Genomic DNA, 144,179 nt, shown 5'->3' on the forward strand with positions numbered 1-144,179 from the left:
TAGATGACCATCCAGCCTCTGTTTAAAAACCTCTTAAGAAGGAGACTCCACCACCCTCCTGAGGTAGTGTATTCCACTGTAAAACAGCCCTTACCTTCAATAAGTTTTTCCTACAGTTTTGATGAAATCTCTTTTCTCGTAGTTTGAATCCATTGCTTTGTGTCCTAATCTCTGGGCGGGTTTTATTTTCATCTGAATCAAAGAGGGAGCGGACTACACCCAAGGATTGATTTGGCAAAGAGGCCTGATGCCCTCCAGCTTTCAAGAAGGGCCTGGCTTTTTGTAGTGGGCAAGCCACTCTCAGAAGCCAAACTTGATTGAAATCAGGCTTGATTCAGATCTGCATATGAATTTCAACTTCACAGCTTCAAGCGTCTCTTTGGAAAATTGTTTTGCTGAAGTTGGGCAGCCTTTGACTGATGTGTCTTCAAAGAGAAGTGGATTTTTCAGTTTTCTTCTCCATTCAGCTGACATAAAACTCTCATACTTCAGTGTTGGCATGGTTGGCCCTTTTATTTTGGCTCCCCCCCCCAAAAAAAAACTCTTCATGTTTAGCTGCTTTCATATTAGATCATCCCTTTTTTCTCTTGTTTAAAGCTCTTATTTAAGACCGCTATTATTTCCTCCAATGTGGTGTTGTGGTTAGGAGTGGCAGACTAATCTGGAGAACTGTGTTTGATTCCCTATTCCTCCCCATAAAACCTGCTGGGCGTCTTTGGGCCCGTCACAGTTCTCAGAATTCTCTCCGCTCATGAGGAGGCAGGCAGTGGCAAATCATATCTGAATGTCTGTTGCCTTGAAAACCCCAAGAGGTCAACGTAAGTTAGCTGTGACTTGACCACATGTGTGTGGGCACACACATTTATATTATTTCCTCCAGTTGGAAAGGTGGCAGCCTAAGGATCACAATTGGTGCATGGGGGCATATGGGGAGAGACAGCAAACAAATGTTACCAAACTTTGGCCCCTTCTACACACGCAAAATAATGCGTTTTCAAACCACTTTCACAACTGTTTGCAAGTGGATTTTGCTATTCCGCACAGCTTCAAAGAGCACTGAAAGCAGTTTGAAAGTGCATTATTCTGCATGTGCAGAATGAGCCTTTGAGTAGGTGGCTTTTCTGAGATTGCTCAACTGGTATGAGAACTGAATAAATACACGCAAACACTTATTGTTGGAAGAAAGTCTACCTCTTAATGTTTTTCTCACCCTTTTGTAGCGCGCAACCACAACATCCTCACACTCCCTTCCTTAAATCAAGTGTTGCAACCCTGCAAATGAATTCCCCATGCCTTGCACACAGTGGCAAACCGTGGTTTGCTGCTTCGTGAAAGAAGCTGCTTCTACGTGCGCGATCAGGGTTGTGTTGCTCCTGTGACCTAATTGAAGACTTGCGCTTTGGGGAGGGGGTGTGGCTGAACAAGGAGAAGGTCCTAGGTTCAATACCTGGCATCTCCAGTAAAAACGAGCAGGTAATAGGTGATGCGAAATAATCTACCTGAGACCGTGGAGAACTGCTGCCAGCTGGGATAGACAGTATTGATCTTAATGGATTGGTGGTTTGATTCGGTGTAAGCAGCTTTGAATGTGTTCACTTTCATAGCAGTCTGAAATATTTTTAATTTTTAGCAAGCCTTTATTGGCATAGACAACAGTACAACAATAATAAAAAAGGATTAAAAAGCACATACAATACAGGAAATAAATGTTAGGTCGAAGGAAATCTACTGGCGTTTAGTAATTTCCAGGAGAAAGTCTGCCACTATCATACAGAGAGAAGGATCAGGATTGTCCAACAAGTAGTGTAATCTAATTAAATCAGGGAGATGCGGTAAATGTAAAGGAGTAAGATTCACATAACTTCGATCTGATTTCCTTGGATCTGAGACAGTGTAGTAATTGGTGGGCCAGAGATTCAACTGAGCCATCGTTACATGGGCACAATCTTTTTGCCTTTTCTTGCTTATTAAATCTGCCATGTAACAAGGCAGAAGGCATAACATTAAACCTGGCGAGCATTATGGCTCTCCTTTGAGCAGGGTTTATTAAACAATGCAGGTAGTGTGCCAAGTAGGCAGTCTGAATTTAATAAATTAATAAGGGGGGGGGGAGGTTCATTTGCACCCAGGGAAGTGAGGGAAGGGAAAAATGTGTCGCTGAAAGGAAGGAGCATGCCAAAACTAAACGGGTTATAGACAGTCAACTGAACTGTCTTAGTACTGTCGCTTCACTATGGTCTCAAGCAGAGGAAGTTCTTCTGAACACCCCTTCCTTGGGATCTTTTCACTGGACGTGCCAGGAATTGTGCCTGGGGCCTTGAGGAACCAAAGCACGTGCAAAGCTCGAGTTCTTTCTCCTAACAATATTCATTCCTTTCCTCCTTCCTCCCAGCGGATTCCTGCCATCCCAGAGAAGAACTGAGCCAAAGACAGCTCTGTGGGGAGGGGGCTTATTTCTGTTTATGCATGAAGGGGGAATTGCACCGGACAAAGATGGGAAAAACAGATTTGTGGTAAGAGCAATATTGGGTTTGGGCCTGGAAAATGTCACTGTAAGCTCTGGACACGAGATTGGGGAAGGATTTTATAGCTTTTTCTTCCCAGGTTTTGAAAAGTGCATTGTTCCCTTCTGGCGCCCATATTCATATCCTCGAGACTTCATTGGAAGTGGGTAGTTAGGGTGCAAATTCAGGATTCAATTCTTTTTGGACTCCTGCTGTCTTCAGATTCCACAGTTTCGGCCAGAATAATAGCAGCGTTTTCTCTGAACCCTGCCTTTCACTTTAGATGAGCTTACCTTGGTTGCTAAAATTGCAATAGGCATCGTAGGGGGCAAGCATTACAACTCCCTAGGAAATTGGTCTCTTTGTAGGGTCTCTATGGCATACAGATCTGTCTTTTCTTTTTCTTATCAAGCCTTTCCTCGACAAGAGTATATAGTTCCCTCCTGCATCTTATTCTATCATCAGCCCTGTGTGGTTGGATAGACTGAGGCTGTCTCTGCACAGACAAAAAAAGCTGGTAAAACGACGGTAAAAACAGCATTATGGGCGGAGAATTTGCACGGCCACTGATGCAGAAACGATGCTGCAGCAATGCAGCAACTCTCCAGCGTCCCCACAATGGTGTGTTCGAAAATCGCTAAACTAGCGAGTCTTTTCAACAACTGCGCTCCACAGCTGGCATCGTATGAAGAACCTGCCTGGAATCGATGCCGCAGAGCCCGCCCCCTGCAATGGTGGCCCACACTGGCCAATCCTGGCGCCAAATACCCGTGTCATCTACCCTGGGGAAAAAAGGATGCCATTTGCGAAGAGCGGCTGTGCAAAGCACCGCGGTTCAGCCGATGTGCTACCTGTCCACAGAGCGGCCGGCCATGCAAACACTCCATTGCTGCAGCATTGCCAATAATACCGACAGCACAACACTGTAATTGGCTGTGCAGAAACGGCCTGAGAGTCACCGGCCCACAGTCACCCAGCTAGCTTCAGTGGCTGGATAGGGGAAATGAATGTTTGGTTTTCCAGATTCTAGTTCTACATCATAACCACTACACCTAGACTAGTTTTATTTCTGCTCTTTAGAACACCTCCCCATTTTTTTTGCTGTTGAGTTGCAGCTGACTTATGATGATCCTGTAGACTAGTTTTCAAGGCAAGAGACTTCATAGGTAGTTTGCCGTAACCTTCCCTGAATAGTTGGCAACACCAATCTTTCCCTGGGGGAGCTTAAGACTGTGATCATTACTTAATTTTAGTGTCACTGCTGCCAGTTCTTTAGCTGATTGTTGGCCTTTCCATTCGAGCCCCACCTGGAGGCCTAGGACATTGTAATGTGTTGATCATGTGGATTCCAGCAGGGCTGCCTTTTGAATCTGACAATTGATTTTGTCAAAATTGAATGTGTTTCAAGTCCTGCCCTTGTGTTTTCGAAATGGCGCCCAGGGTGCAGGTTGCCACTGGGACGACCTCAGCTGATTTGTGCCATAGTTGCTGAATCTCAATTTTCAAATCATAATATTTAGTGACCTTCTCATGAGCTTTTTCATCAACCCTGCTGCCAGCAGGTATTGCTGTGTTGATGACGGCCACTTTCTTGGCCTCGATCACTGTGATGTCTGATGTGTCATGCACCAACCTTTTGTCCGTTTTGGTTTCAAAAGTCCCACAAGATCTTGACCTTCACATATTCCAAGACTTTCTCTGGACAATGTTCCCATCAGTTTTGAGCCATCCTGATGTTGTAATTCTTGCGTAAATTCAAGTAGATCATCTTGGCCACTGAGTTGGGCCTCCTTTTGCACTCAGTCTGGGCAATCTTTTTGCAGCAGCTGAGTCCACGATCTACTGTTTCATCAGTATCCTTGCACTGTCTACTTTGCATCATCTGAGGATTCTTTCCTTGATCATATTTGTCCTTATTGCCTGCTCTTGAGCAGCTAAAATCAGTGATTCAGTTTCCTTTTTCAAAGTTCCAATTGTTAACCACAGCCAGGTCTTTTCATTGTCCACGTTGCCCTTGATCTTCTCCAGAAATTGCCTCTGCAGTGCTTTGTGCCAACTTGCAGTCCTTGTTCATTATTATTATTTATTTAATTTTGATTAACATCACAGCTGCCAGTTCTCTAGGTGGTTTTTGCTGACCTTTCATTGCAACTTGAACCTCACCCAAGTGCCCTATGACGTGGTACTGTATTGGCACAGAATTCGTGCGGATCCCATCGTCATCTAGATTTGATCTCCCATTCCTAGAGTAGCCTTACCCCCACAATCTACCTTGCTTTAGTGACAAGTTGGGTGGTTGTTGTTTTCCACAACAACAGCTTGTCAAATAAATGCCAAGATACTTTGAACCCGCCCCCTTCCCTCTCTGCAAATGTCCTTTTGAAAAGAGGCTGGTGCAAATAAATGGATTGCATTTAGTCCTGAAGTGCCCAAGAATGGAGACCTTTTTTTAAATGGGCAGACAGCTTGAGCTCTGAATATTAGGAATGCATATTTACTGATTTGGCATATCTGTTTTTACATCGAGACACCCCCCACCCACCCCACTCCAAAAAAAGCAGAAGCTTTTTCCACTTCTGAAAGGACTCAGCCAAGATTACGGCTTATCAGACAAGGTAAACAAGCGCCTGGTTTCCAAAATGTGTGCCCCGACCATTTGTTTGGGATCCAGTTTCAGAGGTCGGGAGAAAATGCAAGATTTGATAGGAGATAGGAGTTCTTTCCAGGACGATCTGCCAACAGACTTTGTCTGAAACAGAAGCTGTGGTTTGGACCGAGTACAAGAGGAGGTATTGGTTTTCCTGGCTGCAGAATAGTCCCTGAACCACCTCATTGTCACAGTTAAGGAGCCCCCGGCTTCACCCCCACCAGCTTTTACAATGTTAACTTTTAAAAAAAACTCTCATGTGATTACTTACCTTGACTAATTTCTTAAATTTTGCCACCCTTAATCCCTTGACACTTGACTTTTTCCCATCGGGACTTTGTACAGTAGGACAAGTTTGAAGCTGGGGGTGGTGGTGGTGGGGGGTTAATGGAAAGAAAGCAGAAATCAAAGAGAAAGCAGTGGGCTAGAGACTCAGACAGGAATGTACAGTGTGGATATTTTTGCTGATTCGAAGATATTGGCTTTTTAAAAAAACAACTGTACATTTATGTGTTACTTCTGCACAATGCCTTGCATTTTGTAAACTGCTTTGGGAGAGCCCGTGCTGACTGATGAGTACGGATATAAATTGTTAAAATGCAGGGAACTTTTTCTGCCTTTCATTGACACAAGTTGTGGTGTTAGCTACCTATTTATATAATCTCAAAGAGAGGCTCAACAAATTAATCGAGGTCAATAACATCCTGGCTTTTAGAATCCTGATTACTAACTCCAGTTAGTTCAGATGTTCGTATTTGGCCATGACAAAAAAATTGGAGTTTGGCTTCAGAAAGCAGGAAGTCTTACATTCTCACTTGAGTTTCCTTACAGGAAAATTTCTGTAAGTTTGAACTTGTCTCAGACAGATTCCAATTAAAGCCAAACTAGTTTTCACAGTAGACTTGGATCGGACTCGTGGCTCCCGTGTAGTCCTTGCTGCAAAAGAAGAGTTGATTTTATACCGTACTTCTCTCTACCATAAGAAGTCTGAAAGGGATCTATGATCTCCTCCCCCTAACCCCCCCCCCCACACACACAGCAGGTCTCCTTGTGAGGTGAGAGGGGCTGAGAGAATTCAGAGAGAGCTATAACTGGCCTAAGGTCACCAAGCAGCCTTCATGTGGAGGAGCAAAGAAAATAAACCTGGTTCTCACAATTAAAGTCCACCTCTCTCTCTCTCTCTCTCTAATGATTTTTACCAACTAAAATAATACAGACAAAAAAGAAGTTAAAGTTAAAAAATAGGCAAACACCCCCTTCGGGGATAGGGCGGTATAGCAAGTTTAATAAATAAAATAATAATAATAAGCAAACATAGTCTTCACAACTGAAAAATTAATTATAATAAATACACATATTGGCTTATATCATCAAAATCAAATAGTCTATATTTATTTGCTCCCAAAGATGCGCTATGTCTTATTTTCAGGGGATGTCTTATTTTTCTGCTCCACAGCTGCATGCTCTGGTTGACGGGCATGCTTCCAAACAAAATCTTTACTACGTCTTACTTTGCTACGTCTTACTTTTACTTTATATTTAGCACTTCAGCAAAACCTCTACTACGTCTTATTTTCAGTGGATGTCTTATTTTCGGGGAAACCGGGGAGAGAGAGAGAGAGAGAGAGAGAGAGAGAGAGAGAGAGAGAGAAAATAACATATACAGTTATATATACATAAATGAACTATTACAATGGCCCAGGAAGTCCTTACTCTAACCAGATTATTAGAACGTTATATATACTTGACTTATAATTATCTGTTAGTGGGTCCGTGGGTATAAATAAAGATATACAATATTACTGAAGGTATGAATAATAACATCATAAATAATGGCATAGATGTACTGATAAGTCTTTCCATTGTATAATATTTAAAATATAACTCCCCAAAGACCATCTCTCTTAACCCCTCTACCACGCTGGCTCCCATCAAGCACATGAAATAGAATCCTTGTCTGATCCATGTTCCTCTTATATTCTTCAGGCTGCATGAATTTACAAATATGGTGGAAGCAGAGAATATGTTTCTAGATATATATTGTAGGATCTAAAGAACTTTGCTGTTTCATCTCTTCCCCCACTCTCAAAAAAACAATCCCTACCCCACCCCAAGTTTTCTAGCTGTTACAATTGCAAAGATAAGTTTGAAAGTATGTGGGCAATTCTTACTGTTATGTCTGAGGACAGAGATAGTTAGGAAAGAGTTCAAGAGGTGGACTTTCAGTGCTATTCATAGCACCCACCCACCCACCCACAACTAACAGAATTTGCATAAATTTGGATTCAGGTAGCTGGGCTTATTGACAGTTAAGGCCCATCTGACATAGGGCTGCAAACCTATTACAATATGTTAGAATTACGACAAATTAAAAATAATGCTTTTAAATCAGGAAGCAGATTTTTTTTTTAAAAAAAAATCACTACTTTTGATGCAAGTACTTGCAAAAGCCGTGGGAGACTGGTGCCATTTTAGAAGAGGCATTTCCTTGTTCCATCTTGAATAAATCGGAGTGCCTCTTCTAAGATGGCAGCTGCTTCAACTTGTGATTGTATTATCTGAACTCATAGGAGGAGGGGGGATTTGGTAAAAATTTAGGTAGAGATAACAGTGCTATCCTACACAGAATTATGCCTTCACCTTAGCTGTCTCAGAAGGGGTATAACTACTTAGGATTGCACTGTTATTCAACTAATTAAAGAAGGGGCTATTCTCTTAGACTCCTTTATTGAGCAAAAACCTTACCAGGAGCGCTCTGACAGGCAGTATCTAATCTGCGAGGGTACAGCCTAGTCTGGGGTCCTGGATTTATGGTCACAGCTTTGCATTATGTTTATATGTAATAGAATAATTTGTGTGTGTAGTGCGGGCAGGTTGCATGCTAATTCCTACATAGGAGCGCTTTGTGTACTGTTTTTTTTTTTTAAACACTCGAAATGGCCCAGAGGCCGGTGCCATGTCTGAAATCCATCCTGGGCTCCTGTCGTTTTGCCCCGGGGGCTGATTGACAGGAATGTGTGTGCACGCCTCTGTTACACCAGGGTGGAATTAAGTTTAAAAATCCTGACATTTTTGGACCATGACAGCAGCTGGCGTGGTGTTTCAGCCTATATTTTAGCTTAAATTTTCACAGGGCAGCAGTGGAAGAAGCGCAGCACAAAGTTACGTATGCTCCGTGGCCGAAGATTTGGCTCTCAGACCTTGCTTGTTAAACTGATGGAGGGATTTTAATTATACCTACACTCGGGCTCCACAAACATTAAACGCTTAAGCTCTTCTCTTATTCCACAGTGGCCACCTGTGCTGTAGAAATAGGTAGATTTTGGGTCAGTCGTCGTTGTCCACTCCTGAAACATGGTAATGGAAGAGACTCATTTGTTTAACTGTTTGATCCAGAGGATTTTCTGTGGTTATTCGACTGTCTGATCCGATGGTATGATATGCTAATTTTGCCTAAGAAAGGCAGAAGACTGAATTCCAGCTTGCAGATATGCTATAGATCAGGGGTCTTCAAACTATGGCCCTCCAGATGTTCATGGACTACAATTCCCATCAGCCCTGCCACCTGGCCATGCTGGCAGGGGCTGATGGGATTTGTAGTCCATGAACATCTGGAGGGCCATAGTTTGAAGACCCCTGCTGTAGATAAGTCTTTCCATTGTATAATATAATATTTAAAATATACACCGTTCCATCCCAAGTAAATATTTGGGCTATTGAACTTCCCGTTTTTAAAAAAAGCTAAAACACTTTTTAAAAATGTGTCTGGTTTAAACCCCAATTTATTTCCCCACAGTGCTGGAAAACCCTCTGGAGGCAGGTGGGCGATGTACCAGAGACACCATCCCTGGCCGCCTCAGGCTGTGGATTGGTCTGCCTAGCAAAAGAGTTAAATATTTCAGCTTAGAATAATGATGGCAGACACAAGGATAAGCCCGTTTCCCACCTCTGCCGCAGCTATTCAATATTCAATTGTCAGGAGATGTAAGTTTTCAGTACTCGGCTTAAAAAAAATCATATTGGTCTAGGACGTTCAGAGTGGTTGTGGCCTGACCTAACGTATCCTTCTGGGACAATTTATTATTTTTTTCAGATGAGGAAAAGAAATTCGTACCAGTGCTATGTGTGGTTAACTGCCATGGCTTCTGAAGGGATCATGGGAATTCTAGTTTAATGTGAGTGCTATGTTGGAGATCTCTGCCCTACCTCTGCACAATTATAATTTGTATAGTTTCTTAGTGAGAAGAAACGGCTGTTGAACCAGTGTATAGAGGCGCTCTGAAAAAGAGAACTGTGTTGTTTTTAGCTGAAGATTACCATCCTTCCTGATAATTGCAATTTATACCTGATTTAACTGATGTGATTTAATTTTTAAATATATTTATTCATTTGTTTCATTAATACCCTGCCCTTGCTCCCCCAGCTTGGACCCAAAGCACCTTACATAATTCTGTTTCCCTCCATTTTATTCTCAGAACAGCCCTGTTGGATAGTTAAAGATGAGAGAGTACAACTAGTCCATGGTCACCCAGCAAACTTCTATAGCAGAGTGGGGATTCAAACTTGCATCTTCTAAATCCTAGTCTGAAACTAACCACAACACCACACTGGCTGCTTCAGTTAGCCGTATATAAAATGATTATGTTAATTAAACCTATTTAGTTATCATTCCCCCTGTCTGTCTCGCTCTTAAAGGTAAAGGTTGTCCCCTATGCAAGCACTGGGTCATTACTGACGCACGGTGTAACATCACATCACAACTGGAGAGTGGTTTGCCATTGTCTTCCCCAGGTACTTACACTGTACCCCCAGCTAGTTGGGTACTCATTTTACCTACCTTGGAAGGATGGAAGGCTGAGTCAACTTTGAACCAGCTACTTGAATCTGACTTTGACTGCAGCTCTGCAGCCTACCACTGTGCGCCACAGAGTTATCTTGTTACTACCATTCTTTATTTTTCTTTGTGGTGCCTTTTGTTGTGGTTCCCCATAACTTCATGGGCATTATATTATTATAAAACATTGTTCTTCTAAAGTTGCTTTTGTCCATGCAACTATGTTTTGATGTGGGGCTAAATATCACTTTGGGACTTGTTGCCTTAACCTGGCCAGAATAATTTTTTTCAGGGTTTATGGAATAGATATTTTGTTCCTTGTTCTTCCTGTCACTAAATATTGTTGGTGGGTGACTGGGGAGAAGGCATAAGTGCTTGATCTTAGTCATCCTTCTCCACATGTTTATACAAGAGGCAAATAAGTTCTGTTATTCCCTTCTGAAAGAAACCGGGAACTGTGACTGAACAATGTCCATCTATTCTTATTTACTCTGGGCAGTTTCACTTTTCTGATACCTGTCTTGGTAAATCAACTTACCTGCTCAGGTAAGTTGCTCCTCCACTGGCACATTTGTCCCTTGTGCTGGTGAGGTGGACATCCACACCAACTGCCAGCTCCAGAGGGAAATTCAGCCCCCCACCCCCACCCCCCCGACCTGATTGGGCTGCCTATATTTCAGATTCTTGCAAACTACCTTGTTGACCTGCCTTTCTGTTGCAAGGTGGCTGATAAATAAGTTGTATATCTTGCTTCAAATGTTGTTTTATGAATGCAGAAGATGTAGAGAACCCTCTAAAGGTACTTAGAATATGTGGGCTGTCTGGCAGTGGGTTTTGGCAGGAGAATTGCACTTTCCAAGTACACACACGTGTCCCTGTTCCTCTGTATTTTTTTATTTCTTCCCTTAAAAAACTTAAAAAATCCAGCAACTCTGTGTTTTGTGTGCGTGTAAAAATAAAGTAGGGACAAAAATAGAACAACAGTGGTGGTGAATCTACACATATGTTTCTATAAACTGTTTCCAAATATCTAAAAATAAGTCTGTCTGCAGTTGTCATCTGTATGCCATGCATTCAAATACTGATAGAATTTTAAGGTCTTCAATCAGTTGATTTACATGAGGTGTCCCTATTCTTGTATACAAAGGGTTGGGGCAGGCAACATGCGATATATTGCATGCCACAGCAGTATGTTTAAAAGCTGCATAAATAAGATACCCTGTTTCCCCGAATATAAGACATCCCCAGAAAATAAGACGTAGTAGAGGTTTTGGTGAAGTACAAAATATAAGGCATCCCCCGAAAGTAAGACGTAGCAAAGTTTTTGTTTGGAAGCATGCCCAATGAACAGAACACAGAAAAATAAGACATCCCCTGAAAATAAGACATAGCGCATCTTTGGGAGCAAAAATTAATATAAGACACTGTGTCTTATTTTCAGGGAAACACGGTATTAAAGGGTAATTATGTGTAGCAGCAGCTAGAGGAGAGTTATCTGAGCAAGACCTTGAAGGCAGTTTTGGCCAGGAGATTCTTAAGTGTCTACGGTCAGCCCTATATTGCGACATGTAACCTTTGTTGTAAAATATATTTTTGTGCCAGTCTTGGGCCCTGAAACACATAAAGGTGGTGAGGACATTTCCTGTTTCTTAAGAGCTGTACACCACTTTGCAACATCTGGGATTAAGAGGCCGTCTTCCAAGTCTGCTAATTCTGGTCTCCAACAGTCCCAGTAAAATTCTAAAGAGGACAGCGGTTCTTTCGTAGGATGACAGAGCCTCTTCGTCATGGTATGAATGGTCTGGTGTGTGAATTTTTTCGCCGTTCTTGTCTATAAAAGTGCTGAAGGAAGTCCAGAGAAGTACTGTTATCTGGAGGTATGCAAATAGTTTTTCCAGAAAACATCTTCTGTAATCTTTGAAGCAAGATTCAGAAGAAAGGGATGACTGGTTGCGATGCCAGAAAGTCAGACCTTGGCTATCTATACGTCTCGTTTCATAAGGCAAGAGAAAGCCGGGCAGAGAGAGATAATGGCTCCCTTGGTACAGTTAAGACTTGCTTACTTTAAAACACCCATGTTGCACAAGAGGTTGAAAAACTTTGATCTCCTTTTCTTTTGCTGCTTCTGCTGCTGTTGTGGAAACAATCTGAGACCAGGAAACCTACTCTGAGTTGCAAAAAAAAGCAAGGCGGACGTTACCCAAACCCAGCTGGGGATCTATCTGATCAAATATGCAGCGTTTTCTCTCTGTTCACTCTGGGCTTTGTGATCTGTTATCTTCTGTTGGGCTCCAGGGCTTTTTTTCAAACTGCCTGGCTCTGTTTGTGGAAAATTAGCCATCATTTCAAACCTGAAAAATGGTCTGTAGGAGGGGGAGGCATGTCTGTTGGGGGGTGGGGCTGAGGGCTTCAGTCCAGCACACTTTGTCCATGGCTATGTAAGTGAAGGGGCATATCTGCTGCCTAGAAAAGGGCACGGAAGGGCAGAGGTGGAGCTGGAGAGAGATGGAATTGGATAAGTAGCCAACCGGTTTTCCTGATGGCAGAAAAAACTGTTAGTCATTCTTCTGGTATTTATAGCTTTGCCCTCTGTGAGCAACCTTGGGGAGGGTTGGGACAATTTGAATGGTAAGGTGGCAAATCTATTCTCGGGGCAGGGTGTGGCCAAGATAAAGGACATCTTATTGTGATGGAGTTTCTGGGAAATTAGCTTGGGAACAGAGGTCTGCTTCTGTGGACCATCCTTTCTCCCATTCTTCTCCCCCTCCTCCTGAAGTGAATTCCTCTCCCCCTACTCCACAAGTGAATTATCTGCTACCCTACACCCACAGTTTACCAGCTGTAGAAATCTGGAGGTGCCATTTTCAATCCAGTGATAACCTTTCTTGGGTAGGTAGTTTGAGGTAAGTGGACCTGCCTTCTTTGTTTGGAATTTGAGGCAGGTGGACCTGCCTTCTCCTTTGGAATAGAAGAGATAGCTACATGGGCAGCTCCATCCAAACTCATTGGGTGGGATGAGGTGCCGGTGCAGAGTCGCCCCATCGCCTCCAATAGGGCTTCCTGGTGGCACAGGGAGCTCAAGAAAGCCCCGAAAGTCCCTCACCACCGGAGAGTCCCATAGGGATAAAAGGGCAGCGTAAGTCCAAGGGCCGGTGTGCTGCGCAGTTGACCCCAAATGCTGACAGGAAGTCGACTAATGTTGGCTCTGGCCATGGGAATGCCCCAGTCTGCCCCCCATGCACACTGGCATCTTAGCAGGACACCGGCACAGCCCTGATGCCCTAAACAGCCCTAAACTTCAAGGTATGGCTTCAAGGTGTATAGGCTTGTTGGAAGGGTAACCTTCTAGACCAGGGGTCTGCAACCTGCGGCTCTTTAGATGTTCATGGACTACAAATCCCATCAGCCCCTGCCAGCATGGCCAATTGGCAGTGCTGGCAGGGGATGATGGGATTTGTAGTCCACGAACACCTGGAGAGCCACAGGTTGCAGACTCCTGTTCTAGACAAACCATGTTTGAGAGGAAACGTCAATATTCTGATTGTGGCTGAAAGATCTGAAGAAAGCTTGCCAATATTGGGCATCTTTAGACTTGGTAACCCTGAACCAGGGTTTTGCACTGTGGGACTCAGTTTTGCACAGGGAGAGAACACATAAGCCCCTCATGTACTGAGATTCCCTTTGCCTCCTGCAAGCCAGAGTTCGTCACAGCACTCATTTTTTTTTTATTTTGTTAAACTTATACCCTACCCATTTTGTTACGCTTATACCCCACCCATCCCTGGCCGCAGCCATCCAAATTGGTCAGCTGTTGTTCAGCATAAAGCAGGAAGTTGCAGACGTCAGTCTAACTATACAAAGGTAAGGGACAGTGGCGAATACTGAATTTTGAACCCAAAAATTAAGCTGTAGTTTAGCCATTATATCCAAACTGGGACTTGGCAATGCAAAAGAAAGAGATTGTTGAACCATCTGTAGAAATGTGCTAGGAATATTCAGATTTTCGGGTTTTTTTTAGTTTGTGCCTCATTTATTGGAACAGTTTGATACTTCTGATCCACAGAAAGGCTCTTGGTGACGGACTTGCTTCCTGCAAAGGTGGGTTTGAGAGAGCATAAAGCACAATCGACTAGTTTGCTTCGAGGTACAACTCGTTTATAATCCAGGGTTTTAGATAGCCAGGGTAGTGCATCATTGAGGGCAGTTTGATTCCTCTGACTTTTATAGGGCCTGAATAGATTTCTGATACTAGACAGACTTTTATCTTTGTAAAATGGGCATAAGAAAGACTCAATATCTTCAATTACTGTGAATTGTTAATTGGGAAACACTAAAAAGATCCGGAGATCCAATCCTAAGGCTTGCCATAGCAAAAGCTATAGAATGGGGTACGCCACCTGTTAATACACATCAGATTTTTTGCGCCGGTATGCCTTTCGGTGATCTTTTTCCGTTAAGTAATGGGACATTGTGCTGTGCGTAATGGTCTTTGGGATTTTGCCAGAGACTTGTTAATTGTAGAGTAACTGGTTCTCCCATTTGTTTGTGTACATTGGGGGAGCGGATTGGGCTGTTGAATTGCCAATATTAATGTATTCAAATTTTTACAGATTTAATAATTACCCATTGCTTAACATTTCAAAGAGAACAAGGACAGAAAACCTGGCCAGGTAATAGAAGAACAAGGCGGTTTGGTTCAAAGCCAGCCAGAAGGAAGCTCCAATATCAACTTGTCGACATAAATTTTGTTGGCAGTGAATTCGAACTCTGCAAAGGGTTCCGGACGGGCTGAGCTCACTAACCAAATACAATGCCTCCAAATAGATTTTATTTATTGGTGTTACAGAATGCCTATGCAGTAGTTGTAAGTAAGCTCAAATCTGTCATGAGCAAATAAACAGTTCTGTTTCCTTGACATCTAGAACGCGGCTTTAAAAATACCGCCTGGTTTTTGCAGCACAATAAATTGAACATGTGTTATAAAATATCTGTTAGCCAAAAGGGACAGAGCTTTGGTATCCATGTGAGTAGCGTGCCAAACTCTGTTCTAGCTTTGTGTTGGAGTCGATTCTGCGCTCAGGATGTTGAGAGCCACAAACACACTCTCGGCTCTTGTGTATGCTGTTCTTCTCGTAATCCTCTTCCACAGTGCCAGCTGGCACAAATGGCAGTGGGCATAGTGTAGTGGTCCTACCAGGACCTGCAAGATCTAGGTTAGAATGTCCGCTCTGCAAATGAAGCTTGCTGGGGGACTTTGCGCAAGCACTCTTTCAGCCTGTCTCACGCGGTTGTCATTATGGCAGTGATATGGAAGAGGAGAGAAGGGCATAAGCCTCTTTGGGTACCGAAAAGCGGAGTGTAAATGTATAAATCAGGGGTCTTCCAACTATGGCCCTCCAGATGTTCATGGACTACAATTCCCATCAGCCCCTGCCAACATGGCCAAGTGGTAGGGCTCATGGGAATTGTAGTCTATGAACATCTGGAGGGCCATAGTTGGAAGACCCCTGGTATAAATAAATGGGTAAAGATGAACACAATATAGTTCCCTTACCCTCCTTTTTTGGGTTTCACAACAACCCTGTGAGGAAGCTTAGGCTAGGAGAAAGTAGCTGGCCCAGAAGCGCACAGTGAACATCATAGCATAGAGAGCCAGCATAGTGTAGTGGTTAAAGTGGCGGACTAGGATCTGGGAGACCTAGTGGAATTTGCTGGGTGACCTCGGGCCTGTCACACACTCAGCCTCGAACTTGGTTAACGTTTTGGATTGGAGACTTCCAAGGAATACCGGAGGTATGAGGCAGAGGCAGGCAATGATAAATCACCTCTGGATATCTCTTGCCTTGAAAACCGTATCGGGTCACCATGAGTCAACTGTGACTTGAAGGCAAAGAAAGAAGAGGACAAGAGTTGATATTTGCTACTTCGGTTGGAGTTTAAGTTAGCAGAAATCAGCGGTGGCTCAGTGGTAGAGCGCTGGCTTTGGATGAAGAGGTCCCAGGATTTGTTTCCAGTATCTCGATGGCCAGGTTACCCTGTAAATGTTGCTTGTGTGTTGTCTGTAATATGCACACTATTTAACGACCTCTTCCTACATTGTTATAGCATACGAAGCATAATTTTTCCATAAGATCTAGCTGGCTGGATGTGATTTATTTTATGCATGTTTTATTTAGATGCTCCCTTTCTCCTTGATTGGGATGGTTTAGGGCAGGGGTGTCAAACATTTGTTACAAGGGCTGGATACGACATAAATGTGACTTGGTCAGGCCAAGCCCTGGCAGGGGCGCGGGCTGGTTGCCTTGACTGATGCGCCCCCAGCAGGCTCCCCAGCCAAGATTGGTGTGTGTGTGTGTGTGTGTGTGTGTGTGTGTGTGTGTGTGTGTGTGTGTGTGTGTGTGCGTGCGCGAGAGAGAGAGACAGAGACTGAGACTTTATGATCTTTACCCACAGTTAACAATTATATATTCCGGATTAACTCCTTCTCTATAAAATGCAATAAAAGTGAACATTGCCTAAGCTCTTGAAGTTTGCCCAGGAACAGTAGAAAGGAAGGCCAGACACAACAGACACATGAGATTCTGCCCCTTGGGTTACTGGCATAAGCAGTGACCAAGAGAGAACTTCCTTGCGTGCAGAGAATTGTGAAATGCTGTGGTGGAGAATCCTGGAACGATGTGAGTCACCTTTTGTTTCCTGTTGGTATGAGATGGAGTTAATCATTCGGTGGCCCTTGTAGGACAACAGAACGTGAGCACAACTCCAGTGGCACCTTTAAAGCGTAATGAAACAGGAGCCTTGGATTCAGAATTCACTTCATCAGATGTGTGAAGTGTATATTCATCAGGCTGATTTATGCATTCATTAGAGAAGAGGTGGGTATTACAAAGAGGCCAGTTTGAAGCCGGATCCAATCCAAAGAGCAATTGGCTTACTCAGAATGTGTGTGAGACATTCCCAGCTGATGTTAGATTCACAAAAATAAAACCTAGTGCAGGATGAAATGGGATAAGCGAGTATGCCAGGAAATTTCAAAGGTATAGCAAAAGCAATTAGCATCTGTATGGGGGTGAGATAGATGAAGATGCAATTCTTTCCCCGCCCCACTGATATATTCTTTTAATTTGGGTGATTAGCATGATACAAAACGTAGCATGCAATGAAAGCAAGTGGGAGAAAACTGGAAGGCTGAAAGTTAGGCCAATGACCAAATGAAGCTGGAGAGACACAGCTGGATCTGCTAAATGTTGTCTTGCAAACCAAAAGCTGCCACTACGGCACAGGGCATGAACTGGATCCCATAGAAGTGGGGCAGGCGGGGTTAGCTGTCTTGCTATGAAGTGTCTAATTAAGCTGAACTTACCTTGAAATGTGCCTTTGGCCACAAGGGGAAAAATAATTACCGTTTCTCTCCAGCCTCTGACCAGGATAGCCCAGGCCAGTCAGATTTTGTCAGATGTTGGAAATTAAGTAGGGTTGGCCCTGGGTGGTACCAGTGGTGGGATCCAAAAATTTTAGTAACAGGTTCCCATGGTGGTGGGATTCAAACTGTGGCGTAGCGCCAATCAGGGGCCTGGAGTGGGGACCTGTGGGGCGTGGCCGAGGGCATTCGAGTGGGACGAGGCTGTGGCAGAGGCCCTTGGCAGGGCTGGTGATCCTTGGTGCAGGGAAAACGAATGAACACAGGTGCAGGCTGCCACGCATGCCGGTGCACTTCCTGCTAGACTGCTTCAAGTTCTGCGCGCTACTGCTGAGAGGAGGGACGTAACTAAGGCAAAAATCACATGGCAAAATCACCAATTAGTAACCCCCTCTCGGCACACACAAATAATTAGTAACCTACTCTCGGGAACCTGTGAGAACCTGCTGGATCCCACCTCCGGTTGGTACTTAGATGAGAGACTACTAAGGAAGTCCAGGGGCACAATGCAGAGGCCCAAACCACTTCTGTTAATCTCTACTCCTGATGTCCCCTGTGAGAACCTAATGGTGCAAGGTTTGGCATGTCTACAACTGTGCTCCTGAACATTACCAGGGGAGAGCAAAGCTTGCTTGCTTTATTTATTGTTTTATTAGTGTTATATGCCACCTTTTCCCCTTTCTTGAACCTCTTAATTCTTGGAATCCATTAAAGGGTCCGTCAGGAGGCGCAGTTGCAAAATGACGCCTTGCTGTTGACCGGCTGCTTTCTGAAACAAGCTGCGTTGAAACCTGGGAACTGTACCAGTGTGGAGAGATTAAAATCTTAGCCCTCTCTTTTTCTTCCCTCCCCACTTCTGCCCCATCCAGGTGTCTAAATGCAGTAATATGACAGACAGGTACTAGAGCAAGGATTTCACCACCCTTCCCTCCTTGTTTTTTTTCCCCCCTGGCGGCTGCGGCTTCGAGCCTTCTGCAGTGCCCCCGTTTGGGGTGTGGGTATTTGAGATGGGGAAAGAGGCTTCCACTCCTTCTGCCATGCCCTTATTGCTGACTCTGAAGAATCTCCTGGTACCCACCCTTGTAAGGGGGGGGGGAGTGTTGCAACCCTTGAGAAATTGTCTCTGTCTCTTTTATCTCTTGCAGCTGCTGCACTTTTCTCCCACCCAACCCCCTTGCAAATGTGGCTGGTATGTCTGAGCCGTATCCTTCAAAACCAGTTTTCTAAGTAGATTAGATGGGCAGCAGAGACAGCTATGCAATCAGGCAAAAATGTGTGCTCATGCCTGCCTTTTGTGAGGGGGTCTGAGCAGTCGCCGCCGTCTACCACCTGGACGAAAGTGTTTTTTCTCTTCCCCTCCCCACCCCAAGACGTTGTCTGTCCCATATTGAAGCTGGGAACGGAAAAGGTTTACCCAATGACTGAACCCAGACTATGAACCACAGCCTGCTGGGTGGCTAAAGGAATGTGTATTTTTCAGAAGTGATGACCAGCGACTGCATTGGTGGTAGTGGTAACAAGCAATTGCTTTTGGGACATTTTTACCAGCAGACTTATACTAGAAAGTCCACATGCTCTCATAATCTTAGGATAAATGAGAAAACCACCACCACCCCTTCGTGCCCCTTAGTCATTGTTGTGGTCGTTGGGTGCATCTTAACCAAGACCCAAGAGTGGTTTTCGTTGGGTGCATTTTTAACCAAGATCCAACGGTGGTTTTCTTATTTTTTTAAAATTTTACGTTATTACATTTTTATATGCCAACCCTCCCCTCTTGAGCATAAGGAAACAAAAAGCAGTCTTGGGAAAGCAACAATTTGGAATGGCGGAACGTGGGAAATTTATCTTCTTTATCTTCTTTCTTTATCTTCTTTCTGTCATCTTCTTTATCTTCTTTCTGTCATCATCCCCCGCCCCCCAATCAAAATTTCCCCGCTACTTTTCCTTTTTCGGGGTTTCTAATATTCTTGTTCCCTTGTACGCACATGGGGAAAAAGCATTAGGCAGTCTGAAACAGGAAATGACCTGTAACAAAAGGATAAAAGATTCTCCCCCACAACCCTCCACAAAACTGCAGTCTCCCAAGATACATTTTATTAAAAGGTGTATTTCAACGTTGCTTGTTTTTAAAATTTCATTTGCTAGTTTGTCCTGATGTCGCTTTAGCCAGGTAGAGCTCGGTTGTCCAACAGCTCACATCCCTGGACATTGTTCTGTTTTCATGCCGCTGAATTGTTTTGTCCGTCTGGGAAAAGCCGGTTGATTGCTACAGTGCCACGTCCAACAGTGTGTCGTTTCAGCCCCAATGTGGGATACAACCGCTGTTTTAGCATTTTGGCTTGCGGGAAGGATCGCAATATCGCACGACATTAATTGTGTTAAACTCCTTAAGGCAGCGGTAGCTTTTCACTCCTCGTTTTTGTACACAAGTCCTGCCATCTCTCCGCAGATGCGCTCATGTGAGCAAATTGAATGAAAAGGGTGGCTTTGATTTCTGAATATGTTGGGATGACAGATGTGCTTGGTTTTACATTAAACCGGACGGTGAACTGAAAATTGAGGCACCATGGCCCTTCCAAACTTCCTGCCTTGCTTATAGGGTCAAGGAGGGGGAAGAGGCAATATCTGTGATTGGGAGATGCTAACAAAAGCTGGGTTGCACAGTTTTATGAGCCTTTGTTATTTCTCTCTCCCACTTTGGGAACGATACCACTGCATAGAATTAACCAGAAGAAAGCTCTGAGGCCCCTTCCACACATGCAGAATAATGCGCTTTCAACCCACTTTCACAATTGTTTTGCAAGTGGATTTTGCTATTCCGCACAGTAAAATCCAGCTGCAAAGTGCAGTGAATGTGGATTGAAAGTGCATTATTCTCCATATGCAAAAGGGGCCTCTCACAAAATCCCACAAAGGAATAAGTGCTGTTAGTCTTTAAGATGCCACTGAACATTTTGCAATCCTTAGGACACCATTTTTATGCAGAAAGGGTTAGAGTATTGGGTGGAGGGAGACTTGGTTTTCTGGTTTGGAAATGCATCACAACTAGCAGCCCCGAACCATTGGGTTCCTGAGAATTGTGGTTCTGCATTTACAAAAAACAACCGCATCCAAAGAATAACCCCCATTGGTACTAGAATGGAAAGAACAAAGCAAAATATGGATTGTTTTTATTGGTACAGCATAATCCATCCTTACAATCTTACTTCCCTTCAATATCCTGTTTCTCATAACTTTCCCTTTTAACTGCATGGAACATATGTACAGCTTATTTATCCAATCATAATGAATCTACAATGAATCTATATCATCATCATAACAAACCTATAATATTGGTTCTGAACAGAGCTTGTGTGAACCATGGCATGCTATTGGTGTCAGCTGTTTCTATGAAACCTAACTTGCTGCGGGCTTGTAAAATTTGACTTTCCCAGTCCAATATGACTGTGGAATGTTTTGGTTTTAGTTTGGAAGTTTTGTGTGTGATGGGGCCAAGGGAGCCCTCTTTCATGCTGACTGTCCAAAAATGACAGAAGAAAGAATTATGTGAGTTTCTGACCTTCAGTCTCCCCAATCCTTTTCCTTTGGGCTGAATTACCTGGTCACCCACCTGCTTTGAACTTGCTTATTGTGTTTGTGTTCTATGCATGATGCTTTTCATTAACTCTGCATAGAGATAAATTGTCACACATGCAGCCGTAGGTTTTAGTCCTGACTAATTGGTGTCGGTAGCACCAGCTTTTTACTTTTTCTAAAACACATTTTTCTGCTCTATAGCAAGCAGAGAATCCCCCAGTTTTGAGAAGAATTTATTTATTTTTTAGTGTGAAATGGCTTGTACAATAAATAAAAATTAAAAGAAACGAGTTGGGATATTGGCTCATCCCCAGCTTGTTCTCCTGAACTGTAGAAGCAAAAGACACTTTCCTTCTCTCTTCCTCTGGAGTGGCGGCTGCAGCCCTATTTGTGTCTTTTTTTACATTTGCCCCAAAACAAAATCATGTGATGTCTCTCCTCCTCCCTAAATACACAACAACTGCTACGGAAATTCTGTTTAAATACACACTGATAATGCTGTTCCTATGAATTTGTGGACTGCTGGGTTATTTGCCATCCATTCTAAGGTTTTCTAGTAGAGTAATCTACAGCCTTGCCTAGGAAAAATGCATTGACAAGATGGGATTGTGGTGTGAAAACTGAGAAGGGAAATGTTACATCGAAGCAGTGTTTCCCCGCTTCAGATTTAGCTGTACAAGGGAGGCTCCCAGTAATTTCTGCTGATAATCGCAGAGGAGCTGCTTAACTCTTGCAAAGCTTCATGCCGCTCCTGTGGTCCTTCTGTATGGGAGCTGCTGGGTAGGAACCAATGAGATCTCCCTTTCCCACAACTTGAAAATACCCTGGAAATTGGCCCTATCTGCTTGGCTTCTGTGCTTTCTTGCTGAGGACACAGTCTCCCATGTCACTCGTGGCAAGTATAAATAAAAGCAATCAACCTTTTTTCTGGAACTTTCTCTATGTGAAAATTTTCATTCAGCCTCTTCCAAATTTTTGGAGATAAAGTTCAAGAACAGAGCAGTGCCAGTGTGGTATTGTGGTTAACAGAGGCGTATCCCGGGTGGGGCAGCCGGGGCACGTGCCCTGGGCGCCACTTGAAGGGGACATCCTTGGCTCCCAGCCTCCTCCTCACCAAGAACTCCACCCTAACCCAGATGGGTCCAGCTTTAAACTGGCTCTGCCTCTGAAGTCCGAAAGAACGTTGGAGGTGAAGTGTTCCGTTTGACCCCTCTGCCTCAGTGAGGTACATATACAGTTTACTCCAAGGCAGTTGGGGCCAGATAGAGACCAAAGGACTCTTGAATGGAAGGTTTCCTCTGAATAAATGTTCAGGGGGTAACTGAAGCAATTATGTGTAGGTTATATATGACAGGACCTCCTAACTGTCCCATAACCAAAGAAGTTCTTCTGGTGGAGAAGGCCTTCTCAGTGGCCACCCCACCATTATGGAACAACCTCCACAGGCGAGTACGCCTGACCCCGATCTTTTGGAGGCAGTTGGAGATTGGTTTATTTAAGACTGCATTTGATTAATTTACTAGCAGTCCTAAATTATGTTTTTAAATTTTGGGTTTTTAGAAGATGTACCTATATTGTAAGTCACTATGAGTTCCATAAGGAAAAAAGGTTGATGATACATGTTTCAAGTAAATAATAAATAAATGTGAACAATGATGTAAAGCAAAGAGTTCCATGAATGGGGCTTCCACCATGCTTTTTCTTTTAAAATCTTATAACAGTAGACAGTTCATTTCCAATTAAGTCTGTATCATACAGAAGGCTTAAGGTTTCCCAAAGCCATTTTCCTGATCTAAAGGGGCCCCAGGGAGCTGCTGCTTGCTTCATTGGAGTGTGTATACAGGTACTTCCACCTTGTGTGAATGAGCCCATAATCCATTCCCTTCCCACTCTCTGCTTCCATCATATTGTTCAGATCTGGCTCTGCAGTTACCCATTTGTAGTACCTTCAAAATATCACAGAATCTGTGCCAAAAGTTTTTTTTAAAGTCAGCGGGGAAAATAATCTCTCCTTTTTTCTTGTACACTAACTTTTGAACTTTTCCACACTATTCACTTTCAACAAAAATTCTGCCTCTCTTGTCCCAGTCTGCTAGACCTGATGGATTTTTATGGTTTTAGAGACAGACTGGTGATTGAGAAAGATTTTCTTTCTCTGGTTATAGGTTTTCTTATCCTTATAAAACAGTCACAAAGAATATGAGCCTTAAAGAATTGGAGGGTTATGACAGCTTCCAGCGCCTGAAAACTGTGAGCCAAGAATGTAAATGAAAACCACACATATTTTCCCCAGCGTGCATCAGAATCGTGAATTGGAATTGCATATGGAACTGGACATTCTGTAGGAGGTCTGCAAGACAACTCGTTTCGAATAGCGCTCTGCCCGCAAAGGGATGCATTTATTTACAACGGAGATGAGTTGAGGCCATTTCTGCACTTTTTTTCATTCAGTGCCATTCCTTCCCTTGCATGGCTTTTAGAGAAATTGTAGGTAGTTGGTTGCAAACACCTGAAGTTGTACTGGCACAAAGGTCTTTGTTCTAGTCCCCAAGGAGCCCAGGAATAAGAGAAAGGAAATGGCAGCATCTTTGTACTAAATTTAGAAATAAAAAGCCATGGAGAGTCCCTAAGGGATCTGTTCCACTTCAAAAACAAGGGCAGCTAATTTGGATCTCCAAAACCTGCAGGGAATGTGGGAAGCATCTCAAGCAGAAATCTGTTTTTGCACCCTGATGGTGATTTTTACCGCGCTGGTGTATTTGCCTGCTGTTGAATCATAAATCTGTGCTGGGCTGAAGTAGCATTTAATGAGACGCCGGCCTGCAGCTTTCTGGGCTAAAAAACAGAATTGCAGTGGTTGAAGTCCACAGAATTGCAGTGGTTGAAGTTCATACATTCACATCTGGACTGCATGATTCAGACAGGCGCTCCTTTGCAACTTGTAGTGTCTGTTTTTGTGCAGGGAGGGTGACATATTTTTTAAGTAATAGGAATTCTCCCTTGGCCATTGTTGGTGTTGATTGCCGGTCTCTTGATGGATGGGTCTCACCCTCTTTGTTCAACATTTCTCTGGGCTTTCTATTTATACACTGTAGCCGGTCCCTCCGCTCATTCAGCAGGGATAGATCCCCTCCAGGGAGGTGGCGCTGATTTTAAAGACAGACCTATATGAAAAAGGCAAACTTGGATTAGATTCAAGAGCAGGTTTCTCCAGTGTTACTGCCCCTACACGATTGACCGAGTTTCCTTGTAGGTAATTATTGGGTGGGTGGCAGCTGTTAAGACAAACCAGTATGTCTGTCTACGGAAACTTCCTTTTTGATTGCATAGACTGAAGGCTGGGATGCTGTGCATGCATGCATGCTCAAACGCTTTTGTGCACAGTCCCTCGGAGATTAACCACATTCATGAAAAAATGTCAGGCCTTTGACAGCTTTGAGGAGTGTGCAGGTTTGCAGTTGGGTATAAGGAGCGCTTAAGTCCTTTTTGCGTTGGCCTTGCAACCTTCTAGCATGCTGCTGAGTTATTTATTACATTTGTATCCCGCCAATCTTCCGTAGGACTCAGGGCACCTTGCAGAGATAAGCATGGAGAACAATATTATAGAAGAAATAATACAAAAATACATTTAAACATTATAAACTTTAAAAACAGATTACAAAAGATGGCAAGAAAAAACTACCCGGGGGCTTGAAAATGGATGTGCAGATGAGGGCATCCAGATGAGGGCCAGAAATGATTTTAGGAAAAGGGATGTCCGACTGGCCCGGCAGAGAAGGCCTGGCGGAACTACCCACACAAAATGGAAGCCAGCCATTAATAATAATACTGGAGCAGGTATTATTACCTGAAGGAACAGAAACCCATAGCCCACCGCCTACCCCCAAAACACATTTTTCAGCCAAATTAGAACTGCAGTAGCACACAATAGTAACTGCTGCAGTCCCTTGTCAATTTCACTCGCTTCTAACTGGGTACACAGTGCCTCTTCACCTTAAAGTTACATCACTAGCTTGATATGAAATTGACAAAGCTGATCCAATTGCCCCTACTTGTTTGTATCTGCTTGAAGGTGGCAAGCTGTGTGTGAAATTGACAAACCTTATCTAATCACCTCTGCTTCTGTGTATCTGTCCCTATTGACAAAGCTGATCATCGCCCCTGCCTCTTATATTTGCGCCAGTGTTACATCACTGGTTCAATATGACAAAGAGAAAGGGATTTTTAATATTCTTTTCAAAAATGGAGGACGAGGGGAAGGGCAAATTGGATGAAGGGGTGGTTGGATAATTACCCAGGGACATGGATAAGGACCAGATGTTTGGTGGGGCAAAGAAACGAAGACCGTGTCAACATGATCACATGCTCAAGGGAAACTGGCTTGGAAATGGATAGAAAAAAACACTGTGATAAAAATGCTTGGGAGAACAACGGAAGAAAAATGAAAGGAAAACATTTCAGGAACCAAATGGAGGAAAAAACATGCAGAATTAAAAGAAAAAATGTAGCATTTACTAGCAAGATTCGTTGTAAATAACTTGGGGAAAAGACCTGTAATGGAATCAGGCGTCTTGAACAGCCCTTTTTAAATAGTTAGATTGATTCCCTGGAGCTTTAGGAAAAAACTAGCTGAGAACAACTCCAGTTTAACCCCCACCCTCGAAGCACTAAAACATATAAATCTTTACCTGCTTTTTCCCTAAAGTCCCACAATAATGGATGGAAATGACTTTCAAATAAATGTATTTAGAAATATGTTGCTTTCCATGTTTGAGAGACTAAGATCTGGGAAAACCAGGCTCAGATCCCCATTCTCTCATGGTATCAGAAGAGTAACTTTAAGCCAGTCACTCTCAGCCCAACCTACCTCACAGGGTAGTTGTGCTGAGGGTCAAATGAGGAAGGTAAGAGTTACATATGCTGCTCAAAACTCCTTGGATGGAAGAGCAGGATGAAACTGTAACAGGGGTTGTGGAGGCGTAAGTGGCAGCGTAATGCTAAAGCGGTTCTTTCTTCAGAGCCATCTCTGTGCTGGTGAGCCATCTTGCATATCCAAGTGCTCGTTGCATTTGACCTTCTGCCAATAAATGTGGTGCTGTACCATTTGGCTTTTCGAAGTCTGATGTTTTGCAAAGGGCGTTTACCCCTCTCCCTAATTTGGGCGTAGGGGGGAGAAATGTATATGGTGTGGCTTCCCCAAACTCTTGGTTTGAATTCATGGAGCTTTTTTGAGAGCAATATAATTGATCTGAGCTCTTTTTTGAGCCAGGAGATCCTGTGTGGTCTTCTTTTGTTAGGTCGCTTTACGGCTTCTGCAAGTTGCCTCTGCGCTCCTGATCAGTAAAGCAGAGCTCTGTGCTGGCGGCGGCTGCTGCTTGCAGGAAATGTTTTGCATGTGACAGTGGAAATAATAAAAAAGCGAACCCTCTATTTCTCCTGCTCCTGGCCCCCTTCTTAGACTTTTAAGCCTTTCTTAGACTTCCCGATGCATGTTTCCCTAGGTTTTTTTAATAAGTAAAAAAACAAAAGAAACCCCCACACTGTTCCGATTGCTCACAGGAATCTGCAGAAACGTAGCGGAATAGTGGCTGGTGTTTGGAAATAATTTAACAATAGACCATATGGGAGTCCTGAACTATTAAGCTTTTATTATTCAGAATGTGGTTTGATATGCAATTGATATATGGCATAAATGAGAGCCGCAAGCCAGCCTCTCTTGAGCTGGGGCCGGGGGATTCAGATGGTCTTTTGAATATAATAACTTAATGTTTTGGCCTGCATCCCAGAATGCATCCCAGCTTGCTGGTTGGGAGCCAGAAAAAAACAGTTAACTTATGCTCACCCAGTTTATACTATATCCTCCATGGTCACCGGTCCTGGAAACTCCCCGTCACCACCCATTTTAAGTTCTTGATCTGAATATAATTTTTGTGAGGAAGGAGTCCGTTTGCTTCCGCTGTAACTTGTTCCCTTGTTTTGTATTTTTGTAAAATGTATTTCCCGCAGGCTGAGCATCAAGCTACAAATGGAAGGAGATTGAGACACCCTCCCCTTAAATCAAGGACTGTGCTCGAGTCTCTTCCCAATTTTTTTTTAAAAATTGTCACATCACACTTAACAGCAACTAATGGTTGATAAAGGCATTGTTGTTAGGTATTGGGCATTTATTTTTCTTCATAATACAGGATCTGAACCCAGTGTTCTAGTGAGATGTAGGACTGATTTCTTTCTTTTAAGCCCCACTCCTCCAACACACCCCTTGTACCTTTAACATATCAGCGTCATATGTATTAACTTTGGTAGTGGTCAGTTCTATGTAATGGTAAGGCATTGATGTGGAAAACAGATCATTGAATACTCACCGTGAAGGGTCCTTCTTGTATGGGACAGAGCATTGGATACTCACCATTAAGGGTCCTTTTCCTATGGGGACAGGAGGACATCTTGTTGGGTGATTCCCACCCCTTCCTTTAGGGAGGCAGGAACAGATTAACTTTCACTTTCTGTCTTCCTTGTATGGGAGTTGTCCTTCCTCACTTGGCTCTTTCTGGTAGCAGTACAACTCTTAAACGTGTGCTGTATCTTGATCTAACTGACATAGTTGAACAAATGGCTTACAAAGCTACTAACTTGGAACATTTACTTGTTAATCAAGGAACAGCCTGAAAAAATGGAACAGGAAGCGAAAACAATCAAGGTATAGCAGTGATGGCGAACCTTTTTGAGACCGAGTGTCCAAATGGCAACCCAAAACCCACTTATTTATCGCAAAGTGCCAACACGGCAATTTAACGTGAATACTGAGGTTTTAGTTTAGAAAAAACGGTTGGCTCCGAGGCGTGCGTTACTCAGGAGTAAGCTTGGTGGTAGTTGGTGGCTTTGCTTTGAAGCAACCGTGCAACTCTTCCAACGGGTGTATCATGACCCTAGGAGGGTTTACTTAGAAGCAAGCCTCATTGCCAGCAACCAAGCTTACTACCAGGTGAAGAATCACACTTTAGTTCTTCACATGAAAATCAGTGTGGTTTAACAGCACTTAACAGGGTTACCTACACTGCTTTCCCAAAACTAGGTCTGAAGTTTAATGCTAATAATTGAGCCCAGTGGCCCAGGACAGCCTAGATGTGTGGGTGGGGGGCACTCTGTTTGCGTGGGCCCACAGAGAGGGCTCTGAGTGCCACCTCTGGCACCCGTGCCATAGGTTCGCCACCACTGAGGTAAAGTGAACATGGTGATCTCGGATGGATGGATGGATGGATGGATGGATGGATGGATGGATGGATGGATGGATGGATGGATGGATGGATGGATGGATGGATGGATGGATGGATGGATGGATGGATGGATGGATGGATGGATGGATAGGTGGATAGGTGGATAGGTGGATAGGTGGATAGGTGGATGGGTGGGTCAAGATGTCTTGCTGTCCCCATAGGAGAAGGACCCTTCACAGTGAGTATCCAATGGTCTGTTCTCCTGATGGTGGGGCCAGAGGACATCTTGTTGGGACACACCCCCCCCCCCTGCAATCGATGATGTATCCAAAACATGTTGTAGCCCCTTTCTGCCCAAGGCTGCATCTGCTGAACTAATGGTATGCAGCTGATAGTGCCTAATAAAGATAGAAACATTTGACCAGGTAGCTTGACTTGACTGCACTTTCTACCACTACCATGTGAGAAATCTCTTATTTTCAATTCATGAATGATAAAAAGGAAATCCAGTTTTTCTGTATAATTCTAAAACAGGAATTTTGTGTGTCTGTGATGGGTGTAATCATTTTGTCAGCTATTTTGAGATTTGATTTTGTTTGTTGTTGAGGCTTCCCCCCCACCCTTTTCTGGTTTTCCTACTTTAATTTACTGTATTTTAAAAGCCATTTGTATGCTGTTGAGATCAAAACGGGTGTCAGTTTTAACTGCAGCAATACCCAGTGTAATTAGTTTGCCCAGAAACGAAGACAACTACAATAATACTCTCTGCAGGAAGAATCCATGTTGCAAACAGGGTTTTTAAAAAATCTAAATTAGCGTCTTCATAAAATCTAATAAGATTCCCAGTGGTCTGCACAGATCTGTAAGGTTGCACATTTTTCCGTTAAAGCAGCAATTCTCAACCTCTTTCAAGTGAGGCCCACTTCTAAATTTACTCTACCTTTTGAGACCCACTTACAAAAATTACACCGTCCGACTTTCCCCTTCCAGGCATGATTCATTCAGGATTGAAGACAGGGAGAAATGGAGCTTTGTCCCGCTGTGAAAAAAAAATTCCCCAAACTACCCTGCATCAGCACTTGGGGTGCTAAATTATTTGGTAGTAAATTCATTTTTTTTAACAGTGCAGTAAAAACAGCTTAACATCTTAGAGACTGGCACTTCTTGGACTGAGTGTGCGTCTTGTCTGCAAGGGTGGGGTTTTGGTTTTTCTCGCCCTCCCCAAACAAGCGGTGTATCAGAGCTGCCTCCTGTTGCACCAGCAACTAAGGGGGTAGTGCTGACCACTGATTGTCAAAACAGAAAAGAGACTGGGGGAGACTCTTGGTGTGGGAAGGAGGGTAAGTATGTTTGTTAGTCTGTGACAGCTCAAATGAAGGTCTTATGACATCCTGGACATTCACATGAAATTGCTTTATACTGAAAATGTAGCCCAGTGCAAAATCTGAGCCCCCCCCCCCCCATGGGCGGCCACTCTCCCCCCACCATGACCAAACAACATTTTTTTGCACCAGGTCTTGACGTCAGTGTATGGACCCAGTGGGAAGGAGGAGGGGTGTGGGGGCGATTTTCCACCACCCATTTGACTAAATGTCCACAGCCCAGAGACATTTGACCCCATATGTCCCCCTGGGCAGTACGCCCCGATCAGGTGGTCTATCAAGGTCAGTATTGTCTACTCAGGTAGCAATTCTTGGTCTTTTGTGTCACCTACTTCCTGATCCATTTAACTGCAGACACCTGGGATTGAATTTGGGCCCACCTATGGGCCAAGTGGATGGTCTACCACTGAACCACGGCCCTTTCCCTGAAGACACTTTGGAAACTTAATACGTTTATTATTATTATTATTATTATTATTATTATTTAGATTTTTATACCGCCCTATCCCCGAGGGGCTCCCCTCGTCTGAGCTCTCATTTGCCTACTTCGTTAGATATTTGTTTGGGTTCTTCCAGCATTTTTTAAATGCTAGTTTGGTTTAGAGCTATACAGCCATATAAGGCTTTTTAACCCGAGTTCCTCTTTTGGACAGTTGCTGATTTGAAACCAATCACTTCCCCATTACTACCTCTTAAAAGGAAAATGAAAGGCAGACTGTTTTGCCCATCTTTTCCTCCTTTGGAAGATTAATAATAAAGGCAGGATGGTTTTGGTTTGCCAGACAACATGGGACAGGCAAGAGAATGAAAGCATCCAAACTCTTTGTTGTGTTCCTGATTGGCATTTTAAAAGATCGCGATGACTTCATTAGGTCTTCCAACATCTTGTTTGTTTTGACACAGGGAGAAAAAGATGCACTATTTTCTACCTGCAACGTGCACAGCAAAGGAGAATAAATCATTTTTTTGCACAACTCAGGGCATTCCAAACTGGTCTGGTCTGTACAAGAGCTGAAAAGATACTCTTAATAAGAGCTTACATCTCAAATGACTTGATCCTGACAGAACTGCAAAGGGCTGGTGTTTTTCTTAAGTAGTTCTGAACATCTTTCAGCACAGTGAAAGGAAATCTCTCTTCTTTCACCACCATTCCACGTTGATTTTTTAATTTTAAAAAAATGAAAAATTCTGCTTGTTTCTGAAGATTGTAAGCATAAGTGACATTTGAAGGAAAAGCAGGTTTGAGGTTTCAAAACGGGAAACAGTTAAAAGGATCTGCTCTGACATTATGCATTGGCATGTTCAGACTTTTCTTATTTGTTGTGGGCAGAGCGTGGCTCTCTGTGGTCTCCCTTGCCTCAATCAGAGCTCAGCACACACAGTTGTGCAAAAGAGCAAATCATCTGTTACACAGATGTGTCAATGGGTCCACACCCATCATGTGCTGCTGTGTTCTTGTTCACCTGTTGGCAAATCCCAATTTTGAGAAGGTGTACAATCTTACAACAAAAATACAGCCCAAAGTTGGAAGTCCGTGGAGCATTGCATTCTGAAGAGCATATTCTGGATAGCAGTGATTCACAAGTAATTCAGACTGTGAAATTAAAAACAGTAATACCTGGAGAATAATAATTGCATATTGGGACAGTTATTTTAGGCTAAGGAATATTTTGAGTGGATGCATTTATTCTAAGAGGACACAATCTGAGTACCAAAAAGTTATGTAATGGGACTGTAGTACAAAATAAAACTTTTGCCCTTATATAGTTGATTCACTTTTTCATGTCTTGCTCTATTGCCCAAAATACAACAACATCAGAACTGATTTGACTGTTTACCACTGACAGGATTCATGATTCTTTCAGATAAAACAAAAATGTCTAAGCTTTTGAACAATCCTAATATTGAAATGTCTGAAGCTGTAGTCATATTTTTAATGCGGGTTTTACAAGATGTGCAATAGTGTTCCTCCTACTGTAAATTGGAAATTTTTGGCACATAATGGTTTTTATGCCTAATAAAGGTCTTTGAATTGAAATAAAACAAATTCTGTTCCTGTTCTGGGCCATGTTCTCTCTCCCCCACGTATTCCCCCCTTCCCCAATAAAATACCCCAATTACTTTTGTGTGTATAAAGTGCCATTGTAGCAGCAAACTGATGGCCACCCTTTAGGGTTTTCTAGGCAAGAAAGAAGAAGAAGAAGAGTTTGGATTTATATCCCCCCTTTCTCTCCTGCAGGAGACTCAAAGGGGCTTACAATCTCCTTGCCCTTCCCCCCTCACAACAAACACCCCGTGAGGTAGGTGGGGCTGAGAGAGCTCCGAGAAGCTGTGACTAGCCCAAGGTCACCCGGCTGGCATGTGTGGGAGTGTACAGGCTAATCTGAATTCCCCAGATAAGCCTCCACAGCTCAGGCGGCAGAGCTGGGAATCAAACCCGGTTTCTCCAGATTAGATACACGAGCTCTTAACCTCCTACGCCACTGCATAGAAGCCAGGGTGCTCCTTGGTGGTCTCCCATCTGGCTGGCCAACTGTGCTTAGCTTCTGAGTTTTGCTCTTAGGCCTTTAAAACTGTAATTAATCCTGCTCTTTGGGCCAAGGTAGAAAAAAGATCTAGTACAAATGACAGACTTTAGTGGTAAACATTCCACAGGTTGGGCATTCTTAGCTGAGTTGCATGCAGGTCTGGTGGAGGGGTGAGTGGTTTCTTCGACTCCTCCTGATGATGACCCCCAGTCCCAGATGGCATTTGGAAGCTGGAGGAAGGAGTGTCTCAACCAGAACAGCACCAGGGCCCAGTAGGGATGTGGGCATCCTGGTGTGTTTGAAAAATGGGGGGGGGGGGGGGGGAGAAAATTTCTGAAATGTCAGGAATGAAAAAAGACAGGTTGAAGGAGACATAATAGGCCCATTCTGCACATGCAAAATAAAGCGTTTTCAAACCACTTTCACAATTGTTTGCAAGTGGATTTTGCTATTCCGCACAGCTTCAAAGAGCACTGAAAGCAGTTTGAAAGTGCATTATTCTGCATGTGCGGAATGAGCCTAAGTTTCATGGTTTCAGTCTTTTAAAAAGTTGATCTTTGCCATGTGGTCATTTTGGCCTTTTTTATTTAAAAAAAACCCCAATATTTGGTTAATTGGTAAACTGCCTTGGAATACCTTTGGTAGAGCAACTCGAATAGCTAAAATTAAGTAAATAGATGAGTTCTCCATGACTTTTCTATGAAGTGACTGTCAGTTTGAGAAGATGTGGAACAAAGGACTACCAGTTAATTGGTGCCTTGTAGTTGCGCGCTTGAGAAGTTGCATTTAGGTCTTGTTTTCTGCTTGTAATCAGGTGGACAGATCCAAGACATCCCTCTCTGCATAATCTATCTTGAATGTGGGCTTTTAAGGGTAGGGAAAAATAACCCTTTCCCTGTTCTGTTATCCAGGTAGACCTCCATGTTCACCTCTGATGCTGGCCATGGCAGATGGCATACCAATGGAAAATCCCCGACCTGTGTGTGGGCTTTCTGGGCTTGAGTGCAGCTGTGAGTCCAGATAACTTAGCCTACAGGTAGACGAACCAAGAGTCAGACCTCCAGTAGGAAGCCCATTACTTTGCTTTTAGCGTGAGCATGAAAACAGTTGTGTTTGTACAAGCTGGCGTCTCTGCTATAAATACCAAAACAGTGACCACTTGACTCCAGGCTGCTAATTTCCTTTGGTCTGATTTCAGCAGTCTAGAGAATGGTCTTTGTTGATCAGGGCAGACCTGTTGTGAAATGGTTGACGGTAACAAAACTTCCTTGTGCCAGGGGCTGTGGCCACGTGGTAGACCGCATGCGTTGTACATTCATGGTTCCATGTTCAGTCCTTGACATTTTGAAATGGAGGATCTTGGGTAGCAGATGTTGATTTCTAGACTTGAGACTGTAGAGCAGACATCAGAGTAGACAGTGCTGAGGTAGGTGAGCCAATGGAGCATCTTTCAGGTATGAGGTAGACATCTGAACATGCATTATGTGAATCTTTCTCTCCCCTCTTTCATGCATTGCTTTCATAGTGGTGGTATAGATTTTTGGGGTGTTTGAACACTTTTCTGTAGGTTCAATTTTATTAAACGCTGTAGCTAAAGTGTATAGATTCATATCTGCTTTTCTTAAAATGTGGTGAGTATAACACTTTAGTCATGTTCTCAGCTGATAGATCAGTTATTATCCCTCAATGTACTGATAAGAGGGGCACAGCAAGATGGGGGAGCAGCGTTCAACACAAACCTGAGGGAGGGTATATACATTGAAGGTAGACAACCCACCCCCCTATTGATTCCTAGTGTCTCCTGTTAATTAATGAACTTTACTGATACTGTCTACCTTATGCTTCTATAGTAGCTGGAACCTTGAAATGGTAGTTTGTTGTAAATTGGGAGTAATTAGAGCTGAAAAAAGATTGGTGTGGAAGCTGTGGGTCGAATTTTCTTAATCTGTCACTGCCAAAAACCATTCTCTCTCTTTCTTTCTTTCTTTCTTTCTCTCTTTCTTTCTTTCTTTCTTTCTTTCTTTCTTTCTTTCTTTCTTTCTTTCTTTCTTTCTTTCTTTCTTTCTCTCTCAAGTGCAGATCCTGTTAGAATTAGGTGTTTCCTTTCTGGTGTGAATGAAAAGTGTAACAGTGTTGAATCTGGCAAGCGGACGCCTAATGATTGCTTGAACTTGAGACAGAAGGATATGTAGTGTTTTGAAAATATAACGCCATTTCATCCCAGGCGTGTCTCACAGTTGGATTTTAGGATGGGGGAAAATGACTCAGAATTCTAAAAATGTGCTGAATTGTGATTGTGTTACAGTTCTAAGAGTAATATTCTGGTCTGTTTGTAGTTTTAGAAGTTAGGGCAAAGCTTTTGTTGATAGCAGTTATTGCTTCTTCCATCCTTCATTTGAAGTTAAAGTTCCTTTGCATCCATTTTTGGGTGGGTTCCAAAGGGTTGTTGGCAGGGCTGTTAAGATCACGAGTGTGTGTGTGTGGTGTAACCCCCTCCCCCAAATAGTGTCTTTCCTCTCCAATAGTGGGGGAAGTCCTCTTTACCTCAGAGGTGAGAGGAGGTGACCTCAGAAGAAACCAACACCCCGTGCTCCTGTATATAATTGCAACTGGATCCATAACATTTTAATTCTAGTTCTACAAATAGGGAACTGAGGTGCAAGTTTCAGAGCTGCCATTTGCTGGTGTCAGAGCCGTAGAACCCCACACTTCTCTGATAGTGTGTAGCTCTCTGGTCTAACTCAATTGAGTGCGTTAATTTCAGGCCTCTGGTGTGTTAAATTTTCTCAGCAAAAGACCCCTGCCTGGGAAGAGCATACAATCTAAAATTTGGAAGTGGGGAGAGAAAGGAAGATTGGGGGCTACTGAGGTTTGCGTGTGAGCAATCCCGGCTACACAAACTTGGCCTTGGTGACATTGGATGATAAAGGCAGTGGATGGGAACAAATTAAGCCTGGATTTCAAGGGAAAATTGTAACTCTCTTTGGGAATCTGTTATTTTTGAGGTGGTAGGGAAGTAGGAATTGCATCTGAAGCAACTGCTCTTATTTCACTGTCTCGATCTTTTCTTTTTCCTTTTTTTTCTTTTCTGTATGTGGGGGCTCAAGGTATGTTAGCAGAATGGAGTTTCAACATGCTTCCTTTGCAAAAACGTCTGTTTGCCAAGGCTTTTAAAATCTGGGCTTAGATTTACATTGGGTTGAGTCCAAAAGCATTCAGAAATAGATACCTTCCAAACCTAACCGGTGCATCTCTACCCAGCGGGAGCCGTGCTGCAAACCTGTTAAGCTGGAACTGTGTTTAAATGGCGATGACATCTGTTCTTTGGCCTCCTTCCCTAGGCTGACTAATTAAACAAAAGCCACTGCCAGCCAGATCCCATGTCAAAAAGCCGGGGGTGGGGGTATTACTGTGAATATTGAGGAGGTTAGTGAGGAGTGGGCCGTAATTAGTGGGTATCCCTTACAGTGTCCCATTTCCTGCATCTCAAAAACAGGTATATTGTTATATTCTTGACACTTTGCAGGGGAATAAGATTTAGAGATTCATGATGTTTACTCATGAGTTAAATATTGCGTTTTTCTCTTTGCCGCAGGTAATATTGCATGTTGCCCCAGGGCGAACTCCCCCTGTTGGTATCTGAGGTAAGAAACATTTTAAATTGTTTTGAATAGCTTTTAAGACTGAGTTTTGTGCACCGCATACCCAAAATGGCCTTATTCACATCATTCACCTTCTCGTACGCAATAGATACCTCATCTTGTTATGACCAAGCTAAACAGAGTAGTTCTGTTGCTCCAAATGCATCCTGTCTGCCTGTTCCTCCACTGTAAAACCTCCTTATCAGGCAGTCTATGGAAAAGCTACTTTCATTTTTGCATCTGCAGAGAAAGGAAACAGGAGGCGTTAGTTGACTGTCAACAACACTAGGGGTTGCTAAGCCCAATCACAACTTGGTGACTCTTACACAGGTTGTTCTTTTATTGGTAGGCTGTCTTTTGATGTAATGAGAATGTGTGAAATTGGTCTAAGGAAACAGTTTGTAATGTTGTTAACCTTCAAAGCTTTCTGAGAATAAAGTTAAATATGGTTGCATCTGGGCAAAAGCACTGCTTGTGGTAATGTATGTTCAAAATGTAGCCCATAAGAGCAGGTCCTTGGCCCCATCATTAAATAAGCAATATTCAGACCTTTCCAGGCTGGGCAGCTGATTATCAAAAGGTTTGGTGAGTTTTGGGGGGCAAAGACTTTGGATATTTATGGGTGAATCAGAGGATGGTTCTTGGCTGCATTAGAAACCTGAGTGTGAAATTTTGGGGTCTGATCCTGATTCCATGTTTGAGGCAGCCCCAGGTGGTATGTTTTAGATATCTACTTGAACAGGCATTCTTGCTCTCCACAGGGTGTGTCTACAAATGGCTATCAGTTATCCAATGGTAGATTTAGAAGAGCAGAATAGAAGAGTAGCTGGTCCCTTTAGACCAGCTACAAACAGTGCGATGCTAAAGAGAGTTATTCCAGTCTAAGCCCAGTCATTTCAATGAAGTCACTCTTCATTCGGTTGCTGTGCAAGTCAGTATATAAGAAAGAGCTGTCCTTCATTTTATCTTTCCCCACCCATGTGATAGTTATGTATGACCTTGCAGACAAATATAAGTTCCATAGCTGTTTCTAGAGCATCATGCTGCTGATAGATGGTGTTGGCAGCAGACCGCTGAGTGCCTGCAAACAGTTTGGCATAATTTTTAATTTGGGAAAAAAGTAAACATTCTTCTCAAAAAGATGGTCACAAACAAACCTATTGCTCTCTCTCTTTTTAATATGGATTTATTGCAAGATTTGCATTTTAATATGGATTTATTCCAAGATTTGCATTTAGCCTGTAAGGAAAACAGAAGCTAACCTTATGAAAACTCATCAGGACATGAAAATCCAACAGGATATAACCATATGATATAAAGGCCGGCCAGTGGTTCAGCTCATGTTCAGTGTTGTCTGACTGGCAACCACTTTCCAAGATCTTAGGGAGAAAAAGATCTTCTCAGTGCGGGCTCCTTTAACTGAATATTTGAATCCATCAGCATGCTAAGTTTGTTCACTTCTACTGAACCAATGTTTGTTTAAAAGCTTGCTTGTCCAAAAAAAGAAAAAATACCCAACCCAATCTTAACCTCTCCCTATGTACTGCAAGGAGAGGATGGATTTTTTTTCATGGTCAATAACACAATCTTCTCCTGAACGCCACAGAAAAGTTGCCTTGGATACTTTATTTTTAATATATAGACATTGTATATTGAACCCTCTTAACTGAAGTATTTTATTTATCCATCCTATTTTATGTTTGGGAGCCCAGAAAATGTAGTGGTGAAAAATGTCCTCAGTTCGTGGCCCACTGATGACTACCCTGCAGGATTTTCAAGGCAAGAGTCATTCAGAGGTGATTTCAGAGGTGGGATCCAGCAGGTTCTCACAGGTTCCCGAGAGTAGGTTACTAATTATTTGTGTGTGCCGAGAGGGGGTTACTAATGGGTGATTTTGCCACATGATTTTTGCCTTATTTACGCCCCTCCTCTCAGCAGTAGCGTGCAGAACTTGAAGCAGTCTAGCAGGAGATGCACCGGCGTGCGTGGCAGCCTGCGCCTGTGTGCATTCGTTTCCCGCCCAAGGACCGGTGCAGCGGCTGCGTCCTTGCCACAGCCCCGTCCAGGAATGCCCCGCCCCTGGAATGCCCGGCCACGCCCCCATTGTGCCCCGCTCATCCCCACTGGCGCTACGCCACAGTTTGAATCCCACCACCATGGGAGCTTGTTACTAAAATTTTTGGATCCCACCACTGGGTGATTTGCCATTTCCTGCCTCTACACCATGACTGATCTTCCTTGGGAGGTCTCCTATCCAAACCCCATCCAGAGCCGACTCTGCTTAACTTCTGAGGTCTGAAGAGAGCAAGCTAGGCTGGGGCTGTCTGGGATTGCCCCATTTACTGACAGTCCAAAAAACTATAGCCTTGGAAAAGGCAGTCCTAAAAAGCTTGAAGGAATACTTAAGAGCTGAGAAGGAGAATTGAGCATCCAACTTTTGACAAACAGCAACTTCCTTTAGCCAACAGGGCCAACTCCTCATCAAGTCTTGCAATATCCGAGCATAGGAGAAGGAAAAGATAACCCCAAGCAGAAGCTGGATTGTCCCATCCTACAATCATCTGTCTTCACTGCCTTCTGGCTGACCCTTTACTATGATTTACGGATCCAATGCACACATTGGGAGAGATACAGATTTTTTTCCCCATTCTGTGTGAGTAACGGCAATCAAGAGAAAGAAAGAACAACTGTCCCATCCTACATTTTCGTAGGCCAGCCAAGAAGGTCGGGAAAAGGTTATGGGAAAATATGAAATGTGTCTCTTGGACAGAAAGATGTAGTGCATAGTTTTGAGTAGGAAATGTACAGGGAAGAAGCCCAAGAAAAGATTGTATAAACTCTCCCCCAAAAAGATTCCCAGGGCAATGGACACTAAGTATTATTCACGCTACATCTGTGCTCACCACCTGAACCACTGGTCCCATGTTAACTCACTCAATTTAAGAGTGTTCCCTTGCTAACTGTAAATGCTTTTGTAATGTAGAAAGATCATATGGATTTTGAACCTCTAGACCAATGGCGTGGCTGTGTGTGGTACCAGGATTTGACCCCGTTTTTTGCCTAGGAAGGAGGGAAAGGAAGGAATGTCTAATATCAATTAAAAAAAAAAAAAGCAGAGTTGACCTGAATAATGAAAAATATCCTGAGCTACTCCCTCCCAGCCGCCACATTACCAAGTTTTGTTCTGTCCTAGAAACAGAAAAACCTTCAGGGTCCAACAAAAAAAGGAAAAAAAGACAGGTTAAAGCAAAGGAATGGCTAATGCATAGAATCCTTGAGGCTGATCTTTTACATTTACCAAGAGCATGTGATAACCACCATCTACAGATTGTTCCGTTCCAAAATGCGCTCAGAGTGATGCATGGCTGCATGTTCTCCTCCTGTATATTTAAAAACAATCCTTGTGCTTTAGTAACCTAGAACATAACACTGAAGCCTCTTCATTTTGCACTGGATATATTTGTGTACGGCATTTAGTTGTGTTCAGTTATGTGTGCATGCCCGCACGTACACGGCATAATGAAATAGTGTGACCCTCTTGGAAACATACATGCAAGTATCTTAATATTTAGGTAAGCAGCATTTATGTATTTATTTAGGTAAGCAACCAGCTTAACTGGCAAAGAAACCGTGACCATTCACTTAGATAAAATGTAGACACTGAAGAATTCTTAATGCCCTCGAAAGTACAGTTCCTTGGGTTCTCTGAGAGAAGCCATGGTTAGTGAACTTATTGAAGGGTATTGTGGATGTGTACTACATTTCTCTTAGCAGCAGTCATGGCCTCGTGAACTGTGGTGCTGCTTGCCGTCTTTTCTCTTGCTTCAGAGAAACTTGGCAAATCCAGATGATGAAGAAGAAGAGTTTGGATTTATACAGCACCTTTCTGTCCTGTAAGGAGACTCAAGGTGGCTTAGAAACTCCTTTCCCTCCCTCTCCCCACAACAGATATCTTGTGAGGTAGGTGGGACTGAGAGAGTTCTGAGAGAACTGTGACTAGCCCAAGGTCACCCTGCAGGAATGTAGAAGTGTGGAAACACATCTGGTTCACCAGATAAGTCTTTAACACTCAAGTGGAGGAGTGGGGAACCAAACCCAGTTCTCCAGATTAGAATCCACCTGCTCTTAACCACTACGCCACGCTTGACTTGGGTACTCCGTTCACCGTCACAAGAATGGCTTCATACAGGAGCCCTGCTGGATCAGACCAAATATTGTATTTCTCACAGTGGTCTTTGTTGCTCTGTTTGTCTAAGTTTGAGGTGTTGTTATTCCTTACCAATTAGAAATGTCTTTCCTTGCCTGTTGTCATAAACAAAGGATAAGGGAGGACTTCAGAAAAACACTCCACTTGTTGAGGTTTGTCTGCATGTCATTCTAGCGACAAGGTCTTGAAAATTGATTGAAGGAGGACATGGTCCTCAGAAACATTAAGAGCCTCAATTTTGATGAAGGACAATCAGCATGTCTTTAAACAGAGTGCTAGTGTTTTAATGAACTTGTAATTTATCCAGCAGATGCTCCTGGACCGAGAACTCTCAATTTTGCTGTAGATATTTTTTGTCTTCTTTGTGTCTAGGGAGAGATGCAGCTTGATCCCTCTGCTGAGGCCAAACAGTTTGCAATCCAATTAAACTCTGCTACTGTTCAAACATTCTACACCCAGTATAAAAATGTGCAGGTTAACATTCCCTGTCACTTTTCTTTTACTCCGTCTCCCTTTCCCTCTGCTTTGAACCCCTGCACCTGAACATGAGTGCAAGGCCAAATGAAATCTTCCAGCAGACAGCACTTTGAACATTCCTTTATGTCCATCAAATACCTTCTTGGCTCGGCACCGTGTCAAAGTGCCTCCCTTTCAAAAATTCCCCTGGGCTGCTCTAAACATTTCTTTTTCACATCACGCTTCATGGTGGTTTCCGAGGAGACTGCGAGTCAGGCCAAATTAAAATATAGATAAAATATGGTGTGAGTTGCTGGACCTTCTCTCTCATGCAGGGCATTTTTTAGGTTATCTACCACAGCAATATTTGCTCAAATGGGGCACCAACAAAAACCTTAAAATTGCAGTCTGCCTCTCATAGCTTGAGAGCCAGCATAGTGTAGTGGTTAAGAGCCGGTGGATTCTAATCTGGAGAACAGGGTTTGATTCCCCACTCCTTCACCTGAATGGCGGAGGCTTATCTGGTGAACCAGGTGTGTTTCCGCACTCCTACATTTCTTCTGGGTGACCTTGGGCTAGTCACAGTTCTCTCAGAACTCTCTCAGCCCCACCTACCTCACAAGGTGTCTATTGTGGGGAGGGGAAGGGAAAGGAGCTTGTAAGTCCCCTTGAGTCTCCTCATAGGAGAGAAAGGTGCTGTATAAATCCAAACTCTTCTTCTTCATCATCTGGATTTGCCAAGTTTCTCTGAAGCAAGAGAAAAGACAGCAAGCAGCACCACAGTTCACGAGGCCATGACTGCTGCTAAGAGAAAGATGGGGTATAAATCCAAACTACTACTACTCCCCCTCTTCCTCTTCCTCCTCTTGGTCCCCCTTCCTTCAGTGGTGCAGTGGGTGGTGATTAGAAGCAGGGCATTTTCCATGGTGGCCCCTCACCTTTGGAACACCCTCCTCCATTGAGGCTTGCCTGGCTCCTACTCTCGTTCCTTTTAGGCACCAAATTAAAACACATCTTTTTATCTAGGCCTTTAATGAGGAGTTTTATTATCTTCTGAATCATTTGCTTCTGTTTTATGGGTAGTTTTTTATGCTGCTTTTGGATTTGGATTTATACCGTCTCCAGCAGGCCTCTGAAGTGGTGACGTAGAAATATTCTTAATAAGCAAGCGAATCTTCATCTTCCTTCTTTGGAATAGATGAGCAGGGAATTTGCAGCTGCTGTTTTTATGGTTTTTTTAAATCTCCCTTTGCCTTTAAGCACAAGCATCGCTTATCAATATTTTGTCTTGTGGCTTTTCTTCCAGGTGTTTCTGTTTTGTGGGGACCCCTCAGCCCCTTCTGTGGATATTCATGCAAAAAACCCTGATTCATCCGGACTAGGATAGAGGTCTGTGGGAGAGAGATTGGACATGAACATTGTCGCGCATTCTGAGGGCACATGTGTTCTTCTCGTGAGGCATCCTAAAGCCATAGGCCAAAGGGTGCTGTATGCTTTGGAAAATAACTTCCCTTTTGAGAGCAGTTACCAGATACCCCTGTGCGGTGAGCTACAGCTGGTGCGCTGTGGTGCTAACATAATCCTTAAAAGGGGGTCTACAGGACACAAATGTGCCTCACAAGTGTATTTAAAGAGGCACACCTGTTGGTTAAGGCTGCTCGATGCCTTGGAAAAGTAAAGATTGGATTGGATTATTATGAGGGGTTTGCAGCGTTTTATAAGCATAAGCATTTTATTGTCATTGTGCACGCACAACGAAATTTATCAGTATATTGTGTCCGTGTCTCCTGTCCGTCCTTTACATTTCTCTTTAGAGACAGTGGATATATTCATAGCATTTATTTTTCAAGTTAGAGATTCTCTGTGTCCCTGGCCTGACTGATTCTTACATTTGATTGGCCATGTGCACATGGAAGTCTGTACTATGGAAGTCTGTACTATAGCCATTGCTGTGTACAAGGAAATTTATCTCCTGCCATTTCCCCACAGGGCTCAGGGCGGGTAACAGCATAAAAATATACAATCCATAAAACCATTAAAATAGTAATACATGTATAAAAACAGTAAAAAGTTCCAACACCTAATAAATAACAACACACGGTCTTAGATAATAATTATGAGGTATAGTTGAGATGCTTCAACTGTTCAATAAAGCACATAAGTTTTTCTTGATAAAATTACTGTCTTGACACTTCGGTTTGCAAGAGCAAACATGTGGATTTTTTTTAATGGAAAACTACAGTAGTTGTATAGAATTGGCTCCTGATGTACCTTCCTCGTGTGCATTAAATCCTCTTTGTTGTCTCGACCCCAGCATACTCCCATTTAAATCCTTATAAATTTGCCCCTCGAGCACCCCACCCAAATGTAATGGAGCTCAGCAGCAGTTTCTGTTTGTTTTTCTTCCTCCCACCCAAGTGGTGAACTGTTGTCACAAAGAGGTACTTTCTCAGTAAGAAATTGTAGCCTGTAAATGGCATAACTAATCGGGATGATAGAAGCAGCGAAATGGATGTTGGCGAGGTCCTCTGAACTGAACAGCCCTAAAAAGTCAACCCTGAATACCTTATGGAAACTCGGTGCCATTCACAGCTGCATCCCTGCTTTGTCATAGTGGGCAAACCAGTTTGACCTGCCTGTCGCCTCAGCAACAGCGGTGAATATGCCACTTAAAAACAAAAAAAGACCCCCCTTTGTAAAAAGTGTGCAGGTGCCCACCCCAAGGCTGTACTTACACCTCCCCTTGAAGTCGCTATGCATCAGACAAAATGTTTGTTTTTAATTTCTTTTAGCTTTGTGGCCCCATAACAGCCCTCCTGGGCAACTTTTAAAATGTTAAATATAAAGCCAGCTTAAAAACACGATCGTAACCCCGTAAAAGAACTGGAAAAATTCTGTAACTAATTATGCCATTTGCAGGTAAGGGCTGTAAACCCCTTGCCAAAACACTGTTTTCTGTGTACTGCTTAAATGTTTGTTTGTTTGTTTATTATATTTATATACCGCCCTCCCCCGGAGGGCTCAGGGCGGGGTTACGATCATGTTTCGGGGTTACGATCATGTTTTTAAGCTGGATTTATATTTAACATTTTAAAAGTTGCCCAGGAGGGCTGTTATGGGGCCACAAAGCTAAAATGTTATGCTTCAATGGTGGTGGTTTGTTTCTATGAAGCACATTCCACTTTGAGGATGATGCCACCACCCAAAAGGCCTTGTTCTTGTCTTCATGTGTCTTAACGTCAAATAAGGTTGCCTTGCCCAGCTTTGGAAAATTCCTGGAGATTTGGGGTAGAACCTGGCAAAAGTGAGGTTTGGGGAGGGGATGCTCAGGAGGGCGTAATGCCATAGAGTCCACCCTCCAAAGCCACCATTTTCACCGGGAGCTCTATGGTCAGTAATTCCAGATCTCCAGGCCTTACCTGGAATATGGCAACCCTATAGATGGGGGTACCCAAAAGATGGGGGTACATGACAGTGTATGCTTCTCCGTTGTGCATTGGCGAGCTAGCAGCTTCGCTCACAGACAGTTTTCCTCACAGGGTGTTCTCTGTTCATCTGCTCGAATTTGTGAATCAAACATTTGATATTACTTGCTTAGCTGAGGCCTGAATCCTGATGCAACTCGGGGCAAGCTGTTTACGCATTCCTTAAGCCTGGACTGAGGACCAGTTAATTTTTAGGCCTTTGGTTCAGATGACTGAACTTGCATCCCTTTGGCAGGAGCGTGGAAGGCGCCATTTTCTGATAAGTGAACTTGTTCATTTGCCCTTTCAGTAGTCTGCCCAAAACACTTGATGTCTTCCAATTTGAAAATGTCTCATTTTAGCCTCTAGAAGTTTATAATGCATCAGCGAGCCTTGAAAGTCAAAGAACAGAGTTAACTTGGACCTATTACTGACTTCCATGTTAATATTTTGATGGTTGAGGGAGCCATTTTTAAAACACAGTTCTGCCGTAAAGTCAGGAATCATGACTATCCTTCATAAAACCCAGGAATCTCAAGAGTCTGGTAGTAGAAAGCATGCTTTCTATTTTCAAATATATAAATTCTCTGCTCTGTTTTTAGGATCCAAGAGGTTGTTCTGTTAATCTGCTGCTGTTTTAATAGAAAACTATGTTGCCTGCTATATTGTGCTTTTATCTGTTTAATTTGTGTGTGTGTGTTTAAAGCGTGCCATGAACCGCTTGGATGCATGTTTTTTAAACTGTGTGGATTACAAACGTTTTAAACACATTCCTTATTTTTGTTGACGCACCACTTGGCTTGTGTCCAAATCTGCTCCCATCCTTTTGCAGCTGAGTGCTTTTCAAGGAGGTATCCATCTATGCACAAATCCGTGGTTCTCATATTGTCTCAGATGGAACTCCTGATGCGCGAGGCCTACAGGAAACACTGCAGATCATAGTGTGGTAGTATAGAAGCTTTGATATCACTGTGTATGATTGGAAACCTCCAAGGAATACTTAGTCTTAATGCCCTCTTCCCACATGCTGAGCTGTATTCAAAGAGAGGCTTTTGTGAATATTCTAATGATTTTGGTGTAATTATAACCTTTTTTTTTAAAAAAGGCACTGACTGGGCACAGCCTTCGCAAGGTTTTCTTAAGGTCTCTTTCAGAGAATTTGTTTCATAGACAAAGACCCAGAAGTAGTGCACGTTTTGATTAGAGTAAGGTGGAAACTAAGAAATTATGGCAGGGTTTTTTTGTTTGTTTGTATTTTTGTGGCTGCCTCTTGTTTTCCTGCTCCAGTAAAATAATGTGAAAATATTCTTTCGCCTCTTTTTTTCCTCTTTCTCTTTTTTAATTCCTCTCCTACAGTAAAGTATGGCTCTTTTTCCTTTAACTCCTTCTCCTTTAACTAGATGGAATATCACACATTAACAGCTTCTATCAGAATTTTGCCATTTCCATTGTATCAAGCTGAAATTTTACATTCCATTTTTCGTAATGGTCCAGTATTCCTTGCACTGACAACAGAAATTCTTCCTGTTTATCGGCCTGGTTTGGTTGCAGAGTGTTGGTTTGTCTTTTGGTCAACAAAATGTCAAATTCTCTTCCACTGTCCACTTCTTGGAAGTTTTTGGTTCCAAAGAATTCTAGTGTTTTTCAGATGGTTTAGCAAAACTAATTAGCAGCTAAACTTTGCGTCTTTCTTTCAGAACATATTTTGAAATCATTCACACATCTTCATCCTTCTTTCTTGAAAAAGTGAAAATGTTCCCCTTCAAAAGGCATTTGATTTATTTAAAAGATTCTGATTTTGACTTTGTGTGTGTGTGTAAGAGAGAGAGTACTTTTGGAAAAAACTGGCACTAAAAGTTCATAATTCTTTTTTCATCTCAAGGAGAATTGAATCAATAAATACCTCTTCCATTTTTAACCTTAGCATCTCTTTCTTAAGGCCTGTTTCACAATGCTATTCTGCAGCTCCCATTTATTGTAGTTGGTTTTGTGCAGGTACAGGTAAAAATATATAAATTTGCTTGTATCGCACATACACTGAAGAAGATGACGGCATAATTTTGGGGGGGATTCCTCAATTTTTTCCAGTAGGTTCCAGTAGGGATGCATCTTGTAGTTACTTTCACAGCACAGATCAATCAATTTGCGTTCACATCCTACATGTGTTCAATCAATTTGCGTTCACATCCTACATTGCGTTCACATCCTACATGCCATTGCATTCACATCCTACATGTGAGCTCCCAAAGGCACCTGGTGGGCCACTGCGAGTAGCAGAGAGCTGGACTAGATGGACTTTGGTCTGATCCAGCTGGCTTGTTCTTATGTTCTTATGTTCTTATGTTCTTAAATCCTTTTTTATCAATGGGAGCTGCTAGTTCCACAACACACTTTACATAAATGGATCATTTCTAGTATATGGCATTATTAAGAAGTGCAGGTGGCAGGCCCTTCCTTGAAGAAGAGGCATTCTTCCTCCACTCACACACAAGAGGAATGCCTCTTCCAAAATGGCACCTTCTGCACCAGATATAAGTCATTTCTGACTTATGGTGACCCTGTGAATTAATAACCTCAAAAGTATCCTATTGTTAACATCCTTGTTCAAATCTGTTTTTTTTTTAATTGAGCAGTGATGGGGAAATTTAAATTCCCAGTGGAGGGAGTTCACTGCCTAAAGCATAATTTCTCAATCATGAAGTTGGTACACTAACATTTTCTTTCCAGCACCTATATTTATGCATTGGTTTTTCAACTTGCAGGGCATTCTCGATCCACTTGATCTGTCGCCAGAATCTCTCAGGAGGAGAAAAAAGGGAGACAGGATTTCTTTTAAACTACTACAACCTACTAAAAGTTTATTACTGGTGTTGGTTTTGGCAAGTAGATGACTGTTGCACAAACAGTCCAATAAAAACACCATCCATTGATTCTGTACAGGTTTTATGACTCTTAATTTGAATCACTCAAGTCTGAAGGTCTTGTTCTTTCTCCAGAATACAGTTTCTGCACACTGAGCCAATAGGTGTCCCTCATCAGTACCATTTTTAAGTGTTGTTTTGGGTGACTGATACAACTCTGAACTGTTTTGAAAGCTGGAGAGAAAAGGAAAAAGTGAGGGGGGTGTATTTGCTTAGGATATGGCAACAGCTAAAGAAACAGTTTTGAACATTTGATGATTCTTACAGCTTTCGGAGTAGATTCAGTCCAATCCTCTAATAGTTCGGGATGATTTCTTATTCCAGAAAAACCCATTGTGATTTGTTTCTCCCTTGTGCAAACTGAACATGAGTTTCTTTTAACTTTTTTGCCGCTTTCTGTTTCCTTGCGCTCCTGTATATGCGAGTTCAGTTTTATCATGGTGTCAATAAATTGACATTATGTGTAATTTATAACTGAGACCTTGCACAAAAAAACTGAACAGCATAGATTTTGCATCCAGATCCGCCACAAAGACAAGCGTTAAAAGCCATTGGAGAAATCATAAGTGAATTGAATGTCAAAAAGGAACTTCCTAATGGGAAGAGTAGCTCAACTAAAGAGCCACCTTGCAGGAAAGGGATCTGTATATGTATCTATTGGGGATTTCCTTGCTTTGGGTTTCTTTCATTGGACTGGGGGTTTGGTCTGTAGATAGCTAGTAGACCTCTGTGAATCTTTTGTAGAGGAACTATTTGGTGTAGGTACCTTTGTGTAAATTATCACACAGTATTAAGCCTGTGTATACATGTTAACTCACTATAAAAGCTTATTTATAATCGTTTAAGTGTTTTTTGAATATTAGAGACACTGGCATGATAACACCATTAGCCATACAGGTGCCTGCTCGGATTGTTACCCATCTGGGGGTTGGCAGCCTATTGGGGCTGATGGGCAGAGTGTCAGTATTTTGTGATGAGTTTTTGAGGAAGGGATCAGGTGGATGGTTCTTCCCAATTGGATGCTAACTGGTTCAGGTTTGTGCTTTGTTACCATTGCTCATCTGAGCTCCGGAAAAATACTGCTAGGAGCCCTTCAGTAAAAATTTATGCTGTCCACAGTCTAAATATTTCATGAATATTCAGCAAAATCGACCACCCACCCCTCCACCCCTAGGTTTTTTTTTCATTTTTGTCTCGAGCCTCCTTAAATGCCATCGCAGGTTCCAGACTTATGGCCTAGCAAGAAGCGGTTTCTTCGAGCCATGTGAAGGTTATCTTTTGCTTTGCATTTTTCTCTCATTTCAGAAATGGGATTTCCTTTTTTCCTTTCTCCCAAAGGCCTTGTTCTCCCCTGGGCTGGAGGACATCTTGTGGGGTGGTTTCCACTGTCCCATCGGGGAGGCAGGAAATGAAACTTTCCACTTCCTGTTAGGTGGAACCACCTGGTTTTCTCAGTTTAGTTCCTGACTCCAAGGGGAGCAGACTGTGGATTACCTGCTCCACTTTGACTGTGCCTTGGCCTCCTGGGAAAATCTAACCAGTGACCATTCAATGAAAACTAGGCCATAATAAGCCACAACATTCTTGGGGATCAGGGAGTTTCAGATCTAGGTCTGTGTGTGAAGCCCATACATACTCAAGACAGTGTACACTTAGACATGTTGAAAAAGTGTAACTTGTAGAGGTTGCTTGGTACCCAAAACGCTATGTGTGTCATGATGTTTTAAGATTAGTGTTCCTTACAGTATTAATGGAAAGGGGGAAAATACTCCACTGCTGATTAAGGGCCACAATTGTAATAGGGAAATCACAGATGGGGGGGAAAGGACTGTTTCTCCTCTTTCTCCTTCCCTTGTACCTTTTTCCCAACTGAAAATTGCTGTCCTGCTAGATCCCATGTTGGGGAGACATATGAGTGCATGTAAGTTTGTCATAGGAGGCAAAAATCAGCTTGAGGATGATCATGTTCAGGGACGGTTAGAAAATAATGGTGGGAAATGCAGTCTGAGAACTATATATAACGTGTCATTTTTCTGACTGGAGATAAAGCTTGTTACACAAGAAATGGCAGGCATTCTTAAGAACATGTCTAAAACATGGCCTTGGAATAGTGTTTACCTACAGAGTCGATGCCGAAGTGGAAAGCAACTTGAGGGGGCGTATGCATGACAGAAGGATCCTTAGGTAGCTGATGGTAGCACATAAGCTGTTTCAAGACATTGTCGGGAGGTTTTTGCTTGTGCATACAACATGGCTTTGTGGCCCTGCAGTGGCATGTCAGGGTGCCAGATACTAGACCCGTGGTGGTGAACCTTTGGCACTCCAGATGTTATGGACTACAATTCCCATCAGCCCCTTCCAGTATGGCCAATTGGGGCCGATGGGAATTGTAGTCCATAATATCTGGAGTGCCAAAGGTTCACCACCACTGTACTAGACTGATGCCTTGTAATTCATTGTACTTTGTTCCCCTTTAAATATGCCCCCCCTCCAAAAAAGTTACCTTTTTCAGGGTGGCATAAAATTTGGGCACCAGCCTCCCTCCCTCTCCCAAACCCTGAGAAGGGTTTGCTAATTCAGTTGGTACCTTTAGGTAGCTCTGTGTCTATTTTTTTTCCTTTCTTTTTTAAACGGATGTTTCAATTTTGATTGCAATTTCTTAATTGCGTTTAACAGTGATCCCTGCTGGGCCTTCATTCACCATCCGTACAGCCACGTTCTATTGATGGCCTGTTGTGATTTCAATGGAACATCATGGGATGTATCTGGCACGACGGGCAGCACTGGATGGAGGTGCCTTTAGCCCGATGTACCTGGCATGGTAAGCGGCAACCAAGCGGTTTAACCTGCATTCTAACGATCCAGATCTCCATGCTCAAGCAGGGCGCCCGTTGTCTTCCCTCTCCCCCTTCCTGTGCTTTGATGCAAACGCGCAGCCATTTTGCTTTTTTTTTTTTCCCACCCCAACCCCAATTGTCAGCATGTACTTGCTTCCCCGGAATTAAGATTTCAAGGCTTTCTTGAGCTTTTCCTGCTTCTCCTCCCTTAAACTCTCCCATGTGGTCTGCTGTAGTAGTTTAGCTGCTTCTCTTTTTGGATTCTACTGCTAGCACTCCCGTTTGTTGAAAGCTTATAGTTTTGAATTGCGCGGAGAGGCAGTAAGTCTTTGAATAATACCAGTGATATACTTGCAGCAGCCTACATCTTTAAAAAAAATGGATTAGGTCAAGTTTGCAGACTGTTGTTCATGGGATCCACCTATCAAGAGTCCAGATTTCCTGCAAGCAACCAACTTCAGGGGTCATCTGGAATCTGAAATTTGTTTCTCTTTTCTGATCATCAGCGTTCTGCTAAAAAAAAGTATGTCTGGGGAGGTAGGCTATTACGGCTTGCTTTGTGCCTGTTTCCAGGAATACCTCCTGAAATAACAGAAAGATCAGAGGAAGTGTTGTTTTTACCTTCCAAATCCCCTTAAGTTCTTCTTGCTTTCTAAATTTACTAGGGATAGAGGGGTGCTCTTGAATGGTGCAATGGGCCAGGTTTCTCCTGGTATCCGCACGGATGAAGCAGTAAAAACTGAGGGACTGGAGCACCTTCCTTTTGAGGAGAGGCTGCAGCATTTGGGGCTCTTTAGTTTGGAGAGGAGATCGCGTCTGAGGGGGGATATGATTGGAAGTTCATATAAAATTATGCATGGGGTAGAAAATGTCGACAGGCGGAGATTTTTCTCTCTCTTTCTCACAATGCACTAGAACCAGGGGCATAAGACATTGCAGAAATGCTGGGGGGAAGAATTAGGACTAATAAAAGGAAACATTTCTTCACACAACGTGTGATTGGTGTTTGGAATATGCTGCCACAGGAGGTGGTGATGGCCACTAACCTGGGTAGCTTTAAAAAGGACTTGGACAGATTTATGGAGGAGAAGTCAATGTATGGCTACCAATCTTGATCCTCCTTGATCTCAGATTGCAAATGCCTTAGCAGATCAGGTGCTCGGGAGCAGCAGCAGCAGAAGGCCATTGCTTTCACGTCCTACATGTGAGCTCCCAAAGGCACCTGGTGGGCCACTCCGAGTAGCAGAGTGCTGGACTAGATGGACTCTAGTCTGACCCAATGTTCCACCATGCTTGAGTGACTTCCACATTGAGACTAATTTCCCTTGGATGCTTGAATGGCACAATATCAAAGTTGGTCAAATTAATCCTTACCCATGAAGGTGGGTCTGTGAGTCATAAGCTATAATTTTACCCATTGGCTTGAACAATGGAAGGTGAGCAAGCTTGTTTCCTACAAAATGGCTGGCTTACATGGGCCACACCTGACGGTGCCACCACTGAGAAAGCCGTGTCCTTGCCAGACGTGTTGGTAATCAGCCCAGATTTCTTAATGAAAGGAAGTGGGAAGCCACGAGATAGCAAACAGGGGTGCACATGAGAGTGCCAGGGCGCTGTACTGAGGGGCAAACCACTGCCCATCTGTGGAAGTGAGCAATTATGTATTTGTGTGTTGAGGAGGGGGAGACTTCAGTGTTGTTGACAAGTAGCTGCTGACCGAGGAGTGACTATAGCCCAGTGATGGAGAACCTTTTTGAGACTGAATGCCCAAATTGCAACCCAAACCCCACTTATTTATCACAAAGTGCCAACCCGGCAATTTAACCTGAATGCTGAGGTTTTAGTTTAGAAAAAAACGGTTGGCTCCCTCTTCCTCCACCCCACCCACTCGAGCAGGGGCCAGCCTGCTCCCTAAGTCTCCAAGCACTCAAAGATCCCGTACTTTCACTGCTCTATGCCTCTCTAGCATCTTCTGCCTCCTGTGCACCGCTCGGGCGGGCAGCAGCCAATTCCAGAGCACAGGCAATCTGCAGCCCCACCCAGCCCAATCCTCCCTGCTCACTCTCAAAAGTGCAGCATCAACGTTGTACTCAGTGGCCCAGGTCAGTCTGTGTGTGGGGGTGTGTGATTTTCCACCCCCACATGATGAACTCTGTGTGCGCTTGCCCACAGAGAGGGCTCCGAGTGCCACCACTGGCACCCGTGCCATAGGTTCGCCATCACTGCTATAGCCTGATAAAGAATAATATAGGCCTGTTCTTAACAGCGTCTTGGGGAAGGGCTTGGCTCAGCATGGCTTGGAATGCCAGCAGGAAGAGGTGGAGGGGCCAAGGGAAGAATAATCTCCCTTAGTGGCAGCAGCCTTTTCTCTTTACAGAGTCTTGAAATTTCTCTCTTCTAGATCAGAGATCGGTCTGTCAAAGTCTGTACTGCCTGCTCGGACTGGCAGTGGCCATCCAGAGCCTCGGCAAGGTCTTTCACATCGCCTGCTTTCTCATCATTTTGAAATATCTAGAGATGCCGGGGCTGAACCTGGGATTTTTTAACGTGGAAAACAGATGCTCCACTGCTGACTCACAGCCCCTCCCAAACAACTGGAAACGGCAGTCCTTGGCAAAAGAGGAACTGAAGGGAATTACAAATTACCCGGGGATGGCAAAACTGAAATACAGGCTGTCCTGGCTTTAAAGACCTTTTCGGCATATGCTGCTCCTAGTATGCATTACAAAAACCAGCCTTCCAGCCGGCTCCTTATTCAGCCAACTTGTGAGATCAGTTTCAGTCCAGGGAACCGACCGGATCATAGTGTTTGTGTGGGGGTGCTGGTTCTCTCCACCACCACCACCACCACCACCACCACCACCACCCCCCCCGGCAGTTCCTAAGCACATTTGGCTATCATTGTCTTAACGTCGTAGGCATTGCAGCGGGTGGAAAATTATTCTTCCAGGAGGGTGTAAGGAAAGCAGAACAAAGCCAAACCAATTTGGCAGAGCAAGAGCAGACGTTGTGTTTTTTGTGTAGTCAGCATAATCACCCAGCGCTGCCAGGCCTGCTTCTTAAATGGATGTCACTCTCTGCCTCACCGCTGCCCAGATCCTGACTTTGCTGCTTCATTATAAGCCCTGCTGAGTTTAAATGTTTTGCTGAGAAGGGGTGTGTTCGGCTTTTGTCTCTGGCTTTGCCTTCCTCTCTCTTTTTTTTTTTTTTTTAACAAGCGGGCTCTGATTTGGAGCGCCAATTGCAAAGTACATCAAAGTACATTTCTATTTACCTGAGGACGTTCTTGTTTTCTGGTACACTCTCTGGTAAATCTCTTTCCCTCCTGAATCTGTCTTTTATTAATGCCTTGTTCAAATCATTTCGCTGCGCTGTTTGTTCAGCTCTCTCTGCAAGGTTGCTGGAAGTTAAGTTTCTTGATCGGAAGCATCTGTTTTTTTCCAGCCTGCTCGCATGTGTACATGACAGTTCCCTGTAAAGCACATCCCTGCCACCATTTTTAGGATGCTGACAAGGCTTATTTTAAACGATAACGGGTTCGTCTTTTATTTTTCTAATGTTCTTTTTTAACCTGAAGAGGAAATTCCACCTTGGCTTTTAAAGTGGCAACGGATGTTAAACGGCAGAACAATTCATTGTACAGTTCTCCGTTCCAGATCACAGTGGTCAGGGGCATGGGGCCCCCCCCCCCCCCCCCAATCGATCTGGAAATCCACGTAAAAATGTTTGGCCCTCCCTTCCTACCAGAGAATAAGTCTGATTTTATTTCTTTTCTTTTAACTCTAAAAAAGAAATTGTGTATAGTTATCGGAAATAATTTAAAAGAGTAAAATAGAAGTTCAGTGAAATTGCTACAATACTATACGGCAATATGTTCCTTTACGCATTTTCTGAGTTTCTAAAACCATTTTGTGTCGATCCTTCCTTGCTGGTCCCTTTCGCGTATCGTCTGCAGCTTCCGCAAAACTTTCCTCCACAAATCCTATTTAATTTCTTATATTGCAAAACCGCAAGGGGAAAAGTCATGATGTGGAAGGGATGACTAGCGACAGGATTGGGCCTTGAGAATGAGCGGACTTAAGGGTGAGGGAGGCTTACCCTTCGGACGAGGAAAGGGGTGCTCAGAGGGTATCCTCTCTGTGAAATGTTGAGGAGGGGGAGTGGTTATACAACCTCTCCCACCACCAACCCAAATGTACAGTGAAACCTCGGTTTTCATTGCCTTCGGTTTTCATCTGTTTCGGTTTTCATCGATTTTTTTCCAGTGAAAAATTTGTCTCGGTTTTCATCGATTTGCCTCGGTTTTCATCGATTTGCAGTAAGGTGCAGGGGTTTGTGGAGAAAAATCACCCGGACAAAGCTGTTGCAGGCCGTGTCTGCAACTTGTTTAATGACACCATGTCTTGCCTCCATTTCAGCCAAATCTTAAAGAAGGCGAAATCAAGAAACATAGAAATCCTCTTTGGACATGGCTTTCTGAGGTGCGACATTTGAAGATCCCACCTTTCAAGGCTCTAAGAAGCTGGTCCTGTAGTGTAATTGTTTTGTTACTGTTTTTTCAGCATTCAAACTACTATGTTTATGCACCAAAGAAGGAGCAGCAGTGGCGTAGGAGGGTTACTGGGAGAGCTCATGCTATCTAATCGCTAGGAGGAACCTGGTTTGATTCTCCCCAGCTCTGCCACCCTGGAAGCATGTGGAAGGAGAACTTTCATCTAGAGGGGAATTCAGATTTAGCCTGTACATCTCCTCACACCCCGCCAGCTGGGTGACAACTTTGGCTAGTCACAGAAACTTCTCAGGAGCTCTCTCCAGCCCCACCACACCTCACAGGGTGTTGTGAGGGAGGGGAAGAGGCAAGAGGTTGTTAAGCATGCTGCTTTGAGATCTCACTTACTTGCAGGAGAGAAAGGGGGGATATAAATCCAAACTCTTCTTCTTCTTCTTCTTCTTCTTCTTCTTCAAAAATGTGTTTTTGATATGTTTTTTGGAGTGCCCAGAACGGATTAATTGGATTTACATTGATTCCTATGGAAAAGTTTTCCTCGGTTTTAATCCGTTTCGGTTTTCATCTATTCTTTTTGGATGGATCACCAACGAAAACCGAGGTTCCACTGTACCCTTAACCCTGAGATCCTCTCCGTGCTCTGCTGCAATCGTAGCAGACAAGCATTCTCCGACTTTGCCTTGGAGGTCCAGCGTTTTTGCCTGCGCTTGCAAAAAAAAAAAAAAAACCACGCAAGCCCCTGTTTGCAAAAGCAGTGTCAGCAAAAGCCCAGGGATGCAGCTCCTGCCTGCCTGCTTGCCCGTCTGTCCTGTTAATTGCTTGGCTTCTGCTGCTGATCCAGGCCTCGTGAGGCAGCGGTCAGATCTGCAGAAGTGCCAAGACTGTGCTGGCCCTTCCTGTCGACTCCCTGTTTCATCCTCCCCAAATGTGCAGGGTGTTAGAATCTGGGGGGACTTCTTGGGGTTTTTGTTTTTTGCACAGACATGCCTAAGAGTGTAACTTAAGAAGAGCCCTGCCGGACTTGTCCCCAAGTCTGCTCAGTTTAGCATACTGTTTTGTAACAGTGGCCAGTCAGTTCTACCTGGGCCACAAACATTCACTGTTGCTGTTTCTATTATTCTTATTGCATTGCCTTAAATTAGGTAATCTGCCTTGAGTCTCATAAAGATGGCCTAGAAATGAAGTAGGTAAAGAAGCAAGCAGGGCATGAAAGTGACGATACCGACTCCCCTGCTGTTTCTCCTTCTGTTGTTCAGAGATAGACTGCCTCTGAAGACAGAGGCTCCATTTGGTCAGCATTGTTAATATCTGTTGAAAGACCAGACCTCCTTTTATTTTATTTTTTGCAGATATTTTTGCCCTGCTTTTTTCAATTTTAAGAGAGCCCAGTACAGTTTACAAGCCAATACCTGTTCATCGCGAGAACCCAGTAGATGTTTCTATTTCTTTGCAGGCATTGAGTCTGGTTCTTGTATTGGCTGAATGGGAATGCTGTTGCAGGCAGAATGCGTTCTACCAATATACTGCAGCTCTCAAACTTGGCATCCCCAAACACCTGCAATGCTGAATTTCTGCCAGTGTCCAAGAGCTGATTTTTTTTTTTTACTAATGCCTCTGATTAAAACATCATTTAGTTAGCACAAAGTTCTAGAGAAGGGCCTGTAAATTCCTTTGGATTTAAGGTGGGCTTGTCCTGCCCTCCCCCTTTTTATTTATTTATTCTTCTGCCAGATTCCTTTTGGGGAATTCCAGATTATTCCGAGTATGGCCACTCTTCTAAATCTTATCAAGTAACAGGGAAGGCTTCCTTCCCTGCTGTGGGTAAAATGGCAAACAGTAATGGGTGGCTCTGACCTCAGCTGGATGTGGTGGGGGAGGGTGGCCGCCCAAAGGGGATGCGGGTGGGGGGTGGCGTGGAAAACTCAGCTTTTGCACCAGGCTGCATTTTCCCTAGATGCGCCTCTGCATGTCTCTGAAGATGCCAGCCATAGATGCGGACAAAACAGTAGGTGCTCAAACTAGCCGACCACAGCGACACAGCCCAGAAAATCCACAACAGCCAGTTGATTCTGGCCGTGAAAGCCTTCGACAATGCTGATATGGAGTTAAATGGGGAGTTTCTCTTACAAAGTGGAGTGTATTCAGAGGAGGAGATGCAGAGTTTTTCTTTACAGGGAGAGGTGGATGGAATGATGTCATTTCCTGTCTTCTATCTTTTCCCAATGTAGTATGACATTTTGAATGCTAAAGAAACAGAAGAGGGCTTCTTAAGAAACAGAGCTATTTTAAAACAGTAAGCTTTGGCAAGCTGGTTGAGTTCCTCTGAGCTCTTCTTCGGAGCATATGTGAAGCACCCCCCAAAAAGTGGGGGAGCTATTTCTGAGCGTGAGTGGAAACCCCCGCAGTCTGAATTTCATAGATTATTTTCCCCCCATCATGACCAGGAAACCCCCCCCCCCTTCTTTGTGCCATCTACCTCCCCTTATGCGTGTATGTGTGCTTGGTCATCATGTGACCTGAAGCTTCTTGTGGAAGTTGCAGGCTTGCTGGCTACTTTAGAATCATAGAGTTGGAAGAGACTCCAAGGGCCATCAAGTCCAACCCCCTGCCATGCAGGGGCACATAATCAAAGCACTCCTGACAGATGGCCATCCTAAAAACTTCCGAAGAAGGAGACTCCACCACTTTGACACTTTATTTTGATTTTCCCTTCAAAAGTTTCTGCAGTGCTGCTGTTCTGTGATATTTACTTTTTACATCTAGTGAACCAACGTGGCTACCCCATCCTTTTCCTCTTGCGATTAATGCTGGTGGCAACCATTTCTCAAACACGGCAAGAGTGTGCGTGCGTAGGACAATCTTTTATCGTGCTGATCGTTGTAAAGTGTTGGGAAGCAGCTGGGTGGGCAAGCCCAGTGCCCTGTTTCGCCCTCGCGTCGGGTGGAGTCTCATAGTCTCGCATGCAAAGAGGCAGCTTTTGCCTCTGCTCTTGCTAGATCTCAATCTCAAGCAAAGCTGGCCTGGGATTTTGTTTTCTCAGCATCCCTCTGTCACTCCCACCCGTAAGGGTGCTTTCCAAGTAAAGCTTGACAATTTGCCACTGCTGTCCCACATCAGATGCTCTGTTGCTTCACCCGTCTATCTTTTGATGCAATGCCCGGCCTTTTATTGCTCTCCCAGCAGGACTCTCTCCAAAGATTATCTTGCCTCTCGCTGCTTTTGGAAGAAGAAAAGCTGCATAGGTGGAGCAGTTGTGCTAAAATGTTCACGATTCTGTGCCGAGAAAATTGCAACATAAACACATGGAATAGCCTTTGTTCCAAGTCAGACTGCTGGTCCCTGTAGCTCAGACTGGTTCTCCAGTGTCCTGGGCACTGTTCTTTCTCTGCTCCCTAAGATAATTTTAACTGGGGATATGCTTGTATAAAACATAGAATCATAGAGTTGGAAGAGACCACAAAGGGCCATCAAGTCCAACCCTCTGCCACGCAGGAACACACAATCAAAGCACTCCCGCGTAGGACGGAGAGTGTCAATCAGTGGGTACCAGCCATGGTGTCTGAATGAAGCCTTCATCTACAGCAGCGGTTCTCAACCTGGGGGTCGCGACCCCTTTGGGGGTCAAAGGATCCTTTCACAGGGGTCGCCTAAGACCATCGGAAGACACAAATAATTTTATGGTTGGGGGTCACCACAACATGAGGAACTGTATTAAAGGGTTGTGGCATTAGGAAGGTTGAGAACCACTGATCTACAGAGGCCGCAAACCTCTGAATACTGGTGATGGAAGGCACAAGCAGAGCCTGAGCTTCATTGCCCTCTACTTTTGGTCATCCAGGCAACTAACTGATTGGCCACACTGTGAGCCTTAAACAATTTCTTGACCTTTTAGGTACTTAATTCTAGTTTTGACCACTGGATGGTCCACTTATCTGATCCGGCAAGCTCTTCTGAGCGTGTCGTCTGCAAAGGAGTCACAGCCCCATCTCTTCAAAAGAGACAGGTGCATAGGTTCCCATGCTGCAGTTGCTTGAGATTCTTCCAGTCAAGACCATGAAGAAGGCAGTTAAGCCCTTCTCATTGGCTCTTGGAAATATCTAGCTTTTATTTTCAGATTTCATTGCCTTTTTTTCCATTTGGCAACAACATTTGCTTTTTGGGGCGGGGAAGGTTATGCTGGGACCTCTTGCTGATTTTCTTCATCCTTGAATTTTGTGCATCAGAAATTTTGGCTGAAGGCCAAACCTTTGGCGTGCATGTCAAGTAAATGCTGCTATTCTTGTAGGACCAGTAATGGGGTGGGCAACCCTGCTGGATATATTAACTCCTTTTTCTATTCTGTGTGATGTAATAGCTCTGTTAATATTCAGAATCTTGCATCCTCCCCCAACCAGTTGCTAAGAGAGTCTTCACCCATCGTGAGTCTCTTAAAATCTTCTTGGAGATCCCATTGTGCTGGATCCTATCCAGCTAACTTTTGTAGCAAGCAGTGTTTGCTTAGCATTTTTATCCCTTTAACAACAGTCCTCCATTTTAATCCTTATTTCTTATAGTCACGTATGGCCCTCACGCGGATCAAAACATCTACACCAAGAGGCCAGCCATGAGTAGGATATGCATTTGTGCAAACTCCAGGTGGAAACCCCAGACTAGAAAAATACTTAAAGAGAAGGAATTACAAAAACCACCAAAGAATACAGGTATTAGAAAGGGGGAACTGAGAATGGCATGGATTATTAAATTGCCATGGCAACCCCAAAATGATACCCAACATTGCTTGTAAACATGTAAGGAGGGGGTGAAGATAATGGTTGAAGGAAACAGATGCAGGGGATGTTTGGATAGCGAAAGGAGAGGAAATTTGGGCAAGCAGGAAAGGGGAAGGGCGAAGGGGAGTGAATGATGAGGTGGGTGGTAAGAAAGAAAATGGAGGCAGACAGCAAGGAGGGGTTGGGGGCGGAGCTGTAGCGAGGGGGAACTGCGCCCGGGGCATGCGTGCGCCCTGTGCCCTTGACATGCCACCTCTCGCCCCCGGAACACACCCGCAACAGCGCGCGCCCGGTGCATGGCCACCCCTGTCCCCTTGGCGCTACGCCATTGGGTGGGGGAAAGCAAGCCGTGATGGTGAGAAGAGATGAGAAACAGGAGGAAGGAGGGAAATGAGGAAGTGGAGTGGGGCCAATGGCAGGAGGCAACGAACAAGAGTCTGAGATGATAGGGAAAGGCTTGGGGAAATGTCACAAGCGCCAGCAGGAAGACCAGAGAGGGATGGGATTTTGCCTCCCTTGTGAGTCTACGATCATAACTCTCAGGAAAGGGATGTACAGTCTCATGTTTTTAGGCAGTCTTCAACATTCTCTGTATACATTCTCTGCCCCCTCTCTGGCTGTTCTTTCTCGTGTTGGAGGAACTGAGATATTTCAACACTTAATCCTGAGCTTTCCAGCTTTTCCAGCCCAAATGTTTCTACAGTTAATACAAGGTAGACTAACAGATACTAGCGTGTAGCCTTATGACTTGGGAAGGCGTGATGACACTTCTCCTTGATGGAAAACTTTAATATCCTTTGCTGCCTCTTTTAACGTTGAATATTCCCAGGGGAACCCTTGTGGCCGCATAGGTCATCTGCCAAGAGCTTTCCGTGTCTGCTACCAGGGTCAGAGGGGTGATGCCTCTTGCGAGAGAGGGTCTTTTCTGTAGTCGTTTGGCTACCTACCTGATGCCTGACCGTTAGTTTCCGGCATCTGATTTGAATTGGTCCTGTTCGCTCAAATCTCTCTCTGTGTGCTTTCCTTGTATAGACATAGATATAAAATTTGCTCTGAATATGTTGCTGTTCAGTTGGCCGTATAATTGCTGCGTTGGTTTGTTCATGTGTTGTTTTATGGAGGGGTGTTTGGCTGCCCAGATACCCATTTCCAGTGCGGGTAGCATAGATAAATGCCTGCATGCAACATACATCATTCGATGTATTCTTTCCCCTCCCTAAAACTGGCAGGAAGCTGGGCATAAAAATGTCAACTTGCAAGTAGTTGGTGAAAGTCATCCCAGCAATTTCAAGAGGGTCTCCCACTTTGTCCTCTGCCCCCTGCTAATTTCACCCCTCTGAGCAGCAGTGGTGAGCAGCAGTGGCGTAGGAGGTTAAGAGCTCTTGTATCTAATGTGGAGGAACCGGGTTTGATTCCCGGCTCTGCCGCCTGAGCTGTGGAGGCTTATCTGGGGAATTCAGGTTAGCCTGTACACTCCCACACACACCAGCTGGGTGACCTTGGGCTAGTCACAGCTTCTTGGAGCTCTCTCAGCCCCACCTACCTCACAGGGTGTTTGTTGTGAGGGGGGAAGGGCAAGGAGATTGTCAGCCCCTTTGAGTCTCCTGCAGGAGAGAAAGGGGGGATATAAATCCAAACTCTTCTTCTTCTTCTCCCTGCCTCAGGGATGGGCCACGGCAGTAGAGCTTCTGCTTGCTGTGCAGAAGGTCTTGGGTTCAATCCCCAGCATTTCCAGTTAAAAGGAACTGGTAGTAGGTGATGTGAAATACCTCCACTGAAGACTCTTGAAGGCCACTCCCAGTCAAGATGTACAATCCCTGCTTCAGTAAACAGCCAGTGGTCTGATTCAGCATGAACTTTATGAACGCTCTTCTGCTAATCTGGCCATCTCTTCTGCCTAGTCCAGGAGTCTGCAACCTGCGGCTCTCCAGATGTTCATGGACTACAAATCCCATCAGCCCCTGCCACCATGGCCAATTGGCCGTGCTGGCAGGGGCTGATGGGATTTGTAGTCCATGGACATCTGGAGAGCCGCAGGTTGCAGACCCCTGGACTAGTCTTTCCCACAGCAACATTTCCTCTAAATTGGAAAAAAAACACCAATGGGTATTCATATACTTGTAATACAAAGCTCTCACATATGTCCATGAGAGCCAGAGTAGTTTAGTGATCAGAGGGTCAGACAGTGCTGGCAGAGACCCGGGTTCAAATGTCCACATCGAGCCCGTCCGCCTAACCTTTCTTCACAGGGTTTGTTGGGAGGATGACATAGAGGAGGGGAGGGGTGTGACATTTCCAGTTCCTTAGGGGCAGGGGATAACAATGCATGAAACAAATGAATTTTTCCTAGCCAATTTGTGTAACAACCAACATTCCCTGTAAGCTATGCGGGTGTGTTGCACAGCCATTGTATTGGTACTGCACTGATATGGTGCCACCCAGCAGGGGGACCTGTCCCAGGCGGCTGTCAGTTACACCGCGCAGCACTGGAGAAGAATGAGAGAGACTACTGCTAACAACCAGTGGTGGGATCCAAAAATTTTAGTAACAGGTTCCCATGGTGGTTGGATTCAAGCTGTGGCGTAGCGCCAATGGAGCTGGGTGGGGCACAACAGGGGCGTGGCCGGGCATTCCAGGGGCGGGGCATTCCTGGGCGAGGCTGTGGCAAGGACGCGGCCGCTGTGCCGGTCCTTGGGCGGGAAACGAATGCACGCAGGCTACCACGCACGCCGGTGCACCTCCTGCTAGACTGCTTCAAGTTCTGCGCGCTACTGCTGAGAGGAGGGGCGTAACTAAGGCAAAAATCATGTGGCAAAATCACCACTTAGTAACCCCCTCCCGGCACACACAAATAATTAGGAACCTACTCTCGGGAACCTGTGAGAACCTGCTGGATCCCACCTCTGCTAACAACTGTCTGTACCAAAGGACCATACCTTGCAGCCCAGCTGAGGTTTCCAAGGACCTGAGAACTTGTGCGTTCAAATAGTCATGTTTTGCTATGCAACCATGACTTTCACCCCAGCATGAGAAGCTGGAGATGTTGGGAACTGAACCTGCAACTTTCCACATGCAAGGCAACCTCTACACTTTCAACAGATTTGCAGCAAAGAGAGAATAAGTGTATGTGGGTTTGCACTGTGACAAAAGGGTTTCATTCCAGCATGCAGCAAGCAAGAGCTGGTTTTGAACCAGCTTGTTGTCCAGTTGTTTTCGTGGTGTTGAGAAGTTCACTCATACATGTCATCTTCCGAAGCCCTGTCATACTGGTCCAGCAGGGGCAGGGGTGTCTTTATTCTCCCCGTGGCAGGCAAATCTACATTTTTGGCTGCTGTTGACAAGTTCGGCAGGCGGCCAAAAGGAAAAAGAACCCCTATAGGATCAGTTGATACACCATCGCCCTGTCTCATTTAACTGTAACATTAGTATTTGCCCGGTGTTTTCAGCTGTTTAAAGTGCTTAAAGTTCGTGTATCAAATAGCCAAGAGCGGCCCCATGCAAATCAAAGAATCTGCACAGTGGGGTCAGCCAAGGCTTGGATATATTGAATTGAATAACGTTTATTGTTGTAGCCAAAGGCCACAACAAGATAATCAGAACAAACACAGGCTTAACTATACTCTCTGCTATCCCCAGGCTTCCAGAACCAAGATCAAATATATGATCCATGCTTCATCTGTATATGCCCAAGGGGGAAATAAATCACACTTTGGGCAGAATTTTGCATGATATTTGCATCTTCTTACTTTATAGTGTCGATGCAATGGTAGGAGAAAGCTACGTACACCTCCCTACCCTGACCATCTTGAGGAAGAGTGCAGGGAGACTGTGAGGGGGGAAATGAATGGCCCTGTGGAAGAGGAAGTAGCAATTGGCAAGAGGAACAGGAAGGAAGTGCGGATGCCGGGGGGGGGGGGGCGGGCAGTAGAAGACAGAATAAGCAGGGTAAGAACATAAGAACAAGCCAGCTGGATCAGACCAGAGTCCATCTAGTCCAGCTCTCTGCTACTCGCATTGGCCCACCAGGTGCCTTTGGGAGCTCACCTGCAGGATGTGAAAGCAATGGCCTTCTGCGGCTGTTGCTCCCGAGCACCTGGTCTGTTAAGGCATTTGCAATCTCAGATCAAGGAGGATCAAGATTGGTAGCCATAAATCGACTTCTCCTCCATAAATCTATCCAAGGTAGAAGGGAAGTAGAATCAAAGGATGAATGGGAACAGAAGCTCTAGTAGGGGTAAGGCAAAGGAAGATGGGAAAAGTAGCAGCTGACTGTGGGAGAGGGGAGAAACAGAGTCTGAACAGGAAGGAGGGTTGACAGATAAAAATAGGGAGTTTCCCCTCCCCTGTGAATCCTTTCGAATCCCTTTGCAGCTATTGTGTAAGGTAGATTAGTATTGCTGAGAGAGGAGTATGTTTATAGCTGGCTAGAAGGTTAATTCTGAGAGTGGGATTCAAGCCAGTTACTTCCTAATACGTTGTTCGTTCACATCGGTTCTGCCTCCCTAGGGATTCTCATATGCATGTTTCACCTTTCTACCAAAATGACATCTAATGTGGGACTAGTACCCCAAATATGCAAAACAATTTGCCTTTGATGATATCCCTATCACACGCTAATAAGAGGTTTTGTGAACGTTAATCTATATGTTCCACTGGTGTTGAGTTTTAAAGGGAGAAAAATTCGTTTAAGGATTGCACTAACAATAATTTCAAAAGCATTTCTTTCCTCCCCACCCTCCAAAACCAGCCCCAAGCGTCATCTGCAATATTGCGACCTAGCCCGGTTTCAGTGAAAATTATTATCTAATATCCAACTCTGTGTACGTTTGGCAATAATTCCCTCTTGGTAGTTTGCAGTTATTAGATTTTCAGCATCCTGTCTTTCTTCAAGGGGCCCATATTTTCTAATTAACTTATTTAAGAGCCTAATTTGAAAGTATTGAGAGCGTAGGAATCCCTCTGGTTCTGTGGGGCTCTGCAAGCCCGGAGAAGGACACAAGAAATTTCTAGGATGTTTCTGGAAATCCAGGACAAAGAATTGCCTCCTGTGTGACTCAACTGCCAACAATTTTTTTGTGAGCAATAAAAACTTAGAGAACACACTAAATCTACAGGATTGGAAGAGTGATATGAAAGGGCTGTAGCTCAACAGGTAGAGCACCTCCCAGGTTCAAGTTCTGCTACCTTCCAGTTTTACAGTGAATCTGAGTAGCAAGCCTAGGAGAAGTCCCTGCAGAAATTAGACTCGAGGTTAGAGCCGTCAGCACTGGACTGTGTGGGACCAGTAGTTTGATTCTGGATAATGCAGCTGCATGCATTCCTTATGAACAGATAAATCTTGCTTGGATTCTCAGGTGCACCAGGCACGCAATTCTTATCTCCAGGAGTTTATCCAGGAGCAGCAGTGGCGTAGGAGGTTAAGAGCTTGTGTATATAATCTGGAGGAACCCGGTTTGATTCCCAGCTCTGCCGCCTGAGCTGTGGAGGCTTATCTGGGGAATTCAGATTGGCCTGTACACTCCCAAGGTGACCTTGGGCTAGTCACAGCTTCTCGGAGCTCTCTCAGCCCCACCCACCTCACAGGGTGTTTGTTGTGAGGGCAAGGAGATTGTCAGCCCCTTTGAGTCTCCTACAGGAGAGAAAGGGGGGATATAAATCTGAACTCTTCTTCTCTTCTTCTTCTCCTTGGTGCAAGAATGAAAACACCCATGAAGCTACCATATGCTGAATCAGACCATTGATCTGTCTGGCTCAATATTGTTAAGTAACTATATAAGTAAGTAACTATATAAAAATAGAAACCAAATTAAAAACTAAGGGAATTTTTACTACCTCTGTCCTGCCATCAGGAAGTGAGCAAAAATAATTGGCCAAATATGATAGATGGTTGGGTTTTTTTTTTTTAAATGCCAGAGGCCCAAGTCAAAAGGTGTACACAGGGTCACTGACACACTGAATTTCTAATTTTCCGTCCAGGTAAAATGACCCCTTTTAAACAAATATAATGCAACAAAATTTCCTTAAGCGAGAAAGAGCAGTTGTGCGTAGGAGGTTAAGAGCTCGTGTATCTAATCTGGAGGAACCGGGCTTGATTCCCAGCTCTGCCGCCTGAGCTGTGGAGGCTTATCTGGGGAATTCAGATTAGCCTGTGCACTCCCACACATGCCAGCTGGGTGACCTTGGGCTAGTCACAGCTTCTCGGAGCTCTCTCAGCCCCACCCACCTCACAGTGTGTTTGTTGTGAGGGGGGAAGGGCAAGGAGATTGTAAGCCCCTTTGAGTCTCCTGCAGGAGAGAAAGGGGGGATATAAATCCAAACTCCTCCTCTTCTTCTTCTTTCCAACTTTGTTAATTGAGCAGGGATGCTTTGGGTGGTCGTGGTGGGCACTGTGGTCAGAAGTCTTTTATCATTGGCTTTCCCAAAGATGCTGTTTTAACATCCACTGAGATTCTGTCTGAGATCTTCTGCATAATTGTATAAAGGCTGACTGATAGCATGCTCTCTACCTGTGAATTGCAGGCCTTTATCACGAAATGCCAAAGATTATGCTGGTTGGGTTTTATGTGTTAATTGTCTCGTTTAGGCTTTTCACGTTTGTCAGGACCCCAACGTGGTTTACAGCACTAGCCTTTTTCACACAGTGCGTGTGTGGCCATTGTACTCGTTTTGACTGTGCGTAGACCACATGTGGAGTCCTTCTCACACCTGCATGTGTTCTGTTCCATCAAGTCATCTCTGATTTACTCCGACCCTATGAACCCCAACCATCCTATCATTGACAGCCTTCCTCGGATCGTGCAGCCTGACTCACAACTGTATGTGCATGAATTTCACACACCTACATCAGTATGCACAATATGGATCTAGATCTTCCAGGTCATGGGTCCCCAAGTGAACAATCAGAATGGATATGGATGTAGGCATGGGTTTGAAAAACTCTACACACCTAAAACGTGTGTGTATGTGTGCATATCATGTCAGAACTGTGTTGGTTCTGAAATGGGAAGTAGTCTTTTTAACCTTGGGTGGTACAGGTGCATAGGGACCCACCATCTTTCTCTTCTTCTTTTGCAGGTGATAAAGTGAAAGGGGAAAGGAAGAGAAGGTGGAGATGGAACTGCCAAATCATGCCAAACAACTGCTTCTGCAGCTGAATCAGCAACGAGCCAAAGGTTTCCTCTGCGACGTGATCATTGTCGTCGAAAATGCCCTCTTTCGCGCCCACAAGAACACATCCTCGCAGCAAGCAGCATGTATTTCAAATCCCTCGTCCTGCACGACAACCTGATAAACTTAGATACGGACATGGTCAACCCCACCGTGTTCCGTCAGATCTTGGACTTTATTTATACTGGGAAGCTCTTAATGACTGACCAGCCTGGTGAACAGAACTTTAATGCTCTCCTCACCGCAGCAAGCTACCTCCAACTACATGACCTAGCAGCCCTTTGCCGAAAGAAGCTGAAACGCAACGGGAGGTCTTTGTAGCACAACGGGTGGCCGGGCGGTGCCCCTCAGATGTCGGAGAGACCTCCACGCAGCAGTCAGAGAGGGCTTCTCCCACTGCTTCAAGCAGTCATAACTCGTTATTCAGGGTCAACTGAGGGAATGAAGGGCTCTCACTCGAAGGAGATGCCAAAGGGAAAGATCTCAGATGATGAGGTCTTCATCAGCAGTTCCAACCAAGAAAACTCTCTTGCCCTGAATAGGGGGATCAGTAAGAACGGCGGAGAGGGGAGCAACAGCAGTGCTAACGGGAGCAGCGGAGATCAGGAGCTTGGCCTGGACCTATCCAAGAAAAGCCCCTCACTCCCTACAGCGCCATCCCTTGATGACATGCAGCACAGCGACAGCCTGCGTGGTTCTCCCAGACCTGCCTCAGCCCCCGCAGCCAACAGTGCCTCATTGTTTGACGAGTCCACCGCCGGAGCCCCGCCAAACCTACCCGGAGCAACTGCGTAACTCCATGGGAAATGTAGATTTGAGCGGTGGAGACCGCCAGTCCCACTCTCGGGGAAGGCAACCAGCGGAAGAGCATAGTCACTCCCGCATCGCGCAAGAAGGAGTGGATCCAAGAAGCGAATAGCGCCCGACCCCAGCAGGAGCGAGGCTTGAGGGGCAAGAAGGGGACGGAAGAAAGTTGCGAGGAGCTTCCCTAGCGGCATTTTAGTAGGGTCCATTGTGTAGCTGAGAGTCGGCAGAGCGGAAGCCGTAGTCTGGGACTGAGCACCTATGGGACAGAGCTACCATTTCCATGCAAAGGCGAAGTGGAGAAAAGCGGGCAAGGAGAACGTGTGGCGAGTGGGCAGAGTGAAAGCGAGGAAGTGGTGGGCACACCAGCGCCAACTTCACGTCTACCGGCAGGAAGGCTACGAGCCAGTGGCCTTCGGGGACAACCTCTACGTCTGCATCCCTTGTGGAAAGGGGTTCCCTAGCTCCGAACAGCTGAACGCCCACGTGGAAACGCACACAGAGGAAGATCTCTACATCAAAGAAGAAGGATCGTACGACGACAAGGAGGAGGAAGCGGAGGATCTGTCCAATCCCAACCAGCCCTACACCTCAGAATCCCGGCCCTTCAAGTGTTCCGTGTGCGAGAAGAGCTACAAGGATCCAGCCATCTCTCCGACAGCCGCACGAAGAGGGAGCTCATTGTGTAATGGCGGCCTTTCCCTTGCAATATCTGTGGCAAGATGTTCACCCAGCGGGGCACCATGACCCGACACATGCGCAGCCACTTGGGCCTCAAACCCTTTGCTTGCGAGGAGTGCGGGATGCGCTTTACCCGGCAGTACCGACTGACAGAGCATATGCGTGTCCACTCAGGGGAAAAGCCCTACGAATGTCAACTGTGCGGCGGGAAGTTTACCCAACAGCGCAACCTTATCAGCCACCTCCGGATGCATAGCTCTCCTACATAAGCCAAAGACTCTGCAATGAGTTCTGAGCCCACCCGCCATGAACATACCTTTCCCTAGACTTGCTGCTTTAAAACAAAATTATATATATATATATATGTGGGCCATTCCCTTCCCTGTTCAGTCATGGGAGGCCTCAACCAAAACAGAGCTTTATTTCTCCCCCACCCCCCCAAAAAAACATAAAATCAGTCCGCATTGAAGCTGCTGCCTCTCCCCGCATTTTATACTTTCTTTGCCTGATAGATCACATTGTAATCAGAAATGCCACTATTCAGCTAGGCTGTGTGGGGATATATAGTTTAACTGTGAGCCCTGTTGTGGGGGTGTGAGAGAGGGTGTCCTTCCAGGTTGATACGAATCGGAAGTGTGGAGAAAAGGCCGATCTTTGACAGAAAGAACGGGCCTGGCCACTTCTCCTCCCTCAGTTTACTTCCTTAGCACTTTGGAATTTGCTTTACAAACTCTGCCCAAGTATTATTATTATTTTTTCTCTCCTTGCGCCTAAGAGTCGCTTCCAGTCCTGAAAGCCCACCATGTGCCAGAAACATGGCAACTGTCCCAATAGCCTCACGAGACCTTAGTTCCCCTTCCTGCTCTGACTATTGAACGTGAAGTGTTTGTCCCTGAAAGTGATCAGCAAGGGCGTTTCTTGTCAGCAGAACGCCACTTAAGTTTTTTCAAAGTACCCCTTTCATGATTCTTCTTAGAAATTTGTCATAAAGGAAGATAGAAGCAATGGCTGTCAGCTGACATAGGTAGACGTTCTGGTGGGTGGATGTGTTTTCCTTCTCTGTTGACCTGAGAGGGCAAAAAGATCCCACCTTTGTGAGGGGGTGTTTTGTTCTGGAGGTGTTTTTGCATGCCGTAAAAGGAACTCTTTCAAATTTGGAAAGCAGCGACACGTTTTTCCTTTTTTTTTTTTTTTTTTTTTTTCTGTAGCAGAGTTCAGCTTTCAGCCTGGTTTGCTCTTCTCCAAATCCGGAAAGTTTTGCAACTTTTCCATTTTAACCTCTTCAGCCTTATCCATGACTGAATGGGGGGCTGGGTGCCCCTGGGGAATTTCTTTCAGTGAATAGGGGTCATCATCTTTCCTTTTCCTAACCCTCTCCCCACTAGATTGGTATGAATATTCTTTGCGTAGAGGTACTTGTTTTTGTTATGAGAAAATAAGAATTGTTGATGTTTCTGTAATTGTTGGAACTGGAAGGTGTGAGGTTACTCTCTGGAGCAGGGGGCGGAGTGGGTTTTGATTTAGGCTGGAATTGCTACAAGTTCCTTTAGGTACCTTTTAAAAAAAATATTTTATTTGCGTGCGTGCGTGTGTGTGTGTGTCTAGCTTCTCCCTCACTAAAGAACGAGATGGTCTAAATAGACCGGTTACTTTTGCTACCTCTTGAATCCATGAGAACAATAAGGTGGTTAGTAAAATGTTAGGCATGGTATTTGTTTACCCCCACCCCCCTTTGAAATGTAAGTAAGTGTATAAAGTAGAAATTAAATTAAAAATGAAGGGATTTTTACCACCTCCGTCCTGCCGTCAGAAAGTCAGCTAAAATAATTGGCCAAAGATGATAGCTAGATAGATGGGGTGTTGTTGTTTTTTTAAAGCCAGAGGTCCAAGTGAAGAGCTGTATAAAGGGTCACTGACACACACACCAAAATTCTGATTTTCTATCCAGGTAGAATGTCTCTCTCTCTCTCTCTCTCTCTCTCTCTCTCTCTCTCTCTCTCTCTCTCTCTCTCTCTCTCTTTCTCTCTCTCTTTTACAAAAATAACGGGGCAAAACTTAAAGAGAAAAAGAGTAGTTGTGCTGTTTCCAACTTGGTTTTGTGAACCTGGGTGCTACCGGGTGGGGGTGCGTGGGGTCAGAACTCTTTTATCCTTGGCTTTCCCAAAGGCATCTGGCTTAGTATGCCATCACTGGATAGAATGAAAGAATCCTCCTGTGTCAGGCAACGTTACTAGAATCCAGAGTGCAATATGGGGTGGAAACCAAGCCAAAGTGTTTCATATCCTCCCTGTGGTTGCTTTATGTGGGGATAATCTTAGATTTTTTTTCTGCAGGAAACCTTGCCTGCAGGAAACCACAATACCGAGCATAGCGTCTTGCCATACTTTAGTTGGATAATGGAAACGAGGTCTGCAACACTAAGATTTTGCGTTGTGCTCTCCAGATGTGCATGGACTACAAATCCCATCAGCCCCTGCCAGCATGGCCAATTGGGATTTGTAGTCCATGCACATCTGGAGAGCCGCAGGTTGCAGACCCCTGTATAAGATATCAGAACCGACCGCTGCTACAGGATGAGGAGGAGGAGACAGGGTATCACCTGCCATTTTGTGATCCCTTGACTATTTTGGCACTACCTTTTTAATTTTCTTTTACAAACTTTTTTTGTTGTCGTTTTTTTTGGGGGGGGGGGGCGTGAAATGCGACGACTTCTTTTTCTCAATGAGCAGAATGCGGTGGTAAAAATCCCTGATTGCCCTTTAAAAAAAAAGATCATCCCTGTCTAAATTGAGCAAGGTTTACATTTTTCCCTCTTTCTTTAGCTTTCTTGCTTAAAACCCTTGTTCTTTAATATTATTATTATTAATATTATTAATATTATTATTAATAGGGTTTGCCCAAGCCCTGTGTCTTTTTTTCTTCTAAGGAAAAAGGAAAAAAAATGAAAAAACACAAAACCTTTTCTTTAAGTTTTAGACCAAAAAACGTGATCATGTTCAATTAAAACAAAGATAAGCTTGGTTTTCCCCCTCTTCCTGTGTTACTTTTTTCTATTAAGAAATAGGTTAGCCAGTAAAAACATGTTTTGGGTCACTTTGAATGAACTAAATAAACAGGACTGCAGGCTCCATGCAATATACATTTAAACCATATTGAGCCTAGTCAAGTTACAGGGAACACGTACCCCCTCTCACCCTTAAGCCCTTGCCACATGTACAGAGGCATAGCAAGGGGGAAAGAGCCCGGTGCATTGGTGCGTCCTACGCCCCCGCCCCGGCCCGGAATGCCCCCACAGGGCACATGCCCGGTGCATCATGCTCCCCCCTTGGAGCTACGCCTCTGCATGTGTATGACCTGACTTAGAGAGCCACTTCCAATTACATTCATCCCATCTTGTTTGAGTGACATGGTTACCTTTTATTGCGTGTGTCACTAACAGAGCACTGACGCCAAGAGGCTATTCCCCCTCCCCTCATAGCCAGATGCTGTTGTTTTTAGTTCTCTTGTACAGTTTGGGAACCAGTTAATACACCTTATCAATCTTCACCTTGAACCCGGTTCACCTGGAGTTCCAGAGAAAAGGGTGCCCTTGGTTGCTCCAAGCTGCTTTTGCAAGTGAGGGGAGGGGAGTTATAGTGGGGTTGTGATGCTCTGTTGAAATTAAGCCCTCCTAACAAGTGGTTCCTGCATTGTAGTGGATGGGGTACATCAAGCACTAGTGACATTTTTTGAATGTGGGACTTTTGGACAGGCTGTGGAAGTTCCATAGGAAATAATGCACCTGGTGCACTGCACTCTTTGCCAAAATAGTCACCCCAAATTAGGAGTTGTGAAATAGTATACTAGCTTCAGTAGGCATTTTTTAAATTGTTTTGTTTTTATTTTGGCTGGAGCTCAGGGGTACTGATTTGAAACTGAGTTGATGGACTATTTAAATTATCAGGGTTTAGTTCCCCCACTGCACAGTCCCGCATTTATCTGACTTTTGAGATGCCTTCAAAGCAAACTTCTGACGCAACAATCTGGTATCAGTTATATTCCAGCCTTTGCCATCCATCCCTTCTGATAAAATCAGGGCAACACCAAATTCTTCTTTCCCTCAGACACTTCCTGTCACTATCACAAAGCAACAGTGGTTGTCTGCATTCCATGCCACAGCTTGTGTGAAGGGCCCCCTTGTCTGCCTTCCCCACTGTCTTCTGAGTAGACCACGTTTAAGTGTTAGTGTGACCAAGCCCAGAGGATGGCATAAGAGGCCCAAGTTAAAGCATGCTGTATTAGGGCATAATATGTAGACCTTTTGCTGAGCCAAGATGGCGGGTGAATTCCAAGTGATAGCTTGACCTGAACAGTGGTGTATGGGAAACTGGCCACTTTCATGGCATCCATTTGGGTAGTGAGGAGAATTTCGCCACTCCCACTTTAAGTGGCAAATGGGGGCAGAATTCTCATAGATGTTACAGGAACTGATATTTTTATGTTCCTTGTGGTAAGTTACCACTTGGTAAACACCAATCTCTATTTCTCCAAAGAGGAGCGCAAAGGCGTAGTTGGTACAAAGAGTAAACTATACTTTGATCCCTCAGAACATTTATTGGACTTGATAGTGGTGTATGATGAGGGGGGTGGTGGTGGTGTTAGGATTGATTTTTTCGTTTTTGGCTGAAATTTCGACGTCTTCAAGTTTCAGAACCTCTTTTCTTAAAAAAAATTACTAAAGAACTCTCCTTTTATTTTATTTTCCCCCTCAGCACTTAAACAATATGACAAAAAGTCTGTGTACAGCGCAAGTATTGTACAAAAATGAAAAAAGTTTCCTTTTTTGGCAAAAATAGCTGTAGAACTGTGTTCCGTATGTGAATTATAACTTTTTTTTTCCAAATTGTGACAATAATGAAAACCTAATAATACTCAAAACTTCAGGGACTGTTCGGGGCCCATTTGGAAGGCCTGGACACTCAACTGCATTTGTACGACATAGTATTGTATCAGGCATTTTCTGTATTTTAATGAAAAAAAAGCAAAACACTAGTTTCATATTTAAGATTTTAAGAGTTCTAAGGTGGGGTGGGGAGGGAATTACTTTTTTTTTGGTTCGGTGTTTTATTTTTTATTTTATTTTTTATTTTTCTGTTTTTGGAGATACACAAAGAGCCTCATGAGGAATTTTTTAAACGGTGTAAAAAGAAAAAAGAAAACGCAGAGGCCAGGCAGCTTATATATATATATATGCTTTATATATATATATATATATGCATATATATATGCTTTAGTCCATTAGATCCAGAATGTTTTCGGAGTAACAGGAGAGGAAAATAACGAGTTAAAGTAGCAAAAAAAATGTATTAAAAATAGCTCATACCCAAATTCACAAACTATTTTTTAAACCAAAGCACATTTTGAATGAATATGGAAACCTCACTTGGCTCAGAATAAAATATTAATATATTTATGTTTACATAAACTTTTACAGTTTCAGACCTCAACAGATCTGGGGCCAGTCAAAATTAATTGTTGTTTTTTCCATTGGTTTACAGTCAAAAACCTGTAGAAATTAGAACAACTGTTTTTGGGGTTTTTCCCTCAAGAAATTTAACCAATTAAGTGGTAGCCTGCATTCCATTGTACTTCAGGAAATTTTTTCGGTTTCAGTAAGGGAAATGAGTATCTTGAAGGCTTCAGTTGTCATTGTCCTGTGAAGAGCAAGAAAGATCTTTCCATTTTGAGAACTGGGGATAGGCAGACTGTGTTAAGGAAGGAGGGGATTTTCCGAGCAGATTTCACTCAAAAAACCACCACAGTGTAACCAAAACCAATGGCACCTCTGTGTTGTTAATATATATCCTTGGTGGCGAACCTATGGCACTCCAGATGTTTATGGACTACAATTCCCATCAGCCCCTGCCAGCATGGCCAGTTGGGCAGGGGCTGATGGGAATTATAGTCCATAAACATCTGGAGTGCTATAGGTTCGCCACCACTGATATATATGGTGCTAGACTGAAGGGCGTTGAGAGAAAGAGAGAATGTAGACTAGTATTCCTTCCAACAATCAGATATCAGGAGAAGGAATGACAAAAGATGGAGAAAGCCAACAGGAAGCTGTCATTAGATGGCAGGAAATGGCTGTTTCACGTCGACTGTAAGGGCTGGGCTGCTCTGCTTTCTAGCCCCTTTCAATAGGGGATTGCCAAAAAAAAGAGGCTTAATGCAGCCTTGTGCTACTCTGAGGAGCCACAAATATTACATAAGACACCAAAGAGCTTGTGGCAAGCAGCTTTATCTTAGGCGTTAGTATTAGAAAGTTGTATCACGGACCTCATCCAGCCTTTTTGCCCTACGTTGAAACGGCCAGCAGTATTAAAGGGCTTACCGATCAAAGAGTGAGACTAGCCTTCGGTAGATGAATGGAGGTAGCCTGTTCTAGGTTCCTTGCCTGGGTTCAGATGTGTATAGTCGTTGCACACCCAATTATCGGATTCTTTTGCTACTCTTGTTGGACTAAATAACCCCAGCGAGCTTTGTTAGGGGGGCTTTTACATGCAAGTACCAGAAGGTGGGATCACCCACCCCAAGTTACAATCCCGTGCAGTTCTTGGAAAGTGGGGGCGGTGCACATTCAGCACGGTCTTGTACTCCAGAAGAGCTGATATATCAAGGGAAAACCCGCAGGGAGCCCTTCCCAGTTTTTCATGCACTGTTCGCCTCCTGTGATTTCTTCTGGCTATGACATTGGTTCCTTGGATCCAGGTTATAGTACTTGTGTTTGCGAAAGCATCTTTTTCCTAAAAAGGAATTTTTAGAAAGTATTTCCGTGTAAAAAAAAGGCATGCTTATTTTTGCAACTTTACATAAATTTATCACGTGAAGCTCTCTCCTAGTTATACGCAATGGACAGTTTTGTTTAAGGCTGTTAATTCAACTTTTTTAAAAAACCAAAGCCACCTCATTTTCCCTTCTTCCAAATAAACATAATGTTAATGAAAGAGGGCTGATGGAAAACAATATTAATTTTGTCTGGTCTTGATATCTAACAAAGATGGTGCAAACACTATTTGACAGTGTTGTTTTTTGTATCAATATGTATGTGCAGTAATGAATGTATTTATTTCTCAAGATTCTGTATGCACACTTTTGCAATGAAACTCAGAGCATTTGCAACACACAAAAGTTGTGTCCGCAGGGTCTTTGCTACAGGATTAAAAAAAAAGTTCTAAAAAAAGTGGAAAAATAATAATAATAATAATAAAAAAACTTCTCAGAGACTCACAGCATAGCCATAAACCATAACCTGTGAAGACAATACAAAGACTGGACTTTTGTAGCTTTTTGCATAGAAGAGGAATTTTTGTTTTGCTGTATTTAAGTGTTTCCAGTTATGATGACACTCTTATACAATTTCCTGTCCCCCCCCCCTTTACATGTGTATGCGTGTGGGGTGGGTGGGTACCTGTGTGCACGTGCGGATGTGTGTGAAGCACTGGTTTCGAGCAGTGCCGGTTCCAAGTCTGGATTAGCAGTATTTTTTTACCATGTCACTTCTGTTCTAAAATGCAGGAATGTCCTTCCCAGAGAGGGAAAACCTGGGGCTTCTGGTAAGCAAAGGTAAAGTGTATGATTTTGTGTGTGCGTGTGCATGCGTGCGTTAGGATTATCCTGTCAAAACTGGAGAGAAGAAAACAGGTGGAAGCTGAATTAGTCCCACTGGTGCTTCTGTTGGAAGAAAGTCCAAACACCTTCCAGTCTTCTCCTCTTCAGTGTTTACAGCGTAAGCAATAATAGCTTTTTTTGGCACAGAGGCAAGACTCCAAAGTGATTGATGTGACAAATACATCACATGCACCAAGAACACGCAGGCAGGCTGAGAATCCCATCAAGGTGATAGGGGTTCTGCAATGCTTCCGTTCCACCACATGCCCAAACGTTGCTGTATCTGGAGCAGATTCATATAGTCGTCATTCCTATACTGTCCTACAGTTTCCTGTAACATTGTCTTGGGGAGGGGGTGTCCATTTTTGGGGTTTGATGCATTGTGTTACAGCAGGTCTTTTTTCTTGAGCACACCAAACAAGACAGTAGCAGTAATTCTGCTACGCAAAATGTGTCCGGCAGAAACAGTGAGCTTGTGAAGCACCCTTGGGTTACTGGTATTCTGGATCTAGCCCAGGGGTCTGCAACCTGCGGCTCTTCAGATGTTCATGGACTACAAATTTGTAGTCCATGAACGTCTGGAGAGCCGCAGGTTGCAGATCCCTGATCTACCCAAATACATTCTTTGTCAAAAGCCAGAAAAATCCCAGTTCAAAGGCTTAAACTAACATAAACTTTCCAGGTGAGCCTGAGGATCACACTAGGCACTGTACCCAAGCGTGCGTGACATTAACCCAACAGCACCTTTAGAAGAAGAATTATCGGAGGGCAGATCGGGATCAGAGAAGGGAGCATGCGTCATCCTTTCTCTGCCTACTGCAATCACCACCTCTCTGTATTTTCCCTGCGGGGCTCCAAGTGGAAATTAGAGTACATGGGTGCTAGGAACCTTCCAGTGGGAAAGATACTGGGTAGTTGTGGTAGGTAGAATTTGGAGCCAGAAATGGTGGCCCGAAGCAAGTATTAAGAGCATTCCCATGTACAATACCCAAGTTACTTGGCCCACCTCAGTTGCCTCCTGAGAAGCCATTCCTTTTAAAAGGCTGTTAGGAATAACACTACACATGTTCTTGAGGTATCTTACAAGCCAGTATTTTTCTTAATTACTCCACGGGGATCAAAAAACCAAACTTTTTTTTACATATGGAGCCCTTGACACCTAGCATATAGACACATGGTTCCCAAAAGGCCATTGTGTACAGTTGAACATTATATTAGCTAAGGGATCAATAAAAATTACCTCTGAAAGGAAGACCACCGCCATTTTGTCAACTTCCACCTCACCCCTTCCAATGCAGATTCGTTATGCTGAAATGAAGTCTTCTCGTAAACTACAGGCCAAACTCTCTGGTATGACTAAAGGAAAGGCCAGTTTAGGACAACTGTATAACTCGTTTTTTTTCACTCTAGTCCCAAAACCTGATTTCTAGCTACTCTTGGCTGGGCCTCTCTGTTTGGCTCCTTTTTATTCCAAGCATTCAGTTGAGGCTAGCCGCCATTTTCTTTTCCTCTCTCTAGGAGAGTTTCCAAATAAATCACTTTCTTCTCTTGGAATGGAAGATGCCTCTGGGATTTGGAGCAAATACTCCGTCCTCTTCCAGACTTCCATTTTCAAAGAGTGTAGCTTCATACCTGCAGGGGGGGAAGAACCCCCATTTCTACCTCACTCATACCTCCAGTGGATGTTGCAATACTCTTACTATATCTCTCAGAGCTCTTGGAAAGGATTTGGAGGACAGGGTCACCAAGTTGATGATGTTCCAATCTTTCTGTCCCCTATACTTTCTCCCTACTTCCTTCAGGTACAGACAACATTGAGCATGTGTTGTGGGTGAGCATTGACAGCTATGTGTCAAGCACATCCATGTTGGATGGAACAAGGCATGCTGGGGGAATTCCCGGCAAGCTAGTTCACGGGTTTTGCTTTTTCACCAAGTAATGGAGTAAGCGTGGAATTTCTTTTATAACTTCATCCCTTACAAGTTGCTAAGTGTCACTATGATTTCAGAAACCAGAGTTGACTGAGAACACGTACAACTTTACCTAGAGGAGGGGAAGGCCAATTTGTTTGTGTAGAATATTTTAAAGACCTAACTGGAAAATCATTGGCCTATCCCTTTCTCCTTTTAAGCCTTAACTATACATCTGACCAAGAGCCCCAGGGGTTTGTTTGTTTTTTAAGAGGAGGTGACATTCCTGTTGTGATGTTCTGTTCATTTCCTCCAAGAGCTTGAATTCAGGTCACAGTTGCAGATTGCTGCAGCTTAACTCAAGTGTCATATTGGGAAAATAAAAATGAAAATAACAGAAATTATAATATGATCTCAGCATTCAGAAATTTGCAGTCTTAATGTACAGTGATGAGAAACTGTTATTTTATGAACTTTTCATTAAAAGGTTGATTGAAAATGGCAGTTTTGCACTTACTCTCTGTGTGTTTACTTTGTTGGTGGGATGTGTGTGCAATGGTTTTATCTGCTTTGCGTTCTCCGCTTAGGTTATGTGATTGGGAATGGTATATCTCTGTGTGTACCATTGTACTGGAGGTCTCAAAAAGATGGCTTTCAAAGGCAAGGGTGGATTAGCTGTTAAGGCTGCTGGAAAAAGGCGCGGGGGGCGCTCTCTTTGGAATGAGGACCATCCCTCACCTTGGGTCACCCTGTCTAGCCCTAAGTGACAGGCGGTCCTCATCCCACGCAAAACCCCATACAAGACTGGCAGCAGCAATTGCCATGAGCCAAATGCTCACGCGTCTTCAAACTGGTTTGTGCTCCCTCCATTGTGAACTAATAGGTAGCATTTTGTGCTTCTTTATACAACTTAGTTAATTTTATTGTTGAATTTATATCCCGCCCTATCCCTGAAGGGCTCTGGGCGGTTTACAACATAATTAAACATTCCACAAACATTAAAATATAAATCCCAAATTTAAAAACCCATTAACAATTTAAATAATTAATTATTTTAAAAAATAAACACTGTGGTGGTGGTAATCTAATAACATCAGGCAACGGAGAGCTTTCTAAACAAGTTTTGGAGAGGGGTTGTGCAAAACCTGTTTTAAACTGACAGCCTGCTGAGCCATTCCTAGTGAAGCACTAGAACCAGCAGTGTGATAGAGCCCTCCCCAGCTGTACATTTACTCATAAGTAAGCCACACAGGCTGTCTTTTCACATATGAGCAGAACCAAATGTTTATAATCTGTTAGGGTTATCATGCGAATGGTAAATTAACAAGCCATTGTTTTCCTGTAACCAAACCTGGGTTCTGATTGGCCCTTTCCCCACTCACCATTTGCTGTGCGCTACTCTCGCCGAGTAGCGCGGGGTCCAGCTGCACTCCCCACTACAGGGGCGGCGACAACGCAGCCGCCCCGACTCTGCTGCTCTTGTGCCCCCCTCAGCGCGCATCATTCTGGCACTGCTCAAAACGGCGCCTTTCAATGACCCCGTGCAGAGCGCAGGGCAGTGGGGAAGCCCGGGGAACACGACCCTTGCGCTAAAAAGGTCCGGGACCAGACAAAACCGACGTCATTTTAAAAGTGGGGAAACGGCCATTGTTACTGCTCTGCAGACGGCAGTGCAGATTTCTGCCTGTGGAATATGGTCCAGGGTGGAGAACGAAACAGTTGCAAGCACACTCTTAAAAAGATGCAGAATTGGCAGACCACTTAAGAAAGGATTCCCAGCAGCAAAGAAGGGCTTCCAGTCTGCTCTTGCATGCATTCATAATTGGTACAACGAATTTGCAATTTGATGCAAAGGAAAACTTCAGGGATATTGCCCTTGGCTTTCAAATTCCAAATGTTTAAGAGCAGACAGAAGCTGTCTAGAACCGCGGCTTCAACCACACCTCGTTTCCACGGTATGACATTTTGCAAGTCAAGTACGGGTTAAGTGACACAGAAAGAAAGAAATGCTCCTGCCACAGACCCACTTAATTCCCCACCAGGGCAAAAGATCCTAGACTAATATTTTGAGATAGTTTCTCGTGATATAAATGTGGCCAACGTAAACTTTTGCTGCCTTTAGCTCTGTCACAGTCCTTGATGTGCTGCCATCAAACCCTACCTCTCTTTAAATTCGCCTCGTTCACATTTTTCTCTTCTCCCCCCCCCCCCCCCACGAGCATCCACTGGGCTGAGTATATTTTAAAATGACTGAGCTTTGAATTTAGTCTGGGTTTCTGGCAGGTTGCAAAGTCAGCAGGGCTGGCTGGTTAGAAAATCAACTTTTATCTGTCCTTGGAGATACGCCTCACCCAGGAAGGTTAAAGAGAAGGACTGCGAAGAACAGAAAACGGATGAAGAGCTGTGGATGTGGAAGACAAAGTGCGGCTGTTTAGTTGCGGGAATGTGCCCTTTTCCCTCCCTTTTTGCTGTTGTGTAGGGGTGTGTGTACACATGCTAAGCCCCGTGCTTGTTCAAACATATCCTGATAACCCCCCGTGCTTCCTAGCAATGACTTTGAATTTCTCCTAGCTGGTGATGAACTCAGAATTGATGCACTGGGGTAGATCCAGCCAGCTTTTCTGCTTGTGAACAAGGGATGTGTAGCTATTCCTTGACCACCCAAAAAATATCTTTGCTGGGGATAATGGGGCCTGAATGGACAAATCCCATGTGGCTTTGCTGTAGCAAGGAGGGGAACTGAATGGGAAAGATGTCTTGGTCCAGTCCACTGTTTGGACCTTTGGGTAATAGACTTGAGAATGAGTCCTGGGTTTGGTCCAAATGGCAAAAAGGGACAAGCTATGGTTTGTTGCAAATACAGAATCCCTGCTTCAAGGGAGGGGGATCTTGTGCGCTCCAACCTTTCTATTACATCTGAATCAGCGATAACGTCAACGTTTTTTTCCCTCCCTGCTGCGCCTCCAAATCTCCCTTTGGCCTCGCTTCCCCCTTTAGCACATGAAACCTGTGGGGGGTTGTTTGCAAACCCTCCCCCGCATTTGCTTCCTTGCAACAGCTTTTCTCCATAAAATGGATCCTTTTTTTCAGCCAATTAACTAATACTACACCATGTGTTGTAAATATAAATTGTGTACGGCAGCTTTGCAGCACACGTACAATGCCAACAAACCATGAGAAGCTACAGTGAAAGGCAGGAATTGAAACCGTCAACAACAACAAAAATGTGAATGACCGTTAAAAAGGGAGAAATTGTACTCATCCCTACGTTGATGTAACAAAGCTACCTGTGGCCACTTGCTGGTGATCCCTGGCCCCTCAATGATGCGGCTGGCCTCCACGCAGGCCAGGGCCTTTACGGCTCTGGCCCCTGCCTGGTGGAACACTCTCCCTCCAGCTGTCCGGGCCCTGCGGGATCTTGGCAAATTCCGCAGGGCCTGTAAGACTGAGCTGTTCCACCGGGCCTTTGGAGAGACCAGCTGCTGAGTGAAGTACCCCCTCCTGCTCATTTTTACATCAGAGTTCCCTTCATATTGATGGGACCCGCCGATGTTCCCCCCTCTTGGGGAGGATTTTAAATATGGGTTTTCGCTGAACGCCTTTTTACTGTATTAACCGCTGTTTTTAAAAGGGATTTTAGTAATCACATTTTAAATTGATGGAGCCTGTGTAATTTGTAACTTATTTACATGTAGTTAGTTTTTGCTCCCTTTGATTGTGGTGGAATTTTATGCTGTACACCACCCAGAGCCCCCCGGGGATAGGGCGGTATAGAAAACCAAGTAATAAGTAAAATAATACATAAATACATAAAACGCAGCTACTGCTAAGGTGGAACCACCACAAGATCTTTTGAAATAACATCTTCCTTCATCTAGATGCCGTCTATTTCCCCCTGCCCTCCCCGTTTCTTGGAGACAAAAGCTGGCTTATTCTCATTTGTGTTCTTGACTTTTTAAGGTGTGAAGTAGAATAGATGCACAACCGTGATTTAAACCAAAAGGGGAGGGGAGCTGCTGCTGCTGCTGTGAAGTTAATCAGAGAAATGGGTAGCCAAAGTCTTTCCCTAGCAGAAAGAAAAGGAGGTGGGGGCAGTTTTGAGCAAGAGGGGTTTATCCTGCCCTCTTCTTTGTTTTCCGCTCAAATTCACAGATTCCGCTGCTGTTTTTAATTAAGGATTCAAACTGATAAAGATGGTTAGAATGGATACATGCAAATCATTCCTTCCTTCATTTTCCTGGTGCCTGGAAGCTTGGTTTACAGCAGGGCTCTTTTACACCAACACATTCCCCAGTGCCCACCAAGTATTTTTAGAAAGTGAGGGGAGCTAGATGGGGCATTTGTCCAGCAGGGTTTCTGATTGACCATTGTAGATTTGATTGGCTGTGCAGTTTTTTAAAAATATGTTGCTTTGGCAACAGTTGTCAGTACAGAACAAGGATTTTTACTGCATGACTGAAGGTAAGAGACAGCAGCCATTTTGTGGCAGGCTCCGCCTCCTGCAGTAGCCATTTTGTGGCAGGCTCCACCTCCTGCAGTAGCCATTTTGTGCCTGTACCCACCACACTGTGTCAGAATCCAAAGTTGCCCCCAGGTTCGAAAATGTTGGGGACCCCTGGTTTACAGAATCCAAAGAGGTTGGTTGGGGAGGGGGAGAAAGATGTGGGACTGACATTAGATTTTTCCAGTCAACAAAGTCGAACAGAACAGGATGTGGATGTGTATTTATTTCTAAATTGGGGGTGGGGGAAATCCTGAACAAGCCCATTCTTTCATGACATTAATGTAATTTAAAAAATCCTTTCATGACATAAAAATTAACAAGGCTTTTGAAACAAGTTTCAGGGGGGAGACCATTTTTTGACAGTTCTATTTTTTTACATCTGGGTATGAGGGAAGTATCACATGTGTTTTGGGCTTCAAAGTACCAATGATCTAGTTTTGTAACCAAGCCAAGCATGCTGTAAAAAGTTAACAGAAGAAGACCAAAGATTCTGCTGTCAACAAGATTGGACTTTGCGAGACAGGAAGTAGAAGTCAGACATGCAGGAGAAAAATATGTGAGAACTCCCCCCACCCAGATACACACACACCCTGAAAAAAAAATCTGATTTAACATTACATCGCATAATCAAGGATGTGGGAAATTGAATCTTGGCTTGTGAAACTTGCCATGGGGACATTGTGGTTTGGGAAGGGTGCTGGGCCATTCTCTTCTTCTGCCCTCTTGCAGAATGTATTTATTTACTTTAAATATTTCTCCCTTTGAGTCTCCTACCGGAGAGAAACGGGGGATATAAATCCAAACTCCTCCTCTCCTCCTCCTCCTCCTCTTAAGAAGAACATAAGAACAAGCCAGCTGGATCAGACCAGAGTCCATCTAATCCAGCTCTCTGCTACTCGCAGTGGCCCACCAGGTGCCTTTGGGAGCTCACAAGCAGGAGGTGAAAGCAATGGCTCTTCTTCTTCTTATGGAATCCAAGATGGCTTGCAAGATTAATAAAATACCCCATTACAAAATACGTAAAATGTATGACATAGAAATGTAAAAACCAAACTTTCATCACAATTAGGGTGTGTGTTAAGTACTGTCAAGTCGTTTGTGATGATCCTATGAATCAGTATTCTCCAGAATGTCCTATCGTTAACAGCCTTGCTCAGCGCTTTCAAACGGAAGGTTGTGGCCTCCTTGGCCACTTCTGCACACGCAAAATAATGCGTTTTCAAACCACTTTCACAACTGTTTGCAAGTGGATTTTGCTATTCTGCACAGCTTCGAAGAGCACTGAAAGCAGTTTGAAAGTGCATTATTCTGCATGTGCAGATTGAGCCCTTGAATGAGTCAACCCATCTCATGCTGGGTCTTCCTGTTTTTCTGCTGCCTGACTTTTCCTAGTCTTTTCCAGTGATTCTCATCTTCACATGCGACAATAACCTCAGTTTAGTTTCTAAGGACAGTTCAAGGTTGATTTGATCTAGAATCCACTTATTTGTCTTTTTGGTGATCCATAAAACTATAGATTTAGAACTTCTTTAATCAAGTGAAATCCTAACTAAAACTCTTCAGTTGCTCCTAAAGATTGAATATAAGGATGCCAGGTGTACTTCCCTGGAGAGGTTGTTTCATAATTGTGGGGTTGCCACTGTCCTCTTTTGAGTACCCATCAAATAAGCTTCTTTTGTTGACAGACAGTCAGGAGGGTTTCTCACTATGATCTTAATTCCCAAGAAGGATCAAATAGGAGAAGATGGCTCTTCAGATACGCTGGTCCCAAGGGCTATAAAAGTCAAAGTCAGCAGCTTGAATCGAACTCAAGAGCAGAACAGTAGCCAGTGTAATTGCGGTAATGTCACGATAACATGGTCCCGATAGCTGGTGCCAACCAACTGTTTAGCCATGGTGTTCTGCACTAGTCTCTGTCTCAAAAAAAGGCTCCCCAGATAAACCTTCACAGCTCAAGTTGCAGAGCGGGGAATCAAACCCGGTTCTCCAGATTAGAGTGCACCTACTCTTAACCACTACACCACGCTGGCTCTCAGAAGTTGGAGGGGGCACCACCTCTCTTGCCTGGGATCTATACTGGGCCCAACTTGATTCCTGGACTCCTGGACCCTTCAACCAGTCTTTGTTTGCCCGATGTTCAACGTGCCTCCCTCCCATGTCTTTTACAGATGGCTGTCTGTCACTCCTCTCCACCTTCCCCTTTGGGTCGCTGCTTTGTCTTGCTGCCATAAGCGTTTTGCCGAACAGTCCAGCGCCTGTTGTCAGTTGGCATTGGACCCTTCAATGCTGCATTTAAGGGGAGGATATTAATCATCCCCACTCCTTTTGTAAGAGCTGTTATTTCCTGCCTTTTGATCGATAGCACACCAGAGCTTGTTTCTACCCTGCAGTCCGGTTTAGCTTCAGTTCATCTGGGTGCGGGCAGCTGTTTCCCTCTGCCTTGCCATATCTCCTCTCCATGAAGCCTGCCTGCCTCCCCTCCGAAGCGAGGCTCCTGCCCTTGGCCTTGCTTGGTATGGTTCTTTTCCTGTTGAGCAACTTCCTGTGGCTTCTCGTATCCCATCTTTTACAATCGTGGATTTACAGCCCTTTCTGGGGACGTTCTCCAGCCCTTTGCTGCTTTCCCAGCATTGGCATGAGGTCACGTTTGGCTCGCCCTGTCTGCAGTTTTCTTCAAATGTTTGGAAAGGGTTGGTCTCTGGGGAGGATGAGAGCTGCAGTGGGAATCTTATCAATGCCGCAATTTGGCACGGAAGAACCAAAGCGGAGCCGGTGCTGTTTATGTGAAAGGGCCCAGGGCAAGAGCATCCCGTGTGCACAGTTTGGTATTTCCTACAACAGTGATGGTCACAAAGGAAGCTGATGATCTGATACATTGGGGTCCTCAACGTGGTGTTCATGGGTACCAGGACACCCACTGTCACCTTTCTTAGTGCCTGCCAAGTAGTAGAAGAAGAAGAGTTTGGATTTATACCCCACCTTTGTTTCCTGTAAGGAGACTCAAGGTGGCCTACAAGCTCCTTTCCCTTCCTCTCCCCACAACAGACACCTGGTGAGGTAGGTGGGGCTGAGAGAGTACTGAGAGAACTGTGACTAGCCCAAGGTCACCCAGCAGGAATGTAGGAGCGCGGAAACACATCTAGATCACCAGATAAGTCTCTGCCACTCAGGTGGAGGAGTGGGGAATCAAACCCAGTTCTCCAGATTAGAGTCCACCTGCTCTTAACCACTACACCCCACTGGTTTCTATAAAGTGGGTGGGGGCAGGCAGGGCTTTTGTCCATCACATGCCACATAGCAGCAGCTGCCACCACAGCATAAAGATCTTTGTGTGACTGAAGGCAAGCTGGACCAGCTATTATATGGCTGTGCTCACTGTGCTGTGTCAGACTTCCAAAAGTTCCCACAGGCTCAAAACAAGCTCTGGGATACATCACTCGGAGGGACTGGAAGGAAGAGCCTGGCATAATTACACCCTGTACCTGCATCAAGTACCACCAGTGAACCCTCTTTCCTGCAACTCACGGCCATCGGTAGAACTGTCCCAGGGGAGGCAGGATGCAGCGTTTTATTTTATCCTCAGAATAACTCTGTGGAAGAGAGAGAGATCGGCCAATCCAAGGTCATTCAAGTGAGCTTTAATGGTTGAGAAGGGGGTTGAATTGACGTCTCCCCGGTTCTAGTCCAGTGGTCCAACCATTAACCCGAAGGAAAGGCAATTCACTCACAAGAAGGGTTTGGGGAGGGGACGTATTTCAGTGGGGTACAATACCATACAGCATAGGTGTCAAACTTGCAGCCCTCCAGATGTTGTGGACTACAGTTCCCATCATCCCCTGCCAGCATCGTGCTGGCAGGGGATGATGGGAACTGTAGTCCATGGCATCAAATAAAAAGGGCTTGGACAGATTTATGGAGGAGAAGTCGATCTATGGCTACCAATCTTGATCCTCCTTGATCTCAGATTGCAAATGCCTTAGCAGACCAGGTGCTTAGGAACAGCAGCAGCAGCAGAAAGCCATTGCTTTCACCTCCTGCACGTGAGCTCCCAAAGGCACCTGGTGGGCCACTGCGAGTAGCAGAATGCTGGACTAGATGGACTCTGGTCTGATTCAGCAGGCTAGTTCTTATCTGGAGGGCCGCGAGTTTGACACCTGTGCCACACAGTCTACCTTCCAAAGCAGCCATTTTCTCCAGGTGAACTCATCTCTGTCACCTGGAGATCAGCTGAAATTCCAGGAAAATCTCCAGCCACCTCCTGGAGGCTGGCAACCCTACCTGTTGGCCAATTTGTGGCGGGGAGACAATTAGATTGGTCGGAGGCTGGAGTGCCACTGCCTCTGGTTTTAGAAGCGAAGGCCCCGTCCGGGGACTCTGGGGCTCACTAGAGGCTCCTCTCTGACCCTACTTGTTTATTTGACTGGCAGTGGCACGCAGCCAACCGCAGCTGCTCTTCCTTTCTCCCCCCGCCCCCCCCCCCCACTCAGCCAAAGGCCAACAGAGAAGAATTGCACAACCCAAACTTGATCTGTATTTTCCACTGTTTGCCTGGCAAAGTCATCTAGACCCCCCACCCCCCACCCCCATCCCGTTTTTTTTCTCCCCGCACAGCTGTTTTCCATTGATGCTCAGGAAACATGCATCTGCTTTTTTGTAATAATCTCTCCATTTTGACTTTGTTTCTCCTGGGCCTTCGCTTTTACGAGAAAACAAATCTCGTCCAGGATGTCAGGGGCACACTGTGCCACGAGGAAGGAGCTGCGGAAGAATTTGAGATCCCGGCTGGACGTGCCAAGGGCTTGGCTGCGTCTTCGGAGGCCCAGGTAAGCCAAGGGTCAGTGCTCAGATGGAGTGCTCCGAGAAGTAGGGGGGCTCGCAAATTTCCCCTTCCCCCTGCCGTTTCCCTGGGAAACCATCTTTCAACAGCATCCCATCAAAAAATGGAGCGAACGAGTGGTTCCCACCCACCCCAATTCCCTTGTTTTCAGCCTAACGAAGAAAACATGAAAGGCAGCTGGAATAACAGCCCGGCATAGTTTTCGTCGAGCCTGCAGAACTGGGATTCGTGTGCACAGGAATACATGCAGCTCTCTCATAGGAAGTCAGGCTATTGATTCCTCTTGCACGTGGTCACCTATGCCAGTGATGGCGAACCTTTTCGAGACCGAGTGCCCAAATTGCAACCCAAAACCCACTTATTTATCGCAAAGTGCCAATGCGGCAATTTAACCTGAATAACCCCCTCGAGCAGGGGCCAGCCTGCTGTAGCTTCCAGCAAGTCCCACATGAGCCACTCTGTGCCTCTCTAGCATCTCTGCTGCCTCCCCCCCCCACCCACCCCCCCCGGGCAGCAGCAACCTGGAGCACAGGCACCAGACTCGTCAGCTGAGTCCTCCCTGCTCGCTGAGGTGCACGCACATCAAATCCAGCAGCCCAGGCCAGCCTAGATATGTGGGGGGGGGGATTTCCCCCCCACATGACAAACTCTGTGCGCCCGTGCCCACAGAGCAGGCTCTGAGTGCCACCTCTGGCACCCGTGCCATAGGTTCACCACCACTGACCTATGCGGATTGGCAGTGGAGTGGACAGAGAAAGATTTTCCTAAGATCTGCCAACTGAGAGCTGGCGGGAGATGCCAGGGATCAAACCAACTACAAGCAAAGCCCCCAGGTCCTATCTCTGAGCCCTAAAGCACACGTTGAACACAGAGTTCAGGTCAGAAGACACTTTGGCTTTGTATAGAGCTAGCTTTGGGAGTGGCTGCTGTGGTACATCAGACTATTTCACTTCCCTGTTTTATTTAAAATATTCATATGCCACCTTTCCACCCAACTTCAGGTCCACAAGGTCTTTAAGTATGTTTGCCCTGGTTTTCTCCCCAAATGGGACCCAAAATGGCTTATCACGTGCAAAAATGCCAGAAAAAAACAAACTGCAACTTATCACAAAACTTGGCAAGTCCTGGATTTGCCAACCTGGTTTGCTCAGGGTCACAGACAAGAACCTGAAGTCCAATTAGCCTTTACCTCCAGCCGTGGCCAGCAAAATACCTGCAACACAGGAGGTATCAAAGCTCAGTCCAGATCATATTCAAAGAGACCCTCCCAACTTTTCTCCTCTACTTCGCTTCGGCTCTGTGTTGTCTCTGTTCTGATGGGTTTGGTGGCTCTACAGCACAGGTGTCAAACTCGCGCCCCTCCAGATATGGACTACAGTTCCCATCATCCCCTGCCAGCATCATGCTGGCAGGGGATGATGGGAACTGTAGTCCATAACATCTGGAGGGCCGCGAGTTTGACACCTGTGCTCTACAGCAACCTGGCTCTGAACTAGGCATTACATTTGACGTGACCACCACAGAGACTTGCGGCCAGACAGCCACTACAAGTTTCCTGTGTGAACCCAGTCCCAAAGTGAATGGAGCCTTGATTAAGATCAGAACTGTGGCACTAGAAGGAAGTGAGCGTCCACCTCTCCCCTGCTGTTTTCCTGTCTCAGAATGGTCCCAGATAGGCACTATGTCCGCACTGGACGACGGCCTGTGCAGCCTAGCTGTCAATGCCCTCTTGGGGGAATTCCAGGTCAGGAAAAGAGTGTGAGGAGAAAGACCCAAGCCCCCATGCACCAACTTCCTAATCTGAATTGGTTTCCACGTGCCTGGAAGTTGAGTTCTGGTCAAGAAACCTCTGATTCCCAGGATGTGGGAGAATGCCAGGAGGGGTGTGGTTAGCCTCAAGGACCTGTTTACCCAGCGGTACCAGAGACTTAATCTGGAACCTTCTCTATGCAAAGTAAGTACTCTGTCATTGCTCTCAATCTCTAGTGTTTACAGCTGCCTCAAGCCCAAACTAGTGTAATGAATTATCACCACCGGGACTTGCAGCTGGAAAGCGTGTTTCCCATGGAGACTCAAGACTAAAGACCCACAAGGACCTGAGTCAGACTGGAAGGAGGAGAAGGAGAAGAGGGGAGGAGGAGGAGTTTGGATTTAGATCCTCCTTTCTCTCCTGTAAGGAGACTCAAAGGGGCTTACAATCTCCTTTCCCTCCCCCCCCCCTCACAACAAACATCCTGTGAGGTAGGTGGGGCTGAGAGAGCTTTGAAGAACTATGACTTGCCCAAGGTCACCAAGCTGGCGTGTGTTGGAGTGCACAAGCTAATCTGGTTCCCCAGATAAGCCTCCACAGCTGAAGTGGCAGAGCGGAGACTCAAGCCTCATTCTCCAGATTAGAGTACACCTGCTGTTAACCACTACACCATCCTGGGTTCAACTTCCCAAACCCCCCTCCATATTCCCAAGTTAAAGCAACTCTGGGAGCCTTATTTGCCCCGTTACAGGGCATACCTGCACTTTGCGCTGCAGGAGTGAGGGGGGAAAATCACCATTGTGGTTACCACTGCAATGGCATAGTGCCAGCAGTGGAAATTCTTGAGCCCATCTAGGCACAAGGCACAAGTCACTTTGCCTCCTCCTTCCTCTATCCTCGAGTCACGTGATGTTTCTTATTGGCAACTGTGAAGAGAAGACATGCTGGAGTTAGATGCAGTTTTCAGTCACTTAAAAAACAGAAAGTCTCCAAAAGCCCTCTGGAAGAAATATGACAGTTGTGACTCCAAAATGGCCCAGAGTAGCCAATCATTCTAGTCTTGGTAATGAACTAATTTCCCCAAGGGTTAAGGCATGAATATCAATATAATAGCTTAGAATAAAGCAAGCCTGTGTCCGATTTTGGAATATAGGGTGGCCATTCCATGTATTTCTTGCTTCCTTTCATTGTTGCAGACTTTTCTCCTTAAAGGTAGGCCAGTACAAGGGATGGATATGCTTTGATTTACTTTCCTTCCGTAATGCAGATGCTGATTTCCAGTTTGGGCTCCCAAAGCAGTGTACAAATTAAGTATCTTTTGTGAACAAAATTCTTAAAGTATCGCTGTTAAAAACTGCTTAACGGCATCAAAAACGATCACTCTAGAAACCGTCAACAAAAAGTGCAAAATTAGTCCCAGAGGCATCGAAAGGGGGAGGAAGAGCCGGAGGAGGCGGCAAAACAAAATCGTTTTCACTTGTTTATGGAACAACGCAGACACATAATTTCTCTCTCTCTCAGAAAGGCATACCACTCGCATGTGTCTTGCACCAATGCAGAGACAAAAGCAGGCAATGACTCCCAGCGGTTCTGTGGAGAACATCTTTAATGCGAACCAGTTCCCTGCATTTTGAGCCCAATGAATCTTCTCCAAGGAATGTGCAGGTCTGTTCCAAGAGAGGAACGGTTTTGCTCCCTGCCTCTCTGAGGTAATGCCTTCAACCGTCCGCGTCTCTCTTCTCCCTCCCATCCTGAAGAGCTCTTGGACTTGAAATACTTGGCGGCTTGTTCCAATTAAAGGTTTTCTAATTTACTGGGAGGATCCAAACCTTGTTTCCTCATGTGTTGGTTGTGCTGTTCTCTCACTGGTGTGGACCGGTGTGGGCCTCATACTGGATATGATCCTTTTGACATAAATCTGGTCAATGTGACCAGGAGAGCCAACCTTCCTCTCAGGGGTTTGAGCCGATTCCCTTACACATTCCTCCATTTTACTGACCCCATCCCGCCCTGCCTAATCGCCGAATCTAATATCCCATATTATCAATTATGATGACTTAGTTTTCAATTGGACAGGCTGTATTTACTCCCTCCGCAAAGAATACAATGTGGCTTTAATTTATTTAAAACATTTTCATGTGTTGCTATTTAACATAAAGAGCTGGCATATATTTAGTACTGGAGGGATTCTCTTAGAATAGATTGTTAAATGAGAAGGCGTTGAACCATTTTCACTGACATCACCAACCATACTTCTTTTCATTATTACTTAAATGGTGTTGTCTCCAAAAGTCCTTTTTTTGCAAGCGAGCCAAGCATTCTCCCAACTTCCTGCCCTGCCTTCATAAGAACTTAAGAACTAGCCTGCTGGATCAGACCAGAGTCCATCTAGTCCAGTACTCTGCTACTCGCAGTTGCCCACCAGGTGCCTTTGGGAGCTCACATGCAGGATGTGAAAGCAATGGCCTTCTGCTGCTGCTGCTCCTGAGCACTTGGTAAGGCCAGCACAGTTATTTCTTCACAATAAGTTCTTTAAACATGTTGGGAGAACATGGATTCAGTTGACTATGGATGTGAGAATCCTTCATGTTGGTTTTGATACCACAGCCAATGGAAACAGAGATTCCATGCATGGGACTTGCTGTATACTTTCTTGATGGCTGCCATTTTCCCTACATTTTTCCCCTACTGCATCACCAGAGGATATTTTTTTAAAAGGTTGGCATTTCTAAGAGTTCTCTTGGAGTTCCCCTGGAGAAAATGGCTGCTTTGGGGGTGGGCGTGGGGGTGGGGGTTGACTGTACAGCATTATAACCTGCTGAGATCCCTTCAGTCCCCAAACTCCACCCTCTCCTTGCTCCGCCCCCAAATCTCCCAGAATCCCCCAACCTGGAGCTGGCAGCTCTACTAAGGTTGTGTATCCCCCAGACAAGTCCATCAATTACCAACTTCTTGACAATACAAAACATAAAGAATTATCTCTAAATTGTACCTGCTGCCGCTACAGGAAATTTGATGCTGGCCACCTTTTTGCTTTTGGAGATACGGTGTGTTTACATCCTGTCCTGCAAATACGGCCTGTTTGGCGAGTTCTGGGGCCCCTCTGGAACTGAAAGCACCAAGTGGTTCCAGCCCGTCATAATTACAAAGGGGCTGTTGTGCAACATAAGCCACAGATGTCGAGCCTGGTGGCATCAAGATGTTCAGTCCTGAAAAACAAAAGGCACCCTTAAAAAACTGTGTGAGCATTGGTATGAATTAGGGAAAGTGTTCCGTGAAGTGATAATGTGTGTGAGCCGGGGAAAACTGGACCATCTTTGGCCTCCAGATGTTGGGAAAGTTTAGTCCCTGCTGAAGAAGCATATTTTTGGTTCTTTACTATGCATTTATGTTAGGGTTGTTAGGGTTAGCAGCTACAGATTGGGAAATTCTTGGAGATTTGGGGGTGAAGCCAAAAGAACACAGGATTTGGGGAGGGGAGCAAACTCAGCAGGGAGTTCCCCAGGGAAGGAATTCCCAGCTGGTTGCTTCCTGTCCTCCCTTTGATGATCTCATTGTTGACAGTTAGAATTGGGGGGGGGGCTCTCAGAGGGACCTAGGCTGCTTCCTGCTTCCGGACCCCCCTGAGTTGGGTCACTTCCTTCAAAGTCTCTCCCCCTTATCCCACCCAGACAAGACATGGGAAACTGGTTTCTGGAGTTCCCAGCTTTAAACATTTCTTTTTAACAACTGCCAAGTTCAACCCTGATTTCGGACGACCCCATTCAGAGCTAGGGGGATTTAAACCTTTCTCTCTGGGGTATTTTCCCTACTGGTTGCAAACCTATTTCTCACCACAGTCATAGTCTGATGTGTTTTGAAAAACCTTGATGTGATAAGAATTTGGGTCCCTGGTTTTTCTCTCATCTTTCCTCCCACTCACTGCATTTGTACCCGAGCCAAGAGTCACCCACCCACTCAACCCAGGGAAACGACAACTGTGTCAACTCACACGAAAGGCAATCTTAACAAATAGCCAAACAAGACAGATGGAGATTTGCCAGGGAGGACCAGGAAACTGGGCCTCTCTCTGGCAAGCAGGGAGAGTTGGAGTTTATACATTTTCTATTTCTTTTTCTTGAAAGCTGAACAATTTCAGGATCCTTACAAGCCTGTAGACTGCGCGGGCACACACACACGCGCACCCCTCCTCTTTGTGAAATCACACACCTAAAAAGTAATCATGGGTTGGGACGTCGGCTGGTTCTGTGAAAGAGGGTAATTGCTGCGGGTGGGCCAATCCTTTGATTGGAGTCTCAGATCACCCTGATGCTCACCCTGCTCTTGGTAGCTGGCAGTGAAGAGGCAAGGCGACATTCTTCAGCACCGTAGAGATACCTGACACCCACCCAGAGGTGGGATCCAGCAGGTTCTCACAGGTTCCCGAGAGTAGGTTACTAATGATTTGTGTGTGCCGAGAGGGGGTTACTAATTGGTGATTTTGCCACATGATTTTTGCCTTAGTTACACCCCTCCTTCAGCAGTAGCGTGCAGAACTTGAAGCAGTCTAGGAGGAGGTGCACCAGTGTGCGTGGCAGCCTGAACCTGCGTGCATTCGTTTCCCGCCCAAGGACTGGCGCAGCGGCTGCGTCCTTGCCATAGCCCCGCCCAGGAAGGCCCGCCCCCATCGTGCTCCACCCAGCTCCATTGGTGCTATGCCACAGTTTGAATCCCACCACCATGGGAACCTGGTTACTAAAATTTTTGGATCCCACCACTGCACCCACCCCAGGTACCACCACCATTTTCACGCCTTGCTTCACAGTTTCCATCATGCATCTCCTACCTTGAAGTTAACGTATTCCTCTCTTTATACTTTTAGGCCTTTATAACTAATATCTTTGTGTCAAAATCAATTTTTCATTAAAAAATCCTGAGGAAAGACACAGCGTATTTATACACACACACAGCTTCAGAGGGGCTGCATATGCCCTAAAAACCTATAAAAACCTGGAAATTCCCAGCTTCTGAAACAGCTGTCGATATAGTACAATATCCCTAGATCGCACAAATTTGCCTTGTACTGTGCCAAGGCATTGGTCTAGCCCAGGGGTAGGGAACCTGCGGCTCTCCAGATGTTCAGGAACTACAATTCCCATCAGCCCCTACCAGCATGGCCAATTGGCCATGCTGACAGAGGCTGATGGGAATTACCAGTTCCTGAATTTATCTGTTCTGGTTCCCTAACTTCAGATCTAGCCAGAGGAGGAAATGTTTGGTTTTGCTTGGGGGGGCTGCAACCTAACCCATGCCTACTTGAACTAGAAAATGAGCCTACAAATTGTGCTCTCTAATCAGGGTCTGAACCTGTGGCTCTCCAATATAGGGAATATAGGAGTGCGGAAACACATCTGATTCACCAGATAAGCCTCTGCCACTCAGATGGAAGAGGTGGGAATCAGACCCAGTTCTCCAGATTAGAATCCACGTGCTCTTAACCACGCTGGCATCATGTTGTTCTAGGAACCACCAGAAACTCCATGGTTTTTCCATAATGTTAACAGTGATTCCTAGAGTGTCCTGACACCCCTACCAGATTTCATTGGAAGTGACTTGGCACTTGTGGCATCATGTCCCCAGACTCCTGCATGCTGCCAGGCACAACAGGCTCTAAACAGGGATTAGGCCGTTTTGAAATGTTGATCTTTCTAACATCACATTAAGAAATATGCATTTTCCACATCAGTAAATCAAAAGATATTCCTCGCAACAGTATTTGCGGAATTGGCAAAACTCTCGTTCAGATTCCTTGAGCAGCTGTTTTACAGCTGTTAAACAGTTTACAAGAAAAGCTCCTTCTCCCCCCTGCACACAATCAAAGAAAATAATTTTGTTTTTTACTGTTGAATATCTTCCTTTTAGAGCTTTACCAGAATTGTTAATGTTTGCATTGTCCCAATATGGCCGCTTCTCCCTCAAGAGAGCCTGAATTTATTGCTGGGTTGGACATCTTTGCCTTGCAGGGGCTCTCGAACAGTGTTCAGCGTGATGCACTCAGCTTCTTGAAAGAGAGTAGGACATGACTAGTGACCATATCAGTCTGTGGATCATTGGCCTGGTGCTGCAGAACTGAGCAAAGCCCTAGTTCATTTGGGGCGATTCCGCACACGAGTAAAATAGGTTCGACCCAGTTCCCTGAGAAGGGTACTAACCTAGGTCGAAGCCATTGTTGTTCCCCACTGCAACCAGCTTGATCCCAGCTCGGAGGGCGGAATCATCCTGTGCCTCTTCGCCGCTCCGTTCCGATTGGCTACTGTTCTACGGCCATGTTCCGTCTATCCCCACACGTTATAAAAAAACTGCCACAGGAGTGGAGGGACGAAGGTGGTGTTTTTTGATTGACCAGCTGTACGCATGCCCGAAACACTCAGCTGTGATTGGCTGAATGGGGGACTCCTGGCACCAGAGATTCCGCACTTTACTGGAATCGAGCTGAGTTCGATCGTGGTTCCCTGAAAAAGTAGTAGTTCCCAACTGGAGTCGGAAATTTGACCGTTACATGGGGCGAAGCTGGTACAAAACCATGTCGATCCCAGTGGTTGTGCGGAGCACTTAGGTCGAACGCAGCTCGAACTTAGGTCGATAACCCAAGTGCGGAATCGACCTTGGTCACAAGAGAGTGTGATTTGGAACCGGATTTGATTCCTCATTCCTCCACATGAAACCTGCTGGGTGACCTTGGGCCAGTCACAGATCCCTCAGGACTCTCTCAGCCCACATAGAGGCAGGCAATGGCAAACCACCTGTGAATTCACATGCTCTGAAAACCTTATGAGGTTGCCGTAGTTGTGACTTGATAGCGTGCATGCACACGCACACACAGAGTCTTTGAAACTACGAAGACAAAAGGAAAAGCAAAAAGCCTTTCCTAGAGTAAACCATGCACCACATGAAACTAATTCAGCTGTGACAGCCTGCAGTGAACCTGGTGGCCATTATATTGTTAAACCAGAACTGGGAGACTTGGGTTCAAATCCTTTCTTTGGCTTGAACTTCACTGGTGACTTTTAGGCAGTCATGCTTTCTCAGTTTGACTTACCTCATGGGGTTGTTATGAGGATAAAATGGGGAGGCCCAAAAGCTTCATAAAAGAGGGGCATTATAAAAATCTAATTAAAAAAATGAAGGCCACGAGTTCAGCTGGCAAGTCGGAAGTCCATCGCTTCCCTCAGGTGGGGCTGGATTTATTCTTTCCTGAGCGCACTATTTGTCTGCCAAGTTTGCACCCTGAGATAAATTCCAGCTGTCCAGTTGTAACACTTCTTGTCTTCCCCTCCTCTTGCCTTCATTTCCTTCTCCCCTGAGTCATTTTTCTGCCTTTCCCACTATCCCAGCTTTGCCCGTTTTAGTCCAAAGAGGGAACTCAGAAAGATGACAAAGTTATAACTCTAGGGACAGCAGGTCACAATGTTTAGACTGCCTGGCGGGATTAGTTTTCGTCCAGTCTGACTATTCTCTTGGAATGTGTACACCAAATCCTTATGATGTGTCTGTTGGTTGGTTTAAAATCCCCTCTACTGTGATATCTGCCTGTCACTGATAATATGAGAACCCAACAAAAGTAGAATGAAAGGCAGAAGTCTGTATTCCACAACATAGCAGTCCCTTTTATGTTCATTTTCTGCTCTTCTTATGTATTGTAAAAGGTATCTCTTCCAAGCCTCATTTAATTGAAACTATCATTAAACCTTTATAAAACTGGGTAACATCAAATTAGAAAACAATATGGATGATTTTATGAGGCTGCATTCCAATATGACAGAAAGTAGTGTTGCTTAATCCATGATTTGTGCAACAAACTCCGGTTAATTTACTAAGCACAAATAGCAAACCCTGGTTTGTGTGTAAACCTTAGTTTGTTTCTTGCCTCCTCTCCACTTCTCTGCAGATATGATATCCCCATCATCTCTTTGGCCTGCTGGGTATGAGGGGCTGTGCAGAACAAACTTTTGAATTCCAAAGTCACAACAAATTATAATTGTTACAAACAGTGGTTAATGAACTAGTTGCAACCCCAGTTGGAAATCCCAGTTTGGTGGTAACTGAAAAACAACTATTTTTGAACCATCTGCAGTTAGACATCATAATTAACCAGTGTTTGGATCAAACCACAGTTTAAAAATAATAATGTATCACTAGGTATGAGTGTAACCTATACTGTGGGGAAACTATTATGGGACAAGCTTCCATAGGAAACTGCTTGCCTTATCAGGTTTATCGTTAAGAGCAGCCATATTTACCATTCACTAGTGAAAGGAGATGTGCTCTGCATATCTGATGAAATGCACAATTGCTTACAAAAATACGTCCAATAATAAAATGCCTCAGGATGTTTTGTTGCTCATGTTTACCACAACTGCTCGTCTCATCTCTGCATCTACACTCAGGGGGACCTGTGACACATTTGCAAAACATTTGTGGTGGGATGAGCGACAATAAAACATTTATAACACTTCCTTAGTGGGCCAAAACAGAAGCATCAGTGTCCCAAGGTTAGATGGCTTATCACGAATACTTCTGTGTTTTCCACCCCAAGCAAGATTGCCAAAAGGGCTACATAGCTGAAAAAATTCCATCTGTAGCCAATGATTCGCTCAAGCACATAAGTCTTCCGCTCACTAGGACACTCACTGTATGTTTGCAGATAGCTACTCTTGGTAACTGGTCAGTCAGGTCACTCCCTGCCTGACCAGTCCTGGTGGTCATCATCCTCATCAATGGCAGACATATTTTCTTCTACCCCTTCTCTGTCTCTTCCCACCCGCCTCTTTCAATGACTCAAGATGATAGCCTGTTTCAGCTTAGGCAGCATTCACACGTGACAAACCACAGTATTGTCATTCTAGAAATGGGCGATAGACGTTCTCAGGTGTTTTCTCCTCCTTCTCTATCCCTTGCTGCCTGCCTTGTTTTGGAATGCCCATACCTCCAAATCATAAGTTGCCATTGCATCTGAGTCAGAGACAAAAGCAATCACAAAGCAAAGGGCTTGGAGAGAGCTATAATGGTCTCCTGAGCAGTACATGATAGATGTGGGGTACTGGAACCCAAGAACTTCCAAGGATTGTTCCCATCACAAGGATTGGCTTTGTCTCTTGACCTGTGATGGTATCTCCTCTTAGGGAGCAGCAGTGGCGTAGTGGCTAAGAGCAGAGGCTAAGAGCAGGTGCACTCTGATCTGGAGGAACCGGGTTTGATTCCCAGCTCTGCCGCTTGACTTGTGGAGGCTTACCTGGGGAATTCAGATGAGCCTGTGCACTCCCACACACGCCAGCTGGGTGACCTTGGGCTAGTCACAGCTTCTCGGAGCTCTCTCAGCCCCACCCACCTCACAGGGTGTTTGTTGTGAGGGGGGAAGGGCAAGGAGATTGTAAGCCCCTTTGAGTCTCCTGCAGGAGAGAAAGGGGGGATGTAAATCCAAACTCTTCTTCTTCTTTTTCTTCCTACCTGGAGCTTAGCAACCCTTAGCAACCGGAGCCTGATATAAATCCAAACTCCTCTTCTCTTAGCTCCTTCCTAGGTAAGCAAATTAGACCTCCATGCACTTGGTGCAAGAGGAAATCTATGCTGTGTTATTACTGACATCAGGTACATCTGAGTGGGTGACGGGGCTACACTTCCTCCAGGTAACACTGGGCATTATTTAACTCCTGCAAATAACTACACAGGATTCACACTTAGCTCAATGAAAGAGCAAATTGCAAGGCTTAAAACACCACAGAGGGAAAGTTCTTTGTGCTTCGGTTTCTGAGTGCTCGTAGCTGATTCCAGCTGGGCTTCCAGCAGTCCAGGCAGCCTGACGGAGCTTAAGAGGTTAGCCAAAGCGTAGCCTTTTTTCCCTTCCACAACCGTTCCTGGAAGTCCCTAGAGTTCCGGGAACATTGCCCAGTTTCTGCGGCGTCTCTGCCTCGAAGCGGGATCTGCAGTGCTGGCGGGCTGTGTATTTCAGGAATGCGAAAATCTGGCGCAGCCGGAGCTTCCAGCTTCAGCCAAGATGATGTGTTGGGGCACGACTGCCGTTAATTAAAAAAAGAAGAGGACACTGAGACTCCGGAGAGATGGGGATGGGGAGGGGACAGTGAAAGCTTTGCGAGTCAATTAGGTCTTATGGATGGAATGGGTCAGCTGCCAGAACTGAAGGGCCCAAGCAAGAATCCAAAGGCACGGCATGAGCACGGCTAACCAAAAGGTCAAGCTCCAGCAGGTTAAACTGGGATTCACATCCAGACCTCCATCTGACATAGTTTCAGGTGCTCAGGCTACGGACGAATTGGTACCTTATAAGAAGATGACGGCCGGCATAGCATCCTGGCTCCGGTTGCTAAGGGTTGCTAAGCTCCAGGTAGGAAGAAAAAGAAGAAGAAGAGTTTGGATTTACATCCCCCCTTTCTCTCCTGCAGGAGACTCAAAGGGGCTTACAATCTCCTTGCCCTTCCCCCCTCACAACAAACACCCTGTGAGGTGGGTGGGGCTGAGAGAGCTCCGAGAAGCTGTGACTAGCCCAAGGTCACCCAGCTGGTGTGTGTGGGAGTGTACAGGCTAATCTGAATTCCCCAGATGAGCCTCCACAGCTCAGGCGGCAGAGCTGGGAATCAATCCCGGTTCCTTCAGTTTAGATACACGAGCGCTTAACCTCCTACGCCACTGCTGCTCCTGATGGAGATCTCCCAGAATTCCAACTGAACAGCAGACTTCCCCTGAAGAAAATGGCTGCTTTAGAAGGAGGACCCCATGGCACTGGGCACCACCAAGGTCTCCTCCTCCACCAGGCCTCCCTCTCCAAGCTCCCTCCCCAAATCTCCAGTGATGTCCCACCTTGGAACTGGCATCTCTAGCATTGGACTCGGAGCTAACAGTTCTGGGTTCACAACCTCACTCTGCCTGGGAATGCCAGTGGATGACTTGAGGCTCAGCCTAACTCACTTCACAAAATTATGTAGGTCTCCTAACTGCTGGGGGAGCACCACAATTTCACACATGAAATGCCACTGAAATCTGCAGGAGGCGTAAAGCCTTCAGGCCTCCACAATTTGGGGGGGGGGGGGCTCCCTTTGGACGGGGCCAGTAATCATTCATTGATTATATATTGCAACTTGAACTAAAATGCAAGGCTGGTTCCGCATGGGCCAAAAACAGCGGTGTGAAAATGGTGTAAAAGGGTTTAAGTGTAAAAGGGTTTATACTGTTTTCACACCGTTTTCACATTGCTGTTTTTGGCCCGTGCGGAATCAGCCCAAGTCTGATTCTGATTCCATTCTGATTCCAAAAATTTTGGATTTTTTTTTTTTAGCTGCATTTTCTTGCCGTTCTTTCTTTCTTTCTCCTCCCTCTCCTTTTCTTTCAGTGGCTGAAGAGCAGGTTTTCAGCAGGCCCAGCGAAAGAGTTAAACAAGAGGGGCTTTTTCAATTTTGCTGCTGTCTGTCAGCCGAGCAGGGCACAGCGGCATTTGCAGACTCTGAGTGTCTCCCTGTGCGTGAGAGACAGAGCAAGCTTGGCACGGCTGCTCCCCCTTCCCCCCCCCCCCCAGACCTGGAGGCTTTCAACCGCTGGAGGTCTCACACCTGCTCATGCAGCTCTTCCCATACATACACACCTAGGCATGTATGCCCCCCTCCCCCCAATCCCTTAGCAGGGTGGGGTGGGAAACCTGGGCTGGTATTGCTTCGACACCAGAGCCGGCCAAGTTTTCTGGGGGTGTTCTTTGAAGCTCTCCTTGCCCCAATTTAGTCTTCTTAACCCTTACATTTACAAGGTCTCGGATAAAGCAAACATTTATACAAAAAGCGATAGAAACTAAAGTTGCCCACATGAAATGCACACAGCCACAGACGAAAGTCACCTCTGACATGCTGTATGGGAAGGACGCAAGGTTCATTTGAACCTCCCACATTTTGCCCTATATCAGTGGTGGTGAACCTGTGGCACAGGTGCCAGAGGTGGCACTCAGAGCCCGCTCTATGGGCACGTGCAAACAGAGTGCCCCCCCCCCCACACACACACACATCTAGGCTGACCTGGGCCACTGGGCTCAATTATTACAATTAAACCTAACACCTAGTTTTGGGGAAGCAGGGTAGGTAACCCTGTTAAGCGCTGGTAAACCCTACTGATTTTCATGCGAAGAACTAAAGCGTGATTCTTTATGGCAATGGGGCTTGCTTCTGAGTAAACCCTCCTAGGGTCGTGATTCACCCGTTGGAATAGTTGCACGATTGCTTCAAAGCCACCGACTACCACCAAGCTTACTCCTGAGTAACGCACGCCTCAGAGCCAACCGTTTTTTCTAAACTAAAACCTCAGTTTTCAGGAGCAGCAGTGGCGTAGGAGGTTAAGAGCTCGTGTATCTAATCTGGAGAAACCGGGTTTGATTCCCAGCTCTGCCGCCTGAGCTGTGGAGGCTTATCGGGGGAATTCAGATTAGCCTGTACACTCTCACAAACGCCAGCTGGGTGACCTTGGGCTAGTCACAGCTTCTCGGAGCTCTCTCAGCCCCACCCACCTCACAGGGTGTTTGTTGTGAGGGGGGAAGGGCAAGGAGATTGTAAGCCCCTTTGAGTCTCCTGCAGAAGAGAAAGGGGGGATATAAATCCAAACTCTTCTTCTTCTTCTTCTTCTAAATTGCCGTATTGGTACTTTGCAATAAATAAGTGGGTTTGGGGTTGCAATTTGGGCACTTGGTCTCAAAAAGGTTCGCTATCAATGCCCTATATGTATTGTTTGTTTGTTTAAATTTTCATGAAAGTTTGGGAAGATGGCTCCCTGACCTGGATGGCCCTAGACGAGCCCAGTCTCTCCATATCTTGGAAGCTACGGCAGGTCAGCCCCGGTTAGTGCTTGGATGGGAGACTGCCGTAGAAGCCCAGGGTTGCAATGCAGAGGCAGGCAATGGAAAGCCACCTCCGTTCCTCTCTTGCCGTGAAAATCCACAGGGTCTCACCTAAGGTTGCCTGGTCCCCCCTGGCCAGTAGCAATGGAAGTGTCAGATGCATGTTGGGAAACTCCTAGAGATTTGGGGATGGAGCCGGGGTGGGGCAGGGACCTCAGTGGGGTACAATTTCATGCGGTCCATCCTTCGGAGCATCCGTTTTCACCACGGGAACAGATCTCAGTAATCTGGAGATGAGCTATAATTTCAGGTGATCCCCTGGCACCACCTGGAGGTTAACCATCCAAGCAAGCACCTGTATGGGTTATATCCGTGGTGGCGAACCTTTGGCACTCCAGATGTTATGGACTACAATTCCCATCATGCTGGCAGGGGCTGATGGGAATTGTAGTCCATAACATCTGGAGTGCCAAAGGTTCGCCACCACTGGGTTATATGGTATTATCGTCCTGGTGTCTCTAATATTCAATAAACATGTAAACAATTATAAGTAAGCTTCTACACTGTGTTAAACAACATAACATAAACAACATAAACAATAAGTACACAGGCTTATTACTGTGTGATAATTTACACAAAGACACCTACATCAAATAGTCCCTCTACAAAGGGCTCACAATAACACATTAACATGAACAATATGCACACGGGCTGTCGTTCCCTGATTGTTGAATGACTTCATGAAACCTTCACAGTGGCCTGTTAGCTTGTGTAATATTAAGAAATAATCATTTCGGAAACGATATAATAACGTTACAAAGGGAATGGAAGGAAACCGCCCCCTTCAACCCTTTCTCTGTCCTCTTGGCAGCAAAGTAACTGAAAGCCCCATAGTCCTCTCCCCCCCAGCAGTCTGCCAGGCACCAACTCAGCAAGAGTTTAGGCACCTGGCCAAGACCACCCTCTGTACCTGGGCACACGGGAGATCTCTTGGGTGGCACCTCTCCTCCTCCCCCCCCCCATACTCACTTTCATTTGGTACCTCCTATCGCTGTACTGGCATGCTGAATTTTAAAATTATGTTGGGGAGGCATTACTGGAGATGGTCGGTTATGTATTTAGATAGATGGATAGATGATAGATGATAAATGATAGATAGAGAGGAAGAGAGGAAGAGAGGAAGAGAAGAAGAGAAGAAGAGGGGGAGGAAGAAGAAGAGGAGGGAGAGGAGTTTGTATTTGTATCCCCTCTTTCTCTCCTATAAGGAGACTCAAAGGGGCTTACAATCTCCATTCCCTTCCCCCGCACAACAAACACCCTGTGAGGTGGGTGGGGCTGAGAGAGCTCTGAAGAACTGTGACTAGCCCAAGGTCACCCAGCTGGCATGTGTTGGAGTGCACATGCTAATCTGATTCACCAGATAAAACTTCACAGCTGAAGTTGCAGAGTGGGGAATCAAACCTGGTTCACCAGATTAGAGTGCACCTGCTCTTAACCACTACACCACGTTGGCTGGCGATGGATGGATGGATGGATGGATGGGTGGGTGGGTGGGTGGGTGGATAGTTCAGTCTCTGCAATCTTCATTGAAACGAGATCTTGGGTAGAAAGTGGTGAGTAAGATTCTTGTCTTGGACTTTGGTGACCAATTAGAACAGATGGTACTAAAAACGCCATTGAAGCACTGAGATGTCTCTTCAGGAAAGCTTCTGCATGTTATGCCCAATCACCTGCCATAGCCTGAGCCCTGGGCCCAGTTGCAGAAAGGCCAGGAGGTGGGCTATGAACCCCAGCTCTTATTTTAAGGCATCTCTTTTACCCAAAGCACACATCTATTCGGTTGGCCATTGCTGTTTCTCATTCCATCTACTTTTTTATAATTGGTCCCAGGTGAAAAATTTATCACAACATCTGGCTCCCTTGCTCACACATACACACATACACAAATGTCTGGAAAGCCAACCAGTTGATTCTCAAATATTTCACACTCTGCTTTGTGCCAGCGATGCAAGACAAATGTGTCCCGCATCTGTTCTTTTGTTAAGGAGCACTCTTAAACTGCCAAGCCCCTCTCAAGCGGTTAGGTCCGTCTTCCTCTGCACTCTGACCTGAAGAAGCAAAAGTAAAAGAGGGGACCAGCTGTTGCGAGAGAAATACAAGAGACCTTTCCGCTGAAGTAAAATGGAAGATCAAACCAATGGGTGAAAACATCTTGAAAGTAACCTTTCTACGAGGCTTGCCAACTTCCAGGTGGAGGCTGGGGATCTCCCACAATTACAACTGGATTCTAGGTGGCAGAGATCAATCAGGGGCATATCTACAATAAAATGCACTTGGGGCAAGCAGTGAAATTGCACAAAAACACACACACACATACACACAGAGGCTCATTCCGCACATGCAGAATAATGCACTTTCAAACTGCTTTCAGTGCTCTTTGAAGCTGTGCAGAATAGCAAAATCCACTTGCAAACAGTTGTGAAAGTGGTTTGAAAACGCATTATTTTGTGTGTGCAGAAGGGGCAAGAGAGAGAGAGTGATGTAAAGGCTGGTGCCTCCCCATGTTGTGTTGGCTGAGGGGAAAGGTGAGGCCAGGAGGATGTGCGGTTGGGGGGAAGCCCTCCCCCGACTCCTCCCCTCTTGAAGGATGCTGGAGGCCATGAAGAAGGCACCCAGAGCCAGAACGTCGTCCATGTCCCACAGCCTGCCAGGGTGGTTGCGCGGTGCTGAGCTCGGCCGGTTGGAGGGATCAGAGCAAGTCATCCTGGGCTGGCCAGAAGTGGCGCTCTGCCCCCACAGGTCTGTAGAGAGGCCTACCTCACAGGGTGGGTGTGAAAAGTTAGGAACAAAAACTACCAGACCCTGGTCACACAGCCTGGAAAACCCACAGCAACCTGTAGATTCGGGCCGAGAAAGCCGTCGACAATATCTTAGTATAATCAATAACCAAACCAACCTGGGAGCACGAAGACAGCATCAAACAATATTCAGCAGCCTAAAATGATCCTTGGGCCGCTAGAAGGAAACTCTAAAAAAAAATGGGAAAAAGAGGGAATGCCTCTGAGTTAAAGGCCTAAGGAAAAAAATAAATGCTCTGGCCTGGTGCCCTAAAGGACAGCTAGGTAGGCATCAGACGAACCGCAAGGTTCATTTATCATCTTGCTTATATGCTGAGAAAATCAATAAAATAAAGAGGAGTTTTGCTGTTGCTGGCGTGCGAAAGCAGCATGGTTCGCCTCTCTATTACCCATTTTTGCCTGACTGGCTCGCTCAGTATTTGTTCAGGGAAGATTTCAAGTACAATGACACTTCCCCGTTCTCCCACCTCTTTCCCCATCGCTGCCCCCTCCCAGCAGGAAAAACCAGCAAGGAAGAACCCAAAAAAGCAGTTTACCAAAGGAGATTCTTTTCTCGCTTGTCTCAATCCTGCTGGGGTGGGTGGAGGAAGCCGCCTGGCTTGTCTTTCTAGTGCGACAACCTGGCCCCACTCTCCAAGCCAAGCACGTTAGTTTGGGCTGGATCGCGTTTAGGCCACCCAGGAACTGTAGTTCAATCCGGAAAGTTCTGAACACTGGCCAGTGTGGTGAATGTCGTCAACTGTGTAGGCACTGTGGCCCCTTCCGCACATGCTGAATAATGCACTTTCAATCCACTTTCAAGGCACTTTGCAGCTGGATTTTACTGTGCGGAACAGCAAAATCCACTTGCAAACAGTTGTGAAAGTGGATTGAAAGTGCGTTATTCTGTATGTGCGGAAGGGGCCAAAAAAAGACAACATATGATCCCAGGATACATGGAGCTCTAGAAAGTGGCAAACAGGCTTCCCCTGTGGCTATTTCTACTAGGGAAAACAGTGCAGGAGGAAAGGCGGAAGTTTGTACTCCCTATTCACAGTCATAAGCCACACCGAGTGACAAGTGATACAGTTTTCAAGGTGAGCTCCCAGAAGGTCTGCATCACTGTGATTTAGACCAGGGGCCCCCTGATCCAACCTGTGTCACATGTCATATATAGTTGGGCCCTAAGATTAGAAGGGATGAACCGATTTTCCCCAGTTCTTCCGGGTTTTGGCCCTTGTGGCCCCTCGGTCCTGCGTTCTGTTCTGTTCCCTCCATCTTCAAATTTAACTTGAAGGGGTTTTTTTTTTAATTGATTTCAGAATTGGAGTACATTTCATTTCCATCCCTTCACCCCACCTTGACAGATCAACTGATGCCCAGCAGAGCAGATGCACATTGATGCTTGGTGTGTTTGTGAGAATGCAAACAGGGAGATTCTTTTCCTGCTGTGATATTCTCAATAGACCAGTGATGGCGAACCTATAGCACGGGTGCCAGAGGTGGCACTCAGAGCCCTCTCAGTGGGCACGCGCAAACATAGTTGCCCCCCCCCCCCACACACACACACACATTTAGGCTGGCCTGGGCCGCTGGGCTCGATTATTAGCATTAAACCTAAGACCTAGTTTTGAGAAAGCAATGTAGGTAACCCTGTCAAGCGCTGTTAAACCCCACTGATTTTCATGCGAAGAACTAAAGCGTGATCCTTTACCTGGGAGTAAGCTCAGTTGCTGGCAGTGGGGCTTGCTTCTGAGTAAACCCTCTTAGGGTCGTGATTCACCCATTGGAAGAGTTTCATGGTTGCTTCAAAGCAAAGCCACCGACTACCACCAAGCTTACTCCCGAGTAATGGAGCCAACCGTTTTTTCTAAACTAAAACCTCAATATTTAGGTTAAATTGCCGTGTTGGCACTTTGCGATAAATAAGTGGATTTGGGGTTGCAATTTGGGCACTCGGTCTCAAAAAGGTTCACCATCACTGCAATAGACCCACGCGGTGGTACAGAATACCTGCGAGAGGTAGGAGTCAACACACAGCCCGTTGCACCTCTGCAGCACCATGAACAAAGTACAGAAATAAATAAACAGAGCAGCAGCCCAGGATTCTTAATTCCAGCACAAAAGAAAAATGGAAGCAAGTAGGACACAAAATCTGGGGTCGTGAATACATTGGTGGCACTCTGGAAAAGAATAGTTGAAGAATCATAATTAAATAATTCGTAACAGAGAGGAAATCTGGGTGGGGAGAATTTGATAAACATCCAGGAATTATAACGTCCACCAGCTATTAATATCCTCTCTCCAACAGCTCTGTATTTAATAGTATAAATGATGTGTTTCGATATCTGCAATTATTCTGTGGTTTCAATAAGACTCTTAATGGCTCACTTGTACGGAGCCACATCCTTGAATGGCTGTGCATAATTTACTGCGTTAAAAAGTACCAGACACAGAACAGATTGCCAAAGGCATTCCGTATATTTTAAAGTGTCACAGAAGGGAAATAGCAAATTCTACCTTGAGTGTCTTCTCCAAACGCAGCTATGGGAAAAGTTGGGATGGGACCATTGTCCAGGGCAGAACAAGGACATGTTTAGAAATCTATGAAAAGTCTAAGTGCAGGTGATGGTCTCCGAAGAAAGTAAAACTTTCAGTGCAAAAGAACTGGATCATTGGCTTATAACCTTCATCAGCAACGACAAAATCCTTTTCCCTGCCACCCGTGCCAGTGTGAGGTTGTGGTTAAGACCGGGTGGATTCTAATCTGGAGAACCGGGTTTGATTCCCCACTCCTCCACCTGAGTGGCAGAGGCTTATCTGGTGAACCAGATGGGTTTCCGCACTCCAACATTCCTGCTGGGTGACCTTGGGCTAGTCACAGTTCTTCAGAACTCTCTCAGACTGTCCCCACCACACAAGGTGTCTGTTGTGGCAAAAGGAAGGGAAAGGAGCTTGTAGGCCACCTTGAGTCTCCTTACAGGAGAGAAAGGTGGAGTATACATCCAAACTCCTCCTCTTCCTCTTCTTCTTGAAATGGCCAAATTAAAAAAATCATCTATATTGTGCATGTTCAGTGACTCCCCTGGTATAGCAGCCTGCAGGGTTCAGATGCTCAAGGGGCAAACGAATTTGCAGACCAACTTCTGTGAGGAAAGGGGAAAGGGTCAGTTCAGCCAGGATTGTCGCAGGCTAGGAAGAAGTCCTGGGCAAGAGAAGACATTGGGGAAAGGTAGTGCTATAGAGAAAAGTGGCTCTGAATGACAAAATATCTCATGGATCTGGCAATTAGGAGAGAGACTGCACCAGGGTATGCCAGGAAAGTTGGGAGAACTGGAACTCTGGATTAGGAAGGCCAACAGCGACCAGGTCTGAATAGACAACCATGGGGGAATTCTGCCAGATGTGACTTCTGCTGTTACTGCAACCTTGTAGTGCGGCAACCGTAGTGGGAAAATGAGAGCCAGAAATCATTTGGATCTTTGTGTGTGTGGGGGGGGGGGGAGAGATGTATGGAGGGGTTAGATTTCATAGCAATTTGAGCTAACCAGTCAAACATTGGGCTGCTAGCTGCTAATCTGGTTTGGATTTATCATCTTTAATCTTGCAATTTGGATGGCAGCTTCCTCTCTGCCTGCCAAAATGAGCTCAGAAAACAATGTGACTAAGGACACAGGCCCAAGGCACATTCTCTCAAGAGTTTCCAGATGGTGACATGTGGGCCTGATGAACATTGTATTTGCTACTTGGTCAACACGGGCAGTCCAACCAAGACCTTGTGTGATATGTATGCCTCTGTGTGTGCCGTCAAGTCACAGCTGACTTATGGCAACTCCGTAGGGTTTTCAAGGCAAGAGATGTTCAGAGGTGTATTGTCGAAGGCTTTTACGGCCAGATTCAACTGGTTGTTGTGGGTTTTCTGGACTATGTGGCCGTGGTCTGGTAGATCTTATTCCTAACATTTCGCCTGCATCTGTGGCTGGCAACTTCAGAGGTTATCACAGAGGGAAGTCTGTTACACATTGTGTCCACTGGACTCAGCCCCACCCACCTCACAGGGTGTTTGTTGTGCAACAGTGGCGTAGTGGCGTAGTGGTTAAGAGCAACAGTGGCGCAGTGGCGTAGTGGTTAAGAGCAAGTGCATTCTAATCTGGAGGAACCGGGTTTGATTCCCCGCTCTGCCACTTGAGCTGTGGAGGCTTATTTGGGGAATTCAGATTAGCCTGTACACTCCCACACATGCCAGCTGGGTGACCTTGGGCTAGTCACAGCTTTTCGGAGCTCTCTCAGCCTCACCCACCTCACAGAGTGTTTGTTGTGAGGAGGGAAGGGCAAGGAGATTGTAAGCCCCTTTGATTCTCCTACAGGAGAGAAAGGGGGGGGGATATAAATCCAAAACTCTTCTTCTTCTTCTTGTGGGAGGGGGAGGGAAAGGAGATTGTAAGCCCCTTTGAGTCTCCTTACAGAAGAGAAAGGGCGGGGGGTATAAATCCAAACTCTTCTTCTTCTTGAAACCCCCATGATGTGGGAACTTCATGGGGTTGCCGTAAGTCAGTCGCAACTTGATAGTACTTAATTAGGAGGTGCTTGCTTCAAGTTCCACTGTTTGAGTTGTCCCTGCTTAGAGTTGTGGACAACCCGGAAGGGGGAAAATGTCTTAATAATTTAATGTGTAAAAATGGGCAGCTCAAACCCGGCAGGGCGGTAAATGACATCCCCTGTTAATCACATCCCCTGTTTAAAAGATGAGGCATGTTTTCCCTCCAGGCTGCTGGCAAGTCGACCTCCATTTCTTAAGTACAACCAGCGCCTTTGTGGAATTAACAATCCATTCTCACTGTAGCTCAGGGGTCCCCACTGCCCTGTGGGTACTTCTGACGGAGAGCGGTGAAGTGTGTGGGTGGGCAGGCAGTAACAGGAGCCTTGGGCCCTGGTAGCTGCCCCACCTCAGCATATGTTCATGCAAGCCCTGCCCTAAACAGTTACTGCCAGTCAGAAGAGACAAGATGGCGTGTCATAGACTAGCAGCTGACTCAGTAGAAGGAGTCTGTATGCTTGTCTTTAATAACCATTAGAGGCAGGCAGGAACTACATGAGGGATCTTTGCTCCCCAAAGTAGATTCTCCACTTCTGAACCACAACCCTTCTTCCAGAGTTGCAAGTCCAGGCTCTTGAAGCAGATACAGCCGAAAGTTGTTCGCACACCCCCACTAAATATGTGAACCAGCTCTTCCACTGCTAGCAGAAACTAAAAACGAGCATTTGTTTTTGACACACTGCAGCAAATGTATCCAGGCAGGTATGGGTGCAGTAGTGCAGGGTCAGCATTCCCTCCCCAAAGGAAGACCCCATCGGTGCCTGCAGTGCTGAGAGATGAAGTATATGTATAGATGAAAAACCAAAAGATATATTCTGCTGCGGCAAGCAAGGCAGGGGGGCGGACAGTGTTTGAGATGAGCTGAGGCAGGAGCGTGGCTGCTGGAGACCCGGTCTTTGAATCCAGGAGGCCATTACAGCTCTTTCCAAGCCCTTCTCTCCCAAGGGTTAGCAAATTCCTCCTGATTCAGCCGAACCGGCTGTTGGCTCAGCTCAGCTCAGTATTTTTTTTTCTAATTGCAAAACATGAAAGCGAGCTCCAGAAGGATCATCTTAGAAAGAGCCAGGCAGCTCCCGTTGCCAGAATGATCGCTGCTTTGGCAGCAGTTTGCGGATTCGTTTTTTATTGGTCGCAAACGCTTTCCAGATGTCGGGCTGCAGAACGCGGCGCTGGCGACTTGGCTCCCAGCCCCAGTCACTTTGTTAAACTCTTGACCCGCAGTGGGGGGAAAGCAGCCGAGGGACAGGGCTGAGTCACTGGGAGGGCAGCCCTTCGCAGCAAAGGGGGAGAGGCCCAGCTCAGCAGCTCTTGCAGCATCGGTTGCTAACCTCCAGGGGTGGCCTGGAGACCTCTCACCATTGCAGTTGATTTCCAGATGACGCAGACCAGTTCTCCTGGAGGAGATGGCTGCTTTGGAGGGTGAACTGCGTGATATTATACACCAGTGAGGTCCAGTGCATGCCACTGGGCCCAATGGCGCCCAGGGGCATGACTGCCTCCCTGCGCCTCCCCCCTTGCCTGGCTTCCTGTGCCTCACTTACGGGAGCCAGCAGAGAGGCCAGGGAAGGGGGAGAAGGGGGGCAGAAGCCAGCCTGCAGGGAGCCCAGGAGGGCAGGGTGCAGCAACAGGTAGCCCAGGTGGGCACTGCTACCACCCACCACAGAGCCCCACCACAGAGCCCCACCACAGAGCCCCACCTGGAGGTCAGCTCCTGCTCTCTCCAGGGCCTGGGGAGGGGAGAAGCCAGCCTGCAGGGAGGCCAGGAGGGGGTGGGGCACCGCAGCAGGCGGCTCGAGTGCATGCCATTTTGTTATGGCCCCTCCCCACATGACAAAATAGCGTGTACCCGGGGGCATGGGATACCCCAAATCCCCATTAGCGGTACGCCACTGGTGAGGTCTTCACCTGTCCAAACTATGCATGGCCCGGGCTCCATTTCCAAATCTCAGCCTTGAGTTGACAACTCTACCTGTCACAGAAACTGTTTGAGGTGGTCTGTTTTTCTGTGTGACTGCCCAGTGCCCACCACTGTAGCACAACCTGAAAGGTATTTTCAAAGGAAAGGTAACAATTTAGCATGGTGTAGCAAAACAAATGCCCTGAACTGGTTGGCCCAGGCTACCCCAGTCTCATCAGGTTATGGAAACTGAGGCTGATTCTGCACAGGCAACATGGGTTCATGGAACCCATTCCAGTTACCTGTGCTGCTGTTTGCACAGTGGCTGCAGGGGCCAGCCGGGATTGCTGGGATCCTGGTGGCAGGAGGAAGCATGGTTCATACAAACCACGCAGATGAGACTCCCCCCACCCATGAATCTACCCCCGCTGGGAGAATCCCCCTCACCTACCTGCACAGCATGACAGCCGCCTATTAGAGAATCCCCTCTAATGATTCCCCACCAGGGGATTCCACCGTAATGGTGGACAGGAGGGGTGGGAATTGAACGCCTCCTGCTTGCTGTAGTTCACACAGGCAAGCAAGCAGCATTTGAAACCCAGGTTAAAGAAAAAAAGTCACTAATTTAGCAACTTTCCAAATTTAAGTATATAAATAAATTTCACCCCGGGGCAATGTCGTCATAAAAAGAGAACACAGTTTGTAAGATTCTTGCATCGCTGCAATCCCAGTCCTGTTACATTGTTTGTGATAGATCCTATCGATTGCATCAGTTTATGACTTAACACTCTGTAATTCGTCTTGAGAAAGATGGACTATAAACACAGTTAATCTCGGCTGGCTCTAGGGCTATTTTACATCTCAGATGCACGTGAAAGCTTATGGTCGAATTAAAATTTGTTGTGTCTTCAGGGGCCACAAAATTCACGATAGTTTTTGCTGCAAGATACTCACATGGCTACTCCTGAGGGATAATCACTTGTAAGTGTTCCATCCAGGTTGCAGCAGATGGATAGGTTTGGAGGACCAGTTTATGCCACACCCCTGCATCTAGTTTTCTTGGGCTACAATTGGTATGTGTTTGTGGCTTTTGTCGCAGAGTTCACATAGTTTTCTTTCCCCCCTTCCTTATGTACCAGATGAGCACAATCTGGGCAGCTAACCAGAGCTGTGGGCAGCGGAGAAATCTTAGACTGAAGCCAGGAAACTTCACATCAATTCAGATTTCAGGCCAAATCTTAATCTACGATGTGGTTCACAAAAAGGCTTTCTGGAAAGCTTGCAAACGCACAGGAGGGACATTTGCTCTGTTTTGCCAGAATGCAGCTCATTGACAGATCAACAAATGGAAAGATAACATTCTACCTACCACTGCAAAGCTGCTTCCAAACAGCAATGATTCTCTGTGTTGCTCTCAGAGGCATTTGCAATAGCAATAGAGAGTCTGCTGGATTTGATAGCCTTGCATGCAGCAGGCATGGAATTCTGGGAGAGCTCAGTGGACATTCTAAAAGTGACAGTTGGTACTGTAGCTCTCCGACTCTGACTGAGGAAAGATGTTGTTCAGTGTTCTGTTAACTAAAGCTATGTAAAAGCCTCTGACTGAAAGTTTAATACTGTAAACTGTGCTTGTTATTGGTAATCAAATTGTAACCAAAATGATGAACTGTAAATGTATCGACACACACACACACACACACACACACACACACACACACACACACACACACACACACACACACACACACACACACACACACACACACACACCTGTTGACCTTCAGAGTCCACATGGCAGTTATGTATAGTTTTCTTGTCCATCCTGGCTAGTTGCCATTTTCCCTGTATCATAGCCTACATACCTGCCAACAAATGAAAACAGGATGTAAGCATGAGTTGGTGGAAATAGGAACAAAATCTGACCTCCCAGCAAGATGGTTTGGCAGGTGATGGCAGAGTTAAAAACGATCAACACTCAACTGTGACACAAACAGAAAGATGGAACTGAACTCTGTGCAAGCAGATGACTCCAGATCACAGGTATGATGGGATGTTGGGAACTGTAGTCCATAACATCTGGAGGGCCGCGAGTTTGACACCTATGCTCCAGATGATAAAGGAAATTAATCCAGTGTAAAGCACCTGCATGTAAAGCACCTGCATACACACATACACACTGTGATGGATTTACATCATTAAGAAGACATCAGCCCCATTTTACTATGTGAGTAATTGCTAAACTACTAATGTTATAATGCTCCATTGCCAGGGTCTACTAGTTCCAAGCCATCATAGTTCCAAGCCATCATCAAAAGGAAGTTGCTAACTTTTTTCATTGCAGAGATAAATGGGAAATGTGCACCGCTTATATTTCTGGAACCAAAAAAAAAGGCCTGCTGAGAAAGCTGGAAACTAGTAGCAATAGACCAATACAAAACTACTATGCTAAAATGCTCTAGAGCAGCTACACATTTTTCTAAAAGGCTTTGAGTGGGGTGGAACTGTACATGTGCTCATAACTTTCTGTCCTGTTCACATGTTACAGTGGATGTGCAGACATCGGTTTGTAAGGAAGAGCCAACAGTCTGTTTGCTTTGCAGCTGAAGCCAGAGACCAGGGCATGGGTAAATGTGTGGTTTGTATCACACATTCAGCTGTACATATGCTAAACATAAGATGGGAATTACCTGATGCACGCATAATAAAAACCATCAAGTCTGCACTGTACACAGACTGAATGTGCTTTTGGTATCTCTTGTGAACAGGGCTTCTGAAAGGGCGACTAGTGTGAGAGTCATAGGCCCCTTCCGCGCATGCAGAATGAGGCACTTTCAATCCACTCTCAACGCACTTTGTAATTGTGCGGAATAGCAAAATCCACTTTCAAACAATTGTGAAAGTGGATTGAAAGTGCATTATCCTGCATGTGCGGAAGGGGCCCTAGATCAATGGTGGTGAACCTATGGCACGGGTGCCAGAGGTGGCACTCAGAGCCCTCTCTGTGGGCACGCGTGCACAGAGTTTGTCATGTGATAATAGTGTAATTATTTCAGGGAAATTATTAGCATTAAACCTAAGACCTAGTTTTGGGGAAGCAATGTAGGTAACCCTGCTGAGCACTGTTAAACCCTATTGATTTTCATGGGAAGAACGAAAGTGTGATCCTTTACCTGGGAGTAAGCTCGGTTGCTGGCAATGGGGTTTGCTTCTGAGTAAACCCTCCTAGGGTCGTGATTCACCCGTTTGAAACGTTGCACAGTTGCTTCAAAGCAAAGCCACCGGCTACCACCAAGCTTACTCCCGAGTAACACGCACCTCAGAGCCAACCGTTTTTCTATACTAAAACCTCAGTATTCGGGTTAAATTGCCATGTTGGCACTTTGCGATAAATAAGTGGGTTTTGGGTTCCAGTTTGGGCACTCGTTCTCCAAAAGGCTCACCATCACTGCCCTAGATCCACTGTGTGTCAATCAGACTGCAGATTCTCCCCAATTTCCACATGCATGCTGCCTGATGTGAATCGCAAATGTAGCACATGTAGACATGGACGTCAGCCTTGCCCTCTGTGTTGCTTTCTTGACCAATGGTGCTCCTGGAAATGGGGTATCTGGCCTATTGGGGAAACTCATGGGTCCATGTGTAGGTTTCCCCGAAATATGAAACAGTGTAATTCCCCCCCGCCCCCATCCAGTGGTGGGATTCAAATAATTTAACAACTAGTTGTTTTCAAGCATTATTTTAACAACCGGTTCTGTCGAAGTGGTGCGAACCCACTGAATCCCACCACTGCCCCCATCCCCCACGGACCACAGGAAAATGGTGCAGACAACACAGCCGCCGCCCTTCCGGCAGGTTTTGCTTGGCCCCAGCCTTCCTCCTCGTTCTCAGAGAAATTACGAAAGCCTCGGATTTTTGCAGATCGAAAAGGCATGTGAATGACAAAAGTTAAAGCTTGAAGGGCTTGCTCCAGATGTGTTTTCTCAGGGGACCTGGATCTGAGCCAGAAGTTTTAAAAAAAACCAACAGGACAACATTGTTGGGGAGTTGCCTCGCAAAAACCTGGGTGGAGTAACACCTAAGAGAAAAGCCAGTGTTGGCTGCCTGAGCTGCAGAGGGCCCCACCAAGCCATATTTTCACTTGTAATACTGATCGCCCTTTCCAGGGCAGCCTTGGGAGCTTTGTAAAAAAAAAAAACCGGTGAAGCAATCTCAAGCAAACCTGAAACTATTCAGATTTAGCCAAGTGGAAACACAGCCAGTTCCCCACCCCAAAACACAAAGATTTCCTGAAAAAAATATATAAGTGTAGCAGCAGGGGGAGGGGGCTGCTGTCATAATTTTTATTTTCGACAGACAGAATTTGACAGGGAGCTTTACGTAATGTCTCACGAGGGTTTCCAGCAGAATTAATAGGTGATACAGTCTTGGAAAGACAAGAAATTAATCCACAGGTGACATGGATTGTGTGGGTGTTTAAGAGGCCAGGTTGCATGTATTAGTAAAAAGCAAAATAGTTCAGATCTAACAAGGGCATAGAATTTAAAAGGCTCAGACTCCAGTTCATACTCCTCAAAGGCCAGTGATGGCGAACCTATGGCACGGGTGCCAGAGATGGCACTCGGAGCCCTCTCTGTGGGCACACACACACAGAGTTTGTCATATGGGGGGCGGAAAATCACCAGACACACACACACATCTAGGCTGGCCTGGGCCACTGAGCACGACGTGCGCACACCACGGTGAGCAGGGAGGACTTGGCTGACGGGCCTGGTGCCTGTGCTCTGGGTGGCTGCTGCCCGAGGGGTGTGTGTGTGTGTGTGTGTGTGTGTGTGTGTGTGTGTGTGTGCGCGCGCGCGCGCAGAAGAAGCAGAGATGCTAGAGAGGCACAGAGCAGTGCGTGTAGGACTTGCTGGAGGCCAGAGCAGGGGTGACCCCTGCTCGAGAGGGTGGGGCAGAGGAAGAGGGAACCAACCGTTTTTTCTAAACTAAAACCTCAGCATTCAGGTTAAAGTGCCGGGTTGGCACTTTGCGATAAATAAGTGGGGTTTGGGTTGCAATTTGGGCACTCGGTCTCAAAAAGGTTCGCCATCGCTGTCATAGGCTGTCATCAACAGCTGTCCGTGGTTTCCTTGACATTTAGCCTCCTGAAAACCAGTTTCATAAGTAAACATTTAATTCAAGTCTGACAGTCACCACAGCTTCTGCTGGTAAGTGTGGTTGAGTGCCTACCAGTAAATCTACAAAATGGGGCTAACTACGCAAGCTTTCCAAGTGTGCAGAACAGTATGAGCTTGATGTTTTTTCAAAAAACCCAACAGGAAATAACATGACAGGTAGAAGAAAACAGGTAGAAGAACAGGAAATAACATGACAGGTAGAAGAATAAGACGACTACCTGTGAAATCACATTCAAGTTCAATGTGATTTTACGGGTAGTTGTCTTATGTATTTATTGTATTTTAAAACATTTGTTAAAACCAACTTGAAGAACTGGACGGACGGATGGACGGACGGACGAATACTACACCAATAAGTTACAGCTTCCTAGGCCTCTGGTTGAGGCTTGAATTGAATATATGGGAACTAATGACCCAGAAGTTGGCCTACCCAACTCACCTGAGGGGCTCCCCAGGTTGGAGATAAGGTGTGGTCTCAACCAATGGGCAATGAAGGTCAATCAGGCTGCACATGGGGCGGGAGGTAATTGCCTCTGTTCCCCTCAGAGAAGGGGCCAGCCAGGGGTAGGGAACCTGCGGCTCTCCAGATGTTCAGGAACTACAATTCCCATCAGCCTCTGTCCGCATGGCCAATTGGCCATGCTGGTAGGGGCTGATGGGAATTGTAGTTCCTGAACATCTGGAGAGCCGCAGGTTCCCTACCCCTGGGCCAGGCCATTCAGTAGTAGTGGCGGCTCACACCTACCCTATCTGGAGCTCACCACCTGCCTCACATGGGGTCAGTGCTGCTGCTTGCTTGCGGGCTGGTAGAAAGGGGTCACTATGGCAAGGGTCCTATGGAGAGTGGTGGCAGCGATTCTGGGGGCCCATCCTAGATTTTTGCCCAGTGCCTCAGAATTGCTCAGATGGCTCCTGGCTGAACATCACTCTTTAAAATACAGAATGCTAAGATAGTTGAATATCAGTTACCTCTCCTCCCCCGCAACACCCCCCCTCCCAAACCTTGCTCAGAGCCTAAAGAACTTATAAGAGGGGGGAAATTAGTTCTTGGGTGAAATGATTTATTTTCCCTACAACTCCTCACAGGCATCCGACTTGTCTTTAATATTAGTAAGGTCTAATAGCCTGGCGTTTTACTGTTGCACGGATGATAGACACATCTTGAGCCAGACTCTTAACACTGGCTACAAAATCCTGAAGCAAATACGATCTGTGGGAACTGAAAACACACCTGGATATACCAGCCAACCTTGTGCCTGGCGTTCCCCTTGGCAGCACAGAGTTATTTTTACAAACAGACGAAGCGGAACACTCAAGACCGCCTCTTGACTTGCAGATGCGATGCTGCCATGCGCAATCAAAACCATGTGCAATTTGTCAGTAAAACATCTTGGATCACCAAAGAAAGCCTAGAATTCGCTGCACAGAAAATAAAACAGAGGAATGCTTTCAACTAAATTCTTGCTTCTCTGTTAGGCTCGGGTAGCTGTGCTAATCAAAGCTTCACAAACATACAGTTTCCAATTACCTTTGTTAACATCATGTTTTGCAATGTCCGTCACCTTTCTTACATGATAGGCTCAGTATTCTACTGGATCCTAACAGGTGCTGCAGAATTTGGTGGAGCTTCATTTATCGAATGAAAAGGCAACACAACTGGATATTTCCATCATAGTGTCTAATAAAAAATGTGATGGGTTGACTATAGGAGCCATGGAATACAGGCCCATGGGGAGAAGAGGGGGCTCTTTGGTGTTGTGTCAGTGCATGACATCACTTCCAGTGCAAAACTGGAAATGACATCATCACATCTGAGTGATGGACTAGGATTCAACCAAAACTCTATGGCTTAGGGCTAGTGATCCTAATGGGATCCAAATCAGCTGAAGAATAGTGTATCCATATATCATGTTCCTTAAACAAATAAAATAAGATGCTAGTTTTGACTGTCCCACCTAATAGTTATCAGTGTACATATGTGGCTCTACTAGCTAAGGAAAATGCCTGTTTTCTGGTGTGCATGCAAACAGGGTTCACAACTGAGTTGGGAAAATCCTAGAGATTTAGAGCTGGAACCTGGGGAGGGCAGAATCTGGGGAGAGGAGGGTCAGCCATAGAGTATACCCTCCAAAGCAGCTGTTTTCTCTAGGGGGACTGATCTCTATCATCTGGAGAACATTTGTAAGTACAGGAGAAGTTCACACCGCACCTGGAAACTGTCAACTCTACTTTTGGCTCCCTTATTTAGTTGTATGTGTTTCTCATCCAGAAGTTCAGAATGACCTATGTGTTTTCATACATCTTGGGGGGGGGGGGGGGGTTGCCCCATTTTTTCCTGTTCAGTTTAATTTTCTTGGGTTGTTCTCCCCATATTTCAATTATAATGCGTTGTGGGGTTTATTGTAAGCAGACAGTTAGGAAAAGGCCTGATTCTTTCTTTCTTTTTTAATTCTTTTTTAATTCTTTTTTATTGTAATTTTAAATAAAATAACAACAGCCATTGGAAATAACATTTTAAAAAAATAGATGCATGTTCCCGAAAAAAAAGAAAAGAAAAAGGCCTGATTGTTATGGAGTTCCACCTAACGGGAAAGGATTGGAAAAGGACATCCAGTAAAGTTGATGAGCAGTAGTTTTAAAATGGGCAAAATGATGTAATACTACTTCATGTACTAGATTGGGGGTCCCCAACCTTTTGAGCCCAAGGGCATGTTTGGAGTTCTGATGCAGCATGTCAGAACTAGGTTTAGGGTTAGGAGTTTACAAGTCCCTGCTTCATTCAGGCCCCTTCCGCACATGCAGAATGATGCACTTTCAATCCACTTTCACAATTGTTTGCAAGTGGATGTTGCTATTCCACACAGTAAAATCCAGTTGCAAAGTGCACTGAAAGTGGATTGGAAGTGCATTATTCTGCATGCGCGGAAGATTTGTCAAACAAGAGTTAACTGCGGAAGTCACATGCCTAGAATCACATGAGATCCTGGAAAGATCTCTCAGCTTCTACTTCAGAAGAGGAGAGGCAGACACACAGGCACAGACACCCAGACAGAGCACTTGCATAGACAGAATCTGCTGCTCCTATATTTAAATTCGTTTGTTATCTAGTCAAGTTCTACAAAACAACTCACTCGCATCTCTGCCCTATTATTCACTCTGCTGATTCACCGCAGTACCAACACTTAGCCACAAAATAGCTGGCACAAATTGACAGTCGCAGGAGGCAGAGCCAGTCACAAAATTGCTGCTGCAGCTTAACATCAGCTGCATGCTATCGATCCTTGTGCTGCGGTGGCACCTGCTGCCAAAGCAACATTTTTTTTAAAAAAATCTGCATAACCGATCAAATCTCTCATGGCCAATCAAAAGTCTTTCTGGGCAAAGCCCCACCCACCTTATGATGCCACTTGGGGATCCCAGTACTACATATTTAACTTGTGGGACTCTCTGCAACAAGATGCAGTGTGGCCCATTAACTCACATGTCTTTAAAAGGGGATTGGACAAATCCATGAAGGGCAGGTTCCTCAGTGGCTCTTAGCCATGATTGCTAAATAGAAGCCCATGTTCAGAAGCAGTGAGCCTTTGCATACCAGTCGCAGAGAAACAGAGGCGTAGCAAGGGGGGAAAGCGCCCGTTGTACTGGTGCGTCCTCCACCCCGCCCCCCCACAGAACACCCCTGCCATGCCCCCAGAATGCCCCCTAACCACACCCTCGCAGGGGGGCGCACACGGTGCATCGCGCACGCCCTGTCCCCTTGAAGCTACGCCTCTGCAGATAAAGTTTTGGCCTCTGCGCTCTTCCTGGGACAGCTAGTCAATGTGAGGAAACCAAATGCTGGATAAGATGGAACATTTGGAGCTGTGCTCTTAGGAACGTAGCATGCAACCAGTGAAGAAAAGGGAGTAAAGAATGGTTTAAAGGATGAGAAAAATATAAAGAACAAACTCTTGGTGAAATGAACAAGCATTTGGGGGAAGCAAGGAAGAGATTGAGGAAGAGAGATTGATTCTCATTTAAGACCCCAGGGCAATAAAACCATCCTAAATTGCAATGCAAGGAAATTTCCTCAAAGAAAGGGAGAATATTGCTACAATTTTTATTCAGCAACTCCCATTCTGCTGACAATTCTAGTAACTATCAGAGTAATAGCACAGTGAGGATCATAAAAGCAATACTACAATAACTTAAATCCATAATAATCCCTCTCTTACACCATAATCAAATTGCCAGGGCTGTAATCTTATTGCGGTTAGAACCAGTTAGACAAGCCAGCAAGGCCCATGAATGTCTTGCGGCCAAAGTTGTTTTCAGAACCAAGTGGAACCCAAGCCCGGAGCTCTACGCCTCTCCTTGTGGGGTGGTTAGGGAAAGAAAACATGGGAAGGTGCCCTATGGCACTTCCAACAGGGATAATGCTAACATTGGTTTTACATTTAGTGAACAAAACCCTAATTGTCAAGTACTGGTGTAGTCAGTGGCTAATAGAAGAAGCTGTGATATGAGATATTTGGATACAAACTCTCTGAATATCGGTGGGTTAGGCACATTTTCTGCCAGCAGTGGCGTAGTGGTTAAGAGTAGGTATACTCTAATCTGCAGGAACTGGGTTTGATTCCCTGCTCTGCTGCCTGAGCTGTGGAGGCTTATCTGGGGAATTCAGATTAGCCTGTGCGCTCCAACAAACGCCAGCTGGGTGACCTTGGGCTAGTCACAGTTCTTCTGAGCTCTCTCAGCCCCACCTATTCTGATCGCTCCCATCTCTAAGGGGAATCTTTCACGTCATAAATATGTTTTAAAAATATACTTGAGAATGCAAAGAAGTGGTCCAGGAGTACACATTGGCCCAATCCTGGTTACAATCTGGGTTTCAAATCTATTCAGGATCATACTATGTATTTTATAACTAAAGGAAATGGTCCAGTATTTTCATATTATTGTAGAGAAAAGTAACTTTCATGGAAACATTTGAATGACATTTGAATGAGGACTTTTTCTGCATCCTGGACTTTTCCCTGTTGCCGAGGGATGGGGCTGAACAAGTGTTTCCTGTTTTGAGTCTTTATATGTTTGTGTAGATTTTTTCCCCCAGTTATTAGTAGGAAAATCCTCCTGGTCTAATCGACAAAGACTGGGACATTTGTTTACAAATAGTTTTTCAAAAGGGCAGCTTTTGCTTTGGCAATCGCAAAATGCCCGTTGGGTGACCTGCAAAGTGTTGTCAATGTTTCTGAGTGTAATATGCATTTGTTTTTGCATAGCTTTTCCATTTGTAAATCATTTTGTCATGACTCAGAGCTAACATAGCTGATGTTTCAACACTAGCTTCCCAGAAAGACATGCCCCCCTGCCTTCTATTTTGTTATTGCAAAACTGGACTCTGTTCTTACTGACCGGGAGAAACCTTTGTTTCCAACAATAATATTAAAGATTATGTCACGTTATGATGAGCCAAGCAGTCTCAAAGAATAATCAGTCCAAACATACTTAAACGTAATTCTTGCTGGGTTAAGAAGATGCCTAGATTTTCCTCAGCCTTGAGTGATGACATTATGGAATGGGAGGCACACAGAACTAAGGGAAGTTGTGCTTTATGCTTATTCTAGAGACCGGGCGCGCTCATGACTACCTCGCACGCAATGCCGGCATTTTCTCCATCTGTTTTATTTTCTCCTGCAAAGGCTATCACCGCTGGAAGCGAACTGCCCCAGTCCTCTGCAGGTGTTTGTTTGTTTTGGTCTTGTTTTAAGGAAGAATAAAACTTTTGTTACAAGTAGAGATGCCACCTCCAGGATTCGAAATTCTTGGAGATTTGGAGATGGAGCTTGAGGAAGCCAAACATCCTAACAGCCATTTTCTCCTGGGAAACTGATCTCTGTAGTCCGGAGATCCAGAGGCGTAGCTCCAAGGGAGCGGTGGGGGGCGACGCACCGGGCACGCCCCCCTGTGGGGGTGTGGTGAGGGTGTTCCAGGGGCGTGGTGGGGGCGTTGCAGGGGCGGAGGATGCACCAGCGTACCCCCCTTGCTACGCCTCTGCGATCGGCTGTAATTCTGAAAGATCAGCAGCTCCCACCCAGAGGCTGGCAATCCTAGTCACATTTAGATCAGGGTTGAACAAAGTGTTGAGTCGACTCTGGCATAGCTCTTATCACCGTCCACTAGACTGACCAGCATTCTCTTGCTCCGAATATGAGAACACGCTCTCTTTGAAGAGGGGGGGTGGGTCGGCCAGCTGCCAAAGGGACACTGGGATTTTAGGGCAGGAACAGATTGGAGGACACAGATTAGCAGGTTTTAGTAGGTCATTTGGGAAATAAATCACTCCCCTTTCAAAGGAGAAAAGCATATCAGGCCAAAGGCCTTGTTTTTCCTAAGGCAGTGAATGTTGGGTTGCCCATTCCTGGTTGCAAAATTGCTTGAGATTTGGAGGTGAAGCCTGGGGAAGGCAGAGTTTGGAGCAGGGAGGGGGCCCTCTGCAAGATATAATGCCATAGAGCCCTCCCCCTCCAAAGCAGCCCTTTTCTCCAGGGGAACTAATCTATGTTGTCTGGAGAGCAGTTATTCCAGGGGATCTCCAGGCTCCACCTGGATGTTGGCAACCCTGGGTAAGTCTGAGTTTGGACTGTGTAAATTCAGAATTGGTTCATAGAACTAAATGAATTAACTGGTTCCTAGGACTAAATGTTCCTCCTAGGGGGGCGGGGGGAATCCCTAGAAAAGGATTCTGAGAGGGGCCCTACTGGATCAGACCGACCGTAAACAATTTAAGAACATTTATTTATCGAACAAGAACATTTAAGAGCTCTGCTGGATCAGACAAGGGGCCCATCTAGTCCAGCATTCTGTCTCACACAATGGCCAACCAGTTGCTGTGGTTGGCCAGTAACATGGCACAGAGGCCAAAGCCTTTCCCTGAGGTTGCCTCCTGGCCCTGGTATTCAGAGGTTGACTATCTCTGAATTTGTAGGTTTCCTTTAGTCACCTTGACTACTAGCCACTGATATACCTATCCTGCATATATCTGTCTAGTACAGTGGTAGCGAACCTATGGCACTCCAGATGTTCATGGACTACAATTCCCATCAGCTCCTGCCAGGGAATTGTAGTCCATGAACATCTGGAGTGCCATAGGTTCGCCACCACTGGTCTAGTACCAATCTATATTTGTTTTTTGTTTTGTTTTTTTAAAAAAACTGCCTGGAATGTCCAGTAGGCCTGACCAACATTTTTTCCTGGTATTTTTCGGCTTTAAAATTATCGGAGAAGCTGGAAAAAGCTGACATACTGTATTGGCTTTTTCAGTTTTCCCAATAATGTTTGGGTTTTTAAAGCTGACCCTGAAAAATATAAGCCTCCCATGGCGAAACGCAGCTGTGTTGAATGGTGCAGGCCATGGAGGGTGGGGGGTGCCTGAGACCAAGAGGACTCCCATCTGAGCAGGCTGCCCTGCTGGTTCCTCTCCATTGGCAACTCTGGGAACTGGTTTTGCCAATGGAGAGGTGGGCTGATTGGAGCTCCGATCACTTCAGGCAGTGGTGGGATCCAAAAATTTTAGTAACAGGTTCCCAAGGTGGTGGGATTCAAACTGTGGCGTAGCACCAATGGGTCTGGGTGGGGCACAATGGGGGCGGGGCATTCCTGGGCGGGGCTGTGGCAAGGACGCAGCCACTGCGCCAGTCCTTGGGCGGGAAACGAATGCACGCAGGCGCAGGCTGCCACGCATGCTGGTGCACCTCCTGCTAGACTGCTTCCAGTTCTTAAGTGTATACATTGCTGAGAGGGGAGGGGCGAATTAAGGCAAAAATCACGTGGCAAAATCACCAATTAGTAACCCCCTCTCGGCACACACAAATAATTAGTAACCTACTCTCGGGAACCTGTGAGAACCTGCTGGATCCCACCTCTGACTTCAGGCGACCCAATTCGCTGCCTCGGTTACAAAGCCAGACCAGGTTTCGCAAGCATGGGGAGAGGGCTGCCCGTGGAACTTGGAATTCTTGGCCTTGCAAGCAGCTAGGAAAGTCAAAAAAGCCGAAACCTGTTTTGCTTTTTCAGCACTGGGCTAATTTGACTCTGCCAAATAGTCGAATTACACCCCTTCCCCAGAAAAAAAGCTGATATGGCTTTTTACAGGGGGTTCTGTGATTCAGTTTTACCGAATTACCACCCCTAATGTCCAGGATAAAACTTGCACTGGCATGAACAAGCCACAAAACATTTGTGTTATTCCAACTCATATTTGGAACCTAGCTCTTCCTCTGTCCTTTGGCTGTGTTCACCCCATCCCATTTAATTTTCCAAAGCCTTGTACTGTTTGCGTAAGGACTGCTTACTTCCATAGGGTTGCCAGCTTTGAGTTAGGAAGCTCCTGACAATTTGGGGTAGAGTCTGGGGAAGGCGAGGTTTGGGTAGAGAAGGGATTTAATCCCCAAAAGCAGACTTTCAGCACTGCAAAGTGGCTATAAAGCACTCTGCCAAAAAACGTGGCAAAAAATCTCAGGATGCATGCCAAGCCAAGAAAGGCTGGGTGGCAGAAGAGGATCTTTGGATAAGGAAGCTGTCTCCAAATGGCAATGATCTAGCAATCGTATCAGTCCACCTTAAATAGGCAGGAATGGTGCCCAGCTGTTCCCCTCCCCACCCCCTTCCTTCTGGCTTCTGCAACGTTGAGGCTGAACAATGTCTCCTTATGGGATATCCTCCCTCCATCACCATCACACATATTCATATATGGGAAAGAATCCCCTCCATCTGTTTGCCTGAGAATGTACACACAGCGGAACATGCTAATAAAAATTTCATAAGAGAGTTCCGGAGAGGTGCAGAGAGACATTCCTTCCCCCATTCCACAGTGTCCCTTGTTTAAGAATTGCCAGAACATGCTGGAATAAATTTCTGCATGCAAACGGGGAGATGGAAGCAGTAGCAATTGGGGGGGGGGAGGTGCGTGGGGGGGTGATAATGAAAATGAAAAGGGGATGAGCTTGTTGTGAAGGACATAATAACATGGGATTTACTTTCTGAGTAGGCCTTAGAATGGCTTCCTGGGCATCAGTTTCCTCCAATAACTTAAGTTTCCCATGTTTGTTTCTATCTGACTATTTGCCTGCCTAACACAGGTCTATTCCAGTCCTCCTTCTCCAAAGTGCGCAGTACAGCATGCAAGGTTATCCTTTTCCGCATGGTCCCCTCCCCATTGTGTAGAATGCCTCAGAAGAGGAAATATGCAGAGCACCTTCTCTGGTAAAACTGAGAAGGTGTTCCAAGGGAATATTATTCCAGCAGGCCATCGGCATGTGAAAACAGAATGTGAAATCTGTTCAGATGCTAAATCTGTTTACTGGCTCTCGCGCTCGCCATTTTGTAATGGTGCAGGTTTTCCCGTGTCACCCGCCATTTGCAGAAGAGTCCCAAGGAGGTTCCTTGCAGCTCGTTCACCCGCGATTTCACTGTAAAAAGTACATGAATGAAGTTAGTTTGAACTGGTGGTCCCATGCATGTGTCGTTTCTCCTTTTTTTTGTTTTGTTTTGAGGGAGGTGTCTTTGAAGTTATGACGCCTTAAAATATGTACATATTGCCGATTCTCACATCATGTCATCGTAGCTTCGAAAACACCTTCCTCAAAAAAAAGGGGGGGAAATGGCATATGCATGGGATTGCGAATCCAAACTAACTTTATTCATGTACTTTATACAGTGAAATTGCAAGAGGATGAGCTGTCAAGCAGAGGAAACCTCCCTTCGGAAACCTTCAGCAAACGGCCGGTGGGATGGAGAGTCTCTGCAGCGGCACAGAATGATGGGTATGAGCTGCGGAGAAAATGAAAGTGGAAGCTGGTAAGTCGGGCAGGAAAAATAAAACATTTCCTGCTTTCTGCACAGCAAGCAGGGAATGTCTTGAAAATGTCTGAGGAAAAAAGAAATACCATTTAGTGTTTTCAAAATAAAAAGTTCTGAGGAAAAAGAAAATGTCTTCCAAATGTTTGGAAGAAAAAGCTGTGCAGAATTCCAGCAGGAAATGTTGTATTTTGTGACCTGAAAATATTTTATTTAGTGTTGTGCAGAATCGGCAATTCGTGTGTTTCTAGCTCAGGTCCTTGGATTTTCTGGGTCTGTGGTGCAGGTAAATATTTGAGCAAATCATATAAATGAGTCTGCATTAGAACTATACAATTACAACAGAGCAGGCAGAGCACTCCTTAATGTGTACATTATAGACTTTGAATGAGATTAAATAAATGCATATTTTGAGAGCGTGGCGATGGAAAGGGTCTATTTAGCCAACTGTGAGTAAACAACCTTTCGCAGTCAGGCTCCGCATACAAAACACATTAGGAAAATATTAGAACACACACGACCATGCTGTTTAAAAGTAACAGCCCGTTTGGCCTTGTTCTGGAGGAGATGAAAACACACATTAAGGATGTTTTTACTGCAAGGCACAGCATTAAGAGGCCTTATGATGTGCCTTGTAAATACTTATTAAAGGGATGTAATTTGTTGAGTCGCTCTGCTATTAAATGCTTGCCAAATTTTTGCCTCCAATAAATATGGCAGATTCCTCTGGTGTTTGTAATGTTGCTGTTTAATGTTGCTGCGTCTAATGGCTGACTGGTTGTCCCCTGTGTGGATGATAAAATTGCAAAGCCAGGCCACCTGCATAGGATCTAAGGCTCACCCACCTATTTGACAGGCTCCCTGAATATGCAAAAACATTTAAGCTGGGAAATTAACCAAAAGGACTGAGAAAAAAACATTGTCAAACATCAGCCCGGTGAGGACATGAAAAGAACCCTGTTGGATCACACCAGTGATCCATCAAGTCCAGAATCCTGTCTCACATAGTGACCAAACAGTTACTACAGAAGGCCAACAACAGAGTGTAGAAGCCAATGCCTTCTCTATGTTGCCTCCTGGAACCAGTATTCAAAGGTTTACCTGATCTAGCAGGGTTCTTCTAGCTCTCAGTATGTAATGGTGGTGGTGGTGGCCACTACAGGAGGTGGTGATGGCCACTAACCTGGACAGCTTTAAAAGGGGCAACAGATTTATAGAGAAGTCGATGTATGGCTACCAATCTTGATCCTCCTTGATTTGAGATTGCAAATGCTCTAGCAGACCAGGTACTCGGGAGCAGCAGCAGCAGCAGCAGGCCATTGCTTTCACATCTTGCATGTGAGCTCCCAAAGGCACCTGGTGGGCCACTGCAAGTAGCAGAGTGCTGGACTAGATGGACTCTGGTCTGATCCAGCAGGCTCTTTCTTATGTTCTTATGTTCTAATGTCATGACTTTGCTAAAAGGCCCCCATAAAGAAATCCTGTCTGCTGGTGGCACTGAGTATGGTGTTATTATCCCAAGTTGCAGGTGGGGGCAGAAAGGGCTCAGTGACTGACCAGAAGTTCCCAGGTTCAATCCCCAGTATCTCCTGTTAGGTCAATTACCCACCAGCACTCTGGTGCACGGTGGGACAGGAAGTGCATCAGGGCAACAAATCTTGTCCAATGTGCTTCCTGTTTGCGGCGCACCAAGAGAGGAGGCGCATTGGGGCAAAAAAATCGTGTCCCAACACGCTTCCTGCTTGCAGTGTGCCAAGAGAGGAGGCACGTCAGGACAAGATTTCTTGTCCTGACATGCTTCCTCTTACCCTGCGTATGCTTCTCATTTTTCCCACCAGAGTAGGGATAGGCCAAGGAACGCCGGCAGTCGGTTATTAGCCTAAAAAGGACTGGGTAGCAGGTGATATGAAAGACCTCTACCTGTGAACTTGAAGAGTCTGACAAGTCCAATCTTGAAAGACCAATGGTCTGATTCAGTATTTCATGCGTTCAGGTGAGGTTCCCACCTGGTAAGCTTGTAGCTAAATGAAGATTTGTATCAGCTACAGGGGTCTGCAACCTGCGGCTCTCCAGATGTTCATGGACTACAAATCCCATCAGTCCCTGCCAATTGGCCATGCTGGCAGGGACTGATGGGATGTGTAGTCCACGAACATCTGGGGAGCCGCAGGTTGCAGACCCCTGATAGGATTGCTGGCCTCCAGGTGTTAGCTGAAGATCTCATGGGATTACAACAGATCTCCAGATGACTGCAATGAATTCTCCTGGAGAAAATAGCTTCTTTTGGAGGGGCCTCTATGGCATTAAATCCCACTGAAGTCCCTCCCCTCCTCAAACCCCACCTTCCTCTGGCTCCATCCATCCCCAAAATCTCCAGGTGTTTCTAAACCCGCCTTGACCTGAATAGCCCAGGCTAGCCTGATCTCATCAGATCTCAGAAGCTAAGCAGTCAACCACAGCAAGTGTTTGCAATATCAGGGTCATGACATGGAGGCAGGCAATGGCAACCACTTCTGAACAACTCTTGCCTTGAAAATTCCACCAGGCCGCCCTTCAGCCAGCAGCCTCTCAATCCATGACCTAGCAACTATGCTGCCAACTATTTCACAGATATTTCATTTGCACACAGATTGGCCAATGGGAATGTCCAGAAAGTCAGAGGGGCTAACAAGGGATAGAGTTGTGCCATTGGACAGCGGCAACAGAGCTTCCCTTCCTGCGGGCCCACTCCCGCCTGCCCTCCTCCGCAGGGGACTCCTCCGAGCGCCCAAACTCCCACGCTGACACGGCTGCTTGTATTTTTAATTGTTATCACTTGACCTTCTGGTCTGAGCTTGTTCGAGGCAGACTTGAGCAAAAAAGAAAAAAAAGAAAAGAACAACTCTGGGCACCGCGCGAGAGAACTTGAGGACGCCCTAATTTAATTTTAATTAGTGCCGACTTCAGCTCGCCTCATTAATGAAACAGGGCTCATTAGGAAGTGTAATTGAAGACCCCTGGAGGGAGGGGAGCCCGGAGACTGCGTTGTGGAGACCCTGGGCAGCCTGTCCAATATGCCTCCTCCACAGCGCCATGAAAGCAGCTTGATAATTAATTCAGGAAGGGGGGCTTCAGGGCACTTGCAGAAAAGAAAGCCGGTTTGTTTTCTGCCAAGGAATCTCTGCCTCAAGGGGGGGGGGGGGTTGTGCCACCTTTCTCCCCAGTGGGAGCCCAAAGCAACTTGCAAAAATAATGGACTACAATTCGTATAAACAAACAGTACAATATACCACGTTTTGGGCTACTCCTTGGGTGCGCTGTGCCGGCTCGGTCAGGGCCCCAGGCCAAGGGCCGAGAGCCCTTTGGCTCTTCTCAAAGGCTCACACCTCTGGCCACACCCTGGCTGAATATCTGAAACAGAGAAGGAAAGGGGTCTCAATCCAGATCTCATTCAGCGGGCAAAAAGAGATGTTCCAAACGAAGCAGATGCGCCTAAAAGGTACTAGGTGAGTTCCTGTGATATCAATTGCATAACGCCCACCTCAAATCTGCCATGATACTACCCACTTAGGTGTTTTTCCGCCTATTTTTATCTTGCCCTTCTTCCAAGGAGGTCCAGTGGGGAAGCGTGTACATAGCTCACCTCTCCTCTATTTTAATCTCACAATAGCTCTGTGAGGTAGGTTAGGTTGTAACCTACTCAGATCAGTGGTGGGATTCAAATAATTTAACAACCGGTTGTTTACAAGCACCATTTTAACAACCGGTTCTGCCGAAGTGGTGCGAACCTGCTGAATCCAACCACTGACTCAGATCCAAGACCCCCCAGTGAACTACATCATTAAGTAGGTATTTGCTGTACCCCATTGGCTCTCGACCCTGATGCTGTGTCCTGTTTGTTTTCAGGTTCTTCTTGATTCAGACGGTGTGTCCCACCACCGTGACTAGTCAGACCACTCGATAAATAAAAATGGCATCCTGTTTTCCTTCTCCAAGGTACCCAAGAACTTCACAACAGGGAAGAGTAGTGTAGCCCACTCTGACTTTGGAACATTCCTGGATATTGGGAGCAGTACCAAGTAGGTTGGAGATTGGAAAAGGGAGTGACTGTAAAGGTCACCCTCTGAAGGTGTCATTTCCTCCATTTTTTGCCCCTCAGTCCTCCCCCACTGGCTCTCAGTATGGATAGAAGATGGCAGTTCTGAGAATGTCTGACTTGTCCTTCACCTGCATTTCCCCGCTCTCATTCCCACAAGATGAAGACTGCCGCATATTAAAAATACCACCAAGGCATTCCATTCTCGACAACAGCAGCATTCTTGTGGCTTTGAGTGTGTTTTTGGACACATCCATCTGAAATGGGAACTCAACGGCTGCCGTGGGTTCCCTTTCGAACAGGCAGATCAAATGTGTGAAGTGACTGGCAGAGAAAATGAAACTGAGCCCTTAACTCACACCAAGTATTGTGGCATTTTTTTTTCTCTCTTGAAGAAAAATGTGAAAAGTGATTGACGGCTCCAAGGAGACTGAATTTAATCTTCTTTTGGAGTTGTTGGTGAAAGAGCAAATAAATGCAAAATGGATTTTTGGACCAATCTACTCTTACTTTACAACTTAATGAGATTTGCTGAACTCAGACCACCGGCTGCTTTGTTGCTAACATTAGATATTGGTGTCCGGCACGTACGTTTTTCTTGAATGGCTGCCGACGGCCAGAGATTTCACTTATAGACGCCGTTTTGTTCAGAGGTAATTACATTGGTTCTCACTCGTTTCTCGTGTGTACAGCGGTCATTATGTTACAACATTGCCTTCCCAAGGTAAGTCCTCTCAAAGAATTATGGGATCAAACTCGTCCCTATGGATGGGCAGGAGTGTGGTGTAATGGCTAAAATATTGGACTTAGATGAAGGAGATCCAGTTCAAGCACTTCATTGAGCTAGTCAATCACCATTTGTCACGATAACGTGAGGGTATGGTGCAAAATATTTGCTTTGCTCAGATGGCCTTTTAGCACTGTTGTAAATTGGCCTCAATAGTTATTCTCAGTCGTAAGGATGCTTGGCACTGGCCAACCGTCATTCCTATGCTTTAAATGACCCTCAGCTACCTAACTGGTATGCTCAGCCTAGAAACCTATTATCATTGCCATGATATCTGCAAAGTAAGTTCTTCTGAGTGTGCACAGAATGCATTTCCACTCAGCAGTCACACCCCACCATAAGTAAGGTAAGAATAAGCCTTAATGTAGTGTCCTGTTGTAGTCATGTGGCATACAAATGTTGGTTCAAACGTGGTTTACTTAATCTGTGCACCCCAGTTTTCCCCATCAATTTCTCGTCTGGAGTGAACAACTGCTGTAAGGAAATGCAAGGTCTAGGAATGACGTAGGGTATCTGCCATACATGTATTTTCTTTATAAAGTTGAGGTAATTGTTAAGGATTCAAAACTGTTGGCAGTTCAGAGGTACTGAGAGAGAATTTTTCCTGAAGCATAAGTATCTCCCCAAGATCTACTCTGCACTCATTCACTAAACGAATTTTCTTGACACTTCAGTATTTTTCTTCCGTATTCAGGTGGGTAGGAAAGCCAGATTTTCACGCTCTTTTTTTGTTAAAACATACTTCCAAATTCTTCCTTGATAGGAATCGAGCATTTGAAACTGCTCTAGATAGTAAATGTTTTGAGCACAGGTTCCCTTGGACTGTTTTTCTGTGCCTGTCTCCATCCTATCCACTGTCCGTTCAACCTACCTGATACTGACAGGAAAAAGAATTAATTTACAAAGGAAGTAGGTGTTTTTCTTGGCTGCCTCAATCCTTTCGGGGGAAGCAGGAAGATGCATGATTTGCCTTTCTGGTCTTGCAGCCGTTCTTATTTGGCTTACTTCACTTGCAAAGCCTGGTGTGTCCACAGAGTATTCTAAACTGAATCAAAAATCAATTGCATGTTCTCACATCTACTTGGAAGTGTGGTTCCAGTCACTAAGTCTGTGGGAGGCAGGAAGTTGGCAGATCCCTTGGCATTTCACATGAAGAACACCCCAACAAGATGAAAGGAGCTGATCAAATGAATGCTGTTGACCATGTGGTGGTACGAAATTTAAATGAATGAATGAATGAATGAATGAATGAATGAATGAATAATAATAATAATAATAATAATAATAATAATAATAATAATAATAATAATAATAATAATAATAATAATAATAATAATAATAAAGTGGTTAAAGCAGTGATATTCACTGCTGTGGCTCTTCTGAGCACCTATACTCCAAAAGTATTTTATTTGAAATGATGTGTTAAAAATCTGCCCATGACACCCCTAGAGATTAGATGTAGCAAGCAAGTTTTGAACAGACAGTGGTGTAATTAGCCAGCATGGTTCATCCAGAACTGCCTTATCAGATGATGGATCCCAATACTTTCTACTCAGACTGACTCTCTAGGGTCTCATGTGATCTTTCACATCACCTAGGTAGGACCAGATCCTTTTATCTGGGAGCTGCCAGGGATTGAACCTCTGCCTTGTGCATACCAGGCAGTTACTGTATCATTGAACTATGCCCCTTCTCATGTAGACAACCAGTGTGGGAAAGTGGTTAAAGCAGTGATATTCACTTTTGTGGCTCTTTTGAGCACCATTCCCCAACATGATCCCATGTTTCAGGAAAGTGGGCAGAGTTGGTTCCCAGTAGGGCAGACAGTTTGCTAAATGGAGAGGTCCTAACTTCCCTCTCTCTTGCAACACTAGAGTCCAACTTGGAGGGTACCTTAACATAGGGAAACATCCAGCCTAGCGAAGAGTTCTGGAGAATTTAAAAGTTTGCTGACAGTGCAATCCTAATGAGAGATCTTCCAGTCTAAGCACCTTCATTTCAATGGACTTTAACTGAAGTAATTCCCCTTAGGATTGTACTGTAAGTGTAGCAAGTTGTTGAAAGACTGCAAAACAGAATCTAGGTAGATTCAACAAAACTGTGGAACAAGCGCAAAAGTGGCCCTTCTCTGGTTCTCTTTTAAAAGGGTTCAAGACTTGTTCTGTAAATGTTATGGATTTATTCAAAGGGACCTTTTTCTCTTGTACGCCTTGTATTTTCTCAGGGAGTTATTCAAATCTCATGCCTGATGTCTTCTTTGTACCATAATTGCTACAATCTCACATCCTGTGTAATCATACAATTTTGCTATACTGGCTGCTTTTTCGATCTTTCTTTCACAAAGCCTTTTTAACTTTTATTCTGGTGCTTGTGTCAATGTCAAAATAATAATAGCTGCTGCCAGCAAGCCTTAAGTTCAGAACTGTGACAATTATTTAGCATTGGATGTTAACTGTTCAGCTGCTGGGTCCATTCTAGCTAATGAAACATAACATTTCCCTGGGAACAGAAGCAGAATGAAGTGGGCTGCCAGGGTAGGACAGACTGCAGGTGAGGGTGTTATGTCTGAATGGCTGGGGAGGTGGTGTGACTCTGTTAGTTCACAGACTTTGTATGCAGAAGTTCCCAGGCTTATATCTGCATTTAAAGGGCTCCCAGGCAGCAGATGTTAGGCCCCTTCCGCACAGCCAGGGCCAGAGTGAGGGAGAACTGTGTCCGGGGCCCACGTGCACCCTGCGCCCCGCCACACCCATGCCACGCACCCACATCGCACCCGCACTGCACGCCCAGTGGTGGGATCCAAAAATTTTAGTAACAGGTTCCCATGGTGGTGGGATTCAAACTGCGGCGTAGCGCCAATGGGGCTGGGCGGGGCACGACAGGGGCGTGGCCGGGCATTCCGGGGGCGGGGCTGTGGCAAGGACGCAGCCGCTGCGCCGGTCCTTGGGTGGGAAACGAATGCACGCAGGCACAGGCTGCCACGCACGCCGGTGCACCTCCTGCTAGACTGCTTCAAGTTCTGCGCGCTACTGCTGAGAGGAGGGGCGTAACTAAGGCAAAAATCACGTGGCAAAATCACCAATTAGTAACCCCCTCTCAGCACACACAAATAATTAGTAACCTACTCTCGGGAACCTGTGAGAACCTGCTGGATCCCACCTCTGTGCACGCCCCCGGTGCGTCGCGCATCCCCCCCTTCTTTGACGCTACACAAATTAAAATCTGAAGCAGAATACAAGCCCAGGGTTGATAATTGGCTCTGGAATTCTCGGTTTCTTGCGCCGAAGAATACATTGACTTGCTTTAAATGAATGTAGGGAGAAAGGAACTTTTCACTCAATCTGTTTAATCAAAATTGTCATCCGTCTGTGGTTCAAGTTGGATAAAAATGCACAATTAGCAGTTTTATGGTGTGATACAATTGTACGTCTATATTTCTACAGGAATATTATGACACAATGCGAGTTCAGGAAGATGACTTTGTGAGGTTGATTGCTAATATTCTGTCCTGTTTCAAATTGCCAGATAATCTTTGGGGTATTTTGTCCAAATGCAATTAAAATGTAAAACCCAGGGGAGAATTTAAGGACAGATCTTCCAGTCCCATGTCTCCATGGTTTTCCTAAACGAGTAGAGAATGGAGGCGAAGGCTCCCAAAACTCAGTCAACACATGTATGTGTGTATGTGTTCGTTTATTTCTTGTGTGTTTGTCAACTCTCAGATCTGAAAGACAGCATGGAAGACACGTCAATTTGTTTCCCTCTGACAGCTGTTGGAAGCCTCGCCAAAGCCGTTTGGTCATCTCCCTGGCTGTGTTCCTGTTTTCCATTGTTTCATTTCCCTCAGTGACACTTAGGGGCCCACCCCCACCATGTTGCCCTCCCCCTCCTTAAACCTTACCCTGACGAATACCATGTGTCTGATATTAGTTACACGTCCGGGCCCCATGAAAGTCATTGAAATTTAATGAGAGCGGGGGCAGACCCACCAAGCCAATGGCATTCATTAAGGGTTGCCATGGAGACCACGTTGGCAGGCCTGACCCACATTAAGCAGACAAAGGCCAAGAGGGCAACCAGGACAAAAGCCATGCCAAGAGGGCGGCAGAGAGATGCCAAATGGAAGTCTTGCCGGTACTTCCGCAAATTCGAGATCCAGTTTATAATGAACACACTGTTGGGATTTTGCAGGTGTCGGTCACAACTCTTGTTATAAAAGGGCTACCTGTTTGTATGTAAACAAGTTGCTGCAGTCACTGCTTATGACCTGATCTATTGATTAGCTGTTGGTCAGTCAGATAGCCATTGCGTACCACGTTAAGTGTTAGTGAGCATGTACGTCTGAAGTTATAAAGTTAGCTCTGTTTCTTTGAGCACACCAACACCAGAACCACGAGCACAAGACAGCAGATAGGTGCCAAGATGTAACCAAACGTACAGTAATGTAGATGTGTAGCAGGAAAGAAAGGATTTCTTATTTTGGGGTGCTGTGGGGTTTCTGGGCTGTATGGCCATGTTCCAGAAGCATTTTCTCCTGATGTTTCGCACAGCCCGGAAACCCCACAGCACCCCACAGATTCCGGCCATGAAAGCTTTCAGCATTACATTGATTTCTTATTTTATCTCCGTGTAACCCTCCCTTTATAGTTAGTAAATTCAAACATAAAAAGCAACTGATAATCTGTCTTTCTTTCTATCGATCGATCGATCGATCGATGGAGAGAGAGAGAGAGAGAAATAGAGAGAGAGAGAGAGAGACGATAGATAGATAGATAGAGAGAGAGAGAGAGAGAGAGAGAGAGAGAGAGAGAGAGAGAGAGAGATGCTGCTGAATTTCTCATCACAGCCGCTTGGCCATCTGGACCTAGGATTTATAGGTGGGGCACATGAGGACTCCACAATGTGTGTTAAGGCCTCTCAAGAGTCAAAGGCCCCTTCCACACATGCCAAATAATGCACTTTCAATCCACTTTCAATTCACTTTGCAGTTGTGTGGAATAGCAAAATCCACTTGCAAACAATTGTGAAAGCGGATTGGAAGTGCATTATTCTGCATGTGCGGAAGGGGCCTTTGACTCTTGAGAGGCCTTAACACACATTGCGGAGTCCTCATGTGCCCCACCTATAAATCCTAGGTCCAGATGGGCTCTAGGGGATCCATGCTTGGACCTTATTTTCCATGTGGATGCAGGTCTGATTCCAATCAGGACCATAGTACATAGGGAAAGAGCTTAATTCTTCCCAGCCATGTAGTTCTCCCAACCTGAGGTTGCCCCGTGAGCCACTATTTGCCCCAATAGGAAAACTTAATGTGTATTCATAACCTTCACGTAGGTTAACACAGCGAGGCAAGTAACAGTTCCCCAGTGCTGCTTCAGATGAGGAAATGGTATAAGGGTGGGGTCCCCAGTGGTACCAAGGTGCCTGCTGACACCTTTTCTGGTACCTACCAAGTGTCTTTAGAAACTGAGTGGGGAAGTTCTCCCAGTCTCTTAATCCTATGTTTCCTCCAGCTGCCTAGTTACCAAGAACAGTCTCTGTTTTCTGCTACCTGTCTTGGCTAAATCACTGCCCTTACTTTTTTCACAGAAATGCACGCAGACTTGCCAGAGCTGTCGTTCTGCCTAGGGTCCTCCAGAGTGAAATTTCTGAGTGGGTGAAATTTCGTCTCCAGCACACATGCATGTCAACACGCATGAACATGAAGTTGAAATGTAACACGCACAGCCTGCCTGTTTCTGTCCCGACCAAGGTGCCTTTCCAGTTACTGGGACCAGGCTGTTACATTTTCCGACAGCATCTTTTAATAGGTAGAAGGTAAGTAAAGTAAACAAACAGAGCATGAATCTGATGAAGTATTAGTAGAGTCTTCAGCGGTGTGTAATGGGAAGGTGGGTATCTTGGGCACTAATGCTCGATGCGAGAGTTGGAATGTTACAAGCAGGCCCCAGTTTTCAGCTGTGGAATATCGGAAGGTCTGGTCGTCGGTGGTTTCATTTTTATTTCCTGCTAACAGCAGGCTCACAACACAACGTGGCGGGGCTGGGCAGCGCAATGCTGCTGTTGGTGCTGCAGTTGAACGCATTCCGGGCGTTTGCATTATTAACACTTTCCACCACCTTCCTTCTGCCAGCTCCACTTAGTATGCAGGCCTGTTGGCCAGTTGCCATAGCAATCCATCAGAGTCTTCATAATACTGCAGGAAACAAGATCAAAAAGACTTTATTGTAATTGCAAAGGGGGGGGGGAAGCTGGTGGGGGTGGGGAAGCTGCCACCTTACCACTGTTCGGCAGCTCCCCGAGAGGAAGGCTTCCTCTGGGCTGGCAGTAAAGAAAGAATGCAACATCTGTCAGGAGAAAATGCTGGTGGCGATTATGCATGGAAAAGGCGATATCCTTTGCCATCAAAGCAGCGCTGGAGTTCTGCGGAGCTCTTCAGGCCGCTTCATGCGCTCCCAGCTGTCTCTCTTTTCACGTACTTGGTTTGTCCCTCTTTTTTGCTTTTGGGGTATTTGCTTCTGCAGGGTTTCGACACAAGTGGCCAAATCAGCCATTCTTCCGGCATCGGCAGCTTCCTGTAGGTATACAAAAAGAAGAAAGCTGGGAATTCAGAAAACTGGATAGACTCAGAGGTGGGATCCAGCAGGTTCTCACAGGTTCCCGAGAGTAGGTTACTAATTATTTGTGTGTGCCGAGAGGGGGTTACTAATTTTGCCACGAGATTTTTGCCTTAGTTACGTCCCTCCTATCAGCAGTAGCGCGCAGAACTTGAAGCAGTCTAGCAGGAGGGGCACCGGCGTGCGTGGCAGCCTGCGCCTGCGTGCATTCGTTTCCCGCCCAAGGACCAGCGCAGCAGCTGCGTCCTTGCCACAGCCCCGCCCAGGAATGCCCCTCCCCGGAATGCCCAGCCACGCCCCCTTTGTGCCCCGCCCAGCCCCATTGGCGCTATGCCACAGTTTGAATCCCACCACCATGGGAACCTGTTACTAAAATTTTTGGATCCCACCACTGGATAGACTATGTCTTTCTGTCTCCGAATGGGGCCTGATTATAGGACTGCCGACTCTGAACTGGGAAATTTTGGGGAGTAGAATCTGGAGAAGGTGGGATTTTTGGAGGGGAGACATCTCAGGACAGTATAATGCAATACAGACTGTCCTTCAATGTAGCTATTTTCTCCAAGGGAACTAATCTCCATCAACTGGTGATCACATGGAATACTGGCTGGAGATCTCCAGGCCCTACCTGGAGCTTGGCAACCCAGGCCTTCAGATCTCCCAGAATTCCAACTGTTCTCCAGACATCAGAGATCACTTCCCCGTGAGAAAATGGCTGCTTTGGAAGGTGGGCCGTGCGGCATTATATCCCGCTGAGCTCTCTCTCCCTTGCTGTGACAACTGTGAAACAGATATGAGGACCCGGTGTTTATATTTTAGCTCTTCCAGAAAAGTGACAAGTGCTTCCATACTTGTACTTCCAAAAGTACTTCAAAATGAAACAAGTACTTCCTGAGCAGCATACATCAACTTCCAGAAGCATTGTAGGCTATGGTTGCCGACCTCCAGGTGGTGGCTGGAGATGAGTTCACCTGGAGAAAATGGTGGCTTTGGAAGGTGGTCTGTTTGGCATTATACGCCACTGACTTTTCCCCGCTCCCCAAGCACCACCCTTTTCAGGCTCCACCCACAAAACCTCCAGGTATTTCTCAATCCAGTGCTGGCAACCCTCTTGCCACAAGATACCCGCTACAGCTTCCACCAAAACTGCCTATTGTCATTCCCCCGTCCTCCAAAATCTGCACAGTAAACATAGGGGTCAAGTGTTTGCATTGATTTGATGGGCCTTGTTTGCATGAGTGTGGAGGTATTTTTGGCAGCCGTGTGAGTGATTGATTCTCTTACGATGGTAAGTGATAATCTGAGAGTCCTGGCAGGGGAGGGGAGAATCATCTCCTCTTATTTATGGAAACAACTAGATGATTTGAGGTGCAGCCAGGCAGTGGTGAAGGTACAGCCAGCCTAGGCGTACCCTGAGGTGAGGCAGCTGCTGATTTGTATGCCCAAATCCCACTTGCTTGCTTGCAAGCACTCCAGCATCCCTCCTAGCCTCATGCTGGCAGGGGATGATGGGAACTGTAGTCCATAACATCTGGAGGGCTGCGAGTTTGACACCTATGCATTAAAAGTATATACCTTCCAGAGGTCACCAAAGTCTGTTTATTCTCCCAAAGTTCCAGATGAGGTTAGGTGAAATTCAACGTGGTGAAGTGGTTAAGAGCAGGTGCACTCAAATCTGGAGAACCGGATTTGATTCCCTGCTCTGCCACTTGAGCTGTGGAGACTTATCTGGTGAACATTCTTCTTCTTCTTTTTGGTTTCCTCGTTTTAATTATCATGATGTATTGTTCTCTTAATGTTTCTTGTTCTTCAAAATTTGATTTTCATATTTTGAACATTTTGGCTTTAATGTTTGTTAGCTGGTCAGTGAATGGGCAAGATGTCAAGGTTTTAAAGGAATAGACATATTTATTTATAGAGCTTTTCAGGTTTTGTAGAGATCCTTGTGCAGCTGGTGCTTCACATCTAGAGAAAATTAAACAAAACAAAACCATTTCCCACTATGTTTGAAGCATTACAAGCCAGCTCAGTACAAATCCCTGTCCAAAATAGCCCAAGATGGAGAAAGAGGAGGAGGAGGAGGAGTTTGGATTTATACCCCACCTTTTTCTCCTGTAAGGAGACTCAAGGTGGCTTAAAGCTCTCCCGACAACCGACACCTTGTGAGGCAGGTGGAGCTGAGAGAGTTCCGAAGAACTATGACTAGCCCAAGGTCACCCAGCAGGAATGTAGGAGTGAGGAAACACATCTGGTTCACCAGATAAGCCTCTGCCACTCAGGTGGAGCAGTGGGGGAATCAAACCTGGCTCTCCAGATGAGAATCCACCTGCTCTTAACCCAAAGGGAGTCTCTTCAAATCAGAGAAGCCACAGAGAGGAAGAATAATTTTCCAGTATCATAGCTATTCTCTCTCATAGTTGCTGTTTGTAGTTAAAATACACATTGGAGGGGCCGCTCTTCAGGGTCGCACATATATCTCCAGTGCCATGTGAGGCAAACCCAAGTGTGAGATGTTTCCTGGACTCATCTGGCTTCTGTACATTCCCATCTTTTATTCTCTCTCCTCCACCCCCACCCCCGGCTCCATAATATTTACATTGCCTCACACGACCCGCACCCAATGAACAAAAAATTGCTTCCACCTTCCTTTGCCTAATCAATTTAAAGAGCTCTGTAGATTGAAGATCTATCTCCCAGGGGCTATGCCAAGGCAAAAGGGCAGGTTTTGTTTATACAGTGTGCCCTCCTCAGTTGCAACCCCCTCCCCGATGTAGTACATTAACATTAGCATACTGCATCTCCATCCAGGGAAGGAATATTCATTTGGAGCATCATGGGGGCCTTGCCATGAATAATCATTATGCGCCCGGGCCCCTCTCAGAGCATCCTCCTAACACTCTAATTATTTGCTTCTCCCAGGATAATTGCATTCCTCTAACTTATTTCTCCTCTCTGGACCGCCCTGGTTAATTATTTATGGGAGACAACCTATTTATCATATTTACCTATTGGTAATTCTAACGAGACAAGCTTGAGGTTTTCAGAACTCTTGCTTTAAATTGGAGACGCAGCCAACCATCCGAATTGTCTTGTAAAGGGGGGGGGGGGGGGACACAGAGTCTTCAGCATTATTTTCCCAGGAACTCAACAAGCCAGCAGCTTTTATTTTGTAGGGATGCCGAAAACCATACCAACCAATCCAACAGACGTGCAGTTATTTTATTGTAATTTTTATCCTTGGATGTGTGGGCGATCTGGTGATCTGGAATTGAATCCTTTGGCATTTTTTTTTAAATTCTAAGCATCAAGCTTAAAAATAGGGACAGTCGTTAAATTTCTACCAATAAGCAAATCCCAGCCAGTTTGCTCTGGAAATAATTTGGGGGAACTGGATGATGTTGTGAAGTATCTTCCAGAAGCTCGGCAATGTGATTGAAACAGTGGACTGGGTTTGGTGTGCAGTGACCACCTTTAAAGCCCTTCCCATCACCCCGCCCCCTTTCTGAAACGTAATGGGAGTCTGAACTGGTCATAGCGGTAGAAGGAGTCTATGGCAGGAGGTGACTGTTAAGCATTAGATATTAGACTGGATCCTATGGGGAAACTCCGCAGATGGAAGGGATCTCTATTATTATTTTTTAATTAATTAATTTATTTATTCGATTTGATAAACCACCCTACCCCTGGAGGGCTCAGGGCGGTTAGTGCTTTGGGGCTTCTTTGCTGCTTTCTCCTGCTGCATCCCCACATCAAATATTTCTCACATCAAAGTAAAAACAGAATATGATCTCAGAAATACAAATGTAACAAAGCAAAACCTGACTTTCATTCATCAGTTGTTAAAAGCAAATTGGGAAAGTTCCACAACTCAGAGCCTCTAAACTTGGGAGTTTTTTCCATCCTCAGGAAACCTGTTCTTCACCACAGGTGCAGCCACTGAAATAGTTTGGACCTGCACAACAACATTTCTTATTGACCTGAGCACAGTGACTACTAATAACCCTAGTCTAACCTCTGGAGCTCTTGTTTTGGCACACACAGTACAGCAGTGATGCTAACGGGTTACTGTAATCACTAGGTCAGCTTCCTACAGTGATATCCCACGTGGTAAACAGGAAGCATAAAGGAACTATGGTAACCAGGAAGCACAATGCCCTTATGCTTCCTGTTTACCACATCAGTTTTCATGGTGGAGAAGGCTGGCGTATGAGGTCACCATGATTGGGCTCCTGGGGTGGCCCATAGCCAAACAGAAGGGTCAGCCCGGCTGGAAATGTTGGGTCAGTGTTCCAGTTGACACCAGGAGAAGGGCCAGGAGGAAACAGAAGGCAAGAGAGGAACATGCTGCTGCTTCCTCCAGGCATGCTTTCCAATAGGCTCACAAGCCCCTCAATGTTGCAGTCACTTAGAGTGTTCCAGAGCTGAGGAAAGCCGAGCAAGTCCTCCTGTGTGTGGCACTGCAAGATCATTCATGGTAGGTGGCATATGCCAGGGGATCTGAACAGCAGGCAGGGCCCTTATTTGTTCTCAGGTCTGGAGCAGAACCAGGAAGTGACATACTGCCGCACTGAGGCACCCAAGTGATGGGAAGGTTGTCACCAGTGGTCGTACCGCGCCTCCACCATACCTCTGAAATTTGATAAGCAAGAATTCAGGGAGTGGAGGAAGAGGAATCTGTCTTGAAAGGGATAACGCTGTTGCCATCCAATGCCCCGTTGCCATCCAATTAAGACTCAGGCATATGCATTATTTATAGAGATTATTAGTAAGTCAATGAGCGGTGAGCCTTTCACAAGATACATCCATCCTGCATAGATACAATCCCTCATTGGGAATGAAACAGCATCAGGGTCGTGTCATTGGGGGCAACGGCAGACCCGCTTCATGGCTCAGAAATAGCGGCCAATGTGCTCGGCTCAGTTTAGGAGCAGCAGCAATGGTGTAGGAGGTTAAGAGCTCGTGTATCTAATCTGGAGGAACCGGCTTTGATTCCCCGCTCTGCCGCCTGAGCTGTGGAGGCTTATCTGGGGAATTCAGATTAGCCTGTACACTCCCACACACGCCAGCTGGGTGACCTTGGGCTAGTCACAGCTTCTCGGAGCTCTCTCAGCCCCACCCACCTCACAGGGTGTTTGTTGTGAGCGGGGAAGGGCAAGGAGATTGTAAGCCCCTTTGAGTCTCCTGCAGGAGAGAAAGGGGGGATATAAATCCAAACTCTTCTTCTTCTTTAGTCCCACCACAAACAATCCCTGTGCCTCAAAGGGAAACACATCGCACCGTTACATGCTTCTAAAGATTACACCAAAAAAAGCAAATAGTGGTATGTAGGCAATCCTAAAATACTTTTCTGAGGGCAGAAATATTCAAGTATTTAATCAAAAATGTTCAAAGCACAGGCAAAAAAAATGTCAAGTGCATAGATGCATATATATATATATATATATATATATATATATATATATATATATATATATATATATATATATATATATATATGTATGTATGTATGTATATGTATGTGTATATATATATATATATATATATGTATGTATGTATGTATGTATGTATGTATGTATGTATGTATGTATATATGTATGTATGTATGTATGTATGTATGTATGTATGTATGTATGTATATATATATATATATATATATATATATATATATATATATATATATATATATATATATATATATATATATATATAGTATAAGTCAATCCATGCACAATGTCAAACTACCAGGTTTTCTTGCTCGTTTTGTACATTGATATCCACTTCTTCAGTTCATGCAGTCTGCTCACTTATGGGACATGGCACACCTTTCATGCAAATTAACGCATTGTACACATTTAAACACTCATCAATTCTTTGATCTGTTCTAAAAGCACCTGTCAAAACTGCGATGCTAGAAATAAAAGCTGTGGTTTATGCTTCCGAAGATGCCAGCCATAGATGCAGGCAAAACGTTAGGAGCTTAAACTGCTAGACTGCGGTTACACAGCCCGGAAAACCCACAACAGTCAGTTGATTCTGGCTGTGAAAGCCTTTGATAGCCAATTCAGACCCTTTCCGAAAGGATAGCATACATATCTGATGGACGGCCAGTTCTGCCAGCACACAAAGGCCTTTCCCCACTTACCTTAAGCCCCGCGCTACTCTCCTCGAGTAGCGCGGGGTCCCTCGGCACTCCCCACTGAGAGGGGCGGCGACAGCACAGCCGCCCCGAAGCTGCTGCTGTCGCGCCCCTCAGCGCGCAGCATCCCAGGCGCTCTTCTCAACGGCGCCTTTTGATGGCCCCGCGCAGAGCGTGGGGTCGTGGGGACGGCCGGGCGCGTACCTGGGATGCTGCGCGCTGAGAGCAGCGCATGGCATAGAGGGGAAGGATGAAAGTGGGGAAAGGCCCACAGTCATTGCATGTGATGTGAAAGGCCTCCTTTCCAACATTCCAACAGTACCCTGTATTGACAGGAACAACAGTGGGATTATTAATACTGGCCCTATTGCCTGGATATCCATATTTGGAAGAAGTAGTCGAGAGTCTGATTTTGCCCATTGTCCTGTTATAGGATCCTGCTCCTTACCCTCCCAATTCCACTACTTTCTTAACTAAACTGTTAAGAGAATGAATTTGCACTGTCTCTATTCACTTGTGACATTCCCTGTTTACCCATGCTCATCCCTGGTAAACCACTGTCTTTGTTCAGTCCTTCTTATTGCCTTTTGGAGATGCCTTATGACAAGATTTATTGTGGGTCTGAAGAGGGCCATTAGTCAGAGTTCAGCTCCCTTGTGAGGAGCTTCTAGAAGATAATTTCGGGGCAGAGCATCATTTTAGTGTCACTATATGTGCATGAAGAAGACTTAATGTCTAATGTTGTATCTTAAATCCCCACTAGAAGTGGCACTGGGAGATCCAGGAACAAATTTTCCCACTATTAAAAAAAAAAAAACATGAGTGAAATAGTAGCTGGGGGAGATTTTGATTGGGAAAAGTAGGCTCTAGATCAGGGGTCTGCAACCTGCAGCTCTCCAGATGTTCATGGACTACAAATCCCACCAGCCCCTGCCAGCATGGCCAATTGGCCATGCTGGCAGGGGCTGATGGGAATTGTAGTCCATGAGCATCTGGAGAGCCGCAGGTTGCTGACCCCTGCTCTAGATCAAATCAAGTGGGTTCTACATCTGATCAAGCCTGCATTTTCCCCGGGAACCTACAGGACCACGCGGAGGGTGTTGTGCTTGTCTTGTACAGAAGAGAAAAGTCACTGGAAAAGATA

The 144,179-nt window shown here is 45.4% G+C and overlaps 1 protein-coding gene across 1 annotated transcript; it reads left to right on the forward strand.

Annotated features, from left to right (window-relative positions):
• Positions 1–8,436: 8,436 nt before the first annotated feature.
• Positions 8,437–69,911, forward strand: HIC2 (HIC ZBTB transcriptional repressor 2). Its single transcript, XM_048514266.1, is given in 8 exon segments — positions 8,437–8,508; positions 35,701–35,749; positions 65,982–66,138; positions 66,141–66,851; positions 66,854–67,228; positions 67,231–67,257; positions 67,260–67,524; positions 67,527–69,911. Coding segments are annotated over 6 exon segments (1,800 nt in total). The 5' UTR covers positions 8,437–8,508; positions 35,701–35,749; positions 65,982–66,018; the 3' UTR covers positions 67,829–69,911.
• The last annotated feature ends 74,268 nt before the right edge of the window (positions 69,912–144,179 follow it).

This window comes from Sphaerodactylus townsendi, linkage group LG13, assembly GCF_021028975.2.
Source record: "Sphaerodactylus townsendi isolate TG3544 linkage group LG13, MPM_Stown_v2.3, whole genome shotgun sequence".
In the NCBI taxonomy this organism is placed as follows: domain Eukaryota; kingdom Metazoa; phylum Chordata; class Lepidosauria; order Squamata; family Sphaerodactylidae; genus Sphaerodactylus; species Sphaerodactylus townsendi.